Genomic DNA, 144179 nt, shown 5'->3' with positions numbered 1-144179 from the left:
TGAGGGTCCTGGACACTCGTCTGAAAAGGCTGAAGGAGAACGACCTGTACTGGGTTTACTGTCCAAGCATCTTTTTCCATCTCCCGGTTCCTAAAAATAATCTCTGGGTTCCTAAAATCGATGCCATACCTGTACTGGATTATTCAAAAGGATGGCATATGTGCTGTTTCCTGCTGCTGTTTCTGTTGAGGGTCCTGGACCCTCGTCTAAAAAGGCTGAAGGAGAACGACCTGTACTGGGTGTACTGTCCAAGCATCTTATTCCATCTCCCGGTTCCTAAAAATTACCTCCGGGTTCCTAAAATCGATGCCATACCTGTACTGGATTATTCAAAAGGATGGCATATGGGGTGTTTCCTGCTGTTGTTTCTGTTGAGGGTCCGGGACCCTCGTATAAAAAGGCTGAAGGAGAACGAAGTGTACTGGGTGTCCAATCATGTTTTTTGTTCAAATTCCCGGTTCCTAAAAATTATCTCCTGGTTCCTAAAATCGATGCCATACCTGTACTGGATTATTCAAAAGGATGGCATATGTGGTGTTTCCTGCTGTTGTTTCTTTTGAGGGTCTGGGACCCTCAAATAAAAAGGCTGAAGGAGAACAAAATGTACTGGGTGTCCAATCATGTATTTTGTTCAAATTCCCGGTTCCTAAAAATTATTTCCGGGTTTCTATAATTGATGCCATCCCTGTACTCTATTGTGCTAAAGGATGGCATATGTGGTGTTTCATGCTGTTGTTTCTGTTGAGGGTCGGGGACCCTCGTCTAAAAAGGCTGAAGGAGAACGACCTGTACGGGGGGTCCAAGCCTCTTTTTCCATCTCCCGGTTCCTAAAAATTATCTCTGGGTTCCTAAAATCAATGCCATATCTGTAATCTATTGTGCAAAAGGATGGCATATGGGGTGTTTCATGCTGTTGTTTCTTTTGACGGTCTTGGACCCTCGTATAAAAAGGCTGAAGGAGAACGACCTGTACTGGGTGTCCAAGCATCTTTTTCCATCTCCCGGTTCCTAAAAATGATGTCCGGGTTCCTAAAATCGATGCCATCCCTGTACTCTATTGTGCTAAAGGATGGCATATGTGGTGTTTCATGCTGTTGTTTCTGTTGAGGGTCGGGGCCCTCATCTAAAAAGGCTGAAGGAGAACGACCTGTACTGGGGGTCCAAGCATCTTTTTCCATCTCTCGGTTCCTAAAAATTATCTCTGGGTTCCTAAAATCAATGCCATATCTGTAATCTATTGTGCAAAAGGATTGGGATCGTGGACCCTCGTATAAAAAGGCTGAAGGAGAACGACCTGTACTGGGTGTCCAAACATCTTTTTGCATCTCCCGGATGTAGCGTTACTCCACTAGGGGGTCTCCCTTCCTCTGTCTAAACCCAGTGGTGGCCACCGCATAGTGGGACCAGAGATATAGTTGCTGAGACCGGGGTCAAGCCAGCGGGTGTATCTCCCGCAGCTGGGCTGTTCTCAGTGGACTCCCAGTCAGGTAGCATCCTCTCTGCACTGCAGCTCTTTCTTGGCAGGTATCATCCCCTTTGCCTGTCTGCTTCTAGGCAGGAATAAATCCACCTGCCAGGCTGCTTCTTGGCAGGAATTGATCCCTCTGCCTCCAAATAGTGGGACCAGGGCTATCGTGGCTGAGACCGGGGTCAAGCCAGCGGCTGTATCTCCCCCAGTTGGGCTGGTCTCAGTGGGCTCCCAGGCAGGTAGCGTCCCCTCTGACTGTCTGCTTCTAGGCAGGAATAGATCCCTCTGCCTCACTGCACACTTCCAGCAGGTATCATGCCCTCTGGTATCTTATAGGCATGAATCGATCCCTCTGCCTTGCTGCTCCTTTCAGGCAGGCCAGCTCTTTGCATACAGGCCCACAGACTCTGTAACAGATCTCTCTTGCAGGGAGAGGTGCAGCCAGAATGCAGGGTCAGAACCTCAGCAACTGGTATACCTGAAAGAATCAAACAGCACAAAAAGGCAATCCCGTACCCCAACCTGTACTCCATTATGCAAAAGGAAGTAACCTTACCATGGTTCCCTGACCGCACGTCTTGTAATACTCTGTCATTGAAATTATATATCTATCAAATCTATCTATCTATTTATCTATCTAATCTATCAATCTATCTAATCTATCTAACAATCGTATCTATTAAATATATATTGCATCTATCGATCTCTGTATTTCTTATCTATCAAATGTATATTGCATCTTTTGATCTGCCTTGCTGCTCCTTTCAGGCAGGCCAGCTCTTTGCATACAGGCCCACAGACTCTGTAACAGATCCCTCTTTTAGGGAGAGGTGCAGCCATAATGAAGGTCAGAACCTCTGAAACTGATATACTTGATTGTGCAAGAGGAAGTAACCTTACCATGGTTCCCTGACCGCACGTCTTGTTGTTATATTTGGTGAGGCTAATCAGGCAGGCCGTATCGACCTCCCCTGAAAGGGGGAGTTACAGGGATTAAAGTGCTAAGAATAGTACTAATATAAACACAACCTAGTTACGATGGGTCCCAGACCGCATGTCTTGCTGTTATATTTGGTGAGGGTAATCAGGCAGGCCGTATAGACCTCCCCCGATAGGGGGAGTTACAGGGATTAAAGTGCTAAGAATAGTACAACTTAACACAACCTAGTTACCATGGGTCCCAGACCGCATGTCTTGTTGTTATATTTGGTGAGGGTAATCAGGCAGGCCGTATAGACCTCCCCCGATAGGGGGAGTAAAAGGGATTAAAGTGCTAATAATAGTACTAATATAAACACAACCTAGTTACCATGGGTCCCAGACCGCATGTCTTGTTATATTTGGTGAGGGTAATCAGGCAGGCTGTATAGACCTCCCCCTATAGGGTGAGTAACAGGTATTAAACTACAGGGAGTGCAGAATTATTAGGCAAGTTGTATTTTTGAGGATTAATTTTATTATTGAACAACAACCATGTTCTCAATGAACCCAAAAAACTCATTAATATCAAAGCTGAATAGTTTTGGAAGTAGTTTTTAGTTTGTTTTTAGTTATAGCTATTTTAGGGGGATATCTGTGTATGCAGGTGACTATTACTGTGCATAATTATTAGGCAACTTAACAAAAAACAAATATATACCCATTTCAATTATTTATTTTTACCAGTGAAACCAATATAACATCTCAACATTCACAAATATACATTTCTGACATTCAAAAACAAAACAAAAACAAATCAGTGACCAATATAGCCACCTTTCTTTGCAAGGACACTCAAAAGCCTGCCATCCATGGATTCTGTCAGTGTTTTGATCTGTTCACCATCAACATTGCGTGCAGCAGCAACCACAGCCTCCCAGACACTGTTCAGAGAGGTGTACTGTTTTCCCTCCTTGTAAATCTCACATTTGATGATGGACCAAGGGTTCTCAATGGGGTTCAGATCAGGTGAACAAGGAGGCCAAGTCATTAGATTTTCTTCTTTTATACCCTTTCTTGCCAGCCACGCTGTGGAGTACTTGGACGCGTGTGATGGAGCATTGTCCTGCATGAAAATCATGTTTTTCTTGAAGGATGCAGACTTCTTCCTGTACCACTGCTTGAAGAAGGTGTCTTCCAGAAACTGGCAGTAGGACTGGGAGTTGAGCTTGACTCCATCCTCAACCCGAAAAGGCCCCACAAGCTCATCTTTGATGATACCAGCCCAAACCAGTACTCTACCTCCACCTTGCTGGCGTCTGAGTCGGACTGGAGCTCTCTGCCCTTTACCAATCCAGCCACGGGCCCATCCATCTGGCCCATCAAGACTCACTCTCATTTCATCAGTCCATAAAACCTTAGAAAAATCAGTCTTGAGATATTTCTTGGCCCAGTCTTGACGTTTCAGCTTGTGTGTCTTGTTCAGTGGTGGTCGTCTTTCAGCCTTTCTTACCTTGGCCATGTCTCTGAGTATTGCACACCTTGTGCTTTTGGGCACTCCAGTGATGTTGCAGCTCTGAAATATGGCCAAACTGGTGGCAAGTGGCATCTTGGCAGCTGCACGCTTGACTTTTCTCAGTTCATGGGCAGTTATTTTGCGCCATGGTTTTTCCACACGCTTCTTGCGACCCTGTTGACTATTTTGAATGAAACGCTTGATTATTTGATGATCACGCTTCAGAAGCTTTGCAATTTTAATAGTTCTGCATCCCTCTGCAAGATATCTCACTATTTTTTACTTTTCTGAGCCTGTCAAGTCCTTCTTTTGACCCATTTTGCCAAAGGAAAGGAAGTTGCCTAATAATTATGCACACCTGATATAGGGTGTTGATGTCATTAGACCACACCCCTTCTCATTACAGAGATGCACATCACCTAATATGCTTAATTGGTAGTAGGCTTTCGAGCCTATACAGCTTGGAGTAAGACAACATGCATAAAGAGGATGATGTGGTCAAAATACTCATTTGCCTAATAATTCTGCACTCCCTGTAATAAGAAAAGTACTACTTAACACAACCTAGTTACCATGGGTCCCAGACCGCATGTCTTGTTGTTATATTTGGTGAGAGTAATCAGGCAGACCGTATAGACCTCCCCCCGATAGGGGGAGTAAAAGGTATTAAAGTGCTAAGAATAGTACAAATATAAACACAACCTAGTTACCATGGGTCCCAGACCACATGTCTTGTTGTTATATTTGGTGAGGGTAATCAGGCAGGCCGTATAGAACTCCCCCGATAGGGGGAGTTACAGGGATTAAAGTGCTAAGAATAGTACTAATATAAACACAACCTAGTTACCATGGGTCCCAGACCGCATGTCTTGTTGCTATATTTGGTGAGGGTAATCAGGCAGGCCGTTTAGACCTCCCCCGATAGGGGGAGTTACAGGGATTAAAGTGCTAAGAATAGTACAACTTAACACAACCTAGTTACCATGGGTCCCAGACCGCATGTCTTGTTGTTATATTTGGTGAGGGTAATCATGCAGGCCGTATAGACCTCCCCCGATAGGGGGAGTAAAAGGGATTAAAGTGCTAATAATAGTACTAATATAAACACAACCTAGTCACCATGGGTCCCAGACCGCATTTCTTGTTATATTTGGTGAGGGTAATCAGGCAGGCTGTATAGACCTCCCCCGATAGGGTGAGTAACAGGTATTAAACTAATAAGAACAGTACTACTTAACACAACCTAGTTACCATGGGTCCCAGACTGCATGTCTTGTTGTTATATTTGGTGAGGGTAATCAGGCAGGCCGTATAGACCTCCCCCCGATAGGGGGAGTAAAAGGGATTAAAGTGCTAAGAATAGTACAAATATAAACACAACCTAGTTACCATGGGTCCCAGACCGCATGTCTTGTTGTTATATTTGGTGAGGGTAATCAGGCAGGCCGTTTAGACCTCCCCCGATAGGGGGAGTTACAGGGATTAAAGTGCTAAGAATAGTACAACTTAACACAACCTAGTTACCATGGGTCCCAGACCGCATGTCTTGTTGTTATATTTGGTGAGGTTAATCAGGCAGGCCGTATAGACCTCCCCCGATAGGGGGAGTTACAGGGATTAAAGTGCTAAGAATAGTACAGCTTAACACAACCTAGTTACCATGGGTCTCAGACCGCATGTCTTGTTGTTATATTTGGTGAGGGTAATCAGGCAGACTGTATAGACCTCCCCCGATAGGGGGAGTAACAGGTATTAAACTAATAAGAACAGTACTAATTAACACAACCTCGTTACCATGGGTCCCAGACCGCATGTCTTGTTGTTATATTTGGTGAGGGTAATCAGGTAGGCCATATAGACCTCCCCCGATAGGGGGAGTAAAAGGGATTAAAGTGCTAAGAATAGTACTAATATAAACACAACCTAGTTACCATGGGTCCCAGACCGCATGTCTTGTTGTTATATTTGGTGAGGGTAATCAGGCAGGCCGTTTAGACCTCCCCCGATAGGGGGAGTTACAGGGATTAAAGTGCTAAGAATAGTACAACTTAACACAACCTAGTTACCATGGGTCCCAGACCGCATGTCTTGTTGTTATATTTGGTGAGGTTAATCAGGCAGGCCGTATAGACCTCCCCCGATAGGGGGAGTTACAGGGATTAAAGTGCTAAGAATAGTACAGCTTAACACAACCTAGTTACCATGGGTCTCAGACCGCATGTCTTGTTGTTATATTTGGTGAGGGTAATCAGGCAGACTGTATAGACCTCCCCCGATAGGGGGAGTAACAGGTATTAAACTAATAAGAACAGTACTAATTAACACAACCTCGTTACCATGGGTCCCAGACCGCATGTCTTGTTGTTATATTTGGTGAGGGTAATCAGGTAGGCCATATAGACCTCCCCCGATAGGGGGAGTAAAAGGGATTAAAGTGCTAAGAATAGTACTAATATAAACACAACCTAGTTACCATGGGTCCCAGACCGCATGTCTTGTTGTTATATTTGGTGAGGGTAATCAGGCAGGCCATATAGACCTCCCCCGATAGGGTGAGTAACAGGTATTAAACTTATAAGAACAGTACTACTTAACACAACCTAGTTACCATGGGTGTCAGAACGCATGTCTTGTTGTTATATTTGGTGAGGGTAATCAAGCACGCCGTATAGACCTCCACCGATAGGGGGAGATACAGGGATTAAAGTGCTAAGAATAGTACAACTTAACACAACCTAGTTACCATGGGTCCCAGACCTCATGTCTTGTTGTTATATTTGGTGAGGGTAATCAAGCAGGCCGTATAGACCTCCCCAGATAGGGGGAGTAAAAGGGATTAAAGTGCTAAGAATAGTACTAATATAAACACAACCTAGTTACCATGGGTCCCATAAGATAAATTCCTTTGGTAAACGCTTCTGTCAGAGATGTGTGTGCACTCACCCAGCGTGCCGCGCTGTTTTCACTGCTATCTCAGCAGCACCGCTCTGTGTTACCTCTTCAGCGCTCCCCACGGGAGCTAAGGCCGGGAAGGAAGGTTCCGGTTCAACAGGTGCAAACGGATAGTACAGGGAAATTTCACCGGATTCCCTGAGAAATCAACAAGGTAAAGAGTAGCCAGAATCCTTGCACTCAAATGGATCGGTCAGGGTGAAATGCCAAAAAACGAACCGGCACCAATAAGCAATAAAAAGCTTCTTTTATTAGTTTGATAGCACATAAAAAGGCATACACGCCAACACAAGATACAGGTCAAACGCGTTTCGTAGTTCTCACTTCTTCAGTGACCTCTCGGGGGAGTTACAGGGATTAAAGTTCTAAGAATAGTACTACTTAACACAACATAGTTACCATGGCTCCCAGACCGCATGTTTTATTATTATACTTTGTCAGGGTAATCATGCAGGCCATATAGACCTCCCCCGATATCGGGACTAACAGGTATTAAAGTGCTAAGAACAGTAATACTTAACACAACCTAGTTACCATGGGTCCCAGACAACATGTTTTGTTGTTATACTTTGTCAGGGTAATCATACAGGCCATATAGACCTCCCCCGATAGGGGGAGTAAAAGGGATTAAAGTGCTAAGAATAGTACTACTAAACACAACCTAATTACCATGGGTCTCAGACCGCATGTCTTGCTGTTATACTTTCTCAGGGTAATCATGCAGGCCATATAGACCTACACAGATAGGGGGAGTAACATGGATTAAAGTGCTAAGAATAGTACTAATATAAACAAAACCTAGTTACCATGGGTCCCAGACCGCATGTCTTGTTGTTATAATCTGTCAGGGTGATCATGCAGGCCATATAGACCTCCCCCGATAGGGGGAGTTACAGGGATTAAAGTGCTAAGAATAGTACAACTTAACACAACCTAGTTACCATGGCTCCCAGAACGCATGTTTTATTATTATACTTTGTAAGGGAAATTATATATCTATCAAATCGATCTATTTATCTTCTATCGATTCTATCTAACTATCAATCTATGTATATCTATCTATCAAATCTATCTATCTCGTGGCCGGACTGATTTGAGACAGCCACTTGTGTTTAGGCCAAATTTGAAGTAGGAGGACAGACCAATCATCTTCCATCTCCCTGTTCCAAAAATGCAGCCCATATAGACCTCCCCCGATAGGGTGAGTAACAGGTAGTAAACTGCTAAGAATAATAATAATTAACACACCACGGGTCCCAGACCGCATGTCTTATTGTTATACTCTGTCAGGGAAATCATATATCTATCAAATCTATCTATTTATCTATCAAATCTATCTAACTATCAATCGTATCTATCAAATATAAATTGCATCTATTGATCGATGTAATTCGTATCTATCAAATGTATATTGCATCTTTTGATCTATGTAATTCGTATCTATCAAATGTATATTGCATCGATTGATCTATGTAATTCGTATCTATCATCAAATGTATATTGCATCTATTGATCTATGTAATTTGTATCTATCATATGTATATTGCATCTATTGATCTATGTAATGTATGTATCTAACTATCAAATCTATCTAACTCGTGGTTGTGCAAATGGACTGTTTGCAGTTGTTTGCGGTGCGTTACACAGGGAGTTTGGTCTGTCACTGTGAAGCGGGCATAACCCTTACACTACCTGATCGATACTACATCATACCTGATGTTTTAAAGCACGTTATTCAAAAAAATGTTAGGAATGTTAGGTGATTAAGGCACTTTATGGCTTAAAACCAGACTCTGCATCAACTATGTAATTTTCCATGGGAGTTTTGACATGGATCCCCCTCCAGCATGCCACAGTCCAGGTGTTAGCCCCCTTGAAACAACTTTTCCATCACTATTGTGGCCAGAAAGAGTCCTTGTGGGTTTTAAAGTTCGCCCGCCTATTGAAGTAAAAAGCGGTTCGCGCGGTTCGCGAACAGTAGAGGAAGTTCGAGTCTGCTGTTCACGAACCAAAATTTTAAGGTTCGCGACATCACTAATGCTCATATGGCAAACTAAAGCTGCATTATAAATTCTCAGATATGCAGGTACATTAACATGCAATTTAAATTTTGTGTTTAATGTACCTATAATAATCTCTTAACTTTAAAACAATACCGGCTTAATGGTTAACTCAAGATGAGACACATTACTCCAAAACCTGTCTCCAGACATATTTATAGTCCTGTAGGTGGAAATTGATTTAATTTAATGTCTATTTATTGAATCCAGAGAAAAATGCAGACACAAGTAACGCTTCTATCCATGACCTCTTTATCTCCAGCTCCCTCAACCTTCTGGCTCTAACAGAAACCTGGCGCTTTCCCTTAGACACAGCATCCACTGCTGCTCTGTCACATCGAGTCTCCACTCCAGCCACACTCTAGGTCTCGTAATAGATAAGGAGGTAGTATAGGTATTTTACTTTCCTCTCGTTGCACCTTTCAACAAATACAACCCATCTCTTCCCTCACATTTTCCTCATTTGAACCCCCATGATTCACTTATTCTCTCCCCTCTCTAAACGTGTTGCAGTCATATACCGACCACCTGGCTCCTTAACTCATTTTTCTAGATCACTTGGCTGCCTGGCTACCTAGTTTCAATTCCTCAGACACGCCTGCCCTCATTCTTGGCGACTTCAACCTCCATCTTGACAATCCCACTGCCTCCTCTGCAAAAAAAATTCTGCTAATCACTTCCTCTTTTAGTTTGTCACAATAGACTGACTCTCCCACTCACAAAGATGGTCACTCCCTTGACCTGATCTTTAGCTTTTTATGAACTATTTCAATCTTCACAAACTCACTCCAATCTCTCTATAACTGTTGACAACTCCCTGCATGTCCAATGTCTTGGGGTCACATTTGACTCAGATTTTTCTTACACTCCTCAAATTCAGTCCTTGGCTAAATCCTGCCGCTTTCACCTTAAAAACATCTTGAAAATTAGACATTTCCTTACACAAGACACAACTGAGATTTTAATCCACTCTCTCATTCTTTCCCACCTCGACTACTGCAATGATGTCCTCTCTGGTCTCCCTAGCTGCTGCCTAGCTCCTTTACAATCATTAATGAATGCCTCTGCCAGGCTCATCTTCCTTAAAAGTAGCTCCACATCTGCTGCACCTCTCTGCCAATCCCTTCACTGGCTTCCTCTTGCCTCCAGGATTAAACACAAAATTCTACAAATAACCGATAATAATAAAAATAATAATACTAATAATAATAATAATAATATGAGAATAAAAACAATAATGAGCTTAGTAATATATGTATCGCTTAAGAACATATTTACCCCTTTAAAGACCAAGGCCTCTAGTTATGAAGCTCCGTATTTACCTGCACTCGCCGGCCCAATACGCTCGCCTAAGCTCGCTTAACATCGCCGCCACGGACCTGAATACGTTCGCCAAAGTTATCAAGAAATCTGTCAAGAAGCCGCGCACCAAGTACGGAGCGATGAGCAGCGGACTGTTGTTAAGGTTAACTGACAGTCATCGATCTCGCTGCTCATCGGCTTCTTCGCAGCTTTCTTGCTAGCCTGTCACTAAGCACCCACACTATACTATACTGTTTTACACCCTAAACCGCTGCTACCGGAGCCCCCCGCACCTAAATAAACCTATTAACCCCTAAACCGCCACTCCTCGACCCCGCCGCAACTATAATAAATATATTTACCCCTAAACCGCCGCTCCCGGACCCCGCCGCCACTATAATAAATATATGAACCCCTAAACCACCACTCCCAGACCCCGCCGCCACCTACATTATACCTATTAACCCCTAAACTTCCACCCCCTATACCGCCGCCACCTACATAAAGTTATTAACCCCTATCCTGCTGATCCCGGACCCCGCTGGAAATAAATAAATTGTTTAACCCCTAAACCGCCGCACCCGGAGCCCGCCACCACCTACATTACATTTCTTAACCCCTATCTGGCCCCCCCTACACCGCCGCCACCTACATTACATTGATTAACCCCTAATCTACCCCCCCTACACTGCCGACACTATATTAAATTAATTAACCCCTAAACCTAAGTCTAACCCTAACACCCCCCTAACTTAAATATTATTTAAATTAATCTAAATAAATATTCCTATAATTAAATAAATAATTCCTATTTAAAACTAAATACTTACCTATAAAATAATCCCTAAGATAGCTACAATATAATTAATAATTACATTGTAGCTATTTTAGGCTTTATTTTTATTTTACAGGCAACTTTGTAATTATTTTAACTAGGTACAATAGCTATTAAATAGTTATTAACTATTTAATAGCTACCTAGCTAAAATAACTACAAAAGTACCTGTAAAATAAATCCTAACGTAAGTTACAATTACACCTAACACTACACTATCATTAAATAAATTAAATTAATTAAATACAATGACCTAACATTAAATTAAATTAACTAAAAATAACTAAAGTACAAAAAAAAAATCTAAATTACAGAAAATACTAATACTAATTACACCTAATCTAAGCCCCTAATAAAATAAAAAAGGCCCCCAAAATAATACAATTCCCTACCCTAAACTAAATTACAAATAGCCCTTAAAAGGGCCTTTTTGCGGGGCATTGCCCCAAAGTAATCAGCTCTTTTACCTGTAAAAAAAGAAATACACCCCCCAACATTACAACCCACCACCCACACACCCCTACTCTAAAGCCCACCCAATCCCCCCTTAAAAAAACCTAACACTACCCCCTTGAAGATCACCCTACCTTGAGCCGTCTTCACTCAGCCGGGCACAAGCGGTCATCCAATCCGTCCAGAAGTCTTCATTGAATCCGGGCAGAAGAGGTCCTCCAAGCAGCAGAAGTCTTCATCCAAGCGGCATCTTCTATCTTCAATCAACCGGAGTGGAGCCATCTTGAATCCAGCCGACGCGGAGCCATCCTCTTCCATAGACGTCCTAAGATCAAATGAAGGTTCCTTTAAATTACGTCATCCAAGATGGCGTCCCTTGAATTGCGATTGGCTGATTGGATTCTATCAGCCAATCGGAATTAAGGTAAGAAAAATCTGATTGGCTGATGCAATCAGCCAATAGGATTGAAGTTCAATCCGATTGGCTGATCCAATCAGCCAATCGGATTGAGCTCGCATTCTATTGGCTGATTGGAACAGCCAATAGAATGCAAGCTCAATCCGATTGGCTGATTGCATCAGCCAATCGGATTTTTCCTACATTAATTCCGATTTGTTGATAGAATCCTATCAGCCAAACGGAATTTGAGGGACGCCATCTTGGATGACGTCATTTAAAGGAACCTTCATTCAGTGTTAGGACATCGGAAGAAGAGGATGGCTCCGCGTCGGCTGGATTCAAGATGGCTCCGCTCTGCTCCGGTTGATTGAAGATAGAAGATGCCGTTTGGATGAAGACATCTGCTGCTTGGAGGACCTCTTCTACCCGGATTCGATGAAGACTTCTGGATGGATCAGATGACCGCTTGTGCCCGGCTGGGTGAAGACGGCTCAAGGTAGGGTGATCTTCAAGAGGGTAGTGTTAGGTTTTTTTAAGGGGGGATTGGGTGGGTTTTATAGTAGGGGTGTGTGGGTGGTGGGTTGTAATGTTGGGGGGTGGGTATTGTATTTCTTTTTTTTACAGGTAAAAGAGTTGATTACTTTGGGGCAATGCCCCGCAAAAGGCCCTTTTAAGGGCTGGTATAAGAGCTGATTACTTTGGGGCAATGCCCCGCAAAAGGCCCTTTTAAGGGCTATTTGCAATATAGTTTAGGGTAGGGAATTTTCTTATTTTGGGGGGCTTTTTTATTTTATTAGGGGGATTAGATTAGGTGTAATTAGTTTTTTTTATTTTCAGTAATTTAGAGGGGTTTTTTTTGTACTTTAGTTATTTTTAGTTAATTTTATTTAATGTTGGTAATTGTATTTAATTAATTTGTTTAATGATAGTGTAGTGTTAGGTGGAATTGTAACTTAGGTTAGGATTTATTTTACAAGTCATTTTGTAGTTATTTTAGCTAGGCAGCTATTAAATAGTTAATAACTATTAAATAGCTATTGTACCTAGTTAAAATAATTACAAAGTTGCCTGTAAAATAAAAATAAACCCTAAGGCCTAGATTTAGAGTTTGGCGGTAGCCGTGAAAACCAGCGTTAGAGGCTCCTAACGCTGGTTTTAGGCTACCGCCGGTATTTGGAGTCACTCAAAATAGGGTCTAACGCTCACTTTTCAGCCGCGACTTTTCCATACCGCAGATCCCCTTACGTCAATTGCGTATCCTATCTTTTCAATGGGATCTTCCTAACTCCGGTATTTAGAGTCGTTTCTGAAGTGAGCGTTAGAGCCCTAACGACAAAGCTCCAGCCGCAGAAAAAAAGCAGGAGTTAAGAGCTTTCTGGGCTAACGCCGGTTCATAAAGCTCTTAACTACTGTACCCTAAAGTACACTAACACCCATAAACTACCTATGTACCCCTAAACTGAGGTCCCCCCACATCGCCGCAACTCGATTAAATTTTTTTAACCCCTAATCTGCCGACCGCCACCTACGTTATACTTATGTACCCCTAATCTGCTGCCCCTAACACCGCCGACCCCTGTATTATATTTATTAACCCCTAACCTGCCCCCCTCAACGTCGCCGCCAGCTACTTACAATAATTAACCCCTAATCTGCCGACCGCAAAGCGCCGCCACCTACGTTATCCTTATGTACCCCTAATCTGCTGCCCCTAACACCACCGACCCCTATATTTATTAACCCCTAATCTGCCCCCCTCAACGTCGCCGACACCTGCCTATACTTATTAACCCCTAATCTGCCGAGCGGACCTGAGCGCTACTATAATAAAGTTATTAACCCCTAATCCGCCTCACTAACCCTATCATAAATAGTATTAACCCCTAATCTGCCCTCCCTAACATCGCCGACACCTAACTTAAATTATTAACCCCTAATCTGACGACCGGAGCTCACTGCTACTATAATAAATGGATTAACCCCTAAAGCTAAGTCTAACCCTAACACTAACACCCCCCTAACTTAAATATAATTTACATCTAACGAAATTAATTAACTCTTATTAAATAAATTATTCCTATTTAAAGCTAAATACTTACCTGTAAAATACATCCTAATATAGCTACAATATAAATTATAATTACATTGTAGCTATTTTAGGATTAATATTTATTTTACAGGCAACTTTGTAATTATTTTAACCAGGTACAATAGCTATTAAATAGTTAAAAACTATTTAATAGTTACCTAGTTAAAATAATAACAAAATTACCTGTAAAATAAATCCTAACCTAAGTTATAATTAAACCTAACACTACCCTATCAATAAATTAATTAAATAAAATACCTACAATTACCTACAATAAAACCTAACACTACACTATCAATAAATAAATTAAATACAATTCCTACAAATAACTACAATTACATAAACTAACTAAAGTACAAAAAATAAAAAAGAACTAAGTTACAAAAAATAAAAAAATATTTACAAACATAAGAAAAATATTACAACAATTTTAAACTAATTACACCTACTCTAAGCCCCCTAATAAAATAACAAAGACCCCCAAAATAAAAAAATGCCCTACCCTATTCTAAATTAATAGAGTTAAAAGCTCTTTTACCTTACCAGCCCTGAACAGGGCCCTTTGCGGGGCATGCCCCAAGAAAATCAGCTCTTTTGCCTGTAAAAAAAAACATACAATACCCCCCCCCAACATTACAACCCACCACCCACATACCCCTAATCTAACCCAAACCCCCCTTAAATAAACCTAACACTAAGCCCCTGAAGATCTTCCTACCTTGTCTTCACCTCAACAGGTATCACCGATCCGTCCTGGCATCCGGTGCTGAAGAGGTCCAGAAGAGGCTCCAAAGTCTTCCTCCTATCCGGCAAGAAGAGGACATCCGGACCGGCAAACATCTTCATCCAAGCGGCATCTTCGATCTTCTTCCATCCGGTGCGGAGCGGGTCCATGTTGAAGCAGCCGACGCGGATCCATCCTCTTCTTTCTGTGTCTCCCGACGAATGACGGTTCCTTTAAGGGACGTCATCCAAGATGGCGTCCCTCGAATTCCGATTGGCTGATAGGATTCTATCAGCCAATCGGAATTAAGGTAGGAATATTCTGATTGGCTGATGGAATCAGCCAATCAGAATCAAGTTCAATCCGATTGGCTGATCCAATCAGCCAATCAGATTGAGCTCGCATTCTATTGGCTGTTCCGATCAGCCAATCGGATTGATCTTGATTCTGATTGGCTGATTCCATCAGCCAATCAGAATATTCCTACCTTAATTCCGATTGGCTGATAGAATCCTATCAGCTAATCGGAATTCGAGGGACGCCATCTTGGATGATGTCCCTTAAAGGAACCGTCATTCTTCAGTTGGACGTCGCCGGAAGAAGATGGGTCCGCGGTGGAGGTCTTCAGGATGGAGCCGGTCGTCATCGGATGAAGATAGAAGATGCCGCTTGGATCAAGATGGTTGCCGGTCCGGATCGCCTCTTCTTCCAGGATAGGATGAAGACTTTGGAGCTTCTTCTGGACCTCTTCAGCCACCGGATGATGGATCGCCAACCCCCGCTTGGGTTGGATGAAGATTTTGGAGCCAGGACAGATCGGAGATACCTGGTGAGGTGAAGACAAGGTAGGATGATCTTCAGGGGCTTAGTGTTAGGTTTATTTAAGGGGAGTTTGGGTTAGATTAGGGGTATGTGGGTGGTGGGTTGTAATGTTGTGGGGGGTATTGTATGTTTTTTTTTTAACAGGCAAAAGAGCTGAACTTCTTGGGGCATGCCCCGCAAAGGGCCCTGTTCAGGGCTGGTAAGGTAAAAGAGCTTTTAACTTGAGTAATTTAGAATAGGGTAGGGCATTTTTTATTTTGGGGGGCTTTGTTGTTTTATTAGGGGGCTTAGAGTAGGTGTAATTAGTTTAAAATTGTTGTAATATTTTTCTTATGTTTGTAAATATTTTTTTATTTTTTGTAACTTAGTTCTTTTTTATTTTTTGTACTTTAGCTAGTTTATTTAATTGTATTTATTTGTAGGAATTGTGTTTAATTAATTTATTGATAGTGTAGTGTTAGGTTAATTGTAGGTAATTGTAGGTAGTTTATTTAATTAATGTATTGATAGGGTAGTGTTAGGTTTAATTATATCTTAGGTTAGGATTTATTTTACAGGTAAATTTGTTATTATTTTAACTAGGTAACTATTAAATAGTTCTTAACTATTTAATAGCTATTGTACCTGGTTAAAATAATTACAAAGTTGCCTGTAAAATAAATATTAATCCTAAAATAGCTATAATATAATTATAATTTATATTGTAGCTATATTAGGATTTATTTTACAGGTAAGTATTTATCTTTAAATAGTAATAATTTATTTAATAAGAGTTAATTAATTTCGTTAGATGTAAATTATATTTAAGTTAGGGGGGTGTTAGTGTTAGGGTTAGACTTAGCTTTAGGGGTTAATACATTTATTAGAGTAGCGGTGAGCTCCGGTCGTCAGATTAGGGGTTAATAATTTAAGTTAGGTGTTGGCGATGTTAGGGAGGGCAGATTAGGGGTTAATACTATTTATGATAGGGTTAGTGAGGCGGATTAGGGGTTAATAACTTTATTATAGTAGCGCTCAGGTCTGCTGGGCAGATTAGGGGTTAATAAGTGTAGGCAGGTGTCGGCGACGTTGAGGGGGGCAGATTAGGGGTTAATAAATATAGGGGTCGGTGGTGTTAGGGGCAGCAGATTAGGGGTACATAAGGATAACGTAGGTGGCGGTGCTTTGCGGTCGGCAGATTAGGGGTTAATTATTGTAAGTAGCTGGCAGCGACGTTGTGGGGGGCAGGTTAGGGGTTAATAAATATAATACAGGGGTCGGCGGTGTTAGGGGCAGCAGATTAGGGGTACATAGGGATAATGTAAGTTGCGGCGGTTTACGGAGCGGAAGATTAGGGGTTAATAATAATATGCAGGGGTCAGCGATAGCGGGGGCGGCAGATTAGGGGTTAATAAGTGTAAGGTTAGGGGTGTTTAGACTCGGGGTACATGTTAGAGTGTTAGGTGCAGACGTATGTTTCCCCATAGGAAACAATGGGGCTGCGTTAGGAGCTGAACGCTGCTTTTTTGCAGGTGTTAGGTTTTTTTTCAGCTCAAACTGCCCCATTGTTTCCTATGGGAGAATCGTGCACGAGCACGTTTTTGAGGCTGGCCGCGTCCGTAAGCAACTCTGGTATCGAGAGTTGCATTTGCGGTAAAAATGCTCTGCGCTCCTTTTTTGGAGCCTAACGCAGCATTTTTTTGGACTCTCGATACCAGAGTTAATTTTATGGTGCGGCCAGAAAAAAGCCCGCGTAGCGTTAACAACCCATCTACCGCCAAACTCCAAATCTAGGCCTAACATAGTTACGATGTAATTATTAATTATATTGTAGCTATCTTAGGGTTTATTTTATAGGTAAGTATTTAGTTTTAAATAGGATTAATTTATTTAATTATAGGAATATTTATTTAGATTAATTTAAATAATATTTAAGTTAGGGGGTGTTAGGGTTAGGGTTAGACTTAGGTTTAGGGGTTAATTCATTTAATATAGTGGCGGCGGTATAGGGGGGTAGAATAGGGGTTACTCAATGTAATGTAGATGGTGGCGGTGTAGGGGGGGACAGGATAGGGGTTAATAAATGTAATGTAAGTGGCGGAGGGCTCTGGGTGCAGCGGTTTAGGGGTTAAACAATTAATTTATTTGCGGCGGGGTCCAGGATAGGCATGATAGGGGTTGTTAACTTTATGTAGGTGGCGGCAGATTAGGGGTTAATAGGTATAATGTAGGTGGCGGAGGGGTCCTGGAGCGGAGGTTTAGGGGTTCATATATAGTGATGTCGCTAACTTAAAATTTTCCGTTTGCGAACAGCGGACTCGAATTTCCGCAACTGTTCACGAACGGGCGAACCGGGCGAACTGCCATTGACTTCAATAGGCAGGCGAATTTTAAAACCCACAGGAACTCTTTCAGGCCACAATAGTGATGGAAAAGTTGTTTCAAGGGGACTAACACCTGGACTGTGGCATGCCGGAGGGGGATCCATGGCAAAACTCCCACGGAAAATTACATAGTTGATGCAGAGTCTGGTTTTAAGCCATAAAGGGCATAAATCACCTAAAATTCCTAAATTGTTTGGAATAACGTGCTTTAAAACTTCAGGTATGATGTTGTATCGATCAGGTAGTTTAAGGGTTACGCCCGTTTCACAGTGACAGACCAAACTCCCCGTTTAACGCACCGCAAACAACCGCAAACAGTTCATTTGCACAACCACGAGATAGATAGATTTGATAGATACATAGATACATAGATTAGATAGATCAATATATGCAATATAAATTTGATAGATGCGATAGATAGATAGATAGATAGATAGATAGATAGATAGATAGATAGATAGATAGATAGATATATAGATAGATGTGATAAATAAATAGATTTGATAGATATAATTTCCCAGACAGAGAATTACAAGACGTGCGGTCTGGGACCCATGGTAAGGTTCCCAGAGGCAGTTGCGGCGCCAGGGGACGTGTATATGGCATGGATTTTAGGAACCGGGAGATGGAAAAAGATGCTTGGTCGGTCCTCCTACTTCAAATTTGGGGCACTGTGCGTGCAATCTACTGTGGCACCAGATATGAGTGGTGTGTTAAGTAGTACTATTCTGATCAGTTTAATCCCTGTTACTCCCCCTATCGGGGGAGGTGTATATGGCATGGATTTTAGGAACCGGGAGATGCAGGCAGGCAACTGCAATTAGATTACACTAGCAGACTGATGTTTCACAGTCAAAAAAGTTTTTTTTTTTTTAAATTTACACTACTGTTACAACAGATATGAGTGGTGGCACTAGTTGGCAAGTGGGCCTGGCACAAACTCTGGCAGGCAGGCAACTGCTATTAGATTACACTAGCAGACTGATGTTTCACAGTCAAAAAAGTTTTTTTTTTACAAAATTTACACTACTTTTACAACAGATATGAGTGTTGGCACTTAGCAAGTGGGCCTGGCACACACGCTGGCAGGCAGGCAACTGCAATTAGATTACACTAGCAGACTGACGTTTCACAGTCCAAAAAGTTTTTTTTTTTTACAAAATTTACACTACTGTTACAACAGATATGAGTGGTGGCACTAGTTGGCAAGTGGGCCTGGCACACACGCTGGCAGGCAGGCAACTGCAATTAGATTACACTAGCAGACTGATGTTTCACAGTCAAAAAAGTTTTTTTTAAAAACATTTACACTACTGTTACAACAGATATGAGTGGTGGCACTAGTTGGCAAGTGGACCTGGCACACACGCTGGCAGGCAAGCAACTGCTATTAGATTACACTAGCAGACTGATGTTTCACAGTCCAAAAAGTTTTTTTTTTACAAAATTTACACTACTGTTACAACAGATATAAGTGGTGGCACTGCAGGCAGGCAACTGCAATTAGATTACACTAGCAGACTGATGTTTCACAGTCAAAATTACACAGGCAAAAAAAAAAAATGTTCTAGCCCTAAAAAGGGCTGTTTGGGGTGCTGTCTTACAACAGAGATCAGATGAGTCCTTCAGGACTGTAGTGGACACTGAATACACTAGCCTAGCTATCAATTTCCCTATAAAATCAGCAGCAGCTACACTATCCCTCCTCTCACTAAGAATGCAGGATCAGAATGAATCTAAAATGGCTGCTGTCCAGGAGCTGGGAGGGTCTGGGAGGGAGTGTCTGCTGCTGATTGGCTGAAATGTGTCTGCAGACTGTGAGATACAGGGTAAAAGTTTACTCAATGATGATGAATAGGGGGTGGATCAAACATCGCATATGTTCGCCCGCCACGGCGAACGCGAACAAGCTATGTTCGCCGGGAACTATTCGCCGGCTAACTATTCGCAACATCACTATTCATATATTTATTATAGTTGTGGCGGGGTCCGGGAGCGGCGGTTTAGAGGTTCATATATTTATTATAGTTTCGGCAGGGTCCAGGAGCGGTGGTTTAGGGGTTAATAAGTTTAATGTAGGTGGAGGCGGGGTCCGGGAGTGGCGGTTTAGGGGTTAATAAGTATAATGTAGGTGTCGGCAGTGGCGGGGCGGTGGTTTAGGAGTTAATAAGTATAAAGTAGGTGACGGCGGTGTAGGGGGGACAGATTAGGGGTGTTTAGACTCGGGGTACATGTTAGGGTGTTAGGTGCAGACACTTCCCATAGGAGTCAATATCGGGCAGCAGCGAACATGAGCTCTCGCTGCTGTCAGACTCCCATTGATTCCGATGGGATCTGCCGTCTTCAGGGCGGCGGATTGAAAACCAGGTACGCTGGCCCGGAATAATGGCGAGCGCACATGCTAGTTATTTGATAACTAGCAAAAGTAGTCAGATTGTGCCGAACTTACGTTCGGAACATCTGTAGTGACGTAACCATCGATCTGTGTCAGACTGAGTCCGGTGGATCGTATGTTACGTCACTATATTCTACTTTTGCCGGGCTGTAGGGCTTGATAACTACAGCAAATCAGCCTTGCCACAAATACGCTGCGGAATTCCAGCATATTTGCGGTTGATGGCTTGATAACTAGAGGCCCAAGTATTTTCCAACAATTAAATTTGGTCTTTGCCATATTGCCTATTGTTACAGCATCTCTGATTGCTTCAGGGGTCTCAGAGTAACATACAATAAGGCTTGACAAAAAAGAATATATATCGGCGCTAATGCTGATAAGATAAAAACCCACTTGTATGTAAACAAATTAATAAAAGGGTGTGTTATATTATATGAATATGTTGAAATATACCTGTATGTTTCAATATATAAATATATAAATGAGGAGGCTCAATTTGATCTATGCCTTTCAGTATGAAATGTTGGGCTTCTTAACATCTATTTATAACATCTATTAAAATTCTGTTATAAAAACATCTTGTCATTAAAACATCTTGTCATAAAAACATCTTGTCATAATAAAATATCCAACAATTCATCTCAAATGTTTTTGTGTTGTTATATTTATGCGACCTGTGCAAATAGGCAAAGTTAGTCCTTGAATCAGGATCTCTTTTAGATGCAGTTCACTTGTATTGTGCTTTGGATCTCCTATACACAATATGTGTTAGGATTGTAACTAAGTACTGCTTATATCCGTCTCACTAAGGTACTCTTGTCAGGTGCTGCTCTTCTATCCGATGTTTCCCCTGTTTCGGAGAAAAGCTGAAGGATCTGTTTAAAAGAAAGAACAAGAGCGCAACCTCCGACTCAAGTGAAATTTTATTATATACAAAAGTGCAAACACATAATACACTTACGAAATTTAAAATGACGGTCAGCCTATCAATCTGTTAAGTTCGCTGTGTTCCTGTAGGTGATCCTGAGCCCTCGTTGTTGTTCCGTAGTCTTAGGTACCAAGCACAGTGGGATATCCACGGGCTGTTTTCTCACTGACAGGTAAAGTCCAAACTTGTGTACTCCTCAATGCGTTTCCCCCAATGCCGGTCGGGCTTTCTCAAGAGGTTTGAATGTGTGGCAGCTTCGGCATACGCAGGCTTTTTTGTATTGGAAAGAGACCGCCCTCTATTATCATCTGACCAATCGATCACTGTTGATTAGTGACGTTGCCATAGCTGTCAAACATATTTTCTTGCAGGATAAAAGTCTCTCCACATATGTTTTTTGATGAGATCATTTGCCATACAATTGTTCTACATAAAATATATATATATATATATATATATATAAAAATTATATGCAATGTTTCTAAATAGGAAATACAAATCTGCTTAAAGGGGACAAAAATGGGCTAAAAATACAGAGTTGATTATAAATATACAGTAGATTTGAAAATATATTGTTAATATATAGTTAAAGGGACAGTATGTTTTCATATAACTGCATGTAATAGACACTACTATAAATAATAAGATGCACAGATACTGATATAAAAATCCAGTATAAAATGGTTTAAAAACTTACTTAGAAGCTTTCAGTTTAGCTCTGTTAAAAAGGCAGTTGGAAAGCCCACTGCAAGTGGGAAATAAGACACTCCCCCTCCCCCTTCTTTTGCATATGAAAAGACCCTTTACACAAACAGGAGCAAGCTGGAGAAGGTAGCTGACGGTATTCACATAAAACTTTGGGACTTGGTTAGGAGTCTGAAAATCAGAGCGATGTTATTTAAAAATAAGCAAAACTATACATTTATTAAAAAAAAAAAAAAAACGTTATGGGCTATATAAATAGATCATCTACAAAACATTTCTGCAAAGAAAAAATGGGTGTATAATGTCCCTTTACCTTAAAAATACATGCTCGTTTAAAAGTTATAAACCTACTTTACATAATTAAAAATATAAATAAATAAGTATAAATAAATAAATGTGAACGAATTTAGAACAACTGCTCCTTTTTAAGTATAATATAGAACAGTATTATTTTGAAAAAATATAAAAATATATAAATAAATATATACATCTATATATCTACTGTGTGAATAATCCAAATATTATACCAACATAAAATCTATAAATTTTCACCTTTTATCTAAAATCACATATAAGCCTCTATATCTAAATCAACATTTAAACCGTTGGGTTCTGAACTCTCTAATTTGTAGATCTAATAGGATTCCTGTTTTCTTAGCCTTAGGAGCCTGTTTTCTACTGTGGGGGCAATCCAATCGATCACCTGTATTTTTAAGGTTCTAGGGTCACAATTGTGCACCTCTAAAAAATGTTTAGATACACTGTGTTTGATTAATTTTGTTTTACTTTTATATAGGTGCTCGATAAAACGTCTTCTTATTTTTCTTTTTGTACGTCCTACGTACTTTAAGCCACACCCACAGGTGAGAAGGTAGACCACAAATATTGCATCACAGTTATTTTTATATTTGATTTAAAACTTTACTGAGTTATCTGAGTTACTAAAATTTGTGGAACAATCAATGTGTGTGCACATACTACACCTTGTTTTACCACATTTCTTAGTACCTTTGAGATTAGTGAGCCAATTGCTATTTTCCAATTTGATAGGGTTACCTTTTAATTTGCTCGGGGCCAAGATATTTTTTAATTTTTTTTTTCTTTCTCATAAATTGTACGTGGACAATCCCCTAGGGTTGTACCCAAAATGGGGTTGACTTTTAAAATTGCCCAATGCTTATTCAAAGTTTTTTGTATCAGACTTGAACCTTCGTTAAATGTGGTCACAAATCTAGCTTCTCCGGTAGTATTAGGTTTTGCTTGATTAGCTGTGTTTTTATTTTTATATTCCAAAAGTTCATTTCTATCCTGATTACGAGCTTTTGATTTGGCCATTTAAATTGTATCATATCCCTTTTCTAAAAATGTATTATCTAATATAATAGATTCATTTTCAAAATCCCTCAAATTACTGCAATTTCTCCTAAGTTTCAAATACTGACTATAAGGAACATTTTGTATCCAATTTCTTTTATGGTTACTTTTTGCATTTATAAAACTATTTTTCTCAGTGGGTTTCCTATCATTTTTAACTGAGACACATGTATGTTCATCCTTATATAACAGCAGATCTAAAAATTCAATATGATCACGTGAATGCTTACCTGTAAATTTAAGGTTATAATTATTATTATTTAAATAATCATAGAACCCTCCAATACTTTCTAATGTACGTCTCCAGATTATAATAATGTTATCTATGTATCTATTGTAATACATGATGTTTCCCCTGAAGGGGTTATTGGCCCAAATATATTTCTGTTCAAAACCATTTACATATAAGTTGGCATAGGATGGGGCAAAAGTTGTCCCCATCACTGTGCCTCTTGTTTGCAAATAGCATTTATTCTCAAAGTAAAAGAAATTATGTGTCAAAATAAATTCTATATATTTTACTAAGAAATCTATATGTTTGATAGGAATTCTCCAATTATTTAATTCAATCCTCACTTATTCCACACCTGCAGCATGGGGAATGCAGGTGTAGAGGGAGGACACGTTAAATGTGACCCACCAATAATCCCCCTCCCAAGATATGCCTTCATATAATTTTATCACCTCTAGTGTATCTTTTATATAAGCTTTTGTTTTTTTTACAATGGGTTGGAGGTAAAAATCCATGTATTTTGAAAGATTATCACACAAGGATCCTATCCCTGATGCAATCAGCCTTCCAGGGGGGTTGATAGGGTCCTTGTGGATTTTAGGAAGATGATAAAAAATGGATTTTTTAGGGAATGGTTCATACAGAAAACAATATTCTTCATTGTTCACTATCTCAAGGCCAATTGTATCAGGGATAGGGTCCTTGTGTAATAATCTTTCAAAATACGTGGATATTTACCTCTAACCCATTGTGAAAAAAACAAAAGCTTGTTTTTTTCACAATGGGTTGGATGTCACATGTGACGTGTCCTCCCTCTATCCCTGCATTACCCATGCTTCAGGTGTGGAAGAAGTGAGGATTGAATTAAATAATTGGAGAATTCCCATCAAACATATAGATTACTTAGTAAAATGTATAGAATTTATTTTGACACATAATATCTTTTACTTTGAGAATAAATACTATTTGCAAACAAGAGGCACAGCGATGGGGACAAATTTTGCCCCATCCTATGCCAACTTATATGCAAATGGTTTTGAACAGAAATATATTGGGGCCAATAACCCTTTCAGTGGAAACATCATGTATTACAATAGATACATAGATGACATTATTATCATCTGGAGAGGTACATTAGAAAGTATTGGAGGGTTCTATGATTATTTAAATAATAATTATAACCTTAAATTTACAGGTAAACATTCACGTGATTATATTGAATTTTTAGATCTGCTGTTATATAAGGATGAACATAAATAAGTGTCAGTTAAAAATTATAGGAAACCCACTGAGAAAAATAGTTTTATAAATGCAAAAAGTAACCATAAAAGAAACTGGATACAAAATGTTCCTTAAAGTCAGTATTTGAGACTGATAGCAATTTATTAAAAATGGCCAAATCAAAAGCTCGTAATCAGGATAGAAATGAACTTTTGGAATATAAAAATAAAAACACAGCTAATCAAGCAAAACCTAATACTACCGGAGAAGCTAGATTTGTGACCACATTTAACAAAGGTTCAAGTCTGATACAAAAAACTTTGAATAAGCATTGGGCAATTTTAAAAGTCGACCCTACTTTGGGTACAACCCTAGGGGATCGTCCACATATAATTTATAAGAAAGGAAAAAGCTTAAAAAATATCTTGGCCCCGAGCAAATTAAAAGGTAACCCTATCAAATTGGAAAATAGCAATTGGCTTACTAATCTCAAAGGTACTAAGAAATGTGGAAAAATAAAGTGTAGTATGTGCACACACATTGATTGTTCCACAAATTTTAGTAACTCAGATAACTCAGTAAAGTTTTAAATCAAATATAAAAATAACTGTGATGCAATATTTGTGGTCTACCTTCTCACCTGTGGGTGTGGCTTTAAGTACATAGGAAATACAAAAAGAAAAATAAGAAGTTTTAGCGAGCACCTATATAATATTAAAACAAAATTAATAAAACACAGTGTATCTAAACATTTTTTAGAGGTGTACAATTGTGACCCTAGAACCTTAAAAATACAGGTGATCGATTGGATTGCCCCCTCAGTAGAAAACAGGCTCCTAAGGCTAAGAAAACAGGAAACCTATTGGATCTACAAATTAGAGAGTTCAGAACCCAACGGTTTGAATGTTGATTTAGATATACAGGCTGATATGTGATTTTAGATAAAAGGTGAAAATTTATAGATTTTATGTTGGTATAATATTTGAATTATTCACACAGTAGATATATAGACCAGAAACAGCAGAAATAAATAGTAGAGTAAGGATATGTATATATCTTTTTCAAAATAATACTGTTCTATTTTATACTTAAAAAGGAGCAGTTGTTCTAAATTCATTCACATTTATTTATACTTATTTATTTATATTTTTAATTATGTAAAGTAGGTTTATAACTTTTATACGAGCATGTATTTTTAAGTTAACTATGTATTTTTAAATCCACTGTATATTATATTTTTATGTAGAACAATTGTATGGCAAATGATCTCATTGAAAAACATATGTGGAGAGACTTTTATCCTGCAAGAAAATATGTTTGACAGCTACAGCAACATCACTAATCAACAGTGATCGATTGGTCAGATGATAACAAAGGGCGGTCTCTTTCCAATACAAAAAAGCCAGCGTATGCCGAAGCTGCCACACATTCAAACCTCTTGAGAAAGCCTGACCGGAGTTTGGGGAAACGCATTCAGAAGTACACAAGTTTGGACTTTACCTGTCAGTGAGAAAACAGCCCGTGGATATCCCACCATGTTTGGTGTGTCTGTACCTAAGACTACAGAACAACAACGAGGGCTCAGGATCACCTACAGAAAAACAGCAGACTTAACAGATTGATAGGCTGACCGTCATTTTAAATTTCGTAAGTGCATTATGTGTTTGCTCTTATGGTGTATTTAATAAAATTTCACTTGAGTCGGAGGTTGCGCTCGTTCTTTCTTTTACACAGATCATACAATAAGGCTTGGCACTGATTGGTATTATGCTTTATTACCTGGGCTGTGAGAAACAAATCTAATTTTCGTTCCTTTCGCAATTTCAGGAACGGACCGAATCCTAACTCTGCGGCCTCCAGACAAGAAGGCAACTCTTCCCAGCCTAAACCAGCATGGAAACCATTGCAAGGCTGGAACAAGGTTAAACAGGCCAAGAAGCCTGCTGCTGCTACCAAGACAGCATGAAGGGGTAGCTCCCGATCCGGGACCGGATCTAGTAGGGGGCAGACTTTGTCTCTTCGCTCAGGCTTGGGCAAGAGACTTCCAGATCCCTGGGCACTAGAAATAGTCTCTCAGGGGTATCTTCTAGAATTCAAGGAACTTCCTCCAAGGGGAAGGTTCCACATGCCTCGCTTATCTTCAGACCAGATAAAGAGACAGGCATAGGAGACCTATTAAAAATGGGAGTGATAAACCCAGTTCCAACAGTGGAACAAGGTCTGGGTTTTTACTCGAATCTGTTTGTAGTTCCCAAAAAAGTGGGAACTTTCAGGCCAATTCTGGATCTAAAAATCCTAAACAAATTCCTCAGAGTTCCATCATTCAAAATGGAAACCATTCGGACAATTTTACCAACAATCCAGGAGGGTCAATATATGACTACCGTGGACTTAAAGGATGCGTACCTGCATATTCCTATCCACAAAGATCATCATCAGTTCCTGAGGTTCGCCTTTATGGACAAACATTACCAGTTCGTGGCTCTTCCGTTCGGTTTAGCCACTGCTCCCAGAATCTTCACAAAGGTGCTAGGGTCCCTTCTAGCGGTTCTAAGACCGAGGGGCATTGCTGTAGCACCTTATCTAGACGACATTCTAATCCAAGCGTCATCTCTTTCCAAAGCAAAGGCTCATACAGACATTGTTCTAGCCTTTCTCGGATCTCACGGGTGGAAGGTGAACGTAGAAAAGAGTTCTCTGTCCCCGTCAACAAGAGTTCCCTTTTTGGGAACAATAATAGATTCTTTAGAAATGAAGATCTTCCTGACAGAGGTCAGAAAGTTAAAGCTTCTAAACGCTTGTCAAGTTCTTCACTCTATTCTTCAGCCTTCCATAGCTCAGTGCATGGAAGTAGTAGGATTGATGGTTGCAGTAATGGACATAGTTCCTTTTGCTCGAATTCATCTAAGACCATTACAACTGTGCATGCTCAATCAGTGGAATGGGGACTATGCAGACTTGTCTCCCCAGATTCAAGTAGACCAGATAACCAGGGATTCTCTCCGCTGGTGGTTGTCTCACGATCACCTGTCTCAGGGAATGAGTTTCCGCAGACCAGAGTGGGTCATTGTCACGACCGACGCCAGTCTCTTAGGCTGGGGTGCGGTCTGGGAATCTCTGAAAGCTCAAGGTCTATGGTCTCGAGAAGAGTCTCTTCTTCCGATAAACATTTTAGAACTGAGAGCGATATTCAATGCGCTCCTGGCGTGGCCTCACCTAGCAAAGGCCAAATTCATAAGGTTCCAGTCGGACAACATGTACTTTATAGCACAGTAGTTAAGATCTTTATAAACCGGCGTTAGCCCATAAAGCTCTTAACTCCTGACTATTTTCTGCGGCTGGAGTTTTGTCATTAGAGTTCTAATGCTCACTTCAGCCAAGACTCTAAATACCAGCGTTAGGAAGATCCCATTGAAAACATAGGATACGCAATTGGCATAAGGGGATCTGCAGTATGGAAAAGTCGCGGCTGGAAAGTGAGCGTTAGACTCTTTCCTGACTGACTCTAAATACCAGCGGGCGGTAAAAAACCAGCGTTAGGAGCCCTTAACGCTGGTTTTGACGGCTAACGCAGAACTCTAAATCTAGGCTTAGTTAGATACGCCAAAATTATGGGGACTGATCACCATAAATTTACCCCCTGACTAACAGCTGCAGTAATCAATCTGCAAAAAAAAAAAAAAAAAGAAAAAGAACAGGGGGGTATCAAATTGCTATTTGCTTGCTTATAGCAAAACTGTGAAAAGTAAGCTATCCTGATGTTGTAATATATTGCTCTTTTTTCACTTGATTTATGTGTGTTTGAAATTGAAAATGTATAGCTAAACTGATCTCGCCTAATCATAAATGTAAGTAGATACAGCTAGAGTTCTAGCTAAAATAACCTGCTATCAACCTCAGCAATGAACCAGCAGGAGATATTAACTCACACTGCAATTGCCTAATTCTCTACTCTATAAAAAGGAGAGGGGAGATTTCTCATAGACTCTTTTTTTTTTTCTATATCAGAGAAAAGGGTAACTGCTTCATTGGTTTATACTGTGGAGGACAGAGCACTTCCTAGAATCCTATCACCTAAATTTTTGATAATCACGTATACCTGAGTTTTTGCTAAAACTACAAACACTCCAGCCTCACTTTATACCCCTTTTTGTTTTCTTTTCCTCCCTCAACAAGTTCAACACTATAATCTGAACACTCACATCTATAAATAGAATAAACGTAAATATCTATCCTATAGTATATCTTAATAGTTACTATAAGGATAGCTTAAACACTGACTAATTCACAACCTTCTTGCCCTCTGCCACAAAGCAGCATTTGTTAAACTAAAGTATTTGCCTCTTTTTTTTTCTGTGTGCCCCATTATATATCTTGTTCACTTCTCCTACACCATCACATCCTCACTTCTTTCCACTTTCCCAGATTATCTTTATCTGGGATTATCAAACTCACCCCTATTCCTTTTGCTCACATAATACCGGAGGAAATAGTACTGGATGCTGAGAAACGCGTTGCTGTGTTTTTAATGTGTTAAAAATAAACACTTTTATTTATACTACTTGCTACTTTGCCTGTCTGGACATCCCTGCTTGGTTTCTACACCTGTCATTGCTGGAGTTGATAATACACCTGATTCAAACAGCACTATTATCCTGTGATTACCATCTGGCATTGGGGGAGATCTTGCCTGAGAGGAGAGTTTTACCGGACAACTCTAAGGTTCCAGCATGCCCAACCTGCATCACATCTTGATGCTTTGCTAAACGTGAGTGCATCTAAGTTATCTATTTTGTTACTTGGTATATCTCCCAGAATTATGCTATGTGGCGCCTTCTCTGCTTCTTTATAGAAATTTCTTGATGTGGATGGCCTTATACTTCGAGGAGAGCTGCCAGATATTGTTATAACCTCACCTTGGATACTCTTGTGACCATTTTGTGTATTTGGGACTTTTTGTACTCATATATATATGTGTGTATATAACCCTACTATATTCATTTATAGGTTACTATATATATTGGTTTAACTCTATCTGTGGTGAACCATTATATTGTATATATATGTATTAATCTTACACTACCATCTGGTGACACCATTTGAGTTATATCTACTGCATACTCTATATCAGAGCTTTTCAAACTTTTCATGTTGGTGACACACTTTTTAGACCTACATCATTTCGCAACACAGTAATTAATTCAGTTGTACTAGTAAAAAGGAGGTTAAACTAACTTGTTTTAAGAGATACGGACACATACATAAATTATATAATAATGAAATTTGCAAGTAACAGTATGTATGTGCAAGAATAAAAGTTTAACACCAATAGGTACTTACTATTATAATGGGATGTATGAGGTTGATGGGATGAACACAATTTCTGAATATTTGGTGTAATATTAGATAAAGACACTCGCATTTCATCATCAAGCATTTTTAAGTTTCCACTTCCTATCCATATATCAAGAGCAGGAGCAGCAATGCACTACTGGGAGCTAGTTGCAAAAAAAACCCTCTGACTTCTGACTTCAGCTCAGCGTTTAAGCTGCCGTTCCCCAGAGCTCGGTGAGTCAGATTGACTACTGCCCATGCTGCAAACACACTGCTGTCCCACTCAATGACTACACATGCAGTCACGAGACAATTAAGGAGACTACACGTGCAGTCAGGAGCCAATATGCTGCCAAAGCCGCCAATGGGAATAGTTTCAGTTCCCACTGAGCTGCGCCAATTGGTTAAGATGATCTGTGACCCACAAGGTATCAATCATGTGTCAACCATGTGATATGCGTAGCAAGCAGGCGGAAAGTCAGAAACCAAAAAATAAATAAATTTTAAAAAATTTGTGCTGAAGCAGGGACACACCTACACACTGCTGCCGACGCACTAGTGTGTCCCGACACACAGTTTGGAAAGCACTGCTCTATATGATAGCGCCCCTATATTATACTCAGTTTGGGTATTTTATATTCTTTTTTACCTCACTTGTAAGCGTTTTGCTAAACGCTCTCCCCCCTCCCCCACTATCACAAACAGACACGTGGCACATGGAAAAATTTCTTTCTAATTCATCTAAGACACCTTCTCCAAATATGGCAGCTAGGCACAGGGACAGGAAACCTAAGAGCACTCAAGAATCTGTCACTGAGATGCAACCAGCCCTATCTCACACGGTAGTTATGCCTGAACCTACTAACATACAGAGCCTGGTTACTAGTATCTCAGATGCTCTTGCACCCAAATTTGACGCTCTCAGGACAGAAATTAAACAAGATATTTCCTCATTAACTCAAGAGTTTAGACAATTCTCTAATAGACTGCAGGAAGTAGAACAGAGGGTTTCAGACCTGGAAGATCTAACAACAGCGTATAGCTCTAAATTTGAGACTTCAAGTAGTAACATTCAAAAAATCTATGATAGGCTGGAGGATTTGGAAAATCGCTCCAGAAAAAAAACATTTGTATAATAGGCCTCCCAGAGGATAAGCAATATGAAAACCTGTGTTTTTTCATATCAGACATACTTACTAAGGCTCTAACAATCCCTCCAAATTACCACCCGATTCTAGTGGAAAGAGCGCACAGAATAGGTACCCCTCGCTCAGACAACAAAAATAGTAATCGTCCTAGACCTGTTATTGCAAGATTACTTAATTATCAGGATAAGAATATGTTACTGCAATACTTTCTTAAATATCAGCCAATCCTGATTGACAATGCCAGGATTCTAATTTTTCAAGACTTCTCGGATGATACAGCCTCTAAGAGAAGAGAGCTGGCTCCGATCTGCACTAAGTTGATACAAAATGTATACCGAGCTACTTTAATTTACCCCTCCAAACTTAGAGTTGTAGTGAACGATACAACACACTTATTTGAGGATGGTCAATTGGCTGAGAATTTCTTTAAGACATTGAACCCATAATCTCACTAGGAGATGATTTTTTCATACAGAGAAGATGGGTGGTCTTATGACCGGGGAATCCCCTTGGGCCGGGGATGGCTTGTCTGGTGTTTTGTTTTTTTTTTCCTTCTCTCTCTCTCTCTCCTCCCCCCCTCACGTAAATGGTATAGAAGGTAGATAAACTAAAAATAGTATCTTGGAATGTGGGGGGCATATCGTCTCCCATTAAACGGAAGGCAATTCTTGCCCACCTACGCAAAGCCCAAGCAGATATTGGTTTCATACAAGAAACCCATTTAAACTTAGAGAAATCCTTAAAATTAAAAGCACTATGGGTTAAGGAAGTTTTTGCAGCACCAAGTGTTGGGAAAAAGAGGGGCATGGCCATATTAATAGGGAAAAGGTCTCAAGTGCAGATTTTGCACTCTGGGGCTGACTCTGGGGGGAGGTATGTCCTGGTGAAGCTGAGGGCTTATCAGGGGACCTACACACTCTGCAATATATATGGACCAAATACTTCCGACCCGGAGTTTTGGAACCTTATCCAGTCCAAACTCTTACTAGTTAGTGAAGGCTACTTGATCTTAGGAGGAGATTTTAACATGGCACCACAATGCCCTCTAGACAGACTTAGAAGAAATGTTAAACAGTTAAAACAGAAAAAAGATAGTTAGGATTCCAAAATGTTCAATAAAATTAAGCAAAACCTGGCACTACGTGATATATGGAGAATTCAGAATCCTGATATTCAGGATTACACTTGCCTCTCCAAAGCCCACAAAACACTCTCCAGGATCAATCTATTTCTAACTGACGAACGTCTATCTATAACAAGGGTAAAAGCAGGAATAATGTTGATTCTCTTATCCGATCACGGACCTATTTTTCTTGAACTCCACCTTGGTCAGTCAAAGCCTAAACTGTCGCAATTTTTTTCCCTTATCACTTAACCACAGATCTAAAATTTAAAGAATGGCTTAGGAACAAGTTTAACGATTACGTTAATTTCAATAGCGACTATATAGAACGCCCGGATATATTATGGGAGACTGCAAAAGCAGTGCTCAGAGGAGAAGTTATTGCTTATATTGCCATTTTAACTAAGAAGACGAAGTCAAGAGAAAGGGAAATGAGTAATCTACTGATTAATTCTTACAACCACTTTCTACTTGAAAAAACTCCTCTAAATTGGGCAAAATACATTCGTGCCAAAAGTGCTAGAGAAACTTTTATAATGACCCAAGAAACGCATAAAGAACTCAGATTTCAAGCCAAATTATATAGATTCGGCAATAAATCTGGAAAAATGCTAGCCAAATTGTTTAAAAATGAATGGAAAAAAAACAACTATAGAAAAACTCCAACATAATGGGAAACAGCTAATGAAGCCTGAGGAAATCTCTGCTCTATTCTTAGAATATTTCCAAGATCTATATATGTGTAAAGGTTATGACACAGTGAAAGCTTCTGAGTTTTGGAGCAGAATTACACATCCAATAGCTTCAGCTGAAGAAATTGCTAGCCTTAATTCCCCTATTTCAAAGGAAGAGATAGAGAAAGTAATTCTCAAACTCTCCCCTAACAAAGCAGCAGGTCCGGACGGATTACCGAACAAGATCTATAAGATTCTATCAGCAGAAATAGCACCCTATTTGGGTAACCTCTACAATGAGATTTACGTCAGCGGTAAATCAGTCTCATCCTCCTTTTCTTCATCATTTACAACTCTGATCTTAAAAGGAGGGAAAGAGACTATGCAAAAAGAGTCATATAGACCAATTGCTTTACTAAAGTCAGATTACAAAATTATGTCCACTATTTTAGCAACTAGATTAGAGACTATCTTAGCGAAAATAATACATGCTGACCAAGCTGGTTTCCTTAACAAGCGTAACTCTGCAGAAAAATCAGAGAACTTCTTGTCACACTGGATCATATTCAGAACTTGCCTCCTTCTGTGGCGGAGAGAGAGGGCCTCCCGGACCTGGCTATTTTGTCAGTCGAAGCAGAAAAGGCGTTTGACTCTGTAGTCTTTAACCATATAATAACATCTTTAGCAAAATTTGGGATCATAGGCAACTTTCCCAGCTATATAGAACACTTACATAACCACGCGTCAGGGTTGCCCTCTCTGTCCGCTTCTTTTTAATATAGCTATTGAACCCTTGGCAATTATGATAAGGGAATCCCTTGATGGTATAAAAATTCAAAACTATGAGATAAAAATCGGATTATATGCTGACGATCTATTAATATATCTGTCCAATACAAAGCTAAATATACCAAAACTTCTCAGAATAACTGATCACTTTGGCTCCTTCTCGGGATACAAGGTGAATAAGTTAAAATCCAAAATACTTTGGCTCAGGAGAAATAATAGCTCTACCTTAAACATCCCTTTCAGGGTGGTCACAGAATCTTTTAAGTATTTAGGGATTTATATACCGTTTAATTTAGGAGATCTATACAAATGTAATATATCTCCTATGTTAACCTACATCAAGGAGAAACTCAAAAGCTGGCAGAATCTACCGCTATCAATCTCTGGTCGATCAGAATTATTTAAAATGGTTCTTCTCCCAAAGCTCCTTTATATTCTTCAGAATGTTCCATTAATATTATTAGAAAAAGATGTTCGCTCTATTAACACTTCACTCAGACAATTTATATGGCAAGGGAAAAGATTTAAGATATCTCTTACCAAACTTGCTGCACTAAGGGAATTTGGAGGTTTAGCATTGCCAAATATTAGATTCTTCAACCTTAGCTTCTTAGCTCGCATAGTAACTGATTGGATCTTCACCAAAAACTATATTCTAAACAATGAGCTGGAATTAAACGTTTGTGAGCCATACCTTCCATTAGCTCTGATTCACTCCTTACCAAAGGAGCTACCAGCAGATATTAAAGGACTTAAAACTATATTTAATTCCCATAAGGCATGGAGGAAATTAACTAAGTCTCTTTCAATAACTAGCACCGTCTCAAAATATCTCCCTTTGATAGGGAATCCGCAATTCCAAGCAGGTATAAACTCAGCGGTTTTCAATAGATGGCACAATAACGGCCTGGATAGGTTATTCTACTTAATAGACAAAGACAGAAAATGTGTCAAGACTTTCGAGGAACTGAAGATTGAATTTAATCTTCTTAATAAAGACATCTTTGCATACCTGCAAATAAGACATTATGCTGTCGAATTAATCAAAGAGGTAGGCTGGTGCTGGGCACTAGGCAAGCTGGAAAATTGGTTAATTTTAACTAAAAATGGCTGTATGTCTATTACCCTGTGTTATCACATACTTGGCGCTAGTAAAGGTGCCCCTATTCTGGATAATATGGCCTCGGTTTGGAACTCCCTAATCCCCCAGAGCAGTATTGAGTTGAAAACTCTTCAATTATTAATAAATAAAGTAGCAATGTCTATGCTATCGGCTACCTGGCGAGAGGCACTCCTTAGGCTTCTTCATAGGACATATTTCACCCCAGAGAAAGGTCTCAGAGTTCACAACCAGGAATTTAATAAATGTCCTAAGTGCTCCTACCCTGCGGCAGACCTGACTCATATGTTCTGGCATTGTCCAAAAATAAGAAGTTTCTGGAATAAACTAGAATTCTGGCTTAAAACTACATTGAAAATTGAGACACTCTCTCTATCACTGTACCAAATTATACTGTGCCTAAAGACGGAAGGCAGTTATCAGACTAATGAAAAACTAGTAAATCTCTCTATTTTAGCTACTAGATACTTGATCTGCAAGAAATAGAAAATGAGAGCATTGCCGACTATCTCCGAAGTTAGGAATTATTTAAAAAAACAATGTGTATTGGAACAAAAAGACACAAACATCAATAATGAATCTGATATAAGGAACTTTTTTAATAAATGGGCAGCATTCATAAAAACATTCCATGATGGAAAATCAGTCAATTTCTCTCATTTAAAAATTCAGAAATAGTTCTTCTTGGCATTTGGTAGGTGAGGAGGGGGGCAGAGAGTAACTAGTCCTTTTTCTTTGTTTCTTCATGTATCTTTTTTTTTTTTGTTGATGTGGTTTGCGGTTGTCGATTTGGTCGCTGTTATGATTGTTTTCAAGAGAGGGAGTAAATCGGGACAATAGGGTGAACGGGGAAATAAAGAGAAAAATCCAACAGTAGATATATAAAGATAATTGGATCTCACCATTCTTTGTTATTAAGGCACTATGCTGATATAAGCTTTTTTTGGTCTTGTACCATAATCTGTATTAAAGTCTCATTGACTTCAGCCTGACTTGTTATATATGACAATGTATATTACTAACTTATACAAATATGTGATGATACAGACACAATTTATCAGTTTGTTTTCCTGGTTTTCCTTTTTTTTCCCATAGCTGTTTTTTTGTTTGATTTTGTTGTTATATTTTTAAATTTCTTTGATTATTGTATATCAGAATGTTTTGTTTGTTATGATGTTTAAGAAAATAGATCTAAAAACCCCAGCAGAGTATACAATTCATTTTTGACGTTATACATTGGCACAACTTTGTGAAATATTGACAATACTTTTTTTTTTAAATAATAATTTTTATTGATACATACAAAGGTAGATATACAAATCTTTCAAATAATTTTGCATTTCATCTTATAGAAAATAACATAAAGGAGATACAAATCCAAATAAGTATTTTTCCCATTGGGGTTGCAGATCAGCCCTCAGGCTGTCTACTTCCTAACCTGTTAGCAACTAAACAGAATATAAACGGCCTCTCAATCGGGCTTACCTTTCACCTCGCAGGGTGTATACCTGAACATTGATAGAGTATCGGGAGAGAGGAGAGAAGAGGAAGAAGGGAAAAAAAAACAAAAAAAAAACGAGCCCTTCCTTGGTCTTTCAATTCCCCACCGAGGATATACAGATATGCTACTATTACATTCTCATCACTACATACCTCATTTCCTCTTCCCTTCCCTTCTATTGCATCTGTACCACCCTATGATTTTTATGTATTTTTACGCTTATATTATCTTCCAAATTACCTACACACCATAAGCATGTCAATCACGCGGACAAACCTCACACAACTACGACCAAAAATACAAAAAACAACAATAAACCATCATAATACACAACAATAACAGAGGGGGGAAAAAAAAAAAAAAAAGGAAGATCCTCCCCATTCCCATAATTTAATAATTTACTCAGATAGCCAAATTTTGATATCTATTTAGCAAGGTTAACTGGTGAAATGTCTGAGAGTCTTGCAATGGGGCTATGATTTGTTTTTGTATTTCCTGTGGCTGTGACAATAAGAATTTCTCCCATTTCATCATAAGTTTTTCTAGTTTGTTCTCCAAAAAGATCATCGGGTCTTTAATATCTAATGCTAGTTGAATGAGCATTCTTTTATTAAATGTGGAAACATTCGGTGCTTTATTCGCTTTCCAATTTCTCAAAATTAGTTGTCTCGCTACTAAGATTGCTGTATTGGCTAACTTCTTATTTTGTACCTCTTTCTCTTGAATAAGAAACATAACCTGCTCTTTCTTTAGCTTAATCTTATTTGGGAGAAATCTATTTAGCCAATATTCTATTTTACACCAAAACTGATAGATCTTGGGGCAGGAGTAGAAGGCATGAATCAGATCTGCTTCAAATGAACCACATCTTGTACATTTCATTACTGTTGCCTGCTTCCATCTTGACATATAGAGCGGAGTCATGTATGCTCTGTTCAATAACTTAGTATGAGACTCTCTAAATGAGATTTCCTGCGAATACTCTGAGATTAGTGATAAACTTTTTATAAAATGCTCCCTGTTTAGATGGCTAAAGTCTCCACACCATTTATCATATAACAGTGAAACTTTGTCTTTAGCTTCAAAAGAAACAATATTTCTATATAGTAAGGATATAGAATGATTCCCTGACCGATAGATATTAATAATCGTATCTAGATTACTCAGGCTCGCTTGATTAAACTCTGTCAGTTTATTAGTGTCAATGAAATGTCGAATTTGTAAGTAGGCAAAAAAATGTTTGTTTTCCAAATTAAATTCTTTGACCAACAAATTAAAGGGTTTAACCGTGTTAGTCTGGGCGTCTAATAGCTGCTTGACCCAGATGGCCAGTGGTTCTAGAGAAATATTAAAGAGTAGTGGCGATAGTGGGCAACCCTGCCTTGTTCCTTTTTGAAGTGTTAGGCCTGGAGAGCTTAGTCCATTTATCGTGATATATGAAATAGGGTCGATAGATTAATTTAACATAATTATTAAAGTTGCCCACTATCCCAAAACTGTCCAAGGCTGTGAAGAGATGATCCCATGTTATACAATCGAAAGCTTTTTCCGCATCCACTGTTAGCAGAGCAAAATCTAAATAATTCTTTATTTTATTGCTACTCCTCATCTTTACAGCTTGTTCCAATAGAAACATGGCCGTTCTAATGTTTTTCTGAGAGGTCCTTCCTGGAATAAATCCAGTTTGATCTGTATGTATAATTTCTCCTATAATTTTCTTAAGTCTGTTCGCCATTATGCTTGCAATAATTTTGTAATCTACGTTTAGTAGGGAAATCGGGCGATATGCATCCATAGATTCTGTGTCCTTATCTTTTTTATGTATTAATGTAATGTTTGCTGATGCAAAATATTTAAAAGGTTTTTTATTATCTAAAAAATAGTTATTATATAATCTCTCCAGTACACAGACGACATCCTCCTGCAATATCTTGTAAAATTCTATTGGAATTGAGTCTGGACCAGGGGCTTTGCCATTTGGGGATTTTTTAATTACTGCTATTATGTCTTCCTTTGAGATCTCTTTATTTAAAAATTCACATTGCTCAATACTAATCTTAGGAGTTTTAATGTTCTTCCAAAAATGTTCTTTTGCCTCTGCATCAATTTTCTTAGGGGAGTATATTGTTTGAAAGAAATTATGGAATTGTGCAATTATATCCTTAGGGGAGGTATATCTTATATCCTTCACCTTAATAGCTCCAATAAAGTTATTCCTCTTTTTGCTTTTAGTTAGATTCGCCAGAGATTTAGCTAGTTTTGGTGAAAATCTATTAAATTTAGCATGGTTACTTATATCAGCCTTTGATAGTTGTTGGTTAAAAAAAGATTCTCTCTCTGTTTTAGCTTTTTGATAGTTAACCCAATTAGGCTTATTCGGATTTTCTAAATATCTTGCATATTGATTTTTTAACTGATTAGCTAGTTGAGTTTCCCTTCTAACTAAGATCTTTCTCCTAGCTATCATATAGGCTTTGATTTGGCCTCTAAAAAAGGCCTTTGCTGTTTCCCAGAAAATTTCTGTTTTTGCCAGATATTCCTTATTAAAATATAGAAATTCCCTCCATTTGGATTGCATCCAATTTCTAAATTGTATATTTGAAACAAGATATGAGGGAAAAAAGAACCCTGATCTCTTAATTTGTTTTGAACTATTTAGCTTGATTTCTAATTAGATAATTGCATGATCTGAGAATATTATATTGGCAATATCTGTCACAATTTCAGTACCCAGAAGGGATTCACCAATTAAAAATATGTCTATTCGTGAGAAATTCTGATGAGTCTTAGATTCGCACGTGAACGCTCTCTCATCAGGGTGTTGAAGTCTCCATACATCCTTCAATTTCAGACTATTAGCGAATTTCGCTAAACTTTCTGCTTCTTTTCTATATCTACTCGTTTGAGAATGTCTCAGATGATCCAAATATGGGCTAAATACACTGTTGAAGTCTCCCCCAACTACTAGTTCAGTATCTATAAAGTCAATGAGTTTAGTAAAAAGATCTTCCCAAAAGGTAGGACAGACTTCGTTCGAGGCATAGATATTGCAGATACAGAAATTATGATCTTGAGTGATTATATCGAGTATTAAATATCTACCTTCTTTATCTGTTAAGCAAGATTTTATCTTATATTCCAATTTTTTGTTAAAAAGACAGGCCACACCCCTTTTTCTACCAACTGCCGGAGCAGCTACCACCTCGCCAATCCATCCCAGTTTTAGTTTGGCACCTTCATGTTCATTCAAGTGTGTCTCTTGTAAAAGAGCTATATCTGGAGCGGATTTTTTAAGTTGACATACTATTTCTCTTTCTTTTAATGGGTGAAGTTATGCCCCCCACATTCCACGATAAAATTTTAACTGAGTTTTTCATTTAACCAGAAGATAAAATATCCCATAATGCATGATATGGTATGTAGAAATGAAAAACACGGCATGGGAAGGGGGAAGAAAAGAAAGAAAAAATAAATAAATAAATAAATAAATAAAAAAAATAACACACAACAGTTATACAATAAATCATACACATAAAACATAGAATATCAGCTTGTTTTTTTTCTTAATTAATACCCGGCTTAACTTATCATTCTTGATTTCCTTGTTCCTTGGCCTTTTGAATAAATTGCCTAGCTTCTTCAACATTATCTATTAATATAATCTCAGAGTTCTGCCATATTTTTAGTCTGGCTGGGTAAATCATTGTGGCCTTAATCCCTAGCTCAATTGCCTGTGTGCACAAGGGTGACATCTCTCTTCTTTTATTTACAGTTTCAGAGGAAAAGTCTTGAAACATTAAAATCTTATTGTTATCCAGTATAAATGGGGTGGCTTTACGAAACAGAAGGAAGAGTTTATGTTTGTCCTGAAAGTCTAAAAATTTTGCTATAATTGGTCTCTTTGTAATGTTCGGGGCATCCTTTTTAATTGAACCCACTCTATGCACTCTCTCAATTTTTAAGGGAAGTTGTTCTTCAGGAAACCCCAAGGCTCTAGGTATAGTGAGTGAAATGAGTTCCATAATATTCGCATATTCCTGAGATTCTGGTATACCCACAAACCTCAAATTATTTCTTCTAAATCTATCTTCTAGATCATCAATTCGCATTTGTAGTGTATGAATTATTTTAGATTGTGACTCTAGAGTGGTTTGTTGACTATATTGTAAATCATCAATATCAGATATCCTATTTTCCATTTCTGTGAGCCTGTTGGCAAACTGTTTGACTTCATTAGATAAAGAGGTTATCTCTTTCCTTATATTGTCAAATTGAGGCATGACAATATCAGAGATTTGCTGCACTAAGCTTTCTGTGTTGATCTGTTGTATTCTATTAGGGCTTCTATCCCTCACTTCTAAATCTGCAGTACCTATACTGCTACGAGGTTTTCTGTCTTTAAGTTGCTTAGGTGGCATATTTTCTCCCGTATTTTTAGTGCTAACTAAGAATCTATCCATTGACTATAAAGGGAAATGCCAAGTGTACTAATTGTGATTAGAGAGAGGAAAAAAAAAAAAAAAAAAACCCTCTCTCTCTCCCCTTGAAAATTTTAGGAGGGGTAAATACCCCCTGACAGTGTAAAAAATATACAGTGAATAATTAAAGCAGAACACAACAACAAAAAAAAAAAAAAAAGATCTGCAGTTTACCAAACCTTTGACAAAATCTTAATAACTACTATTGCTTAAATAGCGTGACTAAATAATAATATTAGTGATATATGTGAGACGTTATATTAAAGTGCTATACATATATAAAAGAAAAAAAAAATTTCTTTTCTTTTTTATTCCCCCTTATTTCCAACGACCTAAAGGGCTATCAACCTTGCCCACCAACACCCATCAAGTCCTAGGCCTTGACCTGATTAGGTTTAAAGAACTAAACAATTAATCAGTATTGGAGGGCAAAGCCATACCCCTATTAGTATACAGATTCAAAATTAGTAAACCACTTCAGATTTTTATACTCCTGGAGAGTATGACTGCTGATCAAGCTTTACCAACGAGAAATCCTGCTGTTATCTTTATCAGTTTTTTTTTTTTTTATATATATATTCTTTTTTATTGAATTGAATAAAGAGAGTATAACAGTCAAATGTTACATATAAACAGAATAGCAACAAATAACAATTGGTCATGAGGCATAATGTCCTTAGATCATAACGTTATAGCGTGACATAATGACAATATTCGGTACAGCTTTGCATATATCTAAGAGAAAAAACAAGACACACTTCTGTGGAGTAGTTCTTTTCATATTAGCTTGTGAAAGGCAGTCTTTGTATACACTAATTGCGTAATAATAATGGTCCAATAACAGTGACTACCGTATTATCATTTTATGAAGGTGTCCATACTTATCTATATCGTAGATAATTAAAGATGCTTTAATTACAGTAATATTCTTTGTTGATAGGAAGCATACATTATGTCAGTGTAGAAATGGCTTAAACATGCAACTATGCCTATATATAGAAAACTAAGTAGAATAAGGAAGGGGTAAAGTTTAGAAAGAAAGAAAGAAAGAGAGAAAGAAAGAAAGAAAGAAAGAAAGAAAGAAAGAAATGGGGAGAAAAGTAAGGAAAGTAAGGAGAGTAGGCAACGTACTCCTTTTGGTTTGTGTATAATACGGTTGTTTGTTCTTCTAATCTGTCTCAAGAGGAAAAGTGATTGTACATGTAGTCATGGTTCACACAATTTGATACTAAACTTCAGGTTCGGGTATTACCCTGAAGGAAGGTGTCCCATAAGAACTGAATGTCATGGAAAAGGGATAATTGCCCCAATTTTAGATAGTGGAACCTCTCTAGCATGAGGTTTTTATTAACTAATTCAGCCCACTCACTTGTGGAGGGAGTTTGTGCTTTCTTCCAGAATCTCGGAATTAACTGGTTGGCTGTATTCAACATGATTTGGTAGAGATGTTTACGTATTTTACATGAGATACCTGTAGGATGGCTGAGTAGTATTAGGTCAGGTGTTGGGGAAATCTGGGTTCCTAAAGTTTTGTTGATGTTTGTGAAAATACTGGACCAGAAGGGTTTAATAAATTTACATTCCCACCATATATGCGATAAATGACCTTCTAGCTGGCATCCCCTCCAGCATAATCCCGTAGATTTTTTATATATGTATTTTATTTTTGCCGGGGTGAGATACCATCTCATCATCATTTTTATATTTGTTTCTTTTGCCTGCGATGAGTGGCTTGAGTGTGACATGTGTTTGAACCTCATTTTCCATGTTTGTTGTGTAGTGGTGCTACCAGTCTCTATGTCCCATTTCTGTGTGTAAGAAGGTAGCTGAGGAAAATTATTCTCTAATATTAATTTATATAGGATAGAGATAGTTCTGGAAACAGGAGTTGGTGAGATGCATAGCTGTTCAAAGGTTGTAAGTGGCCTTGAAAGATTTGCCTTGTTTCTGTGTGTTGAGATAAAGTGTTTGGCCTGATGTATTCTAAACCATGATGTAAAGAAGTCATGGTTTAGCTCGGATAGTTGTCGAGCATTTTTAATTTTATTTCCATCCAATAGGAGGTAAATGGGTAAGAGATCTTGTAATCTTAGAGGGTTCCCACTCTTTGTTTGAAGGCCTGGTGGAAAGTCTTTATTATGGAGTAGGGTGGTAAGGGGGGAAAAATTGGGTGTATGGCATTGGGAGATTTTGCAAAACTGTTTCCAGTCTAACCAGGTTTCGTTAGAGATAAAAGAGGCCGAAATTGTCTGTTTATTATATGAGGAGGGGTTCCAGCATGCTCCACATAGATTTGTGGTATTAGCCATGGCTGACTCTATTTGAATCCAGCATTTGGAATTTGATCCGTCAGCTCTACACCAGTCTGCTATTCTTTGTAATGATATTGCTAGCTTATATGAGCGGAGGTGCGGTACTCCCAGACCTCCATCTTTGGGCAATTTATATATTGTGTTTTTATTAATACGGGGTGGGCGTCTATGCCAGATATAGTCGTTTATGATTCTCTGCAAGGAATCTAGCTCTCTTAGAATGCCTGGGATTGGGACAGTCTGAAGAATGTATAATACCTTAGGTAATAGTACCATTTTGGCAGCTTGTATTCTTCCCAACCAAGATATAGGTTTGGGAAGCCATGTCGAGACCAGTCTTTGACACTCCGAAATTAAAGACCCATAGTTAAGTTTGCGGAGCTCTGATTTGTCAGGAGTGATACATATCCCCAGATATTTAAGAAATTTAGTTTGTATTTTGATATCATTGGTCTGTTTAATATCCTCTAACATTTGTTGTGATAAATTTAAGGGTAAATATTCTGATTTGGTAAGGTTAATTGAGAAGTTAGAAACTACGCTAAAGTGTGATAGTTCGGTAAGTGCGTTTTTAAGAGAGGTTTTGGGATTAGTGAGTGTTAGTAGTAAATCATCAGCGAAGATCGCCAGTTTGTGGGTTTGTTTGTCGAGAGATATTCCTTGGATGTGTCTATTTGATCTAATTCTGACTGCTAAAGGTTCTAAGGATAAAATGAACAGGAGAGGAGAAAGAGGGCATCCCTGCCTAGACCCATTCCTTATTTAAAAACTATCTGATAGGATACCGTTAACTCTGATTTGGGCAGTGGGATTTGAATATAGTGTCAGGATTTTTTTGATAAAAGAGTCTGGGAAGTTGAAGTGTCTTAGCGTCTCATGTAGGTATGTCCAGTCTAACCTGTCGAATGCTTTTTCAGCGTCAGTAGAAAGAAATATCGTCGGGATCTTGTTAGTCGTGACATGGTCTAATAGGTTGAGTATTTTGGTCGTATTGTCCTTTGCTTCCCTATTGGGAACAAAGCCTACTTGGTCCTGATGTATGATTGAGGGTAGAATATAATTCAAACGGGTTGCTAGTATTTTTGCATGTAATTTTAAGTCCACGTTTAGGAGAGATATCGGTCTGAAATTTGCTGGGGAGTTGGGTGGTTTGCCTGGTTTTGCTAATACTGTGATATGAGCTTGTAACATGGATTCTGGGAAGGGAAGGCTGTCTGAGATGGAGTTAAAAAGTTCTGTTAGATGAGGGGCTAACTGCTTAGCAAATGTTTTATAGTAGAGGCCTGAGAAGCCATCTGGCCCTGGAGCTTTATTCTGTTTTAGTTGCTTTATTGCCTTTATTACCTCTGAGGTTTGAATTGGCTGTTCTAAGGAGTTGTACTGATCTAAAGTTAACTGTGGAACTGGGGAGTCTTTTAAATATTGCTGGCATGTCTGCCTATGAAGGCTGGATTGTCTATTCGGGAAGAGATTGTACAATTTGTGGTAGAATTCTTTAAACTCTACGGCTATGCTTTTTGAGTCTTCCAAACTACCCCCTTTAGAAGAGTTAATTGAGTGTACATATGTTTTTTGTTGTTGTTGTCTAAGTGCTTTTGCTAAAAGCTTCCCCCGATTTGTTCCCTTCGCTATAGAAGTTTTGTTGTAAGTATAATAGCTGTCTTTGAGATTTAATTTGCAAGATCTTACACAATCTGCTCCTTTTCTCATCGAGTTGGGCCCGGAGTATGGAGTCTTCTGGGTGGGATTTATGTAAAAAGTCTAGTTCTGCAATGTCTTTGGCTAGTGCTTCAGTTTCCTCCCTATTTTGTTTTGTAATTTGTGCTTTTAACTTGATAAATTCTCCCCTAATTGTGCTTTTATGTGCTTCCCAAATAGTGGGGGTGTTTACATCTGGGGTCTTGTTCGTGCAGAAATATGAGTCTATGTGTCTAGCAAGGATCTTTATCCGTTTTTTATCGAGGAGCAGGGATTCATCCAGTCTCCACTGGTAAGGTTTAAGTGGGGCAGACGGCCAGTGAATCGTGCAAGTTACCAAGGAGTGGTCTGACCATGTGGTATGTTTTATATTTGATTGTTGGACATGTGAGAGGGCGAGGTGGTCTAATAGAATGTAGTCTAGTCTAGAGTAATTTCTCTTGGGGTTTGAGAAGAAGGTGAAATCTAGCTTTTCTGGGTTGAGAAATCTCCATACATCATGTACCCCCATCAGCTTAAGATTTTGCCATATACTATTTAGGTGAGGTGTTCTGGTTCTAGTGTCAGGGTTAGTGCAGTCAATGGAGGGGTTTAAGGTAATGTTTAAGTCTCCGGCTATTATCAAAGATCCCTGAGCTTCTTTTATTATTGAGTTAGAGACTGATGATATAAAGACATCCTGATGTTTGTTAGGTGCATACAGGTTTACCAGGGTGACTGGCTTGCCGTAGAGTATGCCCCTTAAACAGAGAAATCTACCTTCCTTATCTGAGGTTAAATGGGTTTTAGTGAATGGTAGTGACTTATGGATCAGAATGCTGACTCCGTTGATCTTTTTGTGGGGATTAGTGCAATGGTAATGTTGTGGATAGTATGTGGAGAAGAATTTTGGGACTGTATTAGATTTAAAATGAGTTTCTTGCAGCATTAAAATAAGGCCTCCTCTCTTTCGGAGGTCTGATATGGCTAGTCTCCTTTTATGAGGACAATTCAGACCTTTTGTGTTTTGTGTGAAAATTGTGATATTTTGAGAGTTGTACTTACTCATTTAAGGGTGTCATCCAGATTGTGTAACCAGCATATGGCTCCCGCATGTAACTCAGTTCTTTATGTGGAGTAGCGTTGCCAGAGTAAGAAAGAAAGAGTGAAAATATGCTAAGAAGGAAGAAAAAAAGGTCGTAAAACAGGTTTTTCAAACAATATATATCAAACATTTTACAATAAATAGGGAAAATCTATTCCCAACTGTGTGAGAACTAGTAAGGAGTAATTAATTAAATACCAAAACCTCTGGATCAAACAGTATTTTATCTTATAATGACTAAATAATATGTGTAACAATCTGCATTGGAGGTTCTCTCTCCTCCTCTTTTTTTTTTTTTTTTTTTTGTTTGAAATTAAATTTATTGAAGTTAATAGATTGGTACAAGTACCAAAACCTTAACAAGGCATCCTCACGTGTCGAATAACTACAAAATGAATTTGGAGCAGTAATAGGCTCGATAAGTTTCAAAATGGCTCGGGGCCTCTCATCCTTTTCCTGTCGCCCCACTATGGGGGGTCTGTGGTTGTTTTCTAGCTTTCTTATTTTGAGAAGTCATCCATTCTTTCCTCTCAGGCAGAGCTAGGGTGCTGAGAGGACCTGACCCAGCATTTGTGCTGGACTGCTCCTCCTCCCACCTAGGGGGTTGTAAGTCCAGGTCTTTGCAGATAGATATGATATCTTTAGGCGATGAGCATATAAGGCGTCTGCCTCTCCAGATGATGAGCAGATGGAAGGGAAACCCCCATCTATATGGAATGTTCTTACTTCGAAGGAGAGTTGTTAAGGGCTTAAGTTCCTTTCTTTTCAGCAGAGTCCTCTGTGATAGATCAGTGAACATTTGAATGTCAGTATTTTCGTATTTAATAGGTTGTTGCTCTCTCGCCAATTTCATTAGTTCCTCTTTTACCTGGAAACTTGTAATACGGGTTATCACGTCCCTAGGAGGTTGCCCTTCTGGGGGTTTAGGGCGGAGAGCCCTGTGCGCTCTGTCAATTTCAATTTTGGTTGGAGAGTCCTCTTTTCTTAGGGCACTAAAGAAATCCTGGAGGTATTGCTCTAATTCTGAAGGCAGGATGGTCTCTGGTATTCCTCTGAGGCGGATGTTATGCCTCCTGTTCCTGTTTTCGGTGTCATCCACTTTATCTTCTAGCTCAGAGATTGTGGAGTTTTGTTTTTGAATAAGGGTGTGTAGGTCGGATATAGCAGATGTGTGTGAATCCTGGTTGTTTTCAAGAGTTTCAACTCTGTGACCCATGTCCGCAATCTCCTTTTTGATGTCTGCTATTTCCTCTCTTATGCACTGCTTGACCTGAGAGATCATTGAGGAGAAGTCTTTTTTTGATGGAATTGTTTCAAACAGTGCCGTAGGGATAGTTATAGTCTCTGTGGTTTGTTCCACCTCAGAATCTGAAGTACTTTGGTATGATGCATCCTCTACTTGATCTGCTGCTGTTTTGCCTGGGGTTCTGGGCTCCAAGGATTTGAAAAAATTATTTACTGAAGGTGGTGGATCTTTTAGTTTCTTGTGTTGTTTTCCAGCTTTATTAATCTTCTTGGATGACATCTTTGCACTCATAGGAACTCTGTATCTCTGCTTTAGGTGCCCCAGTGTGGGGTGGGAGTTTCAATGGGTCTGGGGTTTTATGAGAGGCGAGTAGAGATTGATTGTTAAGTAAAAACTTTATGTGATTGTGTTGCTTGATGAGCATGCCCTTATGTTTTTAAATTTGTTTCTCTCATCAACCTCCCTGATCAATAATCTTGGTTGCTGCCAGAGAAGATTTAGAGGATTTTGAAATCTTTCATGTAGCAGTATGTAAGTCCTTCAAGTGCTATAAGCAATTTTTCATCTGCTTTGAGGCTGAAATCAGCATGGACACAACCGGCTGCACTATAAGGCTGACAAGCAGTGCATTTATGTGATGAAAAGTGCTGTTGCTTATTAGGAGAGACTATAGATTATGACCTTATTTATAACACAGCACATCCATACACAGTGATGGGCCTAGCTAGCATTATTTATGCTTGTATAAGTGAGACATTTGGCCATTTTAAGTATAGCTTGTATATTCCATTTATTTTTAAAATTATCTTTCTAATGGTATTATTCCATTTGTGAGGTATGTCGTGGCTGGTTTGAACCCCTGGGTCTGGATAATAGTGCTAACAGTTCTCAGATCGCGCCGTCAGCACTGTGTTGCTGACTCATGCAAATGGAGGCGCACTATACCAGTGCTTATATAGCTTCTGGTTGCAGTTAACAAAAAGACTGCTTATGGGTTGGAGGTATATGCGGTCTCAATCCAAACAGACTAACCTCTCATCGGAACAGAGATCTCCTCCTCAGGCGGTAAGTCTCGGCTTCTTCATCACACGATCGTTACGTGAGGAACTTTAGCTCAGGCTGCGGCCTATTGCGGCGTTCGCATCCCCCTCCGGTACTGTTTGATGGTCTCTATGCGGCCATCTAGATAGTTGTGTGGGTTGTAGGGATCCGGTTCTTATGTAGGCTTCCTGAGGAATTTGTCTCTTGTTTTAGAGCCACACTCTCGCAACTCCGTAGGCCATGTGGTCGGAGGAAGTCTGTGGAAGTACGCTGACCATCCGGTGTAGAGGGTGCTGCTTTCAAAATTCAAAATAGAGCTACAAATGTAGTAGGACTGATTTCCTCAATATCTCTTAACTTTTTTGGCTTCAGAGAGTTAACTGGCATATGCCAAAATCGTCCTCACACAGAAAGGGCTCAGGAGCTCTACAGAAAAGCAGCCATCTCCTAGGCTGGCTAGCTCCGCCCCCCATCTTTATCAGTTTTTATGCTTACAGAGAATTAGAATAAACTTAATGAGAATTACCTTCCATTATCCCACTGACATAATTAGCAAAGATGGAGTAAAAATTCAATATTTGCATACACAGCGAGTTTGACCTGAATTAACATCAAATAATATACTTGGCTATACTGTTGACTTTCTATGGTTCTTATCAAGTACTTTTAAGCCTTTATATATACACAACACCTGCTCCAACAAAGTAAACAGTGCCTCAGTAATAATATATACTGGCTTAGACTCTAGCCAGGCTTTGATCTTCTCTCCCCTATCTATTACACCTTAGCACCTCACAATTAGCTCTTATAAGGGAGGAGAAAAATGTAGAAGACATTGTCCATATTGTATTACTGCCACAAGAAAAGGTCCATGTCTTGTTGTGTTAGTAAAAAACAGACCCTTTTTAATCCGGCTTATAAATCAGTTATTATGATGGTATAATCCAACTCAAGTATACCCTTGCGCTTGGCCTCACTTAGTTTTCTACCCCCTTTTTTCTTTTCAAGAGTACCTTGCCAAAAAGCTGCTTATGGGGGGAAATAACAAAAAGTCAGCCGTAAAGTAGATTGACCAGAAAGATGGATACTTATCTGTCTTGCTCACAGTTCTGTGTAGGATTCGGCCTTTGACTACCACATCTGTAGCCCAAAATCTCTTGAAGTTGGTTACCTTTGATACTCCGGTGGGCTCACACGCAGCGTGTTTTTTTTTTTTTTGCTCCTACCCCTAGCGGTCCGATCCGCAGGGAGCGGTATAACCCGCAACCCCTCAGAGCAGGACGCCTGGGGATCCTGAGAGCGCCTGTGAGATACTGCTGCTGTACCTTTACACCGTTACTTCCACAGCGTACACCGCTACTTCGGTTCTCCAAACCAGGGATGGCTGCCTTCTAAAGCCTACTTAGCCTTGTATTGTGGTTATAGCTGCACCAAGTGATGGTCCCTTTAACAAGCTGTGGCCCCAGCGACTGAGCCAAATGGCTAAGGGAGAGTCCCAGTGTCTGCTGCCGTGTCTTTGCAGCACCAGGCCGGGTGCAGGATGATGCTCCTCACCTATGGCCGAACAAACACAGTGGTAGTGGTGTCGGGTGCCATGCACTCCTCCAGGACGCCGGTTTGCGCGCGTCTCACCACTCCTCCCACTTCCGGAACTCCCGAAATATTGACAATACTGATAATTTTCTACTGCCCTTGATTTATGTTATTTTAAGAGATATGGATTTTGATTTCACTGTATATAATGCTGGGGAAAAAAAATTGTATGCTCTATCTAAATCCCTAAAGAATATTTTAGGGATTCATGTCCCTTTAAGATAAACTTTTAGTAATTGCGTATTGTGCTATGCTTGAAGTGTTACAATAAATCGGATACTGTGAATTGTAAATGCACTTGTCTTTTGTACATTATAGATGGTGACGTTGGAGGCTATGAACACTACTGTGGCCTGAAGAAAGCTGCTCCCCAGTCATATTAGTATTGAATATTTGTGCTGAATTGAAATTACTGTTCATTACATGGAATATTATTTTATCTTTATTTTATCAATACTTTTTTATACCTAAAGATTTTTGGTATTTATAAGGGTTATTTGAATAACAACTCTGGTAGAGCGCCGTTTTTTTATTTTTAGATGTGTTTCATACTACTGATAGAGATACATTTGTATTGTTATCCTTTATTTGTTTTAAGGGACATAATACTCATATGCTAAATCACTTGAAACTGATGCAGTATAACTGTAAAAAGCTGACAGGAAAATATCACCTGAGCATCTCTATGTAAAAAAGGAAGATATTTTACCTCACAATCTCCTCAGCTCAGCAGAGTGAGTTCTGTGTAAAAAGTTATACTCAGCTGCTCCCAGCTACAGGTAAAAATTTAAAAAAAAAAATGAAGAAATGAACAGCAGCCAATCAGCATCAGCAGTGCTGAGGTCATGCACTTTTACTGTGATCTCATGAGATTTGACTTGACTCTCATGAGATTTCATTGCTTCCCATTCTTCCCTTTTGTTTATTTTATTTTTTTTTTAAATGATTGAACCTGCATGCGTCAGACAATAGAAACAAACCAGAGAAAGATACCAGACATATCGAAACAGACCCCAAAAAAAAAAAAAAAAACAAGGGGAAGGTCCACCCTCTCCCCGCTCCGATCCCCCCCGAGCCCCTCTCTACGCCCACTGCCCAATCTCCAGGGAAATGACCCGCCAGGATATTTATCGAATTCAGATTCCCTGAATGGTTTAATATATTTTTTTTTGGTAAACTGGGGCAAGGATCTTACAAACGTTTCCCATTTTCTAAAGAAGGCGGGCAAGTGAAGATCTTGAGGGTAGGGTATGTTGAACTGCTCTGTTGTAAATTGATTGAATAAAGCTGCTTTAAATTGTACCATTGTAGGTGCTGAACGTGCCTTCCATAGTTTAAGGAGGAGATTACGTCCAGTTAGTATAATTGTATTTATAAGGCTATAGTTTGTTTATTCCTTGAAATCTCACCAGAAAAAAAAGAAGATCTCAATAGGAATTAGCTCATGTTCCAGTTTTAAGACTGCGCTCATCCAATATGAGATCTTTTTCCAGTATTGGAATATTTTTGGGCAACCACACAAACAATGAAATAAATCTGTGTCCAATATCGAGCATCTGGAGCAAGGAACCCTTGCATTGTACCATTTAGATAGCATTCCTGGGGTAAGATACATCTGAAGCCCAATTTTTATCTGAGATTCTCTCCATGTTTTTGGAACCCAACTCTGTTGAGTAATTTTAAAGCTCCCAACAATGGTTTGCTCATCTATATCTGAGAATTGGGTAACCCATTTGGCAACCATGTCGACAACCTGCAGACTCGAGGCTCTCTGAATTGCAAGTAAATATAGTGAAGACATTGCAAACATCCCAGAAGCATAGATAGAAATCCTGGACTGTAATTCACCCATGGACCAATTATTCCCATAGTTCTTGAGCAACTTCTGGAGAAAATGCCTAACTTGAAGGTAGGTATAGAATTCACGTGCACCTAGGTTGAATTTATTTGCAATTTCTGCATAGGTTAGTGTATGCCCTTCTGCTCCCAGGAATGGACTCATGGTTTTTAAACTTTTTTTTAGCTCCCAGTCTTTAAATATCTGGTTTGAGAGTCCAGAGCTGGAGTTAGGGTTGCCACATATGGGTAGATATTGCAAAACATAAGGTGCGCAATCCACCTCTGTACACAGCCTCTGTCCATGCAACTATGCTATTCTTAAAAGGTGGACAAACAGAATATATTTGAAGGAAGTGAAGTCAATGGACAATGAAGTAAAGCCTCATTGTAAAAACTCATGAATAATATCCTGGAGAATTGGCAACGTGACCTTAAGATTAGATAAGAATAACAGATCATCCGCATATAAAAGCAGGACCAGTTTCTCACCTGCCAGTGAGATACCTTCCAGATCTTGGCGTAATCGTATGGCCAGGGGCTCCAAACTGATGTTGAATAGCAAGGGGCGAGAGTGGGCATCCCTGTCTAGTCCCTCTATACAGAACGAATCATTGGGAGGTCACATTATTGATAATGACTGCAGATGTAGGGGCGCTATAAATTAACCGAATATAGTTGTTAAAAACCCCCAAAAAGTCCAAATGTATCTAGGGTAAAGAACAAATGAACCCAGCTGACCCGATCAAAGGCCTTCTCTGCGTCGACCGTTTAGATGGCCTTATCTAGGATCTCATGAGAACTGGAGGACTTATATCTGTTCCAAAAAGACTCAATGAGCACTAGTAGTTTCCTCGTGTTTCTCACAGGGTTCCAACCTGACATAAATCCAGATTGGTTCTCATGAATTAGGTCACCAATATAAGGTTTCAGTCGAGAAGCTACAATGGCCGCCAGTAATTTGTAGTCGGTGTTAAGGACTGAAATGGGTCTAAAAGAACTTGGCAGCTCAGGGTCCTTACCCTTTTTTAAGATTAGCGTGATATTTGCTGCTGCGAAAGAAGGTGAACACCTAATATTATCTGAAAAGTAGAAATTAAATAGCCTGGTCAATGTAGAAGTAACCTGGATTTGTAGAATTCAATAGGGAATGAGTCTGGCCCGGCCGCTTTATTGGGTTTAGCGTTCTTAATTGCTAGTATAATCTCCTCTTCAGTAATGGGGCATTAATAGACTCCCTGGCTTCCAATGACAATCTTGGTGTCTTGATCTTCTCTTTACTAAATTGGGAGGGTCTGGTTTGTACAAATCTTGAAAAACACTTGTTCAATATCAGGATGACTCATTGCACCTTGTTTAATGGCCGAAATTGCCTGCCTTAGGGAGGATTTAGCTATTCTGGCTAAGAATTTGGCCGATCTACCTGCGAATCCACCGTATAGAGCTTTTGTTCTAAGCTCTTCTTGGGCACTATTCTGCTTAATATGCATATCACGGAGTGCTTTTGCCCTTGCATATGCATCCCAACATCCTTTGCTAGGGTTAATTAAGTACGCTCTAAAATAATTTTTCACTTGATTGGCAAGCTGTCTAGCAACCTGACTACATTTCTTCTTCCAGTGTGACATACAATTTAATTTCCCCACGTAGAATGGCCTTAGAGACCTCCCAAAACACTTCAACTTTATCCAAATAATTTCCTTTGTTTTAAGATAATCTGCCCATTTTGATCGTAGCCAGTTTTGGAAGCTAGCATTGTTACTTAAAAATCTGGGGAAATAAGTTTAATTATTAACCGAGTTCCTGACACCAGATCTACAGCTCAGCGAGATGGCGGCGTGATCGGATATTACTATATCCTCAATTTTCGTCACCCAATTCCATTTAAGCAGAGAATCTGAGATGAGAAAGTAATTGATCCTAGAAAATGCTTGCTGAGCAACACCCCACTTTTTATAGGACTATTTTGATTTGCAGAGGACAATATATCTATGTCTGTGATCTGGCCCCTACATACCCAGCTCCATCTAACTTCCCATATAGCTCTGTCCACTATACCAAAATCCTTCCCTAACATGTTGCGACTCGCCCCTGGAAATCTCTCTCTGTGACCAGCCTTCCCATCCCGGATAGCTGCTGTTTTGTGAGGTGTGCTAGCATAAGAACACAGGAATTCATGATAGGGCTAACTTGTCAATAGCTAACAGGACTACTTAGCCATAGGTAATGTGTGTGTGTATCAGGGTAGCTTGTGGGATAAAAATAATTGTACTAAAATATGTTAAATAATCTTTATTCATTTTTAGTTTGCTTCTCATATCCCAGCATGCAGTTCAGTTATAACATATGATTCTTGATTGCATCTGAGTAAAAAACATATTTTTAAACACCAAAATAATAAAACTTTTGATGACATTCACTTTCCTTTTAATTGTTTCCAGTAAGCATCCTTTGAAAGAAAGAGACACACATTAGAAAATATATCACAGTACTGCAAAATATATCTCTGTACGTTTCTAGCATTCTGTTAATTGCCCTAGGCAACTGTATTGTATGCCTAATTATAATGCTATGTAATGTCCTTTAAATTAAAATAAAAGAATAAAGTGTTTTGCTACATTTTGAAATGTTGTGTTTTAATTCTTAAGGGGCCAAAAAGCGGCTGATTATATTATTTCAGGGCACAATAAAAAGTACCCCAGAGCTCTACAGGTAATACACCTAATTTAAAGAACAAAAACATATTCATGAATTATGTTAGTTATCTCTTAAATTAGTGCATTCAGATATTAGTTTTGTTAAAATGATACAAATATTTACTTTTTCGAAAGTGAAACCAGAGAGTTTCTTTAACCCAGACCACTGAACACCAGTGACCCCACTCCCCTTCTGCCATGGCTTCAGCACCAAACATGAATCTGCTCAAATTCAGTCCTAAACCTCCCAGAAGGTATCTATAGCGTTGCAAGGTATTTACATCATACTTTGATTAGTGTGTTCAGAAATAACCAGGCTATTTATTTGTGTGAGTATATTTCACCATTATTCTTGAGCTCTGTATTTTTGTTTCAGGGTATCACATGATTTGCAGCCAGAGATGGCTCCAGCAATTCAGTTCTCTCTTTTTGGGGGTGGTTGGTAAGCTCATGCCATAAAATAACAGGGGGCATGTGGGTGGAGTCACAGGTGTTCTGTGGGTGTGGTTATTATGCACTAGTGCAAATTCACAGGTGTTCTGTGGGAATAGGTGGGTAGTCCAGCAATCTGACTAGGGAGTTCAGGCCAGGGGAATGTGAGGAGAGACAGCAGCTGGGAGGGGAATTTCAGCGCAGTGTAAAAGATTGCAACCGTTTTCTGCTTGTTTCATATACATGAAGACAGTGTTTATTTAAAGAGACATGAAACACATTTTTTTCCCCTTTACGATTCAGATAAAAACACATTTTTAACAACTTTCCAATGTATTTCTACTATCAAATTCACTTCCTTCTCTTGGTATCCTTTGTTGAACAAACAATGCACTGCTGGGGAGCTAACTGAACACTGAGTGAACGAATGACAAGAGGTATATATGTGCAGCCATCAATCAGCAGCTAGCTCCCAGTGCTGCACTGCTGTTTCTAACCCTACCTAGGTATACCTTTCAACAAAAGATACTAAGAGAACAAAGATAGCAGAAGTAAACCGGGAAGTTGTTTAAGTGAATTCTCTTTCTGAACCATAAACTGTCCCTTTAACCTTTGCAAATGGTTTGTCTCCAATGTAATATCCGTTTTATACTCCTATATATCATATACCTCAAAATACAATATTGTTATTACTGAAACACAAAATGAGGCATTTTACACAGCTGCTCACACTGAAGCCCTACTCTAGGTTATATTTCAGTGAGAAAACTATACATTGGGGTATATTTATTAATGTGCGAGCGGACATGATACGACGTAGGGTATCATGTCCGCCGCACATCGATAAATGCCGACAGCATATGCTCTCGTCATTTTTCATCGCAGCAGCTCTTGTGAACTGCTGGTGCAATACCGCCCCCTGCAGATTCGGCCACTAGCAGGGGGGTGTCAATCAACCAGATTTCTGTACGCGGCCTCAGAGCAGCCGGACAAGTTATGGAGCAGCGGTCTTTAGTATATATCATGATGTATAAAATATAATACAAAAAGTCAGTGTGAAAAAAAAAAAAAAAAAAACGCATTTGTTTTTAAATTAATAAGATTGTAAAGAAGTGTGTGTGTTTTAAAAACTCTATAATGAAAAGGGGTTATTCACTCAGAAAGAAAGACCTTTATTTATATAAATTTGATCTGCACGTAGGGCCGTCCTGGTTATAACAAATTTGCCCTGGAAAATGTAAAGACCAGCCCTATTTTCTGTTGAGTCAGTAGAATGCGCACGCCCTATTTTTCTCAAGCAATTACTGAGATACTCCTTTCCTTAATATAAAAAAGCTGCACTTAAAACATAAATACATTTAAAGGTATAGTTACACTCATAAGATAACTATCTTAAAAAGATAAAAAAAAAAATAAAAAAAAATCTATGTGAAATATATGGTTTGACAAAAAAAAAAAAAAGGGCGTATAATATATATATACATTATTTCTATATAATATATGTGTGTACATATATTATGTATTTACACATACACTAGAATAACAAAATCAATAAATATACAATGTAAACCACTTAGTTTGATTTGCACATGAGTAGTAGATATTTTCCTTCCCACTGCATCATTTGACGGCCATCATGGGTGATTATCATCATTTAGGAAACCTTATAAAAGCCCTGGTTTACTGGGGACTGCCAAGCTGTGCCAGATCCAACAGTTCCTGACTAGCACTTCTCCTACTGTCTCTGGACATCATTTGATGCCATCCCAAGGTTTTACATCTCCACCACCCCCATATGTCCCTGACTCAGCCCAGTGGGGGTTCTGCTGAGGGACAGAGGTTGCAAAAGAACTCTGATCTTCTATATTGCACTACTATTAGACTGAAAAGTAGGGTAACAATTACCCCTTCATGCCACTGTCCTTTTAGTGACCCCCCCTAATACCATAGCCACCCCCCCCACAATTACAGAGGTCCCCCTTAGAACTATTGCAACACCACAAACTCCACCCTCATATGGTTTCTGGTAACCACCACTAACTCAGCCACTAGCCTCCCCATCCAAGATATACTCCAGAAAATGTGGAGAGCTGTGTGTGACTATTAACCCCTCCAGGGCAGGGCAAGAGTCCTGAACAATCAGAAAAAAGTTCTGACGTAAACATTAAGAGGAAACAGAACATATTGCGTCATTTCAATGCTGGGATTGGATCCTGGGGGGACTGCCTATGATTCTAGGCACATCCCCCAGTTGGATGTTTCCTTTTATGAAAGGACGCTAAATAGTTAGGGCGTTCCATGCCATCCTAAGAGGCGTTAAAGCGCAGCATTGGCATGGAATGTCCTAAGGGCGTGAAGAGGTTAAACAATATGCTCTTTATGTCAAAGTTCTCTATTATTGAATGATTGCACAATCAATACAATGACATAATTTATGTAAGAACTTACCTGATAAATTAATTTCTTTCATATTAGCAAGAGTCCATGAGCTAGTGACGTATGGGATATACATTCCTACCAGGAGGGGCAAAGTTTCCCAAACCTCAAAATGCCTATAAATACACCCCTCACCACACCCACAATTCAGTTTAACGAATAGCCAAGAAGTGGGGTGATAAAAAAGTGCGAAAGCATATAAAATAAGGAATTGGAATAATTGTGCTTTATACAAAAATCATAACCACCACAAAAAAAAAAAAAAAAGGGTGGGCCTCATGGACTCTTGCTAATATGAAAGAAATGAATTTATCAGGTAAGTTCTTACATAAATTATGTTTTCTTTCATGTAATTAGCAAGAGTCCATGAGCTAGTGACGTATGGGATAATGACTACCCAAGATGTGGATCTTTCCACGCAAGAGTCACTAGAGAGGGAGGGATAAAATAAAGACAGCCAATTCCTGCTGAAAATAATCCACACCCAAAATAAAAGTTAATGAAAAACATAAGCAGAAGATTCAAACTGAAACCGCTGCCTGAAGTACTTTTCTACCAAAAACTGCTTCAGAAGAAGAAAAGACATCAAAATGGTAGAATTTAGTAAAAGTATGCAAAGAGGACCAAGTTGCTGCTTTGCAAATCTGATCAATCGAAGCTTCATTCCTAAATGCCCAGGAAGTAGAAACTGACCTAGTAGAATGAGCTGTAATCCTTTGAGGCGGAGTTTTACCCGACTCAACATAGGCAAGATGAATTAAAGATTTCAACCAAGATGCCAAAGAAATGACAGAAGCTTTCTGGCCTCTTCTAGAACCGGAAAAGATAACAAATAAACTAGAAGTCTTTCGGAAAGACTTAGTAGCTTCAACATAATATTTCAAAGCATGTAACGATTTCTCCTTAGAATTCTTAGGATTAGGACATAATGAAGGAACCACAATTTCTCTACTAATGTTGTTGGAATTCACAACTTTAGGTAAAAATTCAAAAGAAGTTCGCAACACTGCCTTATCCTGATGAAAAATCAGAAAAGGAGACTCACAAGAAAGAGCAGATAATTCAGAAACTCTTCTGGCAGAAGAGATTGCCAAAAGGAACAAAACTTTCCAAGAAAGTAATTTAATGTCCAATGAATGCATAGGTTCAAAACGGAGGAGCTTGAAGAGCCCCTAGAACCAAATTCAAACTCCAAGGAGGAGAAATTGACTTAATGACAGGTTTTATACGAACCAAAGCTTGTACAAAACAATGAATATCAGGAAGAATAGCAATCTTTCTGTGAAAAAGAACAGAAAGAGCAGAGATTTGTCCTTTCAAGGAACTTGCGGACAAACCTTTATCTAAACCATCCTGAAGAAACTGTAAAATTCTTGGAATTCTAAAAGAATGCCAAGAAAAATGATGAGAAAGACACCAAGAAATATAAGTCTTCCAGACTCTATAATATATCTCTCTGGATACAGATTTACGAGCCTGTAACATAGTATTAATCACAGAGTCAGAGAAACCTCTTTGACTAAGAATCAAGCGTTCAATCTCCATACCTTTAAATTTAAGGATTTGAGATCCTGATGGAAAAAAAAAAAGGACCTTGCAACAGAAGGTCTGGTCGTAGCGGAAGAGTCCACGGATGGCAAGAGGCCATCCGGACAAGATCCGCATACCAAAACCTGTGAGGCCATGCCGGAGCTACCAGCAGAACAAACTAGCATTCCTTCAGAATCTTGGAGATTACTCTTGGAAGAAGAACTAGAGGCGGAAAGATATAAGCAGGATGATACTTCCAAGGAAGTGATAATGCATCCACCTGAGGATCCCGGGATCTGGACAGATACCTGGAAAGTTTCTTGTTTAGATGAGACGCCATCAGATCTATTTCTGGAAGCTCCCATATTTGAACAATCTGAAGAAATACCTCTGGGTGAAGAGACCATTCGCCCGGATGCAACGTTTGGCGACTGAGATAATCCGCTTCCCAATTGTCTATACCTGGGATATGAACCGCAGAAATTAGACAGGAGCTGGATTCCGCCCAAACCAGAATTCGAGATACTTCTTTCATAGCCAGAGGACTGTGAGTCCCTCCTTGATGATTGATGTATGCCACAGTTGTGACATTGTCTGTCTGAAAACAAATGAACGATTCTCTCTTCAGAAGAGGCCAAGACTGAAGAGCTCTGAAAATTGCACGGAGTTCCAAAATATTGATCGGTAATCTCACCTCCTGAGATTCCCAAACTCCTTGTGCCATCAGAGATCCCCACACAGCTCCCCAACCTGTGAGACTTGCATCTGTTGAAATTACAGTCCAGGTCGGAAGCACAAAAGAAGCCCCCTGAACTAAACGATGGTGATCTGTCCACCACGTCAGAGAGTGTCGTACAATTGGTTTTAAAGATATTAATTGAGATATCTTTGAGTAATCCCTGCACCATTGATTCAGCATACAGAGCTGAAGAGGTTGCATGTGAAAACGAGCAAAGGGGATCGCGTCCGATGCAGCAGTCATAAGACCTAGAATTTCCATGCATAATGCTACCGAAGGGAATGATTGTGACTGAAGGTTTCGACAAGCTGAAATCAATTTAGACGTCTCTTGTCTGTTAAAGACAGAGTCATGGACACTGAATCTATCTGGAAACCCAGAAAAGTTACCCTTGTCTGAGGAATCAATGAACTTTTTGGTAAATTGATCCTCCAACCATGATCTTGAAGAAACAACACAAGTCGATTCGTATGAGATTCTGCTAAATGTAAAGACTGAGCAAGTACCAAGATATCGTCCAAATAAGGAAATACCACAATACCCTGTTCTCTGATTACAGACAAGGGCACCGAGAACCTTTGTAAAAATTCTTGGAGCTGTAGCTAGGCCAAACGGCAGAGCCACAAACTGGTAATGCTTGTCCAGAAAAGAGAATCTCAGGAACTGATAATGATCTGGATGAATCGGAATATGCAGATAAGCATCCTGTAAATCTATTGTGGACATATAATGCCCTTGCTGAACAAAAGGCAAGATAGTCCTGACAGTTACCATTTTGAATGTTGGTATCCTTACATAACGATTCAATATTTTTAGATCCAGAACTGGTCTGAAGGAATTCTCCTTCTTTGGTACAATGAAGAGATTTGAATAAAACCCCATCCCCTGTTCCAGAACTGGAACTGGCATAATTACTCCAGCCAACTCTAGATCTGAAACACAATTCAGAAATGCTTGAGCTTTCACTGGATTTACTGGGACACGGGAAAGAAAAAAATCTCTTTGCAGGAGGTCTCATCTTGAAACCAATTCTGTACCCTTCTGAAACAATGTTCAGAATCCAAAGATTGTGAACAGAATTGATCCAAATTTCTTTGAAAAAACGTAACCTGCCCCCTACCAGCTGAGCTGGAATGAGGGCCGCACCTTCATGTGGACTTAGAAGCAGGCTTTGCCTTTCTAGAAGGCTTGGATTTATTCCAGACTGGAGATGGTTTCCAAACTGAAACTGCTCCTGAGGATGAAGGATCAGGCTTTTGTTCTTTGTTGAAACGAACGAAAACGATTAGCCCTGTTTTTACCCTTAGATTTTTTATCCTGTGGTAAAAAAAAGTTCCTTTCCCACCAGTAACAGTTGAGATAATGGAATCCAACTGAGAACCAAATAATTTGTTACCCTGGAAAGAAATGGAAAGTAGAGTTGATTTAGAAGCCATATCAGCATTCCAAGTTTAAAGCCATAAAGCTCTTCTAGCTAAAATAGCTAGAGACATAAACCTGACATCAACTCTGATAATATCAAAAAAATGGCATCACAGATAAAATTATTAGCATGCTGAAGAAGAATAATAATAATATTATTATGAGAATCATGATCTGTTACTTGTTGCGCTAAAGTCTCCAACCAAAATGTTGAAGCTGCAGCAACATCAGCCAAAGATATAGCAGGTCTAAGAAGATTACCTGAACACAGATAAGCTTTTCTTAGAAAGGATTCAATTTTCCTATCTAAAGGATCTTTAAACGAAGTACCATCTGACGTAGGAATAGTAGTACGTTTAGCAAGGGTAGAAATAGCCCCATCAACTTTAGGGATTTTTGTCCCAAAATTCTAATCTGTCAGACGGCACAGGATATAATTGCTTAAAACGTTTAGAAGGAGTAAATGAATTACCCAATTTATCCCATTCTCTGGAAATTACTTCAGAAATAGCATTAGGAACAGGAAAAACTTCTGGAATAACCACAGGAGATTTAAACACCTTATCTAAACGTTTAGAATTAGTATCAAGAGGACCAGAATCCTCTATTTCTAAAGCAATTAGTACTTCTTTAAGTAAAGAACGAATAAATACCATTTTAAATAAATATGAAGATTTATCAGCATCAATCTCTGAGACAGAATCCTCTGAACCAGAAGAGTCATCAGAATCAGAATGATGATGTTCATTTAAAAATTCATCTGTAGAGAGAGAAGTTTTAAAAGATTTTTTATGTTTACTAGAAGGAGAAATAACAGACATAGCCTTCTTGATGGATTCAGAAACAAAATCTCTTATGTTATCAGGAACATTCTGCACCTTAGATGTTGAGGGAACTGCAACAGGCAATGGTACATTACTAAAGGAAATATTATCTGCTTTAACAAGTTTGTCATGACAATTAATACAAACAGCCGGAGGAATAGCTACCAAAAGTTTACAGCAGATACACTTAGCTTTGGTAGTTCCAGCACTAGACAGCGATTTTCCTGAAGTATCTTCTGACTCAGATGCAACGTGAGACATCTTGCAATATGTAAGAGAAAAAACATATAAAGCAAAATTGATCAAATTCCTTAAATGACAGTTTCAGGAATGGGAAAAAATGCCAATAAACAAGCTTCTAGTAACCAGAAGCAAAGAAAAAAAATCAGACTGAAATAATGTGGAGACAAAAGCGACGCCCATATTTTTTGGCGCCAAATACGCCCACATTGTTTGGCGCCAAAAATGACGCCACATCCGGAACGCCGACATTTTTGGCGCAAAAGGACGTCAAAAAATGACGCAACTTCCGGTGACACGTATGACGTCGGAAACAGAAAAGATTTTTTGCGCCAAAAAAGTCTGCGTCAAGAATGACGCAATAAAATGAAGCATTTTCAGCCCCCGCGAGCCTAACAGCCCACAGGGAAAAAAAGTCAAATTTTTAAGGTAAGAAAAAATGGATTCAAACGCATTATCCCAAATATGAAACTGACTGTCTGAAAATAAGGAATGTTGAACATTCTGAGTCAAGGCAAATAAATGTTTGAATACATATATTTAGAACTTTATAAATAAAGTGCCCAACCATAGCTTAGAGTGTCACAGAAAATAAGATTTACTTACCCCAGGACACTCATCTACACGTTTGTAGAAAGCCAAATCAGTACTGAAACGAAAATCAGCAGAGGTAATGGTATATATAAGAGTATATCGTCGATCTGAAAAGGGAGGTAAGAGATGAATCTCTACGACCGATAACAGAGAACCTATGAAATAGACCCCGTAGAAGGAGATCACTGCATTCAAATAGGCAATACTCTCCTCACATCCCTCTGACATTCACTGCACGCTGAGAGGAAAACCGGGCTCCAACTTGCTGCGGAGCGCATATCAACGTAGAATCTAGCACAAACTTACTTCACCACCTCCATAGGAGGCAAAGTTTGTAAAACTGAATTGTGGGTGTGGTGAGGGGTGTATTTATAGGCATTTTGAGGTTTGGGAAACTTTGCCCCTCCTGGTAGGAATGTATATCCCATACGTCACTAGCTCATGGACTCTTGCTAATTACATGAAAGAAATCCCCAATTCTAGGCAGTTTAAATGTTAGTTTATTGGATACTCACAGCATCTCTGTTTCCAAGAGCCTCCAGGACTTCCTCATAATTACATTGTTCCACATAACATTCTTCATGTAAAGAGCGTTTTCTTTTAATTTTTCCCAAAAACTGTGATGCCGTAGACTTCTCCATAGATGCTGAAATTAGATATACAATACTTTTACTAATACAAAAATTATAATTACAAAAGCATGGAGGGTAAATCCCATACTTGGATGCATGATTAAAGGGACACTGAACCCAATTTTTTTCTTTCGTGATTCAGATAGAAAATGACATTTTAAGCAATTTTCTAATTTACTCCTATTAGCAAATTCTCTTGGTATCTTTAATTGAAATGCAAGAATGTAAGTTTAGCTGCCGGACCTTTTTTGGGGAACAACCTGGGTTGTTCTTGCTTATTGGTGGATTAATTTAACCGACCAATAAACAAGTGCTGGCCAGAGCACTGAACCAAATAGCTTAGATGCCTTATTTTTCAAATAAAGATAGCAAGAGAATGAAAAAAATAGGAGTAAATTAGAAAATGTCATGCTCTGAATCACAAAAGAACAAATTTGGCTTCAGTGTCCCTTTAATCATAGAATATTCTATTAAACAGATACATAAATTACATCATGATAATCTCAGTTGCTTTTAATCTTAAAAGTATACAAATTAATAAATCAAAATAAATAAACACATGAAACCCAACAACTTTCTAATTTACTTCTATTATTACATTTTCTTTGTTCAAAAGTAGAAATTTAAGGGACAGTTCACCCTAAAATGTTCTCCCATTTAAATTGTTCCCAATGATCCATTTTACCTGCTGGACTGTACTAAATTGTTTACACATAGCTCCTTTACCCCTATTTTGCCTTTGAAATAGCCGATTTAGCTTGTGGTTTCCCAAACCTATACTGAAAGTTTTGATACTGGTCTCAGCTATCGAATAGCCTAAGTAAACACAGCCTGCAGAAGAAATGACACTCCTAGTGGGGTGCAGGATAGTAGAGTAAACAATGGTAAGTTACCATTTTATTCCTTCATGTATTGAGCTTTAGTTTTCTATACAGATATAAGATAAGGAAGCAAGTATGTGTACACAAAGTGATAACATAATGAGATCTCATTTTACCTGCATGCTAAACCCATTGTAATAGGACACACTAAACTGAATGAATTAGCACTGTCTAACTGTGAAAAACTTTCTAAATGCTCTGAGCTAAGAGGCGGTTTTCAACTGTTTAGAAATCAGTTTGAGACTACCTAGGTTTGGCTTTTCAAAAATACCACCAAGGGAACAAAGCAAATTTGATGATAAAAGTAAATTGGAAAGTGGTTTAAAATTGCATGCCCTATCTGAATCATGAAAGGATAATTTTGACTAGACTGTCCCTTTAACAGCGAGTATGTTACATTGCAACATTTGGAGAATTAACCACCAGCTGCAGCGTATAAAATGTATGAGAAATTGCATTTTCAGGTTTGTGTATATGAAGTAGCTGGTTTTGTGCTTTTAAACCACAGCCTATTACAATGGGTTGAGCTTCAGGTAATATCAGATCTCATTATGTTATCACTTTGTGTACACACACTTGCTTCCTTATCTTATATCTGTCTGGAAAACTAAAGCTCAATACATAGAGAGAACAATGGAAAATTACCATTTTATTACTCAACTATCCTGCACCCCACTAGGAGTGCAATTAATTCTGCAGGCTGTGTTTACTTAGGCTATTCAATAGCTATCAAAACTTTCAGTATAGGTTTGGGAAACCACAAGCTAAATCAGCTATTTCAAAGGCCAAAATAGGGGTAAAGGAGCTATGTGTAAACAATTTAGTACACTCCAGCAGGTAAAATGGATCATTGGGAACAATTTAAATGGGAGAACAGTTTTGAGTGAACTGTCCCTTTAAGCACATAGTAAAAGAAGATTTTGTGCTGCAGCATTTAGGACTTTTTGTATAATCAGGCCCCAGTAACCCACTAATTCACCTGGACTTCCCAACTCTCACCAGTAACCCTGCACTCATCCATGATTCTGCCAACGTTCTAGTATACTCCCCAATTTATTGTTTGCTAAAAATCCCACTGATCTGTGCATATTTCCTTCTTAAAGGGGCAGTGGACTGTAAATTTGTTTTCTGCCTACTATGTAGTAAATTACTTGTTATACCAGCTGCGTTAAATGTATTGGTACTTGATCCTTAATGTTTATTTTTGCAATTAAAATAGCCATTTTTGCTCATTGAAACTACCACCTTAAATGAGCATTTAAATACGTATATCTATTGCATTTATGCCTATAAAAAGAGAGAAAGATATGATAAGGAGGTCTGCTCTTCCTGAAGACGATCCCCATTTCAATGGGCATTTTCTTTAAAACAATGTGTTGGGATTTCAAATGCCAAGATTAACTTAAAGGAACAAGTTCTTATCCACTTAATACTCGGCAGCTGGTGTAACAAATAATGGGGAACACAGTAAGGGGAAAATATGTTACAGTACAGTGTAAACCCCTTTTGTTTATTTTCCTTACTAACAATCGAAAGCTGATTCCATTAATCAATCATCTTTCTGAAAATTTCTTCTAATCCTCCAACACTTTCTTCTGCAGCTTTAAAAATGTCTCAATGTGCTTAAATATTTTAATCATCTCCCTCCCTTTGTGTCTATCCCATCTCTTTGTCTCTCCTGAGTCATGGCTCCCCTCTCAGTTACACAAATACTGTAAGGTTTTTTCCTTTTCATACCAAGTACTATTTTATTATCATTGGTTTAGAGACTTTCTAGTGTATTAATGTTGTCCTGATGATTTGATCTTCAGAACTGATCTATAAAAGTGTAATAAGTCCCTCAAATCTCCCGCTAATGCCTCTTCCTTTACAGCCAATCATCTCACTGGCCTTCTGTGCTACTTTATTGTTTACCCACTTTCATATTGTCTGAAATAATAATTTCTAAGTGTGTGTTGTACGTCCTTAATTACTGTCATTGGCCTTAAGCATTGGGTTTTGTGTATACTAAATGCATAATATCTACCTTAGTTTTACCCATTTATGTACTGTATCTATCTAATCTGGAGTATCTATGTATTTATCAATCTAGTAAACTATAAGTTATGCACTTAGTGTATGTATGGGGTTTGCTTTGACATGTTACTATGACATTAGATAATACACAAGATGCCTTTTCAACCTGTCAGGGAGAGGTCAAAATTAAATATAGATGGATTTTAAAATTTTAAATGGTTAAGAAAAGAAAAATGCAAATACATTTATCTAATGAATAAGATTTAAAGGGACAGTAAAGTCAAAACTAAATGTTCATGATTCAAACAGATTATGCAATTTTAAATAACTTCTAGTATCCATTTTGCCAAGTTCTCTTGGTATTCTTTGTTAAAAAGTAATCTTAGGTGCGCTCGAGTGCGTGTAGATTGTTTAGCCATCTGGCAGCAGTGTTTTGCAGCTATGTTTATAGCAATGTTATACATAGTTGCAGAGACTGCCATTTGTGGCTAAAGAAATGTGCACACTACTAAACTATCAGCTCCTAATTTGATAATAGTAAATAAAAGTAAGTTGGAAAGTTGTTTTTAGTTTACATTCATGAATGTTTTGACTTTACTGTCCCTTTAAATGTTTTTCGGGAGATAAATTGTGTTTGTAATCTTTGCAGAAGCAGTCTTTTAACCCTTCGGCTTTATTTTATAGTAAATAAACATCTTTTAAAAAACATTTCTATGAGAGAAAGATATTTAACTCACCTCTCCCTGTATTGGAACAAAGAATCACCAGAATACAGATTCCCAGAACAAACAGCAGTTTCTTCTCCATGTTGTTATTTTCCAAATGCTTCTTTTCTGTTGTAGTCAGAATTTATTCTACAAAGAGAAAACCTAAATATTACACAATGTTGTCTACTTGTAGATGCAAATTATCCACGCCTCATATTGTTTTATTAAAGGGACATTCTACACTAAAATTGTTATCTTTAAAACTATAGATAACAGCTTTACTACCCATTCCTCAGCTTTGTACAACCAGCATTGATATATTAATATACTTTATAACATTTAAACCTCTAAATGTCTGCCTGTTTCTAAGCCACTATAGGCAGCCTCTTAATAACATGCTTTAATTTTTAGCTTTTCACAATAGGAGACTGCTAGTTCATGTGGGTCATATAGATCAGTGTTTTTCAACCAGTGGGCCGTGAGAGATCCTCAGGTGTGCCACGGCAGACTGACAACAGTGTGACATATTTTTTAAACTTTGCTTGTTTTTTACTCCCAATGCAGGGGTAGTTTGTAGAAGGCATGGCATAACAGCACAATACATACAGTGTGTGTGATTATTTTTAAATTTTGGGATGGTGGTGTGCTACAGGATTTTTTAATGTAAAAAAGTGTGCCACAGCAAAAAAAAAAAAAAAAAAAAAAAAAAAAAAAGTTAAAAATCACTGATATAGATAACATTGTGTTCACGCCCAGAGTTATTTAAGATTTAGCACAACACAGTACTAAATGCAAGTCAACAGATAATAAATCAAAAGTCATGTGATCAGGGGGCTTTCAGAAGATGCTTAGATACAAGGTAATCACAGAGGTAAAAAGTATATATAGTGTATAGATTTTCACATTGTTATACAGCACAGCATATTTATCAGACTATACATACTCATTCTATTTATACAGATCTTTGTACCTATCAGGGTATAGTATATATATACACACACACACACACAACACAGTGTTTACTGCCAGTGTATAAATAAACACCCAGTATCATAAAGTGGAGCATGCTGTAAGAAATTCACTATGGAAAAGGTGGCAAAACCAAACAGTCAGAAGTGGAAATCAAAAAAGAAATATATTGTTTACAAAAACAACACAACTGTTATATATATACACACAAAATGTTATGCAAAAAGAAGAAAAATGCAAAAACACACAAAAAAAAACCAGACACTCCTAGCAATGAAAAAGAGGGATATAGCTTTTATCCCCCAATAATACAGCCTACTTGACATTAGTAACAGCAATGACCACAAGTAATGTCTCCCCCAGTGTTTGATGGAAAATTGAACACAAATGTTAAAGGAACAGTGTAATCAAAATTAAACTTATGATTCAGATAGAGCATGACATTTTAAACACTCCTATTATCAATTTTTCTTGGTATCTTTATTTTAAAAAACAAAAATGTAAGCATAGGAGCCAGCCCATTTTGGTTCAGAACCTGGGTAGCGCTTGCTGGCTACATTTAAAAACCAATCAGCAAGAGCAACCAGGTGCTAAACCAAAAACGGGCCAGCTTCTTACATTTTTGCTTTTTCAAAATAAAGATACCAAGAGAATGAATAAATATTGATAATGGGAGTAAATTGGAAAGTTGCTTAAAATTGCCTGCTCTCTCTGAAACATGAGAGTTACATTTTGACTAAACTATCCCTTTAAGTCAAAATAATAAAAAAAAAAAAAAAATGACCCAAAAAAGAATAGGTCAGTGATTTCTAAATAAATCCTTCTAGGGAAAGAAACATCAATATTATTGTAAACAATCTGTGGAAATAAATAGTAAATTACTACAAGTTATTAGACACAGAAATATACCAGTATAGTTACCACTCTGATGAAGCTGAAGATTTAGGGAGCTCACACTCTGACTGCTCCTTAAAAGACTGCTGGCTTTACTGAATTTTGGTAGGATTTTTATACTAAATTTGGGTGGGTCAAACACTGGAGACATTGGGACATTTTTAAACAATTTACTAAACATTTAGCAGCTGTCTCCAACTGCTTTGACCTAATCAAAGATTCCCTGCAACTCATGCATTTTAAAGGGACAGTCAACCATATAATTGTTATTGTTTTAAAAGATAGATAATCCCTTTATTACCCATTTCCCAGTTTTGCATAACCAACACAGTTATATTTATATACTTTTTACCTCTGTGATTACCTTGTATCTAGGACCCTTCTTCCAGCCCCCTGATCACATGACTGTGACTGTTTATTTTCTATTGTCTTAAATTTAGCATTGTTTTGTGCTTGAACACAGTGTTATCTATATGGCCCATGTGTACTTTCTGTCTCTGTGTTGAAAAGAGAATTAAAAAGCATGTGATAAGAGGCAGCCCTCAAAGGCTTAGAAATTAGCATATGAGCCTACCTAGGTTTAGTTTAAACTAAGAATACCAAGAGAAAAAAGCACATTTGATGATCAAGGTAAATTGGAAAGTTGATTAAAATTAAAAGTCCTATCTGAATAATGAAAGTTTAATTTATACTAGACTGTCCCTTTAAGTGAGGAGGCTCCAGTATTGTTTTGTGCTTTTGGACTATAAAATTGAATTAGCATTTGCATATCTTAGCCAATTTAGTGTCTTTTGTATTGCTTCCTGAATATGGCACCATGATTTTAGGCCTCTATGAGATAACCAAGGTGTTGGCTAAAACCTATTGATTGTATAGATACTCAGGAGGACATTATTATTTTCAGGGGCGGAATTACCAGTGGTGCAGCAGTTGCGATTGTGACGGAGCCCACAGGAGGTCCCCCATCAGGGGGCCCCATCTTCAGCACATTTTTTCAAACTTTTTTTTTTTTTTTTTTTTTTTATACATAATTTCTCCCCTCCCCCCCGCGGCCCCTCCGTCTGCATGTGCGGCTGTGTGACTGCTGACTGTCAAGTTCTAAGAGTTTGAACTTAGTCAGAGCGTTGCCATGGCTGGGTTACCATGGCAACGCTCTGACACATTACCTGCTTAGTGGGGAGAGAGACATGCAGACAGTTTGCTGACCGCACCAACTGCCAACAGCCCAACACTTTTTCAATGGGCACAAAATGGTAAATAAATGCGGCCGGTACACAATAAAGGTGATGACCTTTTAAATCCTTTGAAAAATCCGGTGAGTTCTGCATTCCTTTTGACTTTGTTATCATATGTGAGTCAAGTGTATATATATATGATTTCATTTCACATATTTTAATTGTATTATAACTTCAAAGTTGTACGGATTGCAGAGAGAGAGAGAGAGGCTGGTTAGCTGAAGATTGGCATTTGGAAAGTGAAGTGACTGGATGTACTGTGCTGTGGAATAGAGAGCAAAAGCTCTGCATTATAGCAATGTATTTATTTAAATTTTAATTTGACCCTACAGCATATAATTATTAAAAGTCATCAAACCACTAACATAATCTAAAGTGCCATTACACTAAATAATCTACTATAATTCGCAAATAGTACTTCCTTTCATTTGAATGTAAATTTTGTTTTGGTTAATATTTTTTTAATGATTTGCTCTATTTTTTTTTTTAACTTTTACATAGACTAAGGCAGTGCCAGGCAATGACCCTTGGACACTTCCAATTTGGCCCATAATCTCTCCTCCAATAGCAGGGGAAATCTGAGGGGGGTGTTTATCCCCTGAAAATGCATGCACTCCTTTTTTTCCCACATATCCTTCTTTGTCTCACACACATCATATTTACAGGAGGAGAAAATAAATTCACAAATCTAATTCCGATTTGTAATATTGTAGTTGCAGATATGCTTCTTTGGTTAACTTGATCAATCAATATGACCCCTTTATTCGGGACTACGTTACTCTAAGCAATGAAACACACAACACCAGATGGGGTAAAAAAGGCTGCAGCTTGTTTTATTAACAAATTCTACTAACATATAAACAAAAACAGATAAATAACTCCCATGATAACTTTAACATAAACCATCCCCCTCCTCGGGGCTTGCCCATTAATCCATTGTACTTCCCTCCAAAGGTCCCCATCAAAAACCGTAATATATATACCTCTCCTGCATGGCAGGAGGTACCCCAGCAAACTCCACAGACCACCAAAGGCAAGCCCCATCCGCCAAACAGCGACAGGATTAACCTCCTCAACCGTAAATTCAGGGAGGGAGGGAGGGAGCTTCCTCTCACCGTCAGGTCCGGATAGAAGGTGAGCCTACTTCCTGCTCACTGGCTCCTTTATGCCTTCTGTTGTGCCCGCCCCCCCCAGTCAACCTCTAACTGTTCCCTGCACTAGCCCTGCTCTGGGGTCAAATGCCCTTACAAAATAGGCATTTCTCCAGGGCTGGGATGACCCCTTTATTCGGGACTACGTTACTCTAAGCAATGAAACACACAACACCAGATGGGGTAAAAAAGGCCGCAGCTTGTTTTATTAACAAATTCTATTAACATATAAACAAAAACAGATAAATAACTCCCATGATAACTTTAACATAAACCATCCCCCTCCTCGGGGCTTGCCCATTAATCCATTGTACTTCCCTCCAAAGGTCCCCATCAAAAACCGTAATATATATACCTCTCCTGCATGGCAGGAGGTACCCCAGCAAACTCCACAGACCACCAAAGGCAAGCCCCATCCGCCACAGGAACGGCTTACAGCCGGACCCCGCCACTACCCAAGGCCTTTAATACCCCTTCTTTTAAATTAAAATTAAACAAATGCAGCCCAACCTCATTCAAATGGACTCCATCTCTCAGGAAAAAACATGCCCCAGCCTCGCCTTCAAATTCCACGTGTCTTATTGACACCCCCCCTTTCTTTTCTACAAACTTGCTCAAGATTCGATTGATTTTCCTCCTGGAAAATTCCAGCCTCCGAGCATCCCACGCTGCCCGCCAATTCAGCCGAGGTTCTATCTCGGACCACACCACCATGAGCTCCGGGAACAAGTCCCATAACCTTAACAAATCCCTCTTTACTCCGTCCAACAAATCTTTCTGAGAGATGGAGCAAAAATCCTTTCCCCCCTCATGGATCACCAACAGCCCAGGCGGGCCGTACAACCTTGCAGATTCCACTACTTTCACAATCACCTGGTCCCACCTCAAACACTGAAACCCCAACCAACGTATCCGCACCGAACTGTCCTCCAAACCCAGCTGGCCTCCATCATCCTTTACCATTGCCGCTCGTCTAGCCCAATAAATGTAGGAATGGCCAATAATCCAGCACTCCCGAATACCTAACCATAACAAGAAAAAGAACAAAAACATCCCCCATCACTTTACAGTATTAAGTCTCTCCGTATATAAGATCTAAAACTGTCAGAAGCCCACCTCCCAATCCTCTTTATCCTTGCATCCGACATCCCCAACATTCTCGCTTCTGTAGCTGCTCCTATTCTAAAAGAATGGGACCCAAAATCAAGTTCCGGTAACCCCAGTTGCACTAGCACTTTACGAAAGACCGCTGTAAACTGGAAACGTGACAATGAGTCTCCGTTCCTGTGCACCAGCAACGGGACGTCGCCCTGCGGCCGCACCCGCAAAAATGCTGCCACGGTCTCAATTGGGCAACATGTACCCCCAATTGCCTTGAGGCTTATAGCTCTCCTTTGTCCTCCCTGGTCAGTTTTCAACCTCTTTAGCCATATGAAAAGCTCCCCTTTTTGGATCCAAACATCACCTCTCTGTATCCCCCCTCTATCTCTCCTGTTTGCCCCCACCACCTCGGATACCCAAAAGGCCGCAAAAAAGGCTATCACATACGCAACCCAAAACAGAACCACCTCATATGCATCCGAGCATACTGTATCTAGGGCTCCCACCACCCTCTGTAGTAACGCAAAAATAACCGGTCTCCTAGAGTCCGGGACTCTACCTCCTCTACACAAGCCCCTGGCAGCCATTCGGACCACAAAACCCTTGGTAACATCCTCCCACCCCAAAAGCTTGCAAAGGAATGCGAGTGCTGCTAGCCTACGCTTCACCATGGCCCTTGATACCCCTTGGGCACCCCATTCTGACATCCACCTCAAGAGCACTGACAACCAACTCTGGGCTATGAAGGCCCCCCAGCCCTTCTTAGCACCACACACCACTCTCTCCATACCTGAGCATAGGCCCTCCATGTGGACCCCGCCAAGGCCCCCCGTACCATCCTCATCAAGCCAAGAAGTCCACCTTCCATAAGCTGTCCGGGCACTGCTTCCCTTCCACCTCTGCCAATGGAGCCAGCTCCCAGAACCTGTCCCACTGAAAATGGGAAAGAAAATCAGCTATCCCATTGGATCTCCCGGGCACATGCACAGCCTTGAAAAGTACGTTACATCTCATGCATTCTAGCACAAACAAACGGAGGAGACTCACAACCGGGGGGGAGGATGCTGACAATGAGTTGACAGCTGCTACTACTCCCATGTTGTCTGAATGAAAAATAACTTTTCTGTCTCTCATGAGCCCTGGCCAGATAACCAAAGCCACCAACAACGGGAACAATTCTAAAAACACCAAGTTCTGAATCAGTTTCCCTACCCGCCACTCCTGTGGCCATGCATCCGCGCACCACTTACCCCCAAAGTATACTCCGAACCCATGAGCCCCCGAAGCATCCGTGAATAGATGTACATCAGGATCATCCCACCCCATCTGTTGAATCAGCGACCGTCCGTTAAACTCTACAAGGAATCTCAGCCATATCCCCAAATCGTCCCTCAATGCCTTTGTCAAACGAATGTGGTGGGATGCCTCCTGGACCCCCACCATGGCCAAAGACAATCTCCTATAGAATACCCTCCCCACCGGGATAATTCGACAGGCAAAGTTCAATTTTCCCAGCAGGGACTGCATCTCTCTCAACGTCAACTTCCTCTTCCCCAAAGCTTTTTGTAACACACCGCGTAAATCGACCACCTTGTCTACTGGCAAACTACACTCCATCCGAACCGTATCAATGTGTATTCCCAAGAAACTCAGTGCCACGCAAGGGCCCTCGGACTTTTCACCAGCCACTGGGATCCCAAACTCCTTTGCAATCTCTCCAAAGGAGTCCATTAACCGCTGGCATGAATCACTGCCCGCAGGGCCTACAAAAAGAAAGTCGTCCAGGTAATGAACCATAGACTTCAACCCCGATGAACGCTTCATGACCCACTCCACGAAACAGCTGAATTTCTCAAAGTAGGAGCATGAGATCGAACACCCAATTGGCAAACATAAATCAACAAAAAACTTTCCTTCAAATGCACAACCCAGCAAATGGTGGCATGTCGGGTGAACCAGAAGTAATCTAAAAGCTGCTTCCACATCCACTTTGGCCAGGAGGGCCCCCCGGCCCGCCTGCCGAACCAAGGTCACCGCATCAACAAAGGATGCATAACGAACTGCCGCTAAGGCTGGGTCGATCCCATCGTTTACCGAAAAACCTTTTGGGTACGACAGGTGGTGTATCATGCGGAATTGCCCCGGAACCTTCTTGGGAACCACCCCAAGGGGGGACAGCCTCAAATTTGGTAGCAGGCGAACCACGAAGGGGCCCGCCATATGCCCCAGTGCAACCTCCTTCCCCAGTTTCTCCTGCACCACCCCTGGAAATTCCCTGGCTGATTTCAAATTCCCTGACAACCCTCCCCCTTTCACGTCCTGAAAGGGGATGAGGAAACCCGAGCTGAAACCCGTCAAGAGCAACTCGGCGTCCCCCTGCCTGCCCCTCACCTCAGCGTACTGTTTTAGCCACGGGCCATCCTTCTGATGTCCACTGGCGTCCTGGCCCTGTACACCCACTTCCCCTGGTCTGCTCCCTGCCTTTCCTTTCCGGAAACATTTGGCATATGGGTGCACCCCCCCACAACCCGAACACTCGTGCTTGTACTTGCACGATGCCCCAAACCGACATTGCACATCGTTGTACTGGAAGCAGAGGCCTTTCCGTAAGGCCACTGCGGCGCCTGTGCCGGCCGTTCCTGGGTGGCCGCTCCCCCCAGCCTGAAAGGACTGACCCCCGCGTAGTGGAGTCATAATCTCCAGCCAAATCCCTATATCCCTGTCATCCCACCTCATGTCAGGGCGGACCGCTATTCTCTGACGTAACTGTTCGTCATATCTCCACCACGCCATCCCCCCGTAGGTACGGTAGGCGGAGGAGACCTCATCAAAATAACAGAAGAGGGCAGAGCCCTGCTCAGGAAATTTCTGAGTAATCACGCTAGCCAGGATACAGAATGCCCTGGTCCAATTTGCAAACATCTTCGGAATTTTACGGTATCGCTTTTTTCTCTCCTCTTCCTCCTTTTTACCTTGTTCCCCTTTTGGATCCTCCTTCACTTCCACAAACTGATCTATGGGGAGGAGGGAGAATAACTCTAGAAACTCCCTCTTCCATATCTTGTCCTTTACCTCCGCTGCCAAATGGAGCCCCAAGGGGCCTATAGAGCATAAGCACGGTCTACGCAAGGCATCATCGGACACTCTAATGGTTACAGCCCCCATACTCCCCGTGGAACCCGATGTTCCCGCCACAACACCAGCTGCCTCCACACCTTGGGGCGTTATGGGTGCCTGCTCCGCCCCTGTTGAAGGGGTCCCCACCTGGGGCCCGATCACCGGGTTCCCGGCCCCTGCCGGGCTCCCCTGACTTCCGCTCCCACATGACTGCTCTACCCTAGTAATTAAGTCCTTTAAACCCTGCAATAACACATTCTGCATCTCATTCACCTGCCCACTCTGAGGAATAGTTGAACTCCTACCTCTTGGCGCCTCTGCTGGAGTCCTGTGCGCTGTCTCAGCTCCCGACTCCCTTGACGCTCCCGGCCTGCTCAACCGTCTCCTCTCCCTTGGCGGCAACTCCCTTCGACTCTCCAGAGATCTCCTCCTGGGCCTTGCCTCCCTACCCCTTTCGCCACTCCTGCCTCTGTCCGTCCTCTCAATCCTCGCACATGTGGGTGATCGCCTCCTCTCCCTGCTGTTTCTGCTCCTCATCGGGGATCTGGACCTTCCTTGTCTCCGACTTTTCTCCCTGCGGACGCTGGGAGAGTGTTCCCTCCTCTGTATACTTCCCACCTGCAAAGGCATACCAAAGATGTCATCCCGATTCCCTTGTGCGCCACCTCCCCTCGCCCTGGAGTTGCTCCTACCCCTCCCCCTGTCCCCAAACCCCCTAGGAGGAGATAAAGACCCTAATAACTGCGCCAAGGCGTCAAGTTCCCCCACCTGGCCAGCCGTATCATGCTCCTGGACCTCCGACTCCTGAAGACCGTCTCCATCAAAATCGCTAGGGATATCCTCTAGTACTAGGGAATCCCCATCCCTCTCCGGATTCCCGCCGGGCTCTGTCCTGCAACATCCTTCCGGCGTAGAAGCAAGCAGCACTAGTATAGAAAAGAAGGAGGGCAGTTATGACTCAAACAAAACAACCTCTTTCACCCCTCATCGCTCCCCCCCCCTTTTTTTTTTTTTTTTTAAAGAACCTCTCCCCCCTCTCTCCTCATTACCCAACTCCAACCCTCCTAAAAGGTTGATTATTCCCCCCCTACCCCACCTGACTATTTATCTACCCCTTCCCAACGCGTTCCTCTACCAATCCCCCTCCCACTCCTCTTACCCTCCACCCCCATCTTAGGCCCACCAAAAGCCTCCTTAGCACTATTCCCTGCACAGGCCCACTAATTCCCACCTTATTGCCCCCCCTTCATAGCTAACGCCATCTCTTGGGCCTCCCCTGCTCCCTACCTTAATCCCCCACGTGTCAACATAACCCCTAGGCCTTATTTGGGCCCCCCTTTCTCTACTGGCCTCATCTGGGCCTCAGCACCTGGCTTCATTCATGCCCCGTTTTATCCCTGACTGGCCTCATTTGTGCCTCCCCACTCCAAAGCCTCATTCGGGCCTCCCCTGAACGGCCTCAATCAGGCCCCTTTGTACTTTCTCTCATTTGGGCTGCACTGCACCCCTTTGTCCCCAGCCTCATCTGGGCCCCCCTACGGCCTCATCTGGGCCCCTTTACCGCCTCATTTGGGCCCCTTGTCAATTATCTGCCCCCTTTTGGCCGTTATGCGCCCCCCCACCTATCTACCCACTCCTATCATGTAGTACCCTCACCCCAGGGCTACCCTCCTGTTCCCTTTGATCCAGGCCCCCACACATGTTTGACCGTTACTACCGCCACACTGCCACCTTCGATAACTCAGTGGCTTACCTGCTGGCGCAGCCGCTGCTGTCACCTCCTGCCTGGATCGGGTCCTGCGCGTCACAACACCCACATGACCGCCATCCTCTTCCCGCGCCGACTGCTGCTGCATGTCTCTCCTCTGCGGGCCGCTCCCTCTTCTGGCCGAACGACCTCTGCTTCCTCTCCCGACCGCTACACGTCCTCTTCTTGGTCCTGCCTCAGGACTGAGGCGCTCCGGCGGCTGCGATCGCAGCACCGGTCTAGGCCTGGGGGACGGACCTTCCTCCGCTGGCTGCTCCTGGGACCCGGCTCCACTAGGTAAGACCCCTGCTGCCTGCAGCTGTGCCAGCAACCACTGAGGGCCTCTCTCCCTGGCAGCAGCTGCAGCAGCAGTGAACAGGTCCTGGAAGTCTGCCATGTGAGCAGTAAGTACCCTCACGTTCTGTCCGGATTCGATGTAAGTGAAAGGAAGCTTCCTCTCACCGTCAGGTCCGGATAGAAGGTGAGCCTACTTCCTGCTCACTGGCTCCTTTATACCTTCTGTTGTGTCCCCCCCCCAGTCAACCTCTAACTGTTCCCTGCACTAGCCCTGCTCTGGGGTCAAATGCCCTTACAAAATAGGCATTTCTCCAGGGCTGGGAATACTTCTTATGTGCACAAACAGTCACCAATAGAATAGAGAATCAGTAGGTGACACATGTCATATGTTCCAAGTACTTGTGATTTGAAGATATGCATCATGTGTCTGTAAGGACTCAGAGCATGGGTGAGGATACTTTAATGTTAGCATGCACAATACAAGTTAATAGAGCAGTGATAATTTATGTCTTTTTAAACAGTATTGCTTAGATATGAATATAAAAATAGAAATTCCATTCAGCTCTTTTAATTGCCCATCAGGGGCGAAACTACAGGGGGTTGACCTGCCACTGCTTGTATTGTGAGTGTGAGATGATGGGGGGTAGTTATCAAGCCGTCTACTTTTCTGGCTTCGCCGGCCCAATACGTCCGCCTAAGCTCGCCTACCTTCGCCGCCGCGGACCTGAAAAAATACGCCTAAGTTATCAAATAAAGCTGTCAAAAAGCTGCAGGGCGATGAGCAGCGGACTGTGACAGTTATCACTCATCCGATCTCGCTGCCCTTCGGCTTTTTCCCAGCTTTATTGCTAGCCTGTCACTAAGCACTCACACTAAACTGCACTGTTCTACCCCCTATACCGGCGCACCGGAGCCTCCCGCAACTAAATAAAGTTACTAACCCCTAAACCGCCGCTCCTAGACCCTGCCGCAACTCTTATAAATGTATTAACCCCTAAACCGCCGCTCCTAGACCCTGCCGCAAGTCTTATAAATGTATTAACCCCTAAACCGCCGCTCCCGGACACCGCTGCCACCTACATTATACCTAGTAACCCCTATCCTGCCCCCCCTGCCGTCCCCTCAATTCTATCAGCCAATCGGAATTAAGGTAGGAAAATCTGATTGGCAGATGGAATCAGCCAATCAGATTCAAGTTCAATCCGATTGGCTGATCCAATCAGCCAATCAGATTGAGCTCGCATTCTATTGGCTGATCGGAACAGCCAATAGAATGCGAGCTCAATCTGATTGGCTGATTCCATCAGCCAATCAGATTTTTCCTACCTTAATTCCGATTGGCTGATAGAATCCTATCAGCCAATCAGAATTGAGGGGACGCCATCTTGGATGACGTCCCTTAAAGGAGCCGTCATTCATCGTAGTCCGTCGGTGAAGAAGGTGGTTACGCGTCGGCGGAAGGAAGATTCAAGACCCGGCTTGGAAGATGACTTCGCCCGGATAGAAGACCTCTTCAGCGCCTCTTTGAAGATGACATCTGCCGGATCGAAGACTTCTTCAGCGCCGCCTGGATGAAGACTTCATCGGATGGAAGATTTCTTCAGCGCCGCTTGGAGGATTAACTTCTTCCGCTCCGGATGTCCTCTTCAGTTCCATCGGTGGCTCGGCTGAGTGAAGACGACTCAAGGTAGGATGATCTTCAGGGGATTAGTGTTAGGTTTTTGTAAGGGGGGTTTGGGTTAGATTAGGGGTATGTGGGTGGTGGGTTTTAATGTTGGGGGGGTTGTATTTTTCTTTTACAGGCAAAAGAGCTGAACTTTTTGGGGCATGCCCCCACAAATGGCCCTTTTAAGGGCTGGCAAGGTAAAAGAGCTTTGAAATTTATTTAATTTAGAATAGGGTAGGGATTTTTTTTATTTTGGGGGGTTTGTTATTTTATTAGGGGGCTTAGATTAGGTGTAAGTAGCTTAAAATTGTTGTAATATTTTTAACATGTTTGTAACTTACTTTTTTATTTTTTGTAACAGCATTTTTTATTTTTTGTACTTTAGTTAGTTTATGTAATTGTATTTAATTGTAGTTATTTGTAGGTAGTTTATTTAGTTAATTTAATGATAGTGTAGTATTAGGTTTAATTGTAACTTAGGTTAGGATTTATTTTACAGGTAATTTTGTATTTCTTTTAGCTAGGTAGTTATTAAATAGTTAATAACTATTTAATAACTATTCTAACTAGCTAAAAGAAATACAAAGTTACCTGTAAAATAAATATAAATCCTAAGATAGCTATAATATAATTATTAATTATATTGTAGCTATCTTAGGGTTTATTTTACAGGTAAGTATTTAGTTTTAAATAGGAATAATTTATTAAAGTATAGTGTAGTGTTAGGTGTAATTGTAACTTAGGTTAGGATTTATTTCACAGGTACATTTCTCTTTATTTTAGCTAGGTAAGCTATTAAATAGTTAATAACTATTTAATAGTTATTGTACATGGTTAAAATAAATTGAAAGTTACCTGTAAAATAAATATAAATCCTAAGATAGCTAGAATATAATTATTATTTATATTGTAGCTATATTAGGGTTTATTTTAAAGGTAAGTATTTAGTTTTAAATAGGATTCATTTAGTTAATAAGAGTTAATTTATTTAGATTTATTTAATTAATATTTAAGTTAGGGGGGCGTTAGGGTTAGGGTTAGACTTAGGTTTAGGGGTTAATAATTTTATTACAGTGGCGGCGGCGTAGTGGGGGGCAGGATAGGGGTTAATAAATTTATTATAGGTGGCGACGGTGTAGGGGGGGCAGATTAGGGGTTAATAAATTTATTATAGGTGGCGACGGTGTAGGGGGGGCAGGATAGGGGTTAATACATTTAATATAGGTTGCGGCGGGTTCAGGGAGCGGCGGTTTAGGGGTTAATACATTTATTATAGTTGCGGTGGGCTCAGGGAGCGGCGGTTTAGGGGTTAATATGTATAGAGTAGCTTGCGGTGGGCTCCGGGAGCGTCGGTTTAGGGGGTAATAACTTTATTTAGTTGCGGCAGTGTAGGGGGGGTCAGATTAGCGGTGTTTAGACTCGGGGTACATGTTAGGGTGTTAGGTGTAGACAGCTCCCATAGGAATGAATGGGATGTCTGTCAGCAGCGAACTTGTACTTTCGCTATGGTCAGACTCCCATTGATTCCTATGGGATCCGCCACCTCCAGGGGTGGCGGTTTGAAAACCAGGTACGCTGGGCCGTAAAAGTGCCGAGCGTACCTGCTAGTTTTTTGATAACTAGCAAAAGTAGTGAGATTGTGCCGCACTTGTGTGCGGAACATCTGGAGTGACGTAAGAATCGATCTGTGTTGGACTGAGTCCGGCGGATCGAAGTTTACGTCACAAAATTCTACTTTTGCCGGTCTCGAGCCTTTGATAACTATGGCGAATCAGCCTCGCCACAAATACGCTGCGGAATTCCAGCGTATTTGAGGTTGACGGCTTGATAACTAGGCCCCGATGCCTCACTAGTGTCTCTGATTACAGGGGTTAGTGTTTCTGTTTTACTCATTGGTGTTTATGTGTGTGTGTATTTATGCATGTATGTGTGTGTATGTGTGTTTATGTATGTATGTATGTGACTGTGTGTTTATTTATGCATGTGTGTATGTATGTATGTGACTGTGTGTGTATTTATGCATATGTGTGTATGTATTTATGTGACTGTGTGTGTATTTATGTATGTGTGTGTGTATTTATGTATGTATGTATGTGACTGTGTGTGTATTTATGCATGTGTGTATGTATGTATGTGACTGTGTGTGTATTTATGCATGTGTGTATGTATGTATGTGACTGTGTGTGTATTTATACATGTGTGTGTGTATGTATGTGACTGTGTGTGTATTTATGCATGTATGTGTGTGTATGTATGTATGTATGTATGTATGTGACTGTGTGTGTATTTATGCATGTGTGTATGTATGTATGTGACTGTGTGTGTATTCATGTATGTATGTGACTGTGTGTGTATTTATTGATGTATGTGACTATGTGTGTATATATGCATATGTGTGTATGTATGAATGTATGTGACTGTGTGTGTATTTATGCATGCGTGTGTGTGTGTGTGTGTATGTATGTATGTGACTGTGTGTGTATTTATGCATATGTGTGTATGTATGTATGTGACTGTGTGTGTATTTATGCATGTGTGTGTGTATGTGTATATGTATGTATGTGACTGTGTGTATTTATGCATATGTGTGTATGTATGTATGTGACTGTGTGTGTATTTATGCATGTGTGTATGTATGTGACTGTGTTTGTATTTATACATGTGTATGTGTATATGTATGTATGTAAATGTGTGTGTATTTATGCATGTGTATGTGTATGTATGTATGTATGTATGTGACTGTGTGTGTATTTATGCATGTGTGTATGTATGTATGTGACTGTGTGTGTATTTATGCATGTGTGTATGTATGTATGTGACTGTGTCTGTATTTATGCATGTGTGTGTGTATGTGTATGTATGTATGTGACTGTGTGTGTGTATTTATGCATGTGTGTATGTATGTATGTGACTGTGTGTATTTATGCATGTATCTGTGTGTGTGTGTGTGTGTATTTATGCATGTATGTATGTGACTGTGTGTGTATTTATTCATGTATGTGTATGTATGTGACTGTGTGTGTATATATGCATATGTGTGTATGTATGTATGTGACTGTGTGCGTATTTATGCATGCATGTGTGTGTGTGTGTATGTATGTGACTGTGTGTGTATTTATGCATATGTGTGTATGTATGTATGTGACTGTGTGTGTATATATGCATATGTGTGAATGTATGTATGTGACTGTGTGTGTATTTATGCATGCATGTGTGTGTGTATGTATGTGACTGTGTGTGTATTTATGCATATGTGTGCATGTATGTATGTGACTGTGTGTGTATTTATGCATGTATGTGTGTGTGTATGTTTGTTGAACCAGCAAATTACAGACCTTGTTACTACAACATGGGGGGGGGGGACAACAGTGTCACTATATACAGTAATAAGGGGTCAGACCATCTCACAAACTGTGGGCACAGCGTACCTTCTTTTGCAGACATGTAATCTGATTCACATTTTTTTTTTTTGTGTTAAATGTAAAAAAAAAAAAAAAGTATCAAATTCACCTTTTTTGGGGGGTGGGGGGGCCCTTCTTAGATTCTTGCACCTGGGCCCTGTGGTTTCTAGTTACGCCTCTGATTATTTTTTTTATTTATTTTTTTTTAATTATTTTTTTATTGAGGTTATGCGTTGAAGAGAATAACATACAATAATAAGTTTGCAATAATAAATGTGTGTACATCATTAGTCAATAAACAAAGTTGAGCATAGCAAGGCAATAAAAATCAAATACAACAGAAAGAATAACAATGCCTGAAAATAGACAAGTATCTCAAACCTCAGATTTTATAAATATAATGGCATAACTGACTGACTAGTTAATAGGTCTCTAATGAGTCCATTAGTTGCGTGAGAATGGGATAGCACATGATAGTCAGTTCTGCGGCCTCTACTGGGCCAAAGAGTAGTATATAGTGTAAATGTAATAAGGGGGGGGGGATTCAGCGGGTAAGCACCGCTTATGAAATAGGGGGGATGGGGGTATATTGAAAATCTTCTTGTGAGGATTAGTTGCACTTAAGATTTTATTTTCGTAGGGACAATTATAGGACAAAATAGTTGCATACCCGGTGTCATTCTGCCAGTGAGGGAATTAAAGTAGACAGATTTGCAGGGGCAATATATCTATGAGTCAAATAATCCTATCCGAATCAAGTACCTGCTATGCTTAACAATTTCTGCATAGGTATTATGCACATATAGTCTCAAAACCAGCTATCAGGACTAGCACGGCTGAAATAAAATGTGAAAGTGTAAATCATATACATTAGCTGCTAACAATATTCATATGGGCTAGGTTACACACAGCATATATAATATTCAAACTGATAAGCCCACGTAGGATTGGATCTTAGTAGAAGGGTATGTAATTTAAAGACTAAACAAAGAGAACACATTGTGCGATAAACAAACAGTACTAAACATACAGATGTAAAACTATAGGTTAGATAGTTAGTCTAACTTCTGTTAGTAAATAAACTGAATATACTGTACATACCCTACAATGGTAATACATATATATAAGCCTTAAATACTATAGTATGCAACATTAATAGGCATTGTGCTAAAGGCAAATCAAAATAAAAATTATCCATACAAGCTTAAACCAAGCCTAAATATGCCATGAGGATTGAAAATCAGTATATGTATTAGCAAGAGCTGGGATTATGCAGCACAACATATGAGGACTAAGCCACGCTAGCTACCCTGCACAGATCTACCACATGAGAGCTAACTTGAGTACCATTGTGACAAAGGAGATGGAGCCCTACATTATACGCCATCTCTGCCTAGCCTGCATGTCTAAGGTAGTCTCGCAGCGTGACTGTCAATGGCAGGAGTGTTGAGTGTGTGGTCAATAGAGCTCCAGATGAAATATAATGCTTTGATATTAGACTGTAGAATGCAAAACAATAAACTATCTAACTAATCTAGGTCAAGCTAATAAACTAACTGCAGATACCATAAATTCCCTATCATGACCAGGCATATAAACAAGTAACAAATAGTATAATAAGCAGTATTAAATTATACGCAAATACTCCCTATAATGTCTAATAGGCCACACTAGGGACTTTCTGAACATACCATCTAATATAATTTGGAGGATAGGAGTGAACTAGAGATTGATTTTAAAAGAGAATATCTCAATAGGATAGTGCAAGGTTTCTGAGAGTATGTATATAGACAAAGATCCATCAACCTAAATACTCTGGCTTAAAATGGGTTAGCTTTACTTAATAAAAAAATGAATAGGGGTTAAACATTTAAAGATGGTAAAATAAAATCACCCAACAGGTTGAAACTTAAGCATAAACCAAACAATTAGGAGTTAAGCTGACAGAAGCTGCACAACCCCAGTATAACATATCAGACTTTTAGAGCTAATATTAATATTAGTGGATTATATGGGATACATAAGGAGGGTATTTTTAGATAGAATCTCCAATACTTAGCTTGAGTTATAGGGGTTAAACATTTAAGCTCACATTTTCTAACTCAGATAGAGCAAATAAAGCATAAAAAGACAAATATCCCCAATAAACTTTTTAAACTTAAGATTTATGCAGCCAGTGAAATCTAGAGAGTTCTAAAAAGGTCCTCATCCTCTGAGAAAATATACAATTAAATAAAGTCTCTGTAAAGCCAGATGGTCTCCCTGATCTCTCAAAGAAGGCACCATAATACATTCAGCCAATGTCCAAACTGTAAGAATCATTGTTTTTGATAAATATCTCTCAGAGGCAGCATTGAAAACTCCCCACTTAATAAATCACAGAGCATGTTCTGGTACGTAAACAGCTGCTGTCTGTATATCTCCTATAGGGTACTGAGAACAGGAAAAGTACAAATGTAAATAGCCAAGTAGACTGATAATTTGATGCGGCTGGCAGGTCGTTAATTAATGTGTGCTACGTATCAGTCTTTTAACCCAGTGTCAATTGGATCTCCTGCCATTAGATGAAAGTGTATCAGGCCCTCATCTAGCCTTAATGGGTGTATTATGCCTGACCTTCCATTCTTACACCCGTCAAAGCAAAGACCTGCTAGTCTACCCAATTCCAGCTCTTACACTGAGCATTCTCTGCCTTACAATGTGTGTCAGGGTTTTAATATAAGCCGGTAGGGTCTGCTGTATGGCGTGTGACCACAAGCAGGCTTCAGCTTTTAGTGATCTGCTCAGCGGGATCTCAGGATTTGAGGGAAGGCACCTGGTAATAACATGCTTCGCCTTGTCAGCAAGAGTGGAAGACAAGGTTTTTAGGCTGCTTGTTTGGGTTTTCCCCTTCCTCTGCATCAGGGGTACCTCCGGTTGAGCTGTGCGATGCGGCTTTAGATATGTAATAGTAGCGGAGGACTGTAGGCGCCGCTTAGCTTTGATCTGAGGGAGTTCCACTTGTTGTAGATAATCAGCAGCCATGTGGTGCAGATCAACTGTGAGTAGTGGTGCCGGGTTTCTGCTTATCAGTCTAGGCAGGATGTCGGCTGATCCCCATCTGGGCCGCCCTTCTTGTGGTCAATCTGTAAGGTGTTGAGCAGATAGCGTATCCTCATTCAGATCCCCTGTGCTAGTGTCTGGGTTGGGCAGGGATGAGACGCCATCTTGGTTGCGCAGCTCTGCAAAAACTGCCTTCAAACTATAAAATATGCTATCAGCTTGCTCACACAGGTCTTCGAGTAGAGAAGCAAGGTGCATGGAATAGACTGCCATTCTAAGAGTAGAGTAAGGGAAGAATATAGGTACTTAGGGCTTTGTGAAACAGAGTTTTAGTAGTCTGGCTTCAGGAGCTCTGTTAATGTGCGTCTTTCCTCTTAGGTAGCTGGCTCCGCCCCCAACAGACTCATATTTTTATATAATGTGATCGCCTGCATTTGCTAAGTAGGAGCCTCAGGTCATTTAAAAGGCCAGCAGCAGCTGCACAGTGTCGCCTCTGATTATTTTATTCCTATTTTTGGAATATGAGGCCAATTCTTACAATGCTCATTATCAGTGTGGATGTATACTCACAATCATTATACAGAGAAGCACGTGTATTATTACTTTTGCTTATTACTGAGTTATATACCGGGGGGAAGCAAAAAAAAATGTTTTACACCAGGGCCCTCTGCTGAGTAGGTCTGGCACTGCAACTAGCTCACTGCTGATATTTTTTTCCATCACCCTGTATCTTAGAATACAGATTTCACTAACCCAGTACTATTATGCTACTTTAGTGTTTCTTGTGTATTACAACTGATCATCATTTTATATATATATATATATGGCTTAATATTATAATGCACTTATTTACCCAAAGACTGCAGATATGCCTGTTTCCCCTGCAGCTAAGGAAGTAAAAAAAAAAAACACCACCACCATCCACAGTAAAAAACACACAAAAGAACATTTGCATCTGATAAGTGTGTCCAGGGCTGGACTGGGACCACAAATAGAGCAGCCCCTGCATGCCAGCCTGATTTGTTCTTTAAAGGGACAGTCTACACTAAAATTGTTATTGTTTAAAAAGATAGATAATGCCTTTAATACCCATTCCCCAGCTTTGCACAACCAACATTGATATATTAATATACTTTATAACATTTAACCCTTTGAGTGCTAAGCACTTTCCCACCTGTGTGCTAAGATTTTTTTAATTTTTTTTTTTGGCGATTACCTTTCCAATGGTGGGTCTTGGGGGTCTGTAGCTGCTTAGACGCCTGAGATACAGGCTTCTAAGCAGCATTTCCCCTGCTCCTATACTTAACATTGTTAAGGATAAATAAAGTTGCGCAGTGACGTCATCATGTTATTGCGCGTGATGTCAACACGCAAAATGGGAAGCCCCGGCGATGCCTGTCACTCTACAGGCACGATCGCCGGGTTAGGAGCGGGTGGGAGCCCCCAGATCTCCCTCAAGGTGGGAGAGTGCTAGTGACAAGGGCCATCTTTAATATTAACTGGACCCTGGGAAAAAATATTCTTGTGCCCCCATCCCCACCACATGTAATTTCGCTCTCCTCCCCAACATCACAAAAAACAACTAAATCAATTTATTTTATATAAAAAAAAAAAAATTATTAGCCCAGCAGTGGATCATCCACTGCTGGGCTAATATTTTTTTTAAAAAATGAAATAAATTGCAAAGTGCAAAATATATAAATTCCTCCAATGTGGATTCATTTAATATGCTTTTGAATGTGATTCTGGTGTGAGGTTAGCTGGTAAAAGAGATTTAGGGCAGCCAACAGGAGCAAAGCAAGGTAAAGACTGAGGAGGAAGCATGGAGGTGCAGACAAATATAAGTTTACTGACTGGAACTACAGAACTACTATGGGAAGCTATAAAATCTGAGACAGAGAGAAAACAAAAACTATAAAAATAAACCTTATATTAATGTGTTAAGTATCAGCATGACACTATACATCAGCCACAGCAGCACATGCCCCTTCTTTGCTAGGAACAAGTTTCCTCTCACCCTGTACTAGACAGTGCTGCATGGGGAGGGGTATGTGTACACTCACTTATTCTTCTCACTGACACCTTTCTACAAAGCACTGTTCCCCTAACAAACTTCATTTAGTTGATCTTAGGGCCACAGCAGAAAGAAGAGGGCTAAGGGGACCAGCAGACTGGATGCTGTCAGCCCAAGGCTGCATGGATACAGCGTGAGACAAGTCACACAGCCTCAAAACTAAAGAGAGCAGTGTATGTGTGCTTTATGCTGCATGCGCCTACAGCCAGCCCTACCCAGAAACAATCCCCACCATCAGAGCAGTTACCTGGTAACAGTGGTAACCCCAGCAGGACCATTTCTGATGCAGTGGGATTGGCTGGATGCTGAGTTAGGGCTTAGCATTCAGTGCTGCACAGTGCACATCTAAAACAGCACAGGGCAATAGCTTGGCATGTCACATGACAACGGCATGGTCTGGCACAGTTTCTCACAAATAAATATAAGCAGAGAACTTTTGACTGGGACAGTATTAGGACTGACTGTGTGTGTTCCCCATGTCACATCAGCAGTCTGGTATGAACCAAAAAAATATATATATATATATATATTTTTTAGGACTCTTTGGCCCCCCAACAAAGACTGGGCCCTGGGCAGCTGCCCCTTTTGCCCTGTGTTATTTTTATTTAAAAAAAAAAAAAAAATTTATTTGAGTTAATATCTCCATCACATTAACAATCTTGGAACACATAGATACAATAAAAATCAAAAATGTCAACGCCTCGCAGGGCTATACAGACATAATAATATTCATTATACAAATTCCGACATATCAAAAACCACTGTGTCAGTAATTACCTTTTGTCTATCAAAGTATTATGGAGACATTAAAAGAGAAGAAAAGAAACCCCTAATTTTAAAATCTTGTCATCAAACAATACATAAATTCGTGCTGATTGTAATACCATGAACGTATACAGTTATAACAATTTTTTTACTCTTATATTGCCTTGTTATTTAACCCAGACTAGTAGTATAATCAATTAGGAGAATCTCGATTAAACAAAGTTAGACGAACTAACATTAACACAATTACCAAAATAACAACAACAAACAAACAAATAAACAAAACAAAAAAAAAGATGGTCACAAAAACGGCATTCCCTCTCCACTCCAAGACCCCACCCATCACTAACCAGTCAAGTATCTAGCTTATATTGCTAGAGTTGACCCTCCTTCCCAGATGTCTGTACCTATCGGATAGTACTAACTGCTGAAATAGCATAGAATCCTGTAGATGGGATAAGATCTGGCTTTGTAAATTCTCTGATAAAGAAATTATAACCGCTTCCCATTTAGCCAAGAATAATTTAAGATGGTTATCACAATAGATCATGGTGTCTTTACTGTCTGCTATAAGTTGAGTTAGCATATTACTAGTAAAAGCTGTAATACTCGGCGCATTTTTATCCTTCCAGTTACATAGAATCAGTTGCCTAGCCACCAATATAGCTGTATTAATTAGCTGTTTATTAATAATTTCTTTTTCTGTCACCAAAAATATAATTTGTTCTACCTTAAGTTTGACTTTGGATCTTAGGAACTTATTGAGCCAGAACTCACTTTTAAACCAGTATTGTTGAATCTTGGGACATGAGTGGAAAACATGGATCAAATCTGCCTCAAGAGAGCTGCATCTTGAGCACGTCACTATTTCTTGTTTCTTCCATCTAGATATCCACTATGGAGTCAAGTAGGCTCTATTTAGTAGTTTTATATGCGATTTTCTAAATGAAATCACTTGTGTATATTCAAGAATTAATGTGAAGCTTTTTTATGTTTAAATAATTTTTATTTTTGAAAAATAAAATACAATCATTTGACATTCAAATAAACAGGTGTGTTCTCCTCTGAGCCCAAGTATAGGAGAAATTAGTAATAGTCCATTTTTCTGAATAAAGACATTTACTGATTATAGTTCCTGGACCATGTCTTGACTGTAGTGTCATAGTCTTCATCAATAAATAACTGTCTGGAGAATATCATTATTTCTATTGTTTTGTTTCCATACAATACTACATAGATATATGGTAGTAGAGCTCTTGGACTGAAGATGGTCCTATATATTTGGTGGTGTTTTAAATCAGAGAGCAAACCATTAGAAAACAATAGGGTTAAATAACTTGGGGTTTAAAAAGGTAACATGGGTGACGGGGGGAAGGAGCGTGACGACACAGCACTTCTCATGTTATGGTGAGTGTACACCTATATGTTTAAGATGCTTGTAGGTGAATGACCACGTAATGTCTTGTTTGTCTACTGTCCTATGGAGTTAGGGATCCTTTACTTATCCAGTAGTACCACACTGCTTGGGTCGTTTCTCTGTTGTCAAGGGTTTGTAACGCTATCTCGTACATGGTATATGTGTGTTGGATTTTGTTATGTATTTCTGTCCAGGTCGGGGTCCCAGTTTTCCAGTATCTGGCTATACATATCCTTGTGACCGTGCACAAGATCCTAATAAATGTATTTATATGTTTGTTATATTTACTAAAACGTTCATGTAGCAGAGCTTGGTGGATTGTAAGATTAATGTTTTCATCCAGTGTCTGGCTGAGAAAGGTAGATAATTGTTTCCATATTCCTGATATCTCTCTGCAATCCCACCACATGTGTCTATAAGTCCCGGTTTCTCCGCAGCCCCGATAGCATAGTTTACTACCTTGTGGGTGCATGTGGGCTGTTCTCATGGGGGTTAGGTACCATCGTTGGATGGTTTTGATAATATTTTCTTTGAGATCTACTCTAATTAGTCCCTTCCTAGCATTTTGGAATAAAAGCTCCCATTCTTTTGTATTCTTACTGATAAGTAATTCTCGTTCCCAGGCTAGCATAGTTGAGGTTTTAGAAGAAGTTTGGGTGTTTTGTATGTTTATATATAGTAGAGATATAGTATGTTTATCTCAGCCTTCTATTTTACAGAATGTCTCCAACAGTGAGGCAGTGTCATTTCTTGGGTGTTTTAGGTATGTTTGTATAGCTGAGGATATCTGGAGGTATATATACCAGTGTAATTTCAGTGGGTCTAGTTTTGTCTGTAGCTGGACAAATGTGAGTATATTTCTTCCTGCTAAGTAGTCTGCTACCCTGTATAAGCCTTTGTTTTCCCATTTTTTGAGTTGAGTCGAGATTTCATTTGGCACTATGTATCTGATCGGTATAGCTAGGGAATGTTGTTGTATTAATTTCTATTTTGTTTTTGCTATCTTCCAGGACGCCACTGTGATATTTGTAGTGTAGGGTTTAGGTTTCTCTCTATCTCCTTGTGATCTTTCGGTGTCCCAAATGATAGAGTCTATCTCCTCCCCACCACCTATTTTTGTCTCTAGGGCAGGCCACATAGCTTCTCTTGATCTTTTAAGGAGTAGAGTATCCTGTGCTAACCTGGCTGAATTATAGTAGTCTATTAGATTTGGTACCCCTATTCCCCCAATGACCCGTGTCTGGTTAGAATTGATTTTGCTATCCTATTTGTTTTATCACCTTTGATAAATATCAATATTTCTTTTTGCATTTTATCTAAGTCTGGTTTTATTATTTTGATAGGAAGGGCTCTAAACATATATAGAATCCATGGCATAGCATTCATCTTCACCGCTGCCACTCTACCTAGCCATGAAAATTTGAATGTTCTCCATTTTTTAGATCCTGTTTTATCTGTCTAAATAGTGGGGTATAATTTACTTTATATAATTGTGCGGTGCAAGTTGGGAGTTGAATTCCTAGATATTTTATAGTATGTGTCATCCATTTAAAGTTAAATTTTGTCTCTAACAGTGTCTGAGTCTGTCGGAGTATCGCAATGGGTAGTGCTTCGCATTTTTCAGGGTTTATCTTAAATCCCGAAATAATTAAAACATTCTCTATTGTTTGGTGGAGATTGGGTAGAGATGTTAGTGGGCTCGTCAAAGTCATCAGGATATCATCGGCGAAGAGAGATAATTTGTATTCTGAGGCATCTATTTTGACTCCCCCTATGTCCACCTGCGAGCAGATTGCGACCGCAAGAGGTTCTATACATAGGGCAAAAAGTAATGGGGATAAGGGGCATCCCTGTCTAGTGCCGTTACAAATGGGGAAGGAGCGTGATTTATATCCCATTGATGAGACCTGTGCTCCTGGGCAAGAGTGTATAGCTTTTAGTGCCTTTATGAAACCTCCCTCAAATCCCATCTTATGTAATGTTAAGAATATATAGTCCCAGTCTATTCTATCAAACGCCTTCTCCGCATCCAAAGATAGGAGCAGAGAAGGCGTTTGTGTCTCTCTCAAGACCTGGATCAAATTAGTAACTTTTCTTATATTATCTGGGGCTTCTCGGCCTTTGATAAAGCCCACCTGGTCTGGGTGAACCAGGTGAGGGATGATGTGCTTGAGACGGTTTGCTATCACCTTTGTAAAGAGTTTAAGATCCTGATTGATCAGAGATATTGGACGATAATTTTGACATTTTTTATGATCTCTCACTGGTTTGGGGATTACTACTATTTTAGTGGCTAATAATTCTGGGGGAATATCTCCTCCCTCCATAATAAAGTTACAGAACTTAACTAGGTGTGGGATTAAGGTGGTTTTAAATAATTTGTAGTATTCGGCTGAGAAGCCGCCGCTTTTCCTGGTTTAAGGTCTTTGATAGCTCCTAGTACTTCAACATTGGTAATGGGTGCATTTAGAATGTCTCTTTGTTCTTCGGAGATATTTGGTAACGGGTTTCGTGAGAAAAATGTTGATGTGATCGTTTCTGTCTCTGTATTGTGTCGTACCTTTGCCCCGTCATATAACTCCCCATAGTATGCCGCAAAGGTGTCTACTATCTCTTGAGGATGTGAGGTTGTGGTGTTATGTGACGTCTCGATTATAGAGATTACTGAGGCCCTACATCTGTCTCTGATCTTGTGTGCCATGAATCTGTCCAGTTTATTTGCAAATATGAAGTATTGCGCTTGGAGTTGGTGGATAGATCTAGTGGCCTATGTGTGAAGTAAATTAGCCAACTTGTCTCTCTTGTCGTAGAGAGCCTTTTGGTTGAGTTTGGATTTAGTGTATTTATGTCGTCTCTCTAGCTCTTCGACTTCTGTGTGAAGTTGTTTTAGTTGTTGTCTATATTTCTGAATCGGTGTTGCTTTTTCTTTAATAAGTATTCCTCGTAAGACCGCCTTATGTGCCGCCCATGTAATCCCCGGGTTAGTAGTGGAGTTTGTGTTTATGTGCCAATACTCAGTTAATTGTTTAAGTATGTTATCATGTATGTGTGGTTTTCTGGTATATGACGGGTCAAAAGTCCAGGTCTTACTTCTGTTTGGGTCGCATAATCCATCTAGTTGTAAAGTAATGATCGAATGGTCAGACCACACACATGTGTGAATTTGAGATTTGTTTAATAAGGGTTGTAGGATCTGGCTAACATAGATATAATCAAGTCTGACGTAGGTTTTATGTGCAGCCGAGTAGAACGTGGTGTCATTTGTCCGGCCATAAAGAGTATCCCATGTCTCTATCAAGGAGTGAGGTAGTAGGCTTTCCCTGATTGATTTAACAATTCTATTATGTCTATTTTGCTTGTTGGTCAAGGTTTTGTCGTGAGCTAGACTGATAGGTAGCATGGTAATATTAAAGTCTCCAGCTAAGAATATTTTGGTGTGTGACCAGTGTGTGAGGAGATTTGCTATCTGTTGAAAAAATTTATGTTGGTTTTCATTTGGCGCATATATATTGCATAATGTAATTTCTGAGTCTTGGATTCTGCCTTTGACTATCAGATATCTCCCTTCAGTATCTGTCAATATACTTTCTTTTATGAAGTTAAGTGATGAGTGTATCAAGATAGATGTGCCTCTTTTTTTAGATGAGGCTGTCGAGTGGTAGTGAGTATTATAATGTTTTGCCCAATATTTCCGGATGTTATCTTTTAATAAATGAGTTTCCTGTAGGAATAGTATATTAGCATTTAGAGATGTGTATTGCGACATTGCTATTCGTCTTTTAACGTCTGTATTTAGCCCTCTCACATTGTGAGATAGTATTTTTATTTTAGGGATCATGTTAATGTGTGTACCTGTTCGTGGTATAGGTGTAAAGCTTTTACTTGCCTGTCACTGAGCTGGATACGTAGCTGTGGTATTTGCTGCTGTACAGGATTACCTAAAATGGGCTTTGCCGTGTCGTCACTGGGTAAGGGAGAGGGGTCAAAAAGAGAAAACATTATTAAAACCAAAATGAACAGCAATTTAAAGTCCTCAACAATAGGACTATTAGCAATTAAACTGTTGAATATCGTAGAAATAATTACATAAAAGTCTGTTACCTGGGGAGAAGTTTTTATCTTTACCACAGTGTGAAATCTCCTCAACCAAACTCTAGAGAAAGTTTTTGAAAATAGAAAATTATCTTAAAGTTCCCACAAAGGGTCAGAGCACTGGGAGTTGAATCCTCGAGTCCCCTGAGGGTAGACCAAAATTATTTCAGTCCTTAAGTCTTTTTTTTTTCACCGTTCTTTTCCATCTTCTCCTATCTGGAGAATATATAAGAAGGGTATGTCCGCAGTTCTGGTCCCACTTCAAATCTTCTAGGAGATTTTTCCTCTTGTTTCTTTGGTCTTTTGTTTCTTGCGGTTGATCTTCTGCCATTTGGATACCTCTGTGTCCTTGCCTGGGTCCTTGTTGCTTATTGAATTTGTTGATGTATTTGGGATTGTAGGGATCTCTAGAGCTAAGATCTTACAAATCTCTGGAATATCTTCTGGGTCTTTTAGTGTGATCGTTTTGGAGTCTTTTAGTATGTATAAGGCGAATGGGAACCCCCATCTATATTGTATTTGATGTTTTCTGAGTAGGTTTGTAAGGGGGCGTAAGGTTCCCCTTCGTTGTAGTGTTCGTACACTAAGATCCTGATAGAATTGGATGATGTTGCCTTGGTATTTGAAAGTTGGTTGTTTTCTTGATGCTTGTAAGATTTTGTCCTTGTCAGGAAAGAATGTTAGTTTAACTATAATGTCTTCTGGGGGTAGACCTGGCTTAGGCTTAGGTTTTAGCGCTCTATGTGCTCTCTCTATATGGAAGGTGTATTCAGGCGGAGAATTTGTAATATGAGTGAAGAGCTGGGAGAGGTAGGCTAGGATATCTGTGGGGATTATTTCTTCAGGAACTCCTTTGAGGCGGATATTATTCCTCCTGCTCCTATTCTCCAAATCTTCTATTTTATCTTGGAGTTCTTCAAAGGATTGTTGTTGTGTTGACATGTTTTGTGCCATTTCATCCATCTGCTCCACCATAGCGTCTTTTTTGTCTTCTAGTGTCTCCAATCTGTTGCCCATCTCAAAAAGATCAGATTTAATTTCAGAGAGGCTATTGGTCACTGAGGAGTGAATAGAATCAATTTTCTCCCATAATTTTTCAAAGTTGTCAGCAATGTCCTTTTTGGAGACAAGGTTTTGAAGATCAGCTTTTGTTAGAGGACTGTTATCTGGCAGCGTTTGATGAGAATCGGTGTCAGATTCGTCTTCCATCTCTGTGTCCAAGGGTTGTTTACTTGTCTGGGAGGGTTTAAAAAATGTTGACATGGCTGACGTTTTTAGTGTTTTCTCACCTTTAGGGGCTCTTTTAGACGTCATCTTGTAAATAAATGGGTATAGATATGACCGGTATTCGGCTAATTTGTGGATAATGCTATGTGAGAGCGTTAATGGCAGTGAATATTATCCAGTATGATCTTTAGTGTAGATAATTAGGCAGACATTATATGAAAAGAAACAAGAGGTTAGATGTACACATGCCGTGTTGTAACTATATGATAGATGATGTATCTTCATCCCCAGTATAGTCTGAGGGGTATTCACATTTTATATGTTAAGTCTATTATCCATTTGCATAGATATTTAGTTACTATTCCTTGGAAAGGTTGACTGTCTTTTGTAGCTGCGTGTCTACTGTCCTGAAATAGGGTCTTAAGCCGAGATTGCACTCAGGGTATCCTTAGTAAAGCATTATGTATTATTAGTGCAGATCTATATTTGTATTTCCCAGGTGTGTGTCAGGAGTTTCAAAGGTGGTTTTAATGCACAGATTTGTGAGTGGATATTGAGCCTTGCAAAATAGGATTTGATTGTAGGTTAGTTTTTTTTCAGGGTCAGCAGCTCATGCAGATTATGTCAATGCCTGATGTTTTAGTAAAGCATCTGTGTGTCTTGATTCCACTTGGGTTATGTATAAGGAGTGCGACCCACTGTATATTTCACTTCCTAGTGCAGTTTGTGCGCTTAATATGAGATCTAGCAATGACAATCTCTTTTTACCAGTCCTTATACCCTCCGGGATTTAGTTTAGTATACACTAGAAGGCCTCAAGGCCTCCGATGATGACCCTTGTTGCACTGGCCTTATTTTCTTTTATCTCCCTTCCCCTGTTTGAATGTCTCATTCACTGTGTGGTGTTATGGGGATAGTGCAGCCTCAGCCAAGATGGCGTCGTTTCGTGCCACTAATTTCTTCCCTGTGTATCCCAATTAGCCAACCTAACACACCACCCGTAGATTTCTGAGCCGGCTCACCTGTTGTGTAGAGGTAAGTAAGTATGACTTTAGGCGATCTCACCTCCTCACTGTGTGTCTTGCCCCAGGTCGGGTTTACTGCTGTTCCGTCACCTGCTATCACAGCTTCTGCAGCGTCTGTTGTGTCGGCCCCAGAGCGGAGCCCCGACCCTCCGGGGTCATAAACTGCACTCACCACGCTAGATGGTGATCTGTCAGGAGGTCCAAGGTGAGTCGGCGGATGCTGGTCAGGCCCGTTATAATTGTTTAGTTGGCGGTGGTCGGCTTGTGGCAGTCTCACTTCGTAGTTCACAAGTGAAGTCTCAAATTAGTTAAAATCTGGGATCGAGTGGTTGGGTCTCCTGATATCACAGTCCTGGTAGCAAGTCAGGCTGTTTTAAGTTATTTTGGGTCAAGTTCCAAGGTTAAATCTGGGCACTTTCTCAGGAGCCTCCGGGAAATGCTGCTGCTCTGTGAAGCTTTTTTTAAAGCGATCAAAATTTAAATTTCTAAGATCCCTGCTCTACTTAACATACAAATCTGAAATTTTTCCCTGGGCTTCTGTAGAAATTATATTCTTATAAAGACAGGAAATTGAATAATTCCCAGCTTGATAGATATTAATACTTGATTCTAAGAGCCCTGAGATATTTACATTTAAATCAATTAATTTGTTAGCATCGATAAAGTGCCACACTTGTAAATAAGTGAAAAAATTTATTCGTTTTAAGTTAAATTCTTTCATTAGAGAGTCAAAAGTCTTGACAGTTTTGGATTGTATATCTATTAATTGCACAATTTTGGTAAGTCCTTTTTCCTTCCAATCGTTAAAAGCAGATGTTTCCATACCACTGATGAATTGGGGGTTTCCCCTAATCGGTAAGTATTTTGACATTTTAGTTTCTGAGAGTAAAATCTGGCATATTTTCTTCCAGGCCTGTGTAATATTATGAACTGTATATTGAAAGCTAATTCTTTCAGATAGTTTTGTCACGGAAAAATGCAAAAGAGCTGTAAGAGATAACGGAGAGATTGCAATTTCCTCATTTTTATAATCAGTAATATATTCTTTACCTGTTAGCCAATCTAGCGCGTTTTTTGCTAGACATACCCAATTATAATATTTCAAATTAGGGAGAGCCATCCCTGCATTTGTTCTCATATGTGCCAGATTTTTAAGTGCTATCCGCGGTTTCCCTTTCCCCCATAGAAATTGTAAACATTGTGTGTTCTATACAAGGTATATTCTAGACTGCTAGTTCATGTGGGCCGTTCAGATAACATTGTGTTCACGCCCACATTGTTATTTAAGATTTAGCACAAAACAGTACTAAATGCAAGTCAATAAATAATAAATCAAAAGTAATGTGATCAGGGGCTGTCAGAAGATGCTTAGATACAAGGTAATCACAGAGGTTAAAAGTATATAGTGTATAGATATTCACGTTATACAGCACATCATATTTATCAGGGAATACATACTCATCCTATTTATACAGAGCAGTGTATTCATCAGAGTATAGTGTATAGCACATCATTATACAGCACAGCATATTTATCAGGGTATACATACTCATCCTATTTATACAGAGCAGTGTATTCATCAGGGTATAGTGTATAGCACATCATTATACAGCACAGCATATTTATTAGAGTACACATACTCATCCTCTTTACAAAGAGCCATGTACATATAAGAGTATAGTGTGTGTGTATATATATATATATATATATATATTCCATCATTATACAGCACAGCATATTTATCAGGGTATACATACTCATCCTATTTATACAGAGCAGTGTATTCATCAGGGTATAGTGTATAGCACATCATTATACAGCACAGCATATTTATTACAGTACACATACTCATCCTCTTTACAAAGAGCCATGTACATATAAGAGTATAGTGTGTGTATATATATATATATATATATATATATATATTCCATCATTATACAGCACAGCATATTTATCAGGGTATACATACTCATCCTATTTATACAAAGCAGTGTATTCATTCGGATATAGCATATAGATATTTACATTGTTATACAGCACAGCATATTTATCAGAATATACATACTCATCGTATTTATACAGATATTTGTACCTATCAGGGTATAGTATATATATATATTCATATTGTTATACAACACAGTGTGTTTACTGCTAGTGTATTAATGCCCAGTATCATTATAAAGGGTATCCTGCTGTAAGAAATTATCTATGGAAAAGGTGGCAAAACCAAACACAGACAGAAGTGGAAATTTAAAAAAAAAAAAAAGAATATATTGTTTACAAAATCAACACAACTGTCATAAAAATATATATATATACAAAATGTTATGCAAAAAGAATAAGAAAATGCAAAAACACAAACAAAAAATCTAAATAAAAAACACACACTGCTAGCAATGAAAAAGAGGGATATAGCTTTTATCAAATATGACACAGTTCACAGAAACCAAAGTAAGTGGCTATAACTTGCATATGCATACATTTCTTAATCACCCAAGCAGAGGTCAGTTCGTTATAGGTTATCTCTTATTCCAGGGTTCACAACCCCATAGACAGATAGTGTGTCAAAAGTGTTTGACGATAGTCTCTTACCGTCACCCCATGTAGCCCAAGCCGGTCCTAGGGTAGATACTGCTTGTCCTCCGAGGCTCCGCTCTGATGATCCTCCTTAGGATCCAATCCGACACCTCACTGCATCTCTCAGCATCCTCCTGTAAGCCCTCGATACCGTCCTCAGCTGGCTGTAGCAAATGGGGGCGGGGTTTCACCTCTGATGCATTCGATGACGTCAGCTTTCCTATCCTCTGCTGCTGCTTGTTCCGGAACTCACCTCCGGCAAAAAGGATATGTTCTGACTGAGCTGTAGGAAATCTCAAAGCTTTGCCGTGCTCACTCTAGGTAAAGTTAGCAATATGTTCAAAGGTGTAGTAAGGAGCACCGGCAGCGAGATAAAAAAAAAACTTGAGCATTGGCAACATGGTCTCACCCACTAAACTACCTAGTATAGAACATACTCAGGACTCATCATGGTTGGCATGTATAAGTGCCACTATACAAATTGTGTAGCCTGTGGAAAGGTGGACATCTCCACATACACAGGACAAGAGTACCAGAAGCGCATGTGTATGAACTGCAGGTCTACGTATGTGATTTATCTAATTACCTGCAGGGGCTGCCAAAAAGAGTATGTAGGTCTTACAGTAAGAGAAGTCAGATCTAGAATAAGGGAACATTTATCCTCTATAAAACTAGGGGTTGCTAGTACACCCCTGGTACAACATTTCGCTACTGTTCACAACAAAAGTTCAAGCAGTTTTACCTGGACCGCTATAGAGAGAATATTGCAACCCAAAAATATGGGAAACATTTCTAGGAAGACAAGAAGTATTTTGGATTTTTAAACTTAAAACTATTGTCCCCAATGGTTTTAACTCAGACTTTGAGCTAATGAATTATTGGCAATAATATTTGAGAAAAATACATAATATATGTTTCTAACCAATAAGGAGGTACTTGTCTTAATATAATTCTGAATATACAGTAATGGGGCCCCATATTAGCATTTGTATTTGAAATTTAAAATCTGCATTGGAGAGGATGGCTCATAAAGTTTGAAGAGAGCATATTGAACTTGTTAATTCTTAATGCAAGGATATTTTTTGTAGTAACATTTTAATGTACATATAGTGATGTTCCTTTGAACATACAGCTGTAAACTTATAACCCATCTGAAGTGAGAGTGTAAAGGATCTGTTATCAGATTCTAAAGTTTCTAGTTTGAAATTTAAAACAAAGTTTAAAGTTTAAAACTTAAAGGGACATGACACCCACACTTTTTCTTTCATGATTTAGAAAGAGAATGCAATTTTAAACATCTTTCTAATTTACTTATATTATCTAATTTGTTTTATTATCTTGATATTCTTTGCTGAAAAGCATATCTAGATATGCTCAGGAGCTGCTGATTGGTTGCTGCACATAGAAGCCTTGTGTGATTGGCTCACCATGTGCATTGCATTTTCTTCAACTAAGAATATCTAAAAAAAATTAGCAAAATAAACAATAGAAGTAAATTGTAATGTTGTTTAAATTTCTATTCTCTATCTGAATCATAAAAGAAAGATTTTGGGTTTAGTGGCCCTTTAAGATTTAAAATCTGCACTGGAGAGGAAGGCTCAGAAATTTAAAGAGAGCACATTAAATTAAATTTATCAAATTTGCTAATTTTGAACGTAACAATGTTATGTAGCAACACTTAAATGTATCATATAGTGATGATCACTGGCATTTAAGGCTGTAAATGTATAACTACAAAGAAGTGGGAGTGTAAAGGGTTAATTGTCTGCTACCAATGTAGTAATACCTCAAGTGTAAACTATCTGGTAATTAAAATGTAACCAATAGAAATGGCCTGCTGCTTTTAAATGTGTAAAATTTTTAGAGTTTAACAGCAGCTTATGAGGACGGCTTTGGAGCCGAAACATGTCAGTTGCTGTTATCTGACCATTTCTTTTCTTATGTTCCATTGTGTGTGTCATACCTATGGATAGTTTTAAATTATGACGCTAAGGTGTTAATAAAAGACTATTGTTTTTACTTATCTCGCTGCCGGTGCTCCTTACTACACCTTTGAACATATAGCTTTTATCCCACAATAATACAAGCTAGCATTGACCACAAGGTAATGTCACCCCCAGTGTTTGATGGGAAAAAAAAACAAATGGTAAAGGAATACTTTCATGATTCAGATAGAGCATGCAATTTTAAACACTCCTATTATCAAATTGTAAGGAGCCAGCTTATTTTTGGTTAAGCAGCTGGGTAGCGCTTGCTGATTGGTGGCTACATTTAAACACCAATCAGCAAGCGCTACCCAGCTGCTAAACCAAAAATGGGCCGGCTCCTTACATTTTTGCTTTTTCAAATAAAGATACCAAGAGAACGAAGAAATATTGATAGTAAGAGTAAATTGGAAAGTTGCTTAAAATTGCCTGCTCTATCTGAAACACAAAAGTTTTTAATCTTGACTAAACTATCCCTTTAAGTCACAATAAAAAAAAATATATATATAGTGACCCAAAAAACAACATGTCAGTGATTTCTAAATAAATCCTTCTAGGGAAAGAAACATCAATATTATTGTAAACAATCTGTGGGAATAAATAATAAATTATTACAAGTTATTAGACAAAGAAATATACCAGTATAGTTACCACTCTGATGAAGCTGAAGATTTAGGGAACTGACACTCTGACTGCTCCCCAAAATACTGCTGGCTTTCCTGAATTTTGGTAGGATTTTTATACTAAATTTGAGTGGATCAAACACTGGAGACATTGGGACATTTTGAAACAATTTACTAAACATTTAGCATTTGGCTCCAATTGTTTTGACCTAATCAAAGATTCCCTGCAACTCATGCATTTTAAGTGAGGAGGCTCCAGTATTGTTTTGTGCTTTTGGACTATAAAATCGAATTAGATAAGGGTGTATAATAATCAGAGTCCGTAATCCAATCAAGAGCAATCTTGCCTATACAGGCCCAATTGTAAATTTCAATATCGGGGTGTGCTAACCCCCCTTATCTCTTGGTAAAGTCAGTTTATAGTGAGAGAGGGGCCGATCTCTTCCCATTCCATAAAAATTTTGTACAAATTTGTCTAAATGATACCAAGTCCCTCTTAGTGATAAATAAAGGTATACTTTGCATTACATAAAGAATTTTGGGAAAAATCATCATTTTTATTAGATTGACTTTTCCCGAAAGTGAGAGAGGAAATTTGATCCAGTTAGAGAGATTTTTGTGAATTTCGGCCCATAATGGTGTAAAGTTTAAATTATACCACTCATTGGGGTTTCTTGATATTTTAATACCTAGGTACCTAATGGAACTATTTGCTATTGAAAAAGGGATTTCCCGAAACCCGTTTTTATGCTTATATAACCATAATATTTCAGATTTGCTATAGTTGACCTTATAGCCTTAGAACGAGCCGTATTCCTCAAATATCTTTAAAATTAATGGAATATTCTTCCTTGAATCCTTTAAGAAAACAACAGGTCGTCTGGGTACAAAGAGAGTGTTACCTGGGCGTGGCCTTTACAGATCCCTTCAAGTTCTTTTCTAAACAGCCCTGCCAATGGTTCGATGGCCAAGTTGAATAGATAAGGGGGCAGCACTGCCTGGTTCCTTTTTGAAGTAAAATACTTTCAGTAGGGAATCCGTTAACAAGAATAGAAGCTTTAGAGTTATAATAAATCAATTGTATGAAATTCAATAATGCACCCCTTAATCCAAATCTTCCTAGTGAAAATAGCAAATGATCCCATGTAATCGTGTCGAACGTCTTTTCCGCGTCAACCGTTAGAATAGCAAAATCAGTTGGTAACTTTGTATTCTCTTTACTCAACTTTTCCCAAAAAAATTCTATTATGATCTGGAGTTTCCTTAAATTGTTAGTTGAATTTCTCCCTGTCATGAAACCAGTTTGGTCCTTATGGATCAGTAAGTGCATGAAGGGTTTTAATTGCTGTGCTATAATTCCTGTTAATAGTTTATAATCATTATTTAAAAGCAAGATAGGCCTATAAGAGCCAATTTGTTCCGGGTCCTTATCCTTCTTAAGTATCAAGGAGACTAAGGAAGAAGTGAAGAAGGAGGACTGCATTGTACCTGAAATATAATAGTGATTGAATAATTTCTCTAGCGTTGGGCAGATAAGTTCCCCCAAATGTTTGTATAGTTCTATGGGCAGTTGGTCTTGGCCGGGGGCTTTATTGGAAGGGGCTGCTTTTATAGCCTGCATTATCTCATCCTCTGATATTGGAGCATTAATTTTAGCTAGGTCAACACTAGAAATTTGTGGGATACTAATTTTATCCCAGAAGGCCTGTTTGGCTTCTTAGTCAATTGGGGAATCGGAGAACACTTGCTAGAACTTTTCCAGCCTTGCCTCCATGCCTGTAATAAAAGGATCGGGATCTTAAATCTTCAGATTTAACTTGTTGGTTCAAGAAGATATCCCTTTCCTGTCTACTACGGATATATTTTTCCCAATTCTCTGTAGATAAATTATTAATATATAGGTTGAAAGCATTACGTAACTGGTTAGATAATTGAACATCCCGTGCCTGTATTTTACGTTTCCTTAGTACCATGAATGCTTTAATTTCTCCCCTGATGACAGCCTTAAAGGACTCCCACAAAATTTCGATTTTATTTATATAATGGCAATTAAAATTGTAAAATTCCTTCCATCGTGCCTGCATCCAGCTTTTAAATTGAATGTCCTCAATTAAATGTCTAGGGAAAAAAAATCTCCCAATATTATTTAAATTATGCGCCCTTATATCTAGATCAAGTAGAATGATTGCATGGTCTGACAAGACAATTTCTTTAATATCAGCTCTGGCTTTTAGGCCCATGATTTTCCCATTCACAAGAAAAGCATCAATCCAAGATAATGTCTGATGTGACTTGGATTCGCACATAAACATTTTAATGTCTGGATTTTGAATCCTCCATATATCTTTTAACTCTAAATAAGTAGCAAAGTTTCTCAGCAATTTTGCTTCTGATTTATGGTTTTGATTTAGAATCCATTTAAGCCTATATAGGGCTGGAAACATGACTGCATTAAAATCACCCGCAACAATAAGATGTTCAGAACCGAGTTCTATAAGCTTAATTTGTAGATTATCCCAAAAAGGTTTATCTGGTTTATTTGGCCCATACACATTACATATAACAAGTTTCATTCCTTCAACCTCTAGATGTATAATAGTATATCTTTCCTCCCTATCTAGCTCTTGAGATATTATCCTATAAGACAAGCGTTTATTAAACAAGAAGGCTACTCCTTTCTTTCTTGAGATGCAGGGAGTTGCCACCACCTCCCCCACCCAACCTGTTTTTAATTTAGGCATCTCTTGTATTTTTAGATGGGTTTCCTGTAAAAGAACAATGTCCAATTTTATGTTTTTTTAAGTAAATTAAGGATACCCTTACGCTTGATTGGGGAAGTGATGCCTCCCACATTCCAAGAGGCTATTCTGATATTATCTTAACTGTGGCCAAGGAGGATAACAAATCTTAATGTCCGTACATAAGTAGAGCGAGTGGTGGGGGAAGAGCAGGGAGGGGAGTTGAGTCGGAGAAAAAAATAAATAAATAAAAAAAATAATAATTATATATTGTATTAAAAAACAGGCTTTTTCTAATTTTAACTTTTAAAGCATATCTCATAGCACAGTCATGTTCCAAGATTAAGCAGTACAAGGTTGATATGCATATAAAGTAAGTGGAACCTTGTGAAATGTCATTTTTCTGTTTAACATCAAAATTACATGTAAAACCTAGTAGCAAAAAAGCAATAACAACAAGAAAGAAAACAAGGTCTAAAAGGGGGCCAAGCATTAAAAAATATCTGCAAGATCTAATTTTTTTTGTGCTAGTATTATTAAATAATCAAGACTTTGTGAGATATCATTTTCCTGTTTAAGGCCATAGTTATGATTAAAGCCTAATAGTAGTAGAGAAGTGATCACCGAAAAGAAAACCAAATCCAGTAACTGACCAGGTATTAAGGAGTATTTACAAGACCTAGCCTTATTTGTTAATATTTGCCCATTATTATTCCATTGACTGCAATCAGCTCTAAAAAATAAAAAACAAATAGAGATAAAAGAAAGAAGCAGAGCGTTACACCCATTTTGCTTGTGAGAGAACCTTTTATACCAATAGATGATAGAATAGTCAAAGTTATCTCCCCTAGGATTATCAAGTATCCTACCATCAAAGTAGTGCTTGTGAGTGCATACGTGGGAATGAAACAATAAATAAAATCTTTGTCTCAAATCTACATTACCCCTAGGAAACATTGAGGCCTTCCTAAGACATCCTACCCCTTTCTTACATATCCTACCATCAAAGTAGTGCTTGAGAGTGCATGAGTGGGAATTAAAACAATAACTAAAATCTTTGTATCAAGTCTACATTACCCCTAGGAAACATTCAAGGCACTTCCTAAAACATCCTACACCCCTTCAATACATATTTTCAAAATATGATTACCCCCCCTAAATTACAATGTGGTTTAAATAAGTATGGAGTGTAAAAAAACATAGTGCCATATTTAAACCCTTATCTCTAGATCAACAATTAATCAAGCCCTACTCTTTAAAAGCTTTGTTACACTTGGAAAAAAATAAATTCCCCAGAAAGGATTAAAAATCTTACAAGTGTAGGTAATATTATTACAGCTTGGAAAAAATTCTGTAACTGCCTAGAGGTTGATCCCTCTTTCTCTAAATTTCTTTATATCAATGGAAATGCTGAATTTCCGTACGCTTTAAATTCCAAAAATTTTTCAGAGCTGGGAAGAGACGTGGCTTGGTTTATATTGTACAGCTTGTTGACGATAGGGGGGTAATGCAAATCCTTTAATGACCTCAAAGAAGAATTTAATATTCCCAATAAACAATTTTTTGCATATTTACAGTTAAGACATTACTTTTTTGATTTAGCTAAAAATCCAATCTTGTAGCTTGGGATAAATTATCTTCCGTTATTGACTGGTATAGAAATGGGGAAAGAGCGATATCCGCTCTTTATAAAACAATAAAAGGTTACCAAGGTATGGATAATTTAAATAGAATTACAAATAAATGGTATTTTCTAAGCACCAATCCTCAAGTGGACTTAATCCAAAATAGTTTTGCATTGGTGGACTCAGCCACAGCTTCTATTTCCTGGAGAGAATCACATGTAAAGATTCTGAACATGTTATATATTACACCAGCAATGATAACTAAATGGGTGAAAAAATCAGTAAGTACCTGTAGCAAATCTAGGCCTAGATTTGGAGTTTGGCGTTAGCCGTGAAAACCAGCGTTAGAGGCCCCCTAACGCTGGTTTCTTATGGACTCTGGTATTTAGAGTTCAGTTACCGACACTCAAAAAACACCTAACGCTCAAATTTCTACCGACACCTCAGAACCAGTAGTAAACATATACCGACAAAAAAAACATCCACGAATCACAAAACAAATATTACACAAAGTACACTTACACTCATACAAACACTACACTATATTTATTTTTAATATTTAATAATTTTTCATCAAAATACAAAGGATTAAAGTTGCGAGATCTCGGGTGTTAGAAAAAAACAACACAAATCCATTTTCCCATTGACTTACATTGACACACGGGAAAAGACCCTCATATACCTACATCTAACTAATAACATTATCACAAACATACACTCATCGATGCATACAAACAATATACACCACATGAAATACCCAAAATATTTATTTATCACAAAAAGAACACGATTTAGTTACTTTTTCACACAAGCTCATGACGTCATTCACTTTACGAGGAAAACCAGTCTTAGAAAAAAAAAATTACCAATTTTTAGAGCCTCCATTGACTTCTATTGGGAAGACGTGCTCGTGCACGCGAAACCCTCATTTCCCTAACGCACGCAAATAGCGTAGACAGAAAAACTCTAAATACCAGCGCTAGAAAAGACATGATTTCATGCGTTAGACCCAGCTATGATAAATAGATCAAGAAATGACTATTTCCCTATGGTGGATTTATGGATTTTACTGTTTGAATATTCACAACACCATTAAATTGTTTCATACTTTTATATTACATCAACTACAAATCAATATCACTAGTAACAAAATTTTAGTTTTAAAAATATTACATTTAAACGGACACAAAAATAATGTCAACTTTTCAGGATTCACAAACACTACACAATGGGAAACAATTCTCATTTACCTTTATTATTGCATTTCAGTTATTCAACTCATATGCTTGCAGCAACAGCATATCTACATAGGCTTAACACATGATCAGTCATGGATACACATACATTACTTTTAACATTCACTCATACATGTGCATTCAAATGATGGGGGGAAAAACACATTACATTCTCTCTAGGAATCACAAAACACAACATATGGATTTTACTGTACTTTTAACATCATGATTCCATCACCAGAAACCATTAGGAATTACGTACAACAAGAACATCAGTACACCAGATTACAGATGTCACTTTATGGGAAGGAACAACAATGCCAGACCGCTATATAGAAGTCAGCATATGTGGGACACAATCACAATATATACGTACATGTACATAACACGCATCACCCATCACGCAACCACAAAGCACACATTTAGATTTTATTCAGCACACAATAACAATGTAGTCAAATACAACAACACAATGAGGATTTCAGAACTACATAGGCAGGTTAATAATATCATGACATCATTTGAAGATTCAACCATACACATCACAGATTCACGACTGTACCGCCCCTTTCGGAACTTTAACACTCAATACTACAATACAACATATACGTAAACAACAGTTTGGAACAGCATTATTAGGGCGATTTCAATGGGACAATTAATAAATATTTTCAGATCGCAAATCACTTATATATATAATACTACAGATGACAGCCGGAAGTTATTCAGCATTAGTGCGATTTGAAAGGGACGCATACAATATTGACAGCTCGGCAATCACTTATATATACAATACTACAGATGACAGCCGGAAGTTATTCAGTATTAGTGCGATTTGAAAGGGACGCATACAATATTGACTGCTCGGCAATCACTTATATATATACAACACTACAGATGGCAGACGAGAAGTTTGGAATTATTATTGCGATTTTAAAGGGACGCATACAATATTGACATCTCGGCAATCACTTATATATACAATACTACAGATGGCAGACGGGAAGTTCGGAATTATTATTGCGAATTTAAAAGGGACGCATACAATATTGACAGCTCGGCAATCACTTATATATACAATACTACAGATGGCAGACGGGAAGTTCTGAATTATTATAGCGATTTTAAAGGGACGCATACAATATTGACTGCTCGGCAATCACTCATATATATACAATACTACAGATGGCAGATGTTACTTTATCGTTTACAAACAATATTGCAGCAACATTGATCGATCACATTCGATGCACATTATACACAACTATGCACTTTCATTCATGTTAGCCTGGACGTGTGCTTGTTACTATAAGATCGCGTTTAAGAAATATTGATTACGCATATGATCAAACATTACAAACATGCACTGTATGTGTGATATTTGACACTTTCACATTGGGATTCATTGTTGGAAAATAACATTTCAGCAAACAACAAATAAACGCCCACTGTGAAAGCATTCGCGCCGCTCACATACAAACAAGTGAATACAATCAGCAATCATTACAAACTCACTACCATTGGACTAATTGTACTATAAATCCCCCAAACAACATGGCCAATGCATCACTTGTGATCCACATCAGATCAAGTGCTTACCTTGTTACGCTGTTTTGAAAGATGGATGACGATGACATGGTAGACGCTGCTGGTGCTGCTATTGGCGAACTAGCTGTTGGTCGAATCAGGCAGCCTCGGCGGCTCAGACTGAGACGAAGGGGTCGTCTGGTTCGAGGTCCTCGTGTCTACAGGGTGAGACCCACCTTGGAAAACATGAGCGACTTTGAGGTTTATGATAAGTATCGGCTCGATCGCGAACAGCTCATTGGCCTTTACGATCTTCTTAAACCTCATTTGGAGCCACGTATAAGAATAAGGACTGCTGTTCCCGCCATGAGTAAGATGCTAAGCTGTCTATACATCCTGGCCTCCGGGAGTTTTCAATCCAGAGAACTGTACATGCATGGCCTGGCTCAAGGTACATTCTCTGGGGTGTTTGATAACTTTCTGGACGCCATGGTACGTATCAGTAAGCAATGCATAGGATTCCCACAGAATGATGGTGATTGGAGGAGCCTGAAGCGGTAATTCTTTGATATTGCTCAATTGCCCAATGTCTTGGGAGCTATAGATTGTACCCACATTGCGCTGCGTGCTCCAATTGATGACTCGCCCTTCAGAAATCGCAAACATTTTCATAGCCTCAACGTGCAGTATGTTTGTGACTCACAGATGAGGATTATGCATGTGTGTGCGAATTTTGGAGGGGCTTGTCATGATGCCCGCATCCTCTCTCTGTCGTCCCTGTGGAGACCGTTTGAGGAAAGACAAATGCCCCCTGGTTATCTCGTTGGTGAGTATTTGTGCACAACATGGTTAATTAGTTTGACAATTGCCACTGTATTTTTAAAATGTTAGCGTAATGTTCAGCTATAGGATGCAATTTAACCATATATTTTTCCCCCGCTAATGTCTACTTTTAGTTCAATGCAGATATGTAGCATGTCTTACCTTAAATGCTCAGATAGAGAATGTAATGTAACCATGTAGTTAGCATTTTACACAAGGCTTGATTTAGGAGAAATATGCATATGTAGCATGTCTTAGCTGAAATGGGAAGATATTAGCTAATGCAATTTAACCATGTCATTGTCTCTTTCCGCTAATGTCTTTTAGTTCAATGCAGATATGTAGCATGTCTTACCTTAAATGCTCAGATAGAGAATGCAATGTAACTTGTAGTTTGCATTTTACACAAGGCTTGATTTAGGAGAAATACGCATATGTAGCATGTCTTAGATGAAATGGGAAGATATTAGCTAATGCAATTTAACCATGTCATTGTCTCTTTCCGCTAATGTCTTTTAGTTCAATGCAGATATGTAGCATGTCTTACCTTAAATGCTCAGATAGAGAATGCAATGTAACCATGTAGTTTGCATTTTACACAAGGCTTGATTTAGGAGAAATACGCATATGTAGCATGTCTTAGATGAAATGGGAAGATATTAGCTAATGCAATTTAACCATGTCATTGTCTCTTTCCGCTAATGTCTTTTAGTTCAATGCAGATATGTAGCATGTCTTACCTTAAATGCTCAGATAGAGAATGCAATGTAACCATGTAGTTTGCATTTTACACAAGGCTTGATTTAGGAGAAATACGCATATGTAGCATGTCTTAGATGAAATGGGAAGATATTAGCTAATGCAATTTAACCATGTCATTGTCTCTTTCCGCTAATGTCTTTTAGCTCAATGCAGATATGTAGCATGTCTTACCTTAAATGCTCAGATAGAGAATGCAATGTAACCATGTAGTTTGCATTTTACACAAGGCTTGATTTAGGAGAAATACGCATATGTAGCATGTCTTAGATGAAATGGGAAGATATTAGCTAATGCAATTTAACCATGTCATTGTCTCTTTCCGCTAATGTCTTTTAGTTCAAGGCAGATATGTAGCATGTCTTACCTTAAATGCTCAGATAGAGAATGCAATGTAACCATGTAGTTTGCATTTTACACAAGGCTTGATTTAGGAGAAATACGCATATGTAGCATGTCTTAGCTGAAATGGGAAGATATTAGCTAATGCAATTTAACCATGTCATTGTCTCTTTCCGCTAATGTCTTTTAGTTCAATGCAGATATGTAGCATGTCTTAACTTAAATGCTCAGATAGAGAATGCAATGTAACCATGTAGTTAGCATTTTACACAAGGCTTGATTTAGGAGAAATACACATATGTAGCATGTCTTAGCTGAAATGGGAAGATAGAGAATAATATTGAACTAGATTTTTTAAATTTAAAATAAACATTTGTTACTGGATTATCGTGTACAAAACTTTTTATTGTACTACAAATACTATTTTGAGGATTCTGTTAGAATTATGTTCTGTTCATAATTTATAGGTGATTCTGGGTACATGAGCCGGCCTTGGCTCATTACCCCCTTGCGTAGCCCAGCTGATGTGTCTGAGGAGCGCTACAATAGGGCTCATAAGAGAACCAGGGCGGTGGTTGAACGGATGTTCGGGCTCCTGAAGATGAGGTTCAGGTGCCTGGACAGGTCGGGAGGAGCCCTCCAGTACAACCCAAAGAAGGTGGCTAAGATCGTTGTAGCCTGTAGCGTCCTGCATAATATTGCACAGCGGGCTGGGATGCTGCAGGCCGTCCGGCCGGACAGAAACCTCCTCAGAGATGAGGAGGATGATCCTGTTCTAGATGGGCCATTCCAGGACGAGGGGCTCAATGTCAGAGCAGACATCATCAACCGCAACTTTAGACGGTAAAGAATAGAAGTTAGACTGGAGTATTATCAATAGATGTGAACTTTAGGGAAATGACAAGTAGAGAATTGTGCAAACATGTTAGGATTGTTCATCAAATGCTAAAAATGTGTTTCATTTATTAATATAGGTGATGCTCTGGCCATTGGGTCCTGTAGCGAGTCTTTGCCACCTGGTTTTTAAAGAGGACATCAGCTGGTAAGTATAAATGTCTGGACTGTTGCTGGCATGAATTGTACACAAATACATCATATGGCATACATTTTATAAACTAGTATTTAGTTTACACATTACTTAAAATGTAAATACTCATAAAGGGATCCTCTAGCATGACTATGGTTCAATGTCACACATTAGAGGTTTGTTCTGCTCAATATGACTCATCTTCACACTTGATAGAACATAACACAAGATGCTACACAGTAAGCTAGTGACAGAAATTTCTTATGAAATGGGGGGTGGGAGAGGGTGACAGAAATGATTCACACACTTGTAGTAATTTTGAATAAACTTTTTATGCCATTAGGGAGCTGACTTAATCTAAAGACTGAAAGGGAAGAATTAGAAGCCTGACAGTGAAGATTGCCCAGACTGACAGTGGAAAAAGCCAAGATTGAAATTGAAGTATACCAATGGGATCATGTCTGGCATTATCTTTCAAATCTGCTGACCTTGAAAACCATACAAAGGCATGTTCACATGGTAAGTGCCAACTATTTGATACAATAAGGCTGTTGAGGCATCCTATTGGAGACACTTAGATGATTTTCAAATTTTTAGATGGAATTTCACAGTCCTCTATTTTTGAAATGATGAATAAGACACCTATTGAAGATCAACTGTTTACCCCTGAATTGACTTTCAAAGACCATGCATTATCCAGGTTGGTGTACCAATGCATGCTAGTTAAGAATCACAGGAAGAATGTTGAATATTAGTAGCTTACATACATTAGTCATATTTAGTTCTTAATTAGATATTTAGGGATCACAATCATACACTTAGATGATTTTCAAATTTTTAGATGGGATTTCACAGTCCTCTATTTTTGAAATGATGAATAAGACACCTATTGAAGATCAACTGTTTACCCCTGAATTGACTTTCAAAGACCATGCATTATCCAGGTTGGTGTACCAATGCATGCTAGTTAAGAATCACAGGAAGAATGTTGAATATTAGTAGCTTACATACATTAGTCATATTTAGTTCTTAATTAGATATTTAGGGATCACAATCATACACTTAGATGATTTTCTAATTTTTAGATGGGATTTCACAGTCCTCTATTTTTGAAATGATGAATAAGACACCTATTGAAGATCAACTGTTTACCCTTGAATTGACTTTCAAAGACCATGCATTATCCAGGTTGGTGTACCAATGCATGCTAGTTAAGAATCACAGGAAGAATGTTGAATATTAGTAGCTTACATACATTAGTCATATTTAGTTCTTAATTAGATATTTAGGGATCACAATCAGACACTTAGATGATTTTCTAATTTTTAGATGGGATTTCACAGTCCTCTATTTTTGAAATGATGAATAAGACACCTATTGAAGATCAACTGTTTACCCCTGAAATGACTTTCAAAGACCATGCATTATCCAGGTTGGTGTACCAATGCATGCTAGTTAAGAATCACAGGAAGAATGTTGATTATTGGTAGCTTACATACATTAGTCATACATATTTCATCATTAGATATTTAGGGATCACAATCAGAAAAAGGAATACATATTATAGTTGATATAGAGGTATTTGAATGGACATGAAATATGACATTTATGTTCAACATATATATTATTGAAATGTGATATACATTATTATGTATAATTAGAAAATCAGATATTTTTTTTTTATTATTATTACACAATATGTTTTTTTTTTTTTTTTAATTTTAATTAATAAATATATTTAAAAAATGTTGAACAAAGTTAGAGCATAGACTCAAGATGATTGTAAATGTATTTTATGAATCTTTGACTACGTGTGTATTAACTTTGTTAAAATTTTGTTTTTTAATTTCAGATTGGCATCTGATGACTTCCAGGAATATTTTTTTCTTTTTGGTTCAGAAACTATTAATTTTTAAAATGGTAATAATAAACATTTTAGTATTAAATACACTCTTTGGAACAGATTATAATAAATATCCATATAATCTGTCAATAAAAAACAATTTGACTCCCATGACTGGTAGTTGTCTATTTGACAAGCACATGCATAAGATCAAATAATGCATTAATTGTAGAAAATCCACTGATTCCGAGAATATTACATTAAACTATCTTTTTTAACATTCATTGGGGAGTGAGATCCATCGATGCTTTTCTTTTGAAATTCTTAGATGTTAAAATAATTTCGGATATGTAGTCAATTTCTCATAAATTATTTGTTTTCACTTTTAAGAAGGGGAAGTGGTTCAATTACATTAAAGTGACAGTGTTGTTGAATGTAAAATTAATTTTATAAGATCTTGTATCTTCCTTAGGTATCTCAAAACATTATTTGCTAAATTATTTTAATTTTTACATTTATAAATGGTAGGTCATTTAACTTGATATTTTTCACAAGCTAGTTATTGGATGCCAGGTTAATCGATTTGATTTTCTAGTGGAGTCATTTAACTATAGTTATTAATATTATGTAGTTTTTAAAATCTTACCTCTTGGGTTAGACATCACATATCTATATAATTTTCATTCCCCTTTAGTTTATTTTGACAATGTTAAATCAACATTACAAATGTTTTTGTCCTTAAAGGGACATTCACAAAGTATATTGTGTATTGATTTTTAAATAATTCATAAAAGAATTTAAACATATTTAGAAAGTACTATAGAATTACATTCAGTCTTTAAATATACTTTGAAAAAAAAAACATCAATGCACATATCTTAGTCAATTACATAAGGTATCTATGTGCAACCAACAATCAGCATCAAAATAGCCTATGTAGATATGTATTTAATCCAAAAATATATATAATTACAATCTAATGATTGAATACCAAAACATATTAAGTTGTTCAAATATTATAATCTTATCCAAAATGCATACATAACATACAGCTTAATGTCCCTCTAAGCTGAAGACTCCGAAATACCTCCTTTACAATATATATTTCAGTCAGTGTGTAAAACAATCCAGAAGTTAATCTAAATTTTATTTACTCATATGTTATACTAATTTATCAAAAGGAAGGTGCCTAGGTTTCTGATATTTCAAGCATTATTGTGAAATGTTTATTTAAAGGGACATGAACTAAAAATATACTTAAAGGGAGACAGTTAAAAAATTAATGATTTATACATTCTGAATGAGTATTCTATTTTAAGCAACTTTAAAAATTGTCTCATATTATGAATGCTCCTTGTGATGTTGCTATCATTACTTTAAAAATAAGGCATTAAATAGATAATTTATTTGCTTCAGTACTCTGGACTGAACTTGGTTATTTGTGGTGGATTAATTTATCCAACAATCATCAAGGACAACCCAGGTTTTTTGAAACAATTGTCCGTAATATCAAATATCATTATTGATTTGCAAAGAAAGATAACAAGATAATTGTTAACATTTGAGAATCGGATTAAATTATAAAGTTGATTAACATTTCATGCTCAATCTGAATCACCAACGCTAAATTTGTTTGGACAGTGTCCCTTTAAGAGATTTAAATAGTGTATTTACTTCTCTTCCTATCTTGACATACTTTGCTTGAAAAGCATATCGAGATAGGCTCAGTAGATGAAGATTGGTGGATGCACAGAGATGCCTTATGTGATTGTCTCAACCATGTGCATTTAAATTTCTTCTGTTGAGGATATCTAAATACTAAGATAAATTGATTTACATTTTAAAGTCTAAACAATCTTCTATCTCTACAGATCATTTGATACAATTGTTTGTTTGTAATGTCTATTTAAAAATAAAGATGCCATTGCACAATAACATATATGAGCACTTCAGACAAATACAAGCTGGAGGTTTATTTACTAATAACAAACAAACCTGTAGTTTAACATTTATAAACAGATTATCCAAGTTACTGACCTTATAACCTGAATTTGAACATTCAGAAATATTGCGTGGGAAACGCATCTTGAAACACCAGATTAGCATCTTTAAACATTAGAGTCTAATGTCACGCAATAGCACACAATCAATGTGCATTATGAAATACATTTAATAGAGCAATATCAATACTTCACAATAAGTCAATAAATGGATTTTATGAACAATAAAGAAATACAATATTAAATGTGTATTTGTATTAAAGAAACAGACCGTTATTAAACCGAGAAATGTCTACAACATTTAATAATGTGACAGTATTAGATTTTAAAGAGAATCTAATCATTAATATTTAACGGATCACGGATATTAAATCTGCGTCACACATATCCGCATGACAGGCCCATGAGTTACAAATAAGTCTACATGAAAAATGAAGTAACAGCACCACCATGAGGTATGTGTAAGGAAGTTAATAAGATATGAAACATTAAGGAACGGCCAATCAGAGTTCATCACACAAACACAACTTGAGTCAGGATGGTCTCACAGACATTCTAACAATATTTCAAACTTTTATCCAATCAGATGTACAGATAACTTGTCCCATGGTGCATCTCATGTTTACTTCACCATATAAAAGTCCATTACACGTTGCCATCTTTGTCAGTTCTCTAATGCCTGCAGGCAGTATATCTGATATTTTTTTAAATAAAAATTCTACAACCCAGCAGGCATGTCAGCTCCCAGGTTCACCAAGGAGGAGAGCGCTGCACTGGTCCACGCCGTCAAGGACTTTTATCCCCAGCTGTTTGGGAACAAGAGGAGGTTGACAGATGCGCATGTTAAGAAGGCCCTCTGGGAGTCTATCACCAATGCGGTTAAATTGGTGTGTGACGTCCAGAGGACCCAGGATCAGATCATGAGGAGATTCGGAGATATGAGGTTGCGGTTAACAAAAAAAGTCAACCTCATAAGGGACTGGGTACAAGCCCGTAAAAGAGGTGGCAAAAGAGAGGCCCCGCGGAAACTGTACCTACTCCCTTATGAGGTGACTTTATGCGAGCTCCTCAATCTCCGGGTCCCCAAAAGATTTAGATCCTCGCCATCCTCAGCCTCCTCTTCTTCCCTCCCAGCTGCGGGATCTGAAAGTCCTGACGCAGGGGCCAGGGCAGCTGCTTCTCCGTCCGGTGGCCTGGGAGGAGATGGAGAATCTGAACCAGGTAATTATCCAACTTCATATAATATCTTAATATTTGTTTTTTTATCAAAAAATGTGTATATAGTCAGATACTAAACCTATACAGATCTCACAACATACACTACATATGATGTTTAGATATCTGATTTTAGATTAGTGACACATGAAATAGGAATGATGTGTCTTGCGCTCTACAGAATATGCGTCACAGAGCGAAAATGAAATTTCGCATACACGTTAACATGGGTTTGCTGTAAGTGGCATTGCTTTACACATGTTGGTCAAATGACGGATGCGTAATTCCGCTTTGAATCATTGCGCAATGATCGCGAAAATGGAATTTCGCATACACGTTAACATGGATTTGCTGTAAGTGGCATTGCTTTATACATGTTGGTCAAATGACGGATGCGTAATTCCGCTTTGAATCATTGCGCAATGATCGCGAAAATGGAATTTCGCAGACACGTTAACATGGGTTTGCTGTAAGTGGCATTGCTTTATACATGTTGGTCAAATGACGGATGCGTAATTCCGCATGGAATCATTGCGCAATGACCGCGAAAATGGAATTTCGCATACACGTTAACATGGGTTTGCTGTAAGTGGCATTGCTTTATACATGTTGGTCAAATGACGGATGCGTAATTCCGCTTTGAATCATTGCGCAATGATCGCGAAAATGGAATTTCGCATACACGTTAACATGGGTTTGCTGTAAGTGGCATTGCTTTATACATGTTGGTCAAATGACGGATGCGTAATTCCGCTTTGAATCATTGTGCAATGATCGCGAAAATGGAATTTCGCATACACGTTAACATGGGTTTGCTGTAAGTGGCATTGCTTTATACATGTTGGTCAAATGACGGATGCGTAATTCCGCATGGAATCATTGCGCAATGATCGCGAAAATGGAATTGCGCATACACGTTAACATGGGTTTGCTGTAAGTGGCATTGCTTTATAAATGTTGGTCAAAATGAAATGTGAATTATTATATATGTGAAGAATACAGTATTCTTATTTTCAATATTATACATAATAAAAAAAGAAGAATCCAAATAAATTATAACATATGCCCATCAATTGATGAGAATGAAATAACACCAAAAAATAATTAAAGCTACAGTAAACAACACAACTGATTGAAAATAAGAGTACAGGATATATTTATCATGAATTGAATTGAGGAAATAATTAACTCATGAGACTACCAAAGGATTAATAGTTTTAAATTGATTTGCTAATAATGTAAAGATTTTAAACATGGCATGATTTGTATTAATGATATGCAATCCTCATTTAATATATTACAGATATGGATGTTGCTGCTGGATCCTTAAGGCAGGGCTTGTCACAGTATGGTATGTCTCATTTTAATTGACATTTGTCTTAGAAACATGGACAGAACATTACATACTAAATCCACATTGTTCAATATTTATATGTAATGTCCCTTTAATAGATGAAAATTAAATAATTCTTCGGATATCCTTAAATAACATATTAGATTTGAATTGCATGCTCAATCCCATTCATTACATCAACATATGGAGTAGAGAATTCATTAACACCAACATTGTCAAATCAATATAATTTTATATTAAAGGGATACTGAGCTACAATTATTAATGTTGTCATTCAGATAGAGTATGCAATATTAATAAACATTTAAATATAATACTATAATCATATGTGAAATATTCTATTGCTAAATGTATTTTAAAATCAAGAATGTACGTTTATCTGCATCTCAATTTTGGTTGACCAACCTGGGTTTTTATTGATGATTGGTGGATACCTTCAACAAACAATATTTATTGAATCCAATATTGCTTATCTGCCTTTAAGATTAAAATGTAGCAACATTAAAATTATAATAGGAGTCAATGTTAAATCATTTTGAACAGTTTGAACAGTGAAATCAATGATTTAAATAAATCATGTCAGTGTCCCTTTAATAAACAATAGATTCATTCATCTTTACATTCTTTGGATTAAACAATATTGATATATAATTCACATATTCACTGTTGGAGTTACTTTATAGATATCAGCATACTCTAACAGCACCATGATTACATATTTGTACTAATCAATTTGGTTTTGTATTGTGATAAATATGTGTTGTGTCCTAAACAAGATTACTGTACATTGCACAAATGGCTCGATGTGCCACATGTCTTTGTTTATATTTTTCAACAGCTGTTCTTCAAAATGTGGTTTGTGTGTATTCTTTTAAGAACATTGATCAATGGGTATATTTAGATATGCAATAGCATCGTATGAGATGAGTTTGATGTCTAATATAGTCTGAAATTAAACATATGTTCAATACATCATTTTTAACAGAATCCTCTTGATTCAATCAAGCATTTTTTGGTTTAATGACTGCTCTATACTTCACATTTTCAAGTTGATTAATCTTAAAATTCGATACAGATGTGATTTAGTGATATCCCAAATGTGTTTACTAATATATATCTATATCATTCATAGAGAGAGTTGGTGTGGGGAGCCCACAGGAATCCAGCAGTGACACAGAGCTGCCTTTGCGGTCTCCTGGTAAGTCCATTGACTCATTTATATGTCATTGAAGGTGTATTGGTAATCAATATTATGAGCATGATTCTGATGAAGCATAACATTTGAAACAAACATATAATTTTCTCTTCTGATTATATATTAATTTTCTTTGAATATTGAAAGATTAATAATTACAACTTTATTAGTCTACACATTTGTTATTCAGAAGATGTATATCATATGTTTGTTTCCATGTTCTTTTTTGACAACGGTCATCAAGTGATACACACATGAGAAATCTTAAATGTTCTATGTACTATGCTTTTATGATTTTTAAATTAATACAAACAATACATCGAAAATCTGAATCATTGAGAATAACAAATCTAATGTAATTTGTATGCTCCATCAAAATGATGTAAATCATAACTTTGGGTGTGTATATCTTTAATGCAACATTGATGTGTGTCTTTGAACAACAGTAACATATGTTATAATATCTGATCTTAACGTGTACACAACATGTTATGTTTTACAGAGATTGATTTAACATGTGTGACGGAGGAGGAAGAGGCTGCCTTGGAGTCTGATGGTATGTGAAATATATCTATCATGTTTCCAACATGTTGCTTTATTTGAAATTATTTTATTGAAGACATTCAAAGTCTACAGCTTTTGCACTTTAAAAAGGAATATTATTTGTCTGTTCAAATACACTACTGCCCCCTTTCTATATCAGGCAGCATGAAATTTTTTTTTAAAAAAATGTATAATTCATGCCATCATTATGTCACATGCATATTCCAGGCCAAAACACAATAATAATGTTATAATTGTACAGACAGTAATTGATATTCATCTGAGTGCCTATATGCATACCATATCCTCATTTCATAATTGTTTACAAATTCAAACACACTTCGAAGTATATTGAAAACATAATCAATTTGAAATGCGTTGATTTGATTTCATGATGTATGAGATGTTAATATATGTTTGGTTTTTTTTCAGATGGATCCGCCACTTCTGGTCATCTGGTTTCCGCCCCTGTCCAGTCCCCTGACCAGTCACAGACCCCTGCCCATGCCCAGACCCCTGCCCATGCCCAGACCACTGCCCAGGCACAGACCCCTGCCCATGCCCAGACCACTGCCCAGGCCCAGACCCCTGCCCAGGCCCAGACCCCTGCCCAGGCCCAGACTCCTGCCCATGCCCAGACCCCTGCCGGCCCTTCCCATTTTTCATTTCCTGTCCCTCCCAAAAAACGCCCCTACACCCCCCTTCGCCGCTCTCCCCGTATTATGGCCCGTACAGCTGCCCAGACCCCAACTCACCACTCCCCAGCTGTACGGCCTACCCCGGAGCAGCAGCTCATCCCTCCCCAACCCAATCCCATCCCTCCCCCATGTCTCAACCTTCATTGTCCTGGGTGTCAGATTGTCCTTCCCAGGCACAGCTGTAAGTATCAATCAAAATCAACATTATAAGATACTTAAAGGTACACTGAAGGTAAATATTTTCTATTGTGATTCAAATAGAGCATGCAATGTTAATCAAATTTATAATTTACTACTCTTATGAATTATTCTTCATTCTCTTGCTATCTTTATTGAAACAAAGAAATGCCTAGAATTAATTTTAAATAGAAAATAATTGTGGACATCATTTCTTTATTGTTGGATGAATGTATCCATCAACCAGCAGGGACAAACAAAGTTGATAAACAAATATGGCCTGCCCTAAAAACCGACATTCTTGCATTCAAAATCTAGCTAGAGAATTCTAACATTTAAAGAATATGTGTAATTTTTAAATATTTGTAATGTCATGCTCTATCTGAATCAGTCAATTAAATATTTAGGTTCAGTGTCCCTTTAATTTGATATCACTACATATACCAATCACCACTACTTGGATCCAACAATTTATGTACAAATGTTGATACATTATCTCTTGTCTAACCCAGTGGGAATGTAATTTCTTCAGGTTGCTATGTTTACACAGCTTGTCCTCAATGCCAAAATGTTTAAGGATAGGTGTGCTTACCACAGTATAATTAAAATATTTAAATTGCTAATGTAAGTACAATGTAAATCCTTTAACAAGATTTGATACAATCAAGCTGTATAAATGGATCATCGAAAACCAATTAAAGGGGACAACATGTTTGAGTAAACTGTCCCTTTAATGATTTCGGTCTGTCTGAATAACATATTTCATGTGTAAAGAATCAATTTAAACTAATTGATGTAAAGAATGATTTGTCTTTATGATGACAATGTATCTTTGCTTATTTTTTCGTCTGTTGTGTAATTATCCTTAATATTTAATTTATTCTTTATTTTAGGCTGTGACTCAGCATGGCTCATGCTAGAAGGTATAGCACGAGTAGAGCAGGCCGTGTTGAGGAACGCAGCTGTCCTGAGAGGGATGAACGACACCATGCAGGCCCAGCTCCGGGTTCAGGACTTGACTGTGCGTGAAATCATGCGATTAAGTTCAAGGCCTGAATCTGGAGCTGGACATGCACAGAACGATGAAGAGGATGACCAGTAAGTGGAGGATCTGGAGATGCTCCAAGGTCGCAGATAAGAATCCTCTGTCCACATGTTGATGTTTTGTTTTATTGTTGCCATTTGGCCTTTTTCAAAGTTTATTGTTGTGCCTGTTGCACTCTGTTACCTTGTCATATGTCTCCAATGGGGCTATGGCGGCCCTTGGCAACTCTCTTCATGGACTGTGATGCACTCTGTTACCTTGTCATATGTCTCCAATGGGGCTATGCTGGCCCTTGGCAACTCTCTTCATGGACTGTGATGCACTCTGTTACCTTGTCATATGTCTCCAATGGGGCTATGCTGGCCCTTGGCAACTCTCTTCATGGACTGTGATGCACTCTGTTACCTTGTCATATGTCTCCAATGGGGCTATGGTGGCCCTTGGCAACTCTCTTCATGGACTGTGATGCACTCTTTTACCTTGTCATATGTCTCCAATGGGGCTATGCTGGCCCTTGGTAACTCTCTTCATGGACTGTGATGCACTCTGTTACCTTGTCATATGTCTCCAATGGGGCTATGCTGGCCCTTGGTAACTCTCTTCATGGACTGTGATGCACTCTTTTACCTTGTCATATGTCTCCAATGGGGCTATGGTGGCCCTTGGCAACTCTCTTCATGGACTGTGATGCACTCTGTTACCTTGTCATATGTCTCCAATGGGGCTATGCTGGCCCTTGGTAACTCTCTTCATGGACTGTGATGCACTCTGTTACCTTGTCATATGTCTCCAATGGGGCTATGGTGGCCCTTGGCAACTCTCTTCATGGACTGTGATGCACTCTTTTACCTTGTCATATGTCTCCAATGGGGCTATGCTGGCCCTTGGCAACTCTCTTCATGGACTGTGATGCACTCTGTTACCTTGTCATATGTCTCCAATGGGGCTATGCTGGCCCTTGGTAACTCTCTTCATGGACTGTGATGCACTCTGTTACCTTGTCATATGGCTCAAATATTCCTTATTTTTACAAGATTATTTCTAAACGTTGTTGATGTTTTCTTACATACTAATAAAAGACATGTCATTGCACGATTCTTTGTCCTCATTCTTCATGTTATTTTTTGAAAGCTATAGTTTATCTTGTTGATCCTTAAAGGGACCTACCAAAAATATTTTTTTTAAAAAAAATCATATATGTAAGACAATTGTAAATGACTTTAAGATAAACATCTCCAATGTAATCTTATTATTTGTCTTTATATATTTTTCTCTTAGCTTTATCATTGCATGATTATGATTAGCATAGTAATTGTTTTATATATGTATATATAGATTGTTATTTGTGTATATATGTATATTTCAATTTTCACATCCATGTGTGTATTTAGAAACTCTGCATGAATTGATGCACCTTTAACAAATGATCTGAGGATTGATACAATGATATAATCCCTGTAAAGTGTTCATTTTATTGAAATAGTATTGTCTATGTGTATCCTCTTTTTAAAAACAAAATCATGTCCCTTTAAGTGATGGTGAGCACAATTGTTAATGAATGTATTTCCATTTCTAAAGCGTTTTTGTCCTTTTTACATGAACAAGGACATATAATCTTATTAATAAACAATCTTATTGTAATGTTGACAGCACATGTATTTCATTTTCAATTCTATCTTATTGTAAAAGTGTAACCAAATAAATCTCTGTGTGTAATGCAAATATTTTAGATGATGAATATTTTTTAACAAATATGTTAACAAAATACTTCTCCTCCCATATATGGCAATAGGTAGGCTGACCATATTTAAACTTAAATAAATGACACGTTTAATCAATCCATGTATAATTATTGTTATTCCAAAACAATCAAAACATATATTAAAACATCAATGGCATATGTATTTCTCATGTGTATCTTTTAAATGTTAAAGATATACACCATAGCTATAGTTCAAGGGACAGTCAAGTCCGAAAAGATGATTCATGATTTCGTGACATTCCTAGATAGCAATCTAGACACCTACTAGTTCCTAAAATATAAATACGTTTCTTAGTGATATGCCAAGCTGTCAACTGAGTCCTTGTATTGGCTGCGGTTTTTCAGCGATCTCGGATGCGCCATGTTGCTTAAGACGTCACCTGCCAGGCTGTCCAATGATTCCTTGTATTGACTGACGTTCTTACGTGATCAAGAATGTGCCTTTTATTGGATGGCGTTTTGACGCGATCAAGGATGCGCCTTTTTTTTGGGGCGTTCTTACGTGATCAAGAATGTGCCTTTTATTGGATGGCGTTCTTACGTGATCAAGGAAGCGCCATGTTAAGACGTCACATGCAAAGGTAAAAAAACGTCTGATTGGATTACGTAGTCCCGCAATATTTGTTTGTGCACGTTAAACACATTTGTGACTGCAGCCAATTTTAAAAACCTTTGCTAATATGTATTATTTGCATCATGTTACATTGTTGACCCATAGCTGATAAAGACCACCACATTCTCTTTTGCTGGATGTCTGGTTGAATAAACGAACGAAAGCAAAATGTTTTCATGCATATGATATTTCGAGGCAAGTGCAAATCTCTATAGTCCATGTTGTTTAATATGTTTGTCAACAATATGTTCCTTTTTCAGAAAAATGACTGTTGTGTTTAATGTTAAAGATATCTAATTAATAAATATGCGCTATTGTGTTAGAATAAAGTAATCAATATGCATTTAGCTTTATCATATGCTAAATATATGATGCCGACTTCTTCTAAATGTATTTTCGTTGTATATTTTATTAAAGGTTCATTAGACACTCACATTATAAATGAAATCTTTTAATTTGGTCTCTAGTTAGATAGTCCATTGTTTAACAAATACACGTTTCATTTTGCTTCTGTTCAAATAAAATGTAATTAATTATCAGACTCCTCGCCAAGCCTCTAAGTTTCATGTGAGTACCATCTCCAGCTTTCTCCTGTTTTGTGTATGATGGTGTATTGTCTTGTTTTACGGTTGTAATGGGGGTTCATCTATATTTTCAATAGAGCTAACCCGATTTTCTTTGAAAGTGTTTTAAGCTTTGTAATATTGATATCAGTATATGTTAATCTTGTTGTTTGTAGTAGTGTCTATTACATACAGTTCTGTTAAAAATATAGTATACTGTCCCTTTAATGCAAATGTTGATTTTTGTATCATGTATGAGTTCCACATTGTTTAATCTTCAAATATATTATTGTTAGCATATTTTCACCCCCCACTCCTAAAAGGACTTTAAACCATATTCATTGTTAAAACAAATGTCTTTCTAAAAAAAATAACACAATAATGTCTCTTTAAGAAAATAGACTTTATTTAACACGTCAATATAAATCTGATTTCAATATTAATTGTTTGAACAAGTACATGTAGATATACCAACAAGCTTCAAATATATGTTAACATATGTAATTTTGTTAAAGGGACAGTTTAGAAAACAAATAATGTTTTGCATTATTCTAAAAGTCAATTTTGTAATATCAATGATATCAAATGTTTCTCACCAATTAATCATTTGTCTGTGTTTATTTTAATTTGCTAGCTAAACCTATGAGGTTCGTGTGCTCATTTCCTAGAGCTTGAAGAGTGCATGTAATCATTATACAATTTGACCACTAGAGGGCATTTGGATAGCATTTGTATATGTAAAACCTTGTGCTCATACAGCATATTATTTACCATGTATTGATCATTGATATCTAAAATGTTGTTATGTCAGAACAACAAATAAGTGGTCATTTTTCATAGTCATAGATACAAGGTTAAGCACATAAGTCACACGTATTTCTCCATGTTTTGTTGTTTCCAACTTGATAATGCGTAATACAGTGTTTTCTTTGTAATCAATAATTTTCTGACTGTCCCTTTAAGCTGTGTTATTGGCATTCAAACAGTAATATGCCATCATGGATAATTGTAATGGTAATTTTGTTTGCGATTCGGGAAACAGTTTGGACATCACATCACAGAAACCAATCAATATCATGAACAAGGATAGGTATGTGATGATGTGGTTTTCACACACTTATAACCCACACTCTGCAAACAATCTGCCTCCATGGACCCGGTCCCATAGAAGTAGATTATATACAGAGTGTGGTCCACAAGTGTATGAAAACCACATCATCACATACCTATACATTACACATTAAATAAAAAAAACATTAAAGATGAAAATAAATACTTACTTCCTCTTCCTTCCCCTCTTCCCACGGGGCTGAGGCTCTCAGAGGGGCAACTGCCGACTCCGAAGAGTTCTCCTTGGAGATGTTGTGGGAAGAGTGGAAGGAAGAGTACTGGGACAACCAAGGTGAGGAGGAGAAGATGGCTGAGGAGGAGAAGATGGCTGAGGAGGAGAAGATGGCTGAGGAGGAGAAGATGGCTGAAGAGGAGGAGATGGCTGAAGAGGAGGAGATGGCTGAAGAGGAGTAGATGGGCCAGCAGGAGGAGATGGGCCAGCAGCAGGAGGCCCAGCAGCAAGAGGCCCAGCAGCAAGAGGCCCAGCAGCAGGAGGCGGACCAGGAGGCAGACCAGCATGCGCCTCCCGAAAAAAATTGAACATCTCTTGGTGCAGATTAATGATTCTGTTTTGGCCTTGTTCGATTCTATTAAGTATGTTTATTATTTGGTTTTGGCCTTCAATTATTTGATTTTGTCCATCAATAATTCGAGTTCGGCCTTCGATATTTTGTATCCGGGAGTTACGCATCTGGTCTATGTAGTCCAGTAGAACCCGCACCTCCGCTATTTCCTCTTGTTGTGCTTGGCGGGGTACCCGTGCACGGCGGGGTGCCCGTGCACGGCGGTGTGCGGGTCCTTGAGGGTCCTCTGGTTCCGCGGGCTCCTCCTCTGCTTCCAGGGCCTCTTCATCAGCTTCCGTGCGCTCTTCGTCACGGGGGGCCTCTTCCCTCCAAAGTGGAAATTCCTCCCCACCACTCTCATCCCGGGGAGATGGATGAGGCTGTGTTTCTTGTGCTGCCTCCTCCCCAGACTCTGTATATTTAAAAAAAAATATATATATATATTAGCATATTTGCAAATCAAGCTTTAAATGACTTAGCTTACGATACAATTACAAATGCAGAATCATTAATCCACTTTGAAATCTAACAATCAATACGATTTCCGCATTTTCTAAACCGTGTTTGTGATATCTCTGGTCAATCTGAATGTTTTCGCGTTTGTTTTCAGTCTGTTTAAATGCACACCTAACCTATAGCCTAGATACTGATGTAACCGCAAAGTAATTGTGAATGCGTGTAAACAACGTTATAGCATTAATCTGATCCTTAAAGGGACATGAAACACAATGTTTTATCTTTCATGATTTAGAAGCATACATTTATAATCAACTTTCTAATGTACTTTTCTTATCTAATTAGCTTCATTCTCTGGATATTCTTTGCTGAAAATCATATCTAAATATGCTTATAAGATGCTGATTGTTAGCTGAATATAGCTGCCTCCTGTGATTGTTTCACCGTGTGCATGCCTATTTCTTCATTAAAATATATCTCAAGAATGATTCAAATTAGGTACTATAAGTACATTTGAATGTTTTGTCAAATTGTATTCGCTACCTCAATCATGAAAGTAAAGGTTTGCGTATAGTGTCCCTTGAAATACATTCGTATGTGAATTTATTGTTCAATGAGCTTACCGTCAGATGAGAGTGGCAGGTTCCCGGTATCAATTCCTCCGATACCGACTATATCCACCTCGGAGATGCTGGGCCGCAACATTTCCTCCCATCGGCAGTACTCTATTTCTAGGGCAGGTCCGCCACCGGTTCCTGCGGCATGTCGGGCCTCCAGGCTTAACTTTTTCTTGAGATCCATCTTACAGTCCCGGTAGCGATGTTTTATCGAATCCAGATCTCTGTTCTGGCCACCCACTGCATTGACTGCATTTCTTATCTCATTCCAGAGCCTCCTCTTGTCAGTCGGGGTAGTCTTTTGGTGCTGCAGCCTCCTATACCTGGCCATATAGGCCTCTACGAGGGCCTCCTTCTCCTCCATCGAAAACCTCGCCTCCCTAGTCGCCTTGGCCTTCCCCTGTGACGATGCCCTCTGTTTCCCGGACTGTGAAGCCCTACTCTGTCCGCCACTGGGCCCAGCCACTTGTTCATCTTGAACCAAGTGGCTGGGTCCACCCACCGCTTCCACCCCCGCTTCCTGCCCCCCTTCCTGCCCCCCTTCCTGCCCTGTTCCTCTCCCCCTCCCTCTCCTCCCCCCTCTACCTCTCCCCTGCCTGGCCTCCATCTGTTCCCTAAACTAAACCCCAAATAATCAAACAAAAAGTGAGTGTGATGAAATGAAAGGGGGTCAAAATAAAGAACTAAAAAGACAAAAAAAGTGCTGAAAGTGTGAGAGGGATGTAAAAAAACAAAGAGGGTAAGGAGTATTTAAATAAACCAAAAGAAGCAGAAGACTAAAAGGAGGATATGTAAACTAAATGTAACTAGGGGATGGGTATGGGATGGGTATGGGGTATGGGATAAGAGTAAATGGGATTACAGGGAATGGGACTACAGGGAATGGGGTATGGAGTGTAGTATGAGGGGGTAGGGGGTATGGAGTGTATGTAGTGTTATTGATAAGTGTATGTATGTATTGAATGTGTTTGTGTGTAAATGTGTTACGTGTACAGAAAAATCACTCGCTCGCTAACTCACACTACTACTAATTCTCACTAACACACTACTACTAATTCTCAGTAACAAACACTCCCACTAACTCTCACTAACTACCACTAACTCAGGCTCCCACTAACAACTCTCACTAACAACTCCCACTCCCACTAACTCACTCACGCTCCCACTAACAGACTCTCTCCCACTCCCACTAACTCCCACTAACTCACTCACGATAACACTAACAACTGACTCTCTCACGCTAACACTAACTCACTCACAATAATGCACCAACTCTCTAATCTTAAACCTCCAATCTCCAAAGACCCACCAGCAACACAGTCAAAGAAGCCCTGCTTGTGTGGTGCTTATATACCCTTTGTAAATGTTTAATGATGTACCAATTTCCGTTGTAAATTGTGTTCAGGTGTGCTTTATTAGCAATTAATATTAGTGCAATGTGTAATAGTTGTGTGAATTTGCGCATGCTCATTTTGAGTTAGTATTTGTGGAATGTGTAGAATGCGATGATGTCATTGTGGTCATTTTCTCTAACATTGTCCAATAGTATTCTTTTTAAATGTGAATTTGCGATGGTGTGTTATTAGTGAAGTGTTGTATATGTATGTTTGTCCTAATATATAGTGATATTGAATGCGATTATTTTTCTAGTGTATGTATATATTTTTTATTCCTTGTTGTTATTTTGCGAATTTCCGCATCTTAAAGTATATGCGTATTCCCCGTATTAAATTTTATTAAAAATCCCCCCGTTTGTGAATGTGTAATGCTTGTGTGCTTTGTTGATTGATTGTTGTTGTGACATTTGCGGCGTGTTATTGTTGTGCATGATGTGGTATGCGTCATATGACCGAGCTGTGCGTATTTCTCGCGAGATCGAGTGTTAGGTGAAAAAAGCTATTTTTTTGCATTTCCATTGATCTCTATGGGAGACTGTTTAACGCGGTCAGTATTCCGCGTGTGACATACACGCGTTAGGAGCATCGTTAGATGGTCTTTTTTGTACTCTAAATACCGGAGTCAAACAATGCCGTGCGTTAGACATAAAACACGCTTGGCGTTAGCAACCCATCTACCGCCGAACTCCAAATCTAGCCGGTAGTTTCCCGATGGCTGATATCTATCACTGCTTTTGGAAATGTCCTAAGATCCAAAAGTTTTGGCATAGAATACATTTTTGGCTTGAAAAACTATGTAATTGCACATTTAAATTTCAGAATGTCCATATATTTTTTCTTATAAATAACTCTAGTTTAATTAGGGTTAATACCTTTTTGAATACCATAATCCTCTCAGGCAGGAATTTAATCCTTAAATATTGGATTTCCAAAAAAAACCCGCAGTTAACTGAATTAAAAAATATATTGTTAAATCAAATGACTTTAGAACAATTCGACTTCACTGATAACTTAGAAATAAGAAGTAAACAATTTTTTTTTAAATGTATGCCTCTAATTTCTTCTTTGCCAAAGATAATGTGGCCTTTTCGGGGCTCAATATTTCTGGAAGAAGCTATGCTAAGAGGTGATTTACCTAGCATATATAGCTAGAACACCTTTAAATTGCTGTTGACCAATAAGAGCCAATTCTTTTTTTTTTTTTTGAAATATCATTTTTATTCGGGAGGACAAAATTCACACATAAAACAAAAGTACATGATACTTTCACATTACAGCAGGAAGTGGATATTCATTACAAAGACCTCGGGTAAAGTACAAGTTCCAAATTTAACATGTTATTTACTGGGTCAAGATAACAGTTGAAAATCAGATTTCCGTTTATATCAAAAAATGGGCACAGCAGTGTTGCATAAGTCCTAGTCCCAGACTCCACATATTTTTTCCGTTTTCTTTACAACAAACAAAACCATAAACCTAACTAAACAGTATATCTCTAGCTAACAAGTACAAATAGTAAAACCTCTATCAGAGGTAATCATTACGGACCTTGTGAGAAAGGACCGTTGGGGTGCTGAGGCCTGGCTGGGAGAAAAAAAAAAAAAAAGGGGGGAAGAGGAGGGGGGGAGGGGATATTGTAGTGTTAGTGGTAGGGGAGGGGGGGAGGGCAAAAGTACAGGTAAGTTACAGAGTTTGACCTGATATCCCCTATAGATTTTTAGTTGAGTAGATGATCCCAGTCTCCTCTAAGTGCGTCTTCCATGAAGGCAACCAAATCCCTGAAAGGTCTGAGGATAAGCCTCTGGACCTCCAGTTCGAAAGTGAGTATAAGTCTGCGCCATTTACGTAGGAACCGGCCTAATCTATTCTGAACATCGGTTCTCACGTCCATCTGTTCTATGAAAATTTGTGGTTTTAGCAAATTTTTGAAACCCCTGAAAGAGGGACCTTTGTCTGCTATCCAATGTTGTAGTAAGTGTTTCCTAGTCACTAAGATAATTAGGCTCAGTACTGAGTCTTGTTGTCGGAGCCTCTCATCCCACAACAGAAATATTATAGTTTCAGGGAGTAAGTCAATCTGTATCTGTAACCACCTTCTCAGCCAGAATTGTATCTTTCCCCAGTATTGCCTAATTGGGGGGCACTCCCATATGCAATGGAGAAGCCCGGGGTTAGCTAAGGCGCATTTAGTACACTTGTTCGGTGAGGACGGAGCCCATTTTGCCAGTGTCCTTGGGGTGAGGTAGGCCCTGTGGAAAAAACGTATTTGGGATTCCCTGTATGAGGCTGACAAAGTAGCTTTCCTGGTCTTTTCCAAGCTGTTCCTTACCTCTACCCAGGAGACCTCTCTCAAACCCTCTCTAACCCAACCTGTCTGTATTGAAGACTGATGAGAAGTGAAAAGGTGCTGTAGAAGTGTCTGGTAGATTTCCGAAAGCGAGAACCTACCCATGGTGTATAGTGTCTGAGAAAGGCGGAAGGGAGAACCCTCCCAAAAGTCTGTACCGTCTCTGATCAGCGCCCCCACATAGTGGCGAACCTGTAAGTAGGCATAGAAATGTGTCCTAGGTATATTGTAGTCTCTCTGCAAGGCTCCAAATGTTTTGATTGCTTTTGATAATGGATCTAACAGGTGTTAAGAGCTAATTCTTTTATTGATCAGGCCAGAGCGGTGGGAGTAGAGAGGGGGTGATGGGGAATTATTATTATTATTAGTTTTATTTATTTTTTTATTTTTTATTTTATTTAAATTACAACTCAACAGGCCTGTTGAATATCATCTTGGTTCACTATTGCTTTTTTTGTTCATGTTTACTATATGTGTTAATTTGTGACTCTTTTTTTCCTAAGATGATGTTATAAGATATGGAAAATCAATAAAAAGATTTATAATAAAAAAAAAAAAAAATCGAATTAGCATTTGCATATCTTAGCCAATTTAGTGTCTTTTGTATTGCTTCGTGAGTATGGCACCATGATTTTACACCTCTATTAGATAACCAAGGTGTTGGCTAAAACCTATTGATTGTACAGATACTCAGGAGGACAGTCGCATTATACAGTTGGTAGTTAAAATTATATCACAGTGAACTAAATTTACTTTTCTCATCTTTAAAATTATTTCTTATTTATTCCTATTTTTGGAATATGAGGCCAATTCTTACAATGCTCATTATCAGTGTGGATGTATACTCACAATCTTATACAGAGAAGCACGTGTATTATTACTATTGCTTATTAATGAGTTATATATTCGGGGGGGGGAAGCCAAAAACTGTTTTACACCAGGGCCCTCTGCTGAGTAGGTCTGGTACTGCAACTAGCTCACGGCTGCTATTTTTTTTCATCACCCTGTATCTTAGAATACAGATTTCACTAACCCAGTACTATTATACTACTTTATTAGTGTTGCTTGTGTATTACAACTGATCATTATATATACATATATATCTATATAAAAAGGCTAGATTACAAGTGGCGTAGTATTTTTTTTTTATTTTTTTTTCAAATTTCCTTTATTGTTGATAGTAAAGTAAATACAGAACAATCTCAAAATAAAAAAACATAGTATAAAACAGTGAGTACAAGCTGGACATCATAATTCTATTACAGTTCATCTTTTCCATTGAAAACATAAAACACTTGTTCAGTGGGATGCCAAGTAGTCTTCCCAAAGGAATCTCATATTACCATATAAGTCTAGTTGTCGTGATTGACCATAATGGTACCTCTCTAGAGACAGTAGATGTGTAATATGTTCTTTCCATTCAGATACTGTAGGGACCCGCTGTTTCTTCCACAATCGTGGTATCAGTTGTTTAGCCCCATTTATCATAACATTTACTAATTTTAATCTCAGTTTACATTTCAGTTTAGTTGGGGAATTAAACAGAAAAAACAGTGGATCCATCCCCATCTTATAGGATATACACTTTTCTATTTCTTTATCAATGTCCATCCAAAATTTCCGGATGTACGGACATTTCCACTATATGTGGGACATAGATCCTACTTCACCACATCCTCTCCAGCATACATTCTCTACGTTAGCATATATTTTTGAGAGCCTAAGTGGGGGGGGTCTATACAATAATTTCACATTCATTTCAGTAATAGATATCGAAGGAGAAGTCCTTCCCATATTTATAAAGATTTTCTCCCATTCACTAGGTGAGATTTCTCTCTGTAATTCAGTTTCCCATGTCTTACAGTAGGCTGGTAGTGATCTAGAGTGGTAGGTTATTAATAAGCGGTATAACAGTGATAGACCACCTCTAGTAGGGAATTGTGAGAGACAGGTGCTCTCAAACAAAGTAGGGGGTCTAAGTAATTTGGGTTTCTGAGGGTTGCTAAAGATAAAATGTGACAGTTGTTGTCTACTGTACCAATCATTTGCTAAAAGGGGAGTCAATTCTAGTACTTCCTCCTCTGACTTTAACTTGTCTTCACGTACAACTGTGTAAATAGGGATAAGTGAGTTAACGGTGAATGAGGACTCCTTCGTAGGTTGACGACCTATAGGAATCTCAGGGTTATTGAGTATCGGTGTGACTGGAGAGGGATTTGTGGAGATACCCGTGTTCTTATTAATGGTATTGTCCCATACTTTTAATGTCTCTGTCACAATACAGGAAGGTGCTTTGCTAATATCTCTGTGTATCTTAGTGGTCCAGCAAATCCCACCTAGGTTAGGGCTGTTAGCTAACTGTTGCTCCAACCTGACCCATTCCATATGTTCCCCATGTTTACACCAGTCTATAACTCGGGTAAGAATAGCTGCTTGTCTGTAATAAGTTAGGTTAGGAACGCTTAGTCCACCATTTTTCCTATTTCGATACATAATCTTTTTGGCTATTCGTGGCCTTTTATTTTGCCAAATATATGAATTAAACATGGCTTGCAGGGTATTCAGGTATGATTGTGGGACTGGGATGGGGAGTGTTTGAAATTTATAAAGAATCTTTGGTAAACTAGTCATTTTAAGTGCTTCCATCCTTCCCATCTAGGATAAACTTTTATTTTCCCAACTATTTAATTCTTGTTGGAATTCTCCCAAGAGATGTTGGAAATTTTGTTGGAACAAAAGCTGCTGATTAGGTGATATCTGAACCCCTAAGTATTTTATAGATGAGTTTTGTATTTGTGTCATGTATATCCCTTTAAATCCTGTATCTGAACCCTATAAAAGTCTCCTCCCCCAACCTCTCTTTGCTTAGTATTGTCTTCTGTTACCTGGATCACATTAACTACTGTCTAAGTAGTTCAGCTAAGCCTCCACTTAATTTACCATCTCTCCTTTGTCAGCTGTAACCTGGAAAACAACCACTGCTGCAGCATTAAGCTCTCTCTGCCCTGGCAGTCTGAAGTAAGAGCTTCTGTTAAGGTAATCTTTACCTCTCCTTTCACAGGCAAATTCCTGGATACCCTGTTGGAATTGTAAGTTTTACCTTCCTTACTGGCACCTCCTCCTGCTCTCCAGCACTTCCTGACTCAGTCTGCAAGCTGTTACACAGAAACGGATTTCACAGCACCTCTCTCTGTCTCTCATCACACTGTAGCTGCCAAACGAACTGCAACTCCTGGGGTGAGATTACTTTAAACTTGTTTTCTAAAACTCTGCACATTTGCCTTGCAAGACTTGATTTATATATTGCCTGCATTCTCTAGACATTCCTGTAATTAATCCTGAACTTGCTGCATCTGTTTATAAAGAGACTGCACCATTGTTTCTGATATCCATATTAACTGGAATACAAATAATCTGCAATATTGAGTGTGATTGATTCATTTTATCCTGTCTGTTGATAACTTTGCTACACTGGGAGTGTTTGTTATACCTTGATATTTGGAGTGGTTACAGCTCAAAGCACCAATATTTAAAGAGACAATTTGCAATCTCTGCATCACATTGCTGCTATTCCCTTTTGGGCCCTCAGTCTATGAGCAGAACAGGGATTATTTTATTAATTCCGCTATTTTGTGAGACTGAGTGGAACTTGAACCTAATTCCCAATTCTTAATAGAGTCCAGGTATTACAATTTGATAGTGATATTCTTGTGCTATTTCTTGCATGTCTGTTTCAGGGGTGTGTATTCCTAACATTTCTGATTTCGTGGGGTTGATTTTGAACCCAGAGAATTTACTATATATATCCAGCTCGGCTCTTAATGCTGCTATGGATTATAAAGGGGATGTAAGTGATAATATGAGGTCATCGGCATATAATGCCTGTTTGTATTGAGTATCTTGTACCGTAATACCTTTTATATTCGGGTTATGTCTAATCGCTGCTGCAAGGGTTTCAATTGTCAGCACAAATAAAATATGCGACAGCGGACAGCCCTGTCTGGTTCCGTTATTAATCCAGATCTTGTTGGAAAGAGAGTCATTTAATTTAATTTTAGCTGTGGGGGCGTTATATAGTGTAAATATTTTGTTTATAAAGCTTTCACTCATACCAAATCTTATCAATGTACTTTTAAGGAAGGACCAGTTTAGCCGGTCAAAGGCCTTTTCTGCATCCATGGCCAAAAAAACAGCTGGGATGTTACGTGTTTGTGCATATTCCATCAGATTCAAAATTTTAATGGTATTGTCTCTCGCCTCTCTATGGGGGATAAAGCCTACTTGATTTGTGTGTCTAAGTTTCGGGAGAATTTTATTTAGTCGTTGGGCTAGAATCTTTGCATATAATTTTACGTCCATATTTAAAAGGGAAATTGGCCTATAACTTTGAGGTTCATCTGAGGGCTTCCCTGGCTTTGGAACTACTGTTATGTGGGCTTCTAGCATGTTTGGAGGAAATGGGCTGTGGACATTAACTTTGTTAAACATCTCTAATAGGTGGGGGATTAGCAATGGGGCAAGAGTTTTATAGTATTAGATGGAGAAGCCATCTGGGCCGGGGCTTTTCCCTGCATTGAGATCATAAATCGCCGCCTTCACCTCTTCCGGGGTGAATGGGGCATCTAAGTCTCTTACTTGATCTTCGTCTAAAATAGGAAGCAGGATTTCTCTCAAATAGTTTTGTAGGTCTGGAACCTCTATGGGCCTATCTATGGTATCAGAGATATTATAGAGCTGTGTATAGTACTGCTCGAATTGTGTGAGAATATCTTTAGTAGAGTGGACCTTTTTGTTTTTAGCTGTTTTTATTTCATGTACAAAAGATTTAAATTTTTTAAGTTTAAGAGCCCTCGCTAGGAGTTTGCCTGCTCTATTGCCTTCATAGAAAAAGCGTTGCTTAAATTTCGAAGTGGTGGCTGCATGTTCCTGTAATAGTAAGTCATGAAGGGCCTTTCTAGTGTTTTGGAGTGACAGTTGTACGGATTGGTCCTCCTGGTTTTGTCTATGTTTATGTTCTAAAACTGAAAGTTTCGAGGAAAGGTCTAGATATTTCTGTCTTGCTATTTTTTTAAATTGTGCTTTTCTTTTAATGAATTCTCCTCTCATGAAGCACTTGTGCGCTTCCCAAACTGTAATAGGGTCCATATCATCAGTTGAATTAAAAGTAAAATATTCTTGCAGTATTTCTTGTGTTTTAGTTAATTGTATGTCTCCTCTTAGTAAGGAGTCATCCATTTTCCATATATACGGGGCAACTGGGGTATGGGGCCATGAAATGTCAAAGAATACTGCTGAGTGGTCTGACCACACTGTGTGCATGATCCCTGCTTTCTTAATGTGTTCCAGACCTATCTGGTTAATAAGCAGGTAGTCAAGACGGCTATATGTCCTATTTGGAGAAGAGAAAAAGGTGTATTCCCTCTTGTCCGGGTTGTGTAATCTCCAAGTGTCATACAGATTATAATCACGCATCAGTTTCCACAAATGTTTAAGTGTACGCCTAGATGTGCTGGGGTTCGGGTTGGAGCTGTCTACCACTGTATGAATAGGTATGTTAATGTCCCCCCCAATAAAAACTAGCCCTTTAGCTATGTCCAGTATATGTCTAAATGTCTTTTTGTAAAAGGGTAGTTGAAGGGTATTGGGCGCATAGACATTAATTAAGGTTACTGGCCTACCATATAGCAGTCCAAAAACCCCTAAAAAACGGCCTTCAGTGTCATTATGTGTTTGAATATGATGAAAGGGGATAGATTTGTGCAACAGAATGCTCACTCCGCATTTCTTTGAAATACCAGAACTATGGAAATGCCTATTGTACTGTGAGCTCATATAACGTGGTTCATGTGAACGTTTAAAGTGCGTCTCTTGCAGAAATAGGATATCACCTTTTCTTTTATAGAAATCTGACATGGCTACAGATCTTTTAATTGGAGAGTTTAAACCCCTAACGTTTTGTGTAATAAATTTAAGTGTTCTATTTGGGGCAGTCATTGGCAATTAAACTAATCGATTGCACTGAAAAGTGTCTCATATAACATCCAGCACTGAACAATATTATTCTTCTGTTATAATGTTCAATTTGTGATTTATACAAACTTTGTAGGAAATTCACATATAAATTCAAACGAAAATAAAAACAAAAATACAACACACATATCTCAAACAAATACAGTGAATCAGCGTCTCTCCTATCTCCGGAGAGAAGCCATTGGACCATAGTGATCCAAATTCAAAAGGGGATCAGGCTAGATTAGAACAATTTGCAGTGTATCTTATTACTTAATCATATAGAACTAGGGGCTGTCTCTCCCCATACTATTTTTTTTTTTTCCCCTTTCCCCCCTCCCTCTCTTAACCTTTCACCATAGCTTTTCCATATCTCAATGTAAGGTAGATGCCTATATATTCTATACTAGGTAAAATACCAAACCCCTTAACATTTAAACTTTCAACGTTACCCACTTCTGTGAGAGAGAGTAGTAACATTGCAATGTAAATTTTCGAGTCTCAAACATATAAACTATTAAAGTCAAAACTATACTTTACGGGATTGTTACTCTTCATCAACAGGAAAGGTTGATTCAAATCTCCAGGGTTTTTTCTCAGAATTTTAAGTTCCTTCAACTGCAGTGGAATTAATTGCCTTCCTCTTTTCTGGTGGGGCACCTGAATTTTTTTGATAGGCCTTGTTGGTACTGGTGACCATTTTTCAGGTTGTTGCCTTTTCTCCTGTCTCCTGGAAGGGTGTGGTTGGGTATCAGATGGTGGAAAATCCAGAGGATCAAGATTTAGGCCCCTGCAAAATTCTGGAACATCTGATATTTTCCTGCACACCAATCTTCTGGTATCATGTAGCACATATAGGTGGAAGGGGAATCCCCACCTGTACAGAATTTTTTTGTCACGCAGAAGCTTTGTCAAAGGTGCCAATTCACGTCTTCTTTGTAGGGTCCTAGGAGCCAAGTCGGTGTAGAATTGTAACACTGTACCCCTGAACCTCACTGGTTGATGTTTTCGTGATAAGGTGAGAATTTCTTCCTTTTCCAAGTAATTTTTAACTTTCATTATAACGTCCCTGGGGGGTGCAGTATCTGGAGGCTTTGGTCTCAATGCTCTGTGGGCCCTGACCCATTGTATGTCTACCGTCTGCTGTGATCCCTTCAAGTGAGCAAACAGAGATCCAAAGTAGGTATAAAAGTCTTTAGGGAGGACTGATTCGGGAATGCCTCTAATGTGGAGGTTCTTCCGCCGACCTCTGTTCTCGAGGTCCTCAAGCTTGTCATTAAGATCTTCAATAATAGATGCCTGAGAGGACACTTGGTCTTGTATAACAGAAATCTCCTCCTTAACAATATCTGATTGATCCGCTATAGCCTCGACCCTAAAGCCCAGAGTATGAATGTCTTGTTTAATTTCTGCCATTTCTTCTCTCATACATGTCCTCACGATATCCGCTATATCTTGTTTGGACGGCAGAGAAGAGAGCAAGGAGAGGGGTATTTGTGTAGAGATATCTTGATCTTGGGAGTTTTCGTCATCCACAGGGGAAACAGGTGACGAAGGTTCTCTTATTGATTTTGATAGAGATTGTCTTTTATTGTCTGGTGTAGAAAAAAAAGAGCTCATTGTATGTTCTCTCCCTATTGTTTTCAGCTGCTTATTAGGCTTGGTATTTTTCTTTGCGGCCATAATGACCTTATTTATTTGTCACAGTTCAGTAGTAAGTTACAGGAGGAGGGTCAAATTTTAATACTGTGTCAGAGCGAGCTATGTTAATAAAAAGACAAGAAAGAAAAATGTCTTCTTTCCACACTCTGTTCTCCTTCCCCTTTATTTTCTTTTAACACAGTCCCTTTTCAGCTCTCCTATGAAATGGAATTATCTGAGATGGTATAGGGATCCCTGCAAGTTAAATCTCTCTGGGAGGGAAGAAGAGGTTAAGTCCTGGAAGTCAGACTCCACTATACGATATTTGGCAGCCCGCTCTTTATTCATATAGTATGAAAAAACTTTTGCTGCGTGTGTCTGAGCGGAGCCATTATGTGTAGTGATGTCGCAAACCTAAAATTTTCGGTCCGCGAACCGCAGACTCGAACTTCCGGTATTGTTCGCAAACGCGCGAACCGCGCAAACCGCCATTGAATTCAATAGGCAGGCGAACTTTAAAACCTACAAGGACTCTTTCTGGCCACAATAGTGATGGAAAAGTTGTTTCAAGGGTCCTAACACCTGGACTGTTGCATGCTGGAGGGGGATCCCTGGCAAAACTCCCATGGAAAATTACATAGTTGATGCAGAGTCTGCTTTTAAGCCATAATGGGTCTAAATCAACTAACATTCCCAAAGTGGCTGTCTCAAAACATCCCGGACAGAAGATAGATTGATAGTGATAGATAGGATAGATAGATATACATAGATTGATAGTTAGATAGAATCGATAGAAGAGAAATAGATATATTTGTTAGATATATAATTACCCTAATAAATTCTAATAATCAAACATGCATTCTTGGACCCAACTAGCTTGTGTCAATTAGTACTTTTCTTAGCACTTTAATCCCTGTTCCCCCCCCCCCTATCATGGGAGTTATATATGGCCTTCCAGATTACCCTGAACAATTATAATAAAAAGACATGTGGTCTGCTACCTATTTTAACGAGGTTGTGTTTTAAGTACTACCATTCTTAGCACTTTAATCTCTGTAACTCCCCCTATTTGGTGAGGTCTATACGGCCTGAATGATTACCCATACAAAATATAATAATAAGACATCTGCTCTTGGTCTGCGACCCATGGTAACTATGTTGTGTTAATTAGTAATGTCCTTCGCATTTTAATAGCTGTTACTCATACTCACCCTATCGGTGGAGGTCTATATGGCCTGCATGATTACCCTTACAAAATATAACAACCAAACATATGTTCTGTGACCCATGGTAAGTAGGTTGTGTTATGTAGTACTGTTCTTTGCATTTTCATACCTGTTACAACACCAAATGGTGGCAGGTCTATCTGTCCTTCATGATTAGCTGCACCCAAACCCAAAAAAAACCGAGTGGTATTAGACTAACACCCATGGCTAACTCTGTTGTTTCAATTAGTACTATTCTTAGCACTTTCATCCCTGTTACGGGCGGTCTACATGGCCATCATGATTAGCCGAACAAAATACTACAATCCAACCTTTGCTCAGTCTTCATAGGCCCTTCATTGTCTGTATTTTGATAGTACAGTTCTTATTAATTTTATAGCTGATACAACACCGAATGTTGTCAGCTCTATATGGCCTGCATGATTAGCTGCACCCAATACAAAAATAAATCCAAGCGGTCTTGGATTAACACCCATGGCTAACTCTGTTGTTTCAAGTAGTACTATTCTTAGCACTTTCATCTCATCATCCCTGTTACTTCCAGGACTCTCGGTGGTGGTGGTCTACATGGCCATCATGATTAGCCTAACCAAATACTACAATCCAACCTTGGCTCAGTCTTCCTAAGGCCCTTCGTTGGCTGTATTTTGCTAGTACTGTTCTTATTACTATGGTGGTCTACATGGCCATCATGATTAGCCTAACCAAATACTACAATCCAACCTTGGCTCAGTCTTCCTAAGGCCCTTCATTGGCTGTATTTTGGTAGTACTGTTCTTATTAGTTTAATAGCTGATACGACACCGAATGTTGTCAGCTCTATATGGCCTGCATGAATAGCCGCACCCAAAGCCAAAAAAAAGCCAAGCGGTTTTGCACTAACACCCATGGCTAACTCTGTTGTTTCAAGTTCTACTATTCTTAGCTCTTTCATCTCATCATCCCTGTTACTTCCAGGACTCTCTGTGGTGGTGGTCTACATGGCCATCATGATTAGCCTAACCAAATACTACAATCCAACCTTGGCTCAGTCTTCCTAAGGCTTTTCATTGGCTGTATTTTGGTAGTACTGTTATCCTTTTGAATAAAAGATTACAGTAAAGGCATTGATTTTAGAAACCCACAGATCATTATTTGCAACCCTGAATTTATAAAAAAAAATTGATTACACAGCCGTGACACTTATTTATGCTCAGGCCTTTTTAATACGAGGGTCCCGGAGCCTCAACCGAAACAACAGCATGAAAGAGGAGATATGTCATCCTTTTGAATAAAAGATTACAGGAAAGGCATTGATTTTAGAAACCCACAAATCATTATTTGCAACTGTGAATTTAGAAAAAAAATTGATTACACACCCGTCACACTTATTTATGCTCAGGCCTTTTTAATACGAGGGTCCTGGAGCCTCAACCGAAACAACAGCATGAAAGAGGAGATATGTCATCCTTTTGAATAAAAGATTACAGGAAAGGCATTGATTTTAGAAAGCCACAGATCATTATTTGCAACCGTGAATTTAGAAAAAAAAAATTGATTACACAGCCGTGACACTTATTTATGCTCAGGCCTTTTTAATACGAGGGTCCTGGAGCCTCAACCGAAACAACAGCATGAAAGAGGAGATATGTCATCCTTTTGAATAAAAGATTACAGGAAAGGCATAGATTTTAGAAACCCACAGATCATTATTTGCAACCGTGAATTTAGAAAAAATTTTTTATTAGACAGCCGTGACACTTATTTATGCTCAGGCCTTTTTAATACGAGGGTCCCGGAGCCTCAACCGAAACAACAGCATGAAAGAGGAGATATGTCATCCTTTTGAATAAAAGATTACAGGAAAGGCATTGATTTTAGAAATCCACAGATCATTATTTGCAACCGTGAATTTAGAAAAAAAAATTGATTACACAACCGTCACACTTATTTATGCTCAGGCCTTTTTAATACGAGGGTCCCGGAGCCTCAACCGAAACAACGGCATGAAAGAGGAGATATGTCATCCTTTTGAATAAAAGATTACAGGAAAGGCATTGATTTTAGAAACCCACAGATCATTATTTGCAACCGTGAATTTAGAAAAAAAAATTGATTACACACCCGTCACACTTATTTATATTCAGGCCTTTTTAATACGAGGGTACCGAAGCCTCAACCGAAACAACAGCATGAAAGAGGAGATATGTCATCCTTTTTAATAAAAGATTACAGGAAAGGCATTGATTTTAGAAACCCACAGATCATTATTTGCAACCGTGAATTTAGAAAAAAAAATTGATTAGACAGACGTGACACTTATTTATGCTCAGGCCTTTTTAATACGAGGGTCCCGGAGCCTCAACTGAAACAACAGCATGAAAGAGGAGATATGTCATCCTTTTGAATAAAAGATTACAGGAAAGGCATTGATTTTAGAAAGCCACAGATCATTATTTGCAACCGTGAATTTAGAAAAAAAAATTGATTACACAGCCGTCACACTTATTTATGCTCAGGCCTTTTTAATACGAGGGTCCCGGAGCCTCAACCGAAACAACAGCATGAAAGAGGAGATATGTCATACTTTTGAATAAAAGATTACAGGAAAGGCATTGATTTTAGAAAGCCACAGATCATTATTTGCAACCATGAAATTACACAAAAACATTGATTAGACAGCTGTGACACTTATTTATGCTCAGGCCTTTTTAATACGAGGGTCCCGGAGGCTCAACCGAAACAACAGCATGAAAGAGGAGATATGTCATCCTTTTGAATAAAAGATTACAGGAAAGGCATTGATTTTAGAAAGCCACAGATCATTATTTGCAACCCTGAATTTAGAAAAAAAATTGATTACACAGCCGTGACACTTATTTATGCTCAGGCCTTTTTAATACGAGGGTCCCGGAGCCTCAACCGAAACAACAGCATGAAAGAGGAGATATGTCATCCTTTTGAATAAAAGATTACAGGAAAGGTATTGATTTTAGAAAGCCACAGATCATTATTTGCAACCGTGAATTTAGAAAAAAAAATTGATTACACAGCCGTCACACTTATTTATGCTCAGGCCTTTTTAATACGAGGGTCCCGGAGCCTCAACCGAAACAATAGCATGAAAGAGGAGATATGTCATCCTTTTGAATAAAAGATTACAGTAAAGGCATTGATTTTAGAAACCCACAGATCATTATTTGCAACCGTGAATTTAGAAAAAAAAATTGATTACACAGCCGTTACACTTATTTATGCTCAGGCCTTTTTAATACGAAGGTCCCGGAGCCTCAACCGAAACAACAGCATGAAAGAGGAGATATGTCATCCTTTTGAATAAAAGATTACAGGAAAGGCATTGATTTTAGAAACCCACAGATCATTATTTGCAACCGTGAATTTAGAAAAAAAAATTGATTACACACCCGTCACACTTATTTATGCTCAGGCCTTTTTAATACGAGGGTCCTGGAGCCTCAACCGAAACAACAGCATGAAAGAGGAGATATGTCATCCTTTTGAATAAAAGATTACAGGAAAGGCATTGATTTTAGAAAGCCACAGATCATTATTTGCAACCGTGAATTTAGAAAAAAAAATTGATTACACAGCCGTGACACTTATTTATGCTCAGGCCTTTTTAATACGAGGGTCCCGGAGCCTCAACCGAAACAACAGCATGAAAGAGGAGATATGTCATCCTTTTGAATAAAAGATTACAGGAAAGGCATTGATTTTAGAAACCCACAGATCATTATTTGCAACCGTGAAATTAGACAAAAACATTGATTAGACAGCCGTGACACTTATTTATGCTCAGGCCTTTTTAATACGAGGGTCCCGGAGGCTCAACCGAAACAAGAGCATGAAAGAGGAGATATGTCATCCTTTTGAATAAAAGATTACAGGAAAGGCATTGATTTTAGAAACCCACAGATCATTTATATGACCCGTGTAATAGATAAAAACATTCATTAGACACCGGTTACACAGAGATGGAGACGATTTTTGCCCTCCTGGTACACTACCCAGATGTCTCAAACATCACCAGAAACACAATACAGCCACTCTTGTGAAGTTCCTGGTGTTCCGGTAGCCATCTCTTTGCGCTCCTAAAGGAATACTTTATCAGTGTTTTTGTATACATCCGACAACAGCTTCGGAGACTGTGGTGACGCATATGTTATTTACTGTTGTTCCAGCTGTGGCAATATCAATTGGCATGAAAAAGTTAAGATTTGTGGGTTGTGGAGCCTATAGCTGTTAAGGTAGGACGTGTGTTTGAGGAGCTCCAGGTCTTACAAGTTACTTTGGAGTTAGTTTTCAACCTTAATTTAATTTTCTTTTTGGGATTCATAGTCACACTTTCTGGGGCTATCCAAGAGGAGCCTGGTAAAAGCAGTAGTAGTCACCCCTTATATCAACGGGTACGGAGACCTGTTTTTTGCGTTTCCAATATTGCG

At 38.8% G+C, this 144179-nt stretch overlaps 1 long non-coding RNA gene across 1 annotated transcript; it reads left to right on the top strand.

The window, feature by feature from the left end:
- Positions 1-69964: 69964 nt before the first annotated feature.
- Positions 69965-134097, top strand: LOC128666384 (uncharacterized). Its single transcript, XR_008403237.1, has 3 exons — positions 69965-70061; positions 133923-133950; positions 134073-134097. It is a non-coding gene; the product is annotated as an uncharacterized LOC128666384 (long non-coding RNA).
- The last annotated feature ends 10082 nt before the right edge of the window (positions 134098-144179 follow it).

Source organism: Bombina bombina, chromosome 7 (assembly GCF_027579735.1).
Source record: "Bombina bombina isolate aBomBom1 chromosome 7, aBomBom1.pri, whole genome shotgun sequence".
NCBI classification, from domain to species: domain Eukaryota; kingdom Metazoa; phylum Chordata; class Amphibia; order Anura; family Bombinatoridae; genus Bombina; species Bombina bombina.
The sequence above is the reverse complement of the archived record's forward strand: the minus strand, read 5'-3'. Positions and strand labels throughout refer to the sequence as shown.